Genomic DNA, 144179 nt, shown 5'->3' with positions numbered 1-144179 from the left:
GTGTTGAAGGCACCAAATTCAGAGAGAAAGAATATTTGTAAAAAAATAAAATGTTGATGTTAAATATGTGGGCTTTGTAGTATATATATGTAGTATATATAGTTGACTATAGGTTGAAAAGGATTTGACAATCATGTAATCTGTTTTTATGTACGTTTTAGACAACGTCCCACCTCCATCGGAATTTGGGTTTGTAATAACACAGTATTAACCAAATACAGTTCTATATTTGGGGGTCACTGATAGTGTATTTTCTATTCTTGGCACTGTTGGCAAAATATAAAACAAACACACCCCATCCCTGACATGAATTTTTTTTTATAACCACTGTTCTCTGGTGTACAGTTATTTAAGAATATAAAAAAAAAAATAGCAAATGAAAAATTTTATGTTTTGGGTGCTCCTATTAATGACACATTTTCTGCTTCGCAGTTTGAACTTTGAAGTGCACTGTTTTTGTGTTGCACAGTAAATGTTGAAGCATGCGTGCTTCTTGTTATTTTCTAGTTCCACTTGTTTTCGCATTAGGGTGTTGAAAATCTGTTGTCATGTTTCTTGTATTTCCCCCGATGTAGTTCTGCACTGAGTGACACTTCAACATTCCTTTGTACTTTTGCTTGCGACGTCTTTGCCATCAGAGTCATACTAAAGTAGATCCAAAAGCCAGATCTGTCATGAACGGAACAGCGGACAGGACCCAAAATCCACGACTCCAAAACAAATGGACAGTTTCACAAAAGTTTAATAAACGAGCAGAGGTCGGTACACAGGCAGGCAATCCGAAAAGGCAACAGTATCCAAAATCATCTTATCATCAACCTTAGCCAGAGAGACTGTATGAGTACTAACTGCCACAGAGCTTGGACTCCCTAACAAGTCATAGGTTAGTCGGGTAGGAACCCTTTTCAGTCTTTGAGGCCATCGTGCCTCGTCTGAACTCTCTGTAACACTGTCTTGTCTCGCAGTCGTTACATCGAATGTCTGTGCTTCAGTGTCCCTTCCAGTATCAACAGTACTTTCAAAAGTCTCATCTTGCACTACGGATCCATCGTCATCTGTTGCCGCAGGTGCCTCAACTGTAACCTCATCCATCTCTTGGTTAATTGGAGGGACAACTTGATCCAAATCCAGGCTGACAGGTTCTGATTGAACAGTTTCCTGAGCTTCCGGTTGTCTTGACTCACATATGGAGTGATAATCATACCACACACCCATTTCATCCTCTTCTGAGTCAGATGCAGACTCAATCTTTTCAACATGATCAAGCGCTGGTACACCAGAAAGATTACAGTTTTCAGCCCTCTTTGCTTTGAGTCTTTTGCTGGCTCTCCTTTTGCGTTGAAGTGTATCTTCATTCTTTTCCACATTCAATTTCACTTCCTGTCCAATGGGCAGAATGTGATTTCGGTGCAATACTTTGTTAGAGCCTTGTCCGTTCTCTGGCTTCAACTTGAACACAGGCAAACCAGGGAGTTGACTCTCCACAATGTATGGTGTAGCTTTCCAACGATCAGCTAGCTTGTGTTTTCCTTGCAGTCCAAGATTTCTGATTAACACCCTGTCACCAGAGACTAATGGACAGAAACGAACTCTCTGATCGTAGCATTGTTTGTTCCCTTCATTTTTGTGCCCTTCGCGTGGAAAAACCAGGTCAAGAACCCCAAAAAACAACTCTTCTCTCCCACCGCATCTCCTGCTCTTTCCACACGACCCACCTCCTTCCCCCAATCCCATTGGACGCACCACCCATTCAATCAATCATTAAAAAAATAAAAACCCTGAAATGTTCACAGACCCCTCGGAACGCAGGACACCCCATCCACACAAAGAACCAAACAAACTTTTAACTAGTTTTCGCAACAGCAATTCAAACAAATATAGTTCAACACATTTTAGTCAGTACACTACATATATTTTCAATTTTGTGGCATGTTATCATATAAATGAAAGGCAATGTTAAAAACTATTGATATTTGACTTTTTTGTAAGCGTATGTAAATCATTGATGGAGTGGGGCGGCATATAAAATCGCGCCTAGGGCGCCACATTGACTAGGGCCGGCCCAGTTGTAACAATAATTACTATATCCACTTATCGTTCGATGAATAAAATGGCCCCAATAGCGTTATATACGAGAGAGAGAAAGAAAGAAAGAGAGAGATTCTTTATAGATTAAGACACTGCTCAAAATTTAATTATTTTATAATTAAGTATTGACACTTCGTAGTAATACTTAAACCTAGTAATAAATACTTACGAACATAAGTGGAGTGTACTCACTTTTGTGAGATACTGATACTGTATCATGTTTCAGTGAGATTAATTCTCAATGAAACATGAACATCTTTAACATAAAAAGCAACAGGATTCCCTCATACAAAAAGGTGTCCAGTGAGGTAATGTTTTAAAAAAAAAAACACACTCCAGAGCATTATCCATTATATACTCCAAAGTATATAATGTCCCGCTAATGTGCCAAGTCTTCATTGCTCCACCGTCCAAGCTGTACATGTGATGCAAACAAAACATGTAGGGGCTTGTTGCAACATGCAAATGTTTCCATCAGATAACAGAAGGACTGCTAGTCTGCTGAAAATAAAAGCTAACCAATATATTCATTCATTCATTCATTCATTTTTGAGCTTCTCACCTTGACTTTGACGTTCAGCAGGAAGTAGGACCATGCATTTACCCTGTGAATATAAAGTTACTTGCCTGCTATTCAGTGAGTGCAAAATGCTGAGAGTCATGGCAGGACGTGTGATGTCTGCGTTTCTTAAATGCAGGTTGTTCAAGGTAGAGACGTGTTGAAACACATCTTTAAAAACACAAGAGCTGTAATGCTTGGCGTCATGTATACAGTGGCGTGAATATGTCCTCTACTGTTTGAGCTCTGAACTTAAATGTGTTAGTTACATTTTAGCAATGTACTTATTCAAATTGTCCACTCATTAACGAGGTGAACGTTTTGTAAATTCCGACACAAATTGTTGTAATGTACAATTTAAAACTTTGAACGCCACAGAAAGCAGCAAACACATTTTTGTCCAAGTTATTGTCACTCACCCAGTAGACAAGATCAGAAACGTCAGCGACTACATGAATAAAAATGTGAACTTCAGAGGAGATCAGGCTGATCTAACAATAAGGTCTTGATAGTTTTGTCCTGCTTGTTTATTGGTCATTACAACATTTCAGATATTCGGCGGAAGGACATTTTCATATACTGTAAAATAGTAGTGCAAATCATATTTTGACAGATCAGCAGGCCTTCCCTGCTTCGTGTAAGTCTTTCCAAACCCACGTGAGATTGGTATCTCCATCTAAGGTGGTGACAACAAGTTTGGAATAAGCACAACGATTGTATGGCACAGGGAAGACATGGAAGTAATCCCAATTTGGAGGGTCTGTGAGAGGGATACCCAGGTATTCCATGCACAACCCCAAGTACACATCTTCAATGTAAATGGCTTTGACATGTCTGGTAGCTTCCACAAGCCTTTTAGGCAGGTCCAAAGACAGAACATAACCCAGACCCAGAGCATAGCGTGGATACAGAGGTTTCGGGTAAATATTCACTGGGAGATACCACTTGGAGGTGGGATCTCTCAGGACTGCTGCTTTAGTGGCCACAAGTCCAGTCATGTAGTTTGTTTTTGGAGCAGTTGACAACATGGTAATGAGATTTCTGACACTGAGGTACGTGTCTGAATCGATCTTCATGGCATAAGTGGCAGTGGAGCAGTAGGAATTGAGCCACTCTAGCATCACCATGGTTTTGATGGTCAGGTTATTGTAACAGTCCAGAAAATTGCTCTGGATCAAGTCTTCATGCTCTTTGCTCTCTTGCTGCAAATGCTCTTCAAGCTCCTCTACAGGTTCCCCAGTGTGCAGCCCCATCAGAAAGAAGACATTGACCACCTTCCCCAACACCACACTTTCCCCTCCCCATGTGTTGCGGATAATGTCACGATGACGCCTGTTGTGGGGCGCCACAGGAACTATCAGAGCCACAAAAGGTTTCTGCTCTTCACATTTTGTGGGCTCATTTATAATAAAGTGATACTCAAAGGGGTACGCCACATTATATGGGCTCCGGGATACAGGGGTCGACTGATTTTCTGCAACCTCCTGAGTTTCAAGGTGACTTAGTTCACTCGTTTGTCCAGTTTTCATGGCCTGGGCAGAAGGTTTCCAATTAACTCCTATGAGAGAAATCTTTTCATGGATTCCACTTTTCAGCCCAGTCCACCACTTTGTTGCATTATATTGCATCCAGGTTTTATGTCTCCAATCAATTGCACTGTCATCCATGTTTATTCTGTAATAAAATAAAACTGCTGCAAGTGCCAATATGAAGAAAAGACAGTAAGGCCGTGTAGCACTGCATCTTCTGTTTTGCTTGCCATTCAACATTTTGTGGCTGAGAGATGAGAGAGAGACATGTTGAAACTGAATTAGACATGGTTATTATAAACCACAGGTGTCTTACTCATATCACTCATACTCAAATATTCCCCCCATCATTATTTGTGTCCCACTATAGAAAATATATTTCATGTTTCTTGCTAAATGGATTTCTTCTTTTCGTTTTGGCAGAAAATCTTCACCAAAATAAATTTCTTTCTTCACTTATTACAGATAGTACAAACGTTTTCCTCCAAATCCTGCCTGAACCTAAATTAAAGGGAGAGTTTGCAGTTAATGATGAGGCAAAATTAAAATCTTGTTCACAGTTGAAAAACTGCAAACTCTCCCTTTAATTATTTTTTTTTGTGTTAAAATATTTGATTGTCACTATTTTCTTGACTTGTGATAAGAAATTCACATCGAAATACAGGGGCAATTGTGTATACAGTATGTAATAATCATACATTTATTTGATTTTCACACTCACAACAGCTCATGATGAAAATGAGTGACAACCCTGCTATTAACAGAGGTGTGTAGGAAGGCGGTACATTTACTCAAGTAACACTTGGGACAAATTGTACCTGTCAGAGTAGTTTTAATGAATCATGCTTTTTTACTTTTACTTGAGTATTTATTTTAAGAAGAAACGGTACTTTTACTCCATTACAATGGTCTACATGCCACTCGTTACTTTATTTTTTTGGTAATCAATTATTGCATGCGCAATCTATTTTTAGACTTTGGTTTTTGACTTGCTGGTTAGAGCGTCAGCCTCACAGTTCTGAGGACCCGGGTTCAATCCCTGGCCCCGACTGTGTGGAGTTTGCATGTTCTCCCCGTGCCTGCGTGGGTTTTCTCCGGGCACTCCGGTTTCCTCCCACATCCCAAAAACATGCATTAATTGGAGACTCTAAATTGCCCGTAGGCATGACTGTGAGTGCGAATAGTTGTCTGTTTGTATGTGCCCTGCGATTGGCTGGCAACCAGTTCGGGGTGTACCCCGCCTCCTGCCCGATGACAGCTGGGATAGGCTCCAGCGCGCCCGCGACCCAAGTGAGGATAAGCGGCTCAGAAAATGGATGGATGGATGGATGGTTTTTGACTTCCAATCCAACGTAACCGCTTGTGATTTTCCTTAATTTTTTATTTTGTAAAGATTCATCCATCCATCTTCTGCACTGCTTTATCTTCACTAGCGTCGGAGGCGTGCTGGAGCCTATCCCAGCTATCATCGGTCAGGAGGCGGGGTACACCCTGAACTGGTTGCCAGCCAATCGCAGGGCACATAGAAAACAACCAACCATTCGCGCACACATTCACACCTAAGGGCAATTTAGAGTCTTCAATTAACCTACCATGCATATTTTTGGGATGTGGGAGGAAACCGGAGTGCCCGGAGAAAACCCACGCAGGCACGGAGAGAACATGCAAACTCCACACAGGCGAGGCCAGGATTCGAACCCCGGTGCTCAGAACTGTGAGGCAGTTGTCCACCGTGCCGCAAAGATTTTATTCTTTATTTTATAAAGATTTTATTTATTATATTTTAGATTAAATTATATTGTTCAGGGCGGCACGGTGAACGACTGGTTAGACCGTCTGCTCTAACCAGTCTAACCAGAATATTCACATTCACATTTTATTTTATTTTTTTTTTCATCTGAAGATACTCACCAATTACTCAGTACTTGGTTAGTTTTTTCTTTGAGTACTTTCTTACTCTTACTGAAGTATTTATTTGAAGGACTACGTTTTACTTGTACTTGAGTCATATTATTCTTAAGTAACAGTACTCTTACTTGAGTACAGTATTTGGCTACTCTAACCACATCCGGCTATAAACATCTGGCTATTGTTCTTACTTACTTACTGCATCAAAATTGTCATCTTGTACGTCCTGCCCTTTTTAATTAATTGTCAAGGATCATGAATACACAAAACAACAATGGATAATAGGCACACAATAGGCATATTCCATTAATAACATGTACACACCTGTTTTCACATGTGGCAAAGTCACTTTCTGGCCTTTTTATGCTCTCCTCACAATGAAAGTGGGTCTATCCATTCCCAAAGCAGCGAAAAACATCAAGCTCTTCAAAAAGAAAAAGAAAAGAAAAAATAGGATGGTAAAATGCGTGGACGGGTCTTTCAGCTGACAGTGACGCTGCTGACAGTCAATCGGATCGACCAAGAATCCAAAGCTGTGCTTGTTGCTTCAATGTCTGCGTGACTCTAGTGGCAGTAACCTCCGCACGTTGTTACCTGGCAGTGGAGCCACACCTTTATTTGCTCACCTTTTCTTGCCGCTGGTCTTTGCATTGTCTTTCCTCAGCAGACAAAAAATAGTTTGAAGTCCATTTTCCTCAGTCAAACTGTTACGTTGTGATCACATGTACAACAATTGCTATCACAGGTTAAAAGATAGGGTATTACAAATTGTGAAACTCTTTTGTATCGCACCAAACAAAAATGGTTGGATTACTTCAGATAAGGAAATCATGCGACTGCCTCGCTGTGGTGACGACTCCTTGACAGGAAAGAGCTGGCGTCACTTCTTTACTGAGACATAGGCTACAACCTAATTTAATGGTTGCTAATAGTTGGAGAGGGGTTGCAAATTGTTTATGCTGACTAATGCTAACCTCATATAAATTCGTTGTTCGTGTTTTCAGCTTTTTATGGCAAGCTACTGGGTGACTATTAAATAAGCAGCTAAAGTTTTTATTTTGCACTTACTGTGGATATGTATGTCTTTAATAGACAGCTAATACATTAACTTTGTCTTCATTTTTGTCAATCTGCCTGTATACATTTACAAAGTAGGGGATGACTGCTCATGCTCATGTTCATGCTGAAAGGTTTCCACCTTAGTTTGCAAGGTGCGATGAGTCAGTTGAGCTGTTCAAGATTTCCAGATGGATGTGAAAATGTATGTAAATTTAAAATTATTTCTAAAAAAGTTGTTTTATAAAAGGTACACATACAGTTAATAGATCTATTGTGATCTGGAAGTTGCATGTGTAAATGAAAACTGATTCATAATATTGTTGACATTGCACAAATTTATGACATTTGAACTTGCTCGTATGATTTAAAACGAGATTTGCAACAATAATCAATAAATGTGAATATTTTCCCATATTTAGTTGTAATTATGAGCACCTAAAAAATAGTGGAAGTGGCCGACTGGTTAACACATCTGCCTCACAGTTCTGGGAGCCGGGGTTCAAATCCCGGCCTCGCTTGTGTGGAGTTCGCATGTTCTCCCTGTGCCTGCATGGGTTTTCTCGAGGTACTCCGTTTTCCTCCCACGTCTCAAAAACATGCGTGGCAGGTTAATTGAAGACTAAATTGCCCGTAGGGGTGAATGTAAGTACGAATGGTTGTCTGTTTCTATGTGCCCTGCAATTGGCTGGCGACCAGTTCAGGGTGTACCCCGCCTCTCACCCAAAGATAGCTAGAATAGGCTCCAGCACGCCCACGACCCACGTGAGGATAAGCGGTACAGAAAAGGGATGGATGCATGAGTTTGACACCCCTGCGAGTAGATCACTTATTTTTTTTTATTAAACAGACTCCATAACTTGGTCAGCCTCTCTGGTACTTTTTAAAATTGGTTCAACTCAGTGGCGTCGCTAGGGCTATTTTTGGGGGGGCTTCAGCCTAGTATCCACCCACTTGGGGTGCATTTTTACTGTTTGAAAATTGCCATAACTAAATCTTGTTTGGGCGGCACGGTGGCCGACTGGTTAGAGCGTCAGCCTCACAGTTCTGAGGACCCGGGTTCAATCCCTGGCCCCGACTGTGTGGAGTTTGCATGTTCTCCCCGTGCCTGCGTGGGTTTTCTCCGGGCACTCCGGTTTCCTCCCACATCCCAAAAACATGCATGCTAGATTAATTGAAGTATCTAAATTGCCCGTAGGTGTGAATGTGAGTGCGAATGGTTGTTTGTTTATATGTGCCCTGGGATTGGCTGGCAACCAGTTCAGGGTGTACCCCGCCTCCTGCCCGATGATAGCTGGGATAGGCTCCAGCACGCCTGCGACCCTAATGAGGAGAAGCGGCTGAGAAAATGGATGGATGGATTGATAAATGTCGTTTGATTTTATTAAATGTATGGTGACCTCTTCTTCCAGTTCTTGTCAGTAGTCAAGCAGTAATATTGTGGACTAACTGGACAATATCTAAAGACTTCCTCTTGTTAGAGGTAGACAACAATACAGCCGAGAGGTCACAAAAGCATTACCTTGTTTTCCTGCATCAGCCATTCTTCTTCTTTTCCTTTCGGCTTGTCCCGTTAGGGGTCGCCACAGCGCGTCATCCTTTTCCATGTAAGCCTATCTCCTGCATCCTCCTCTCGAACACCAACTGCCATCATGTCTTCCCTCACGACATCCATCAACCTTCTCTTTGGTCTTCCTCGAGCTCTCTTGCCTGGCAGCTCCATCCTCATCATCCTTCTTCCAATATACTCACTATTTCTCCTCTGGACGTGTCCAAACCATTAAAGTCTGCGCTCTCTAACTTTGTCTCCAAAACATCGAACCTTGGCTGTCCCTCTGATGAGCTCATTTCTAATTTTATCCAACCTGGTCACTCCAAGAGCGAACCTAGACATCTTCATTTCCGCCACCTCCAGCTCTGCTTCCTGTTGTCTCTTCAGTGCCACTGTCTCTAATCCGTACATCATGGCTGGCCTCACTACTGTTTTATAAACTTTGCCCTTCATCCTAGCAGAGACTCTTCTGTCACATAACACACCTGACACCTTCCTCCACCCGTTCCAACCTGCTTTGACCCGTTTCTTCACTTCCTGACCACACTCACCATTGCTCTGGACGGTTGACCCCAAGTATTTAAAGTCCTCCACCCTTGCTATCTCTTCTCCCTGTAACCTCACTCTTCCCCCACCAGCCCTCTCATTCATGCACATATATTCTGTTGTACTTCGGCTAATCTTCATTCCTCTTCTTTCCAGTGCATGCCTCCATCTTTCTAACTGTTCCTCCAGCTGCTCCCTGCTTTCACTGCAGATCACAATGTCATCTGCAAACATCATGGTCCACGGGGATTCCAATCTAACCTCATCTGTCAGCCTATCCATCACCACTGCAAAAAGGAAGGGGCTCAGGGCTGATCCCTGATGCAGTCCCACGTCCACCTTAAATTCTTCTGTCACACCTACAGCACACCTCACCGCTGTTCTGCTGCCCTCGTACATGTCCTGTATTATTCTAACATACTTCTCTGCCACTCCAGACTTCCGCATGCAGTACCACAGTTTTTCTCTGGGTACTCTGTCATAGGCTTTCTCTAGATCTACAAAGACACAATGTAGCTCCTTCTGACCTTCTCTGTACTTTTCCATCAACATCCTCAAGGCAAATAATGCATCTGTGGTACTCTTTCTAGGCATGAAACCATACTGTTGCTCGCAAATACTCACTTCTGTCCTGAGTCTATCCTCCACTACTCTTTCCCATAACTTCATTGTGTGGCTCATCAACTTTATTCCTCTATAGTTGCCACAGCTCTGCACATCACCTTTGTTCTTAAAAATGGGCACCAGTACACATTTCCTCCATTCCTCAGGCATCTTCTCAGGCACTAGAATTCTATTGAACAAGCTGGTCAAAAACTTCACAGCCACCTCTCCTAGATGCTTCCATACCTCCACAGGAATGTCATCAGGACCAACTGCCTTTCCATTTTTCATCCTCTTTAATGCTTTTCTAACTTCCCCCTTACTAATCATTGCCACTTCCTGGTCCACCACACTTACCTCTTCTACTCTCCCTTCTCTATCATTTTCCTCATTCATCAACTCCTCGAAGTATTCTTTCCATCTAGCAAGCACACTGCTGGCACCAGTCAACATATTTCCATCTCTATCCTTAATCACCCTAACCTGCTGCACATCCTTCCCATCTCTGTCCCTCTGTCTGGCCAGCCTGTATAGATCCTTTTCTCTTTCTTTAGTGTCCAACCTGCCATACATGTCATCATATGCCTCTTGTTTTGCCTTTGCCACCTCTACCTTTGCCCTGTGTCGCATCTCAATGTATTCCTTTCGCCTCTCCTCTGTCCTCTCAGTGTCCCACTTCTTCTTAGCTAACCTCTTTCCTTGTATGATTTCCTGTACTGTGAGGTTCCACCACCAAGTCTCCTTCTCTCCTTTCCTGCCAGAAGATACACCAAGTACTCTCCTGCCTGCTTCTCTGATCACCTTGGCTGCAGTGGTCCAGTCTTCTGGAAGCTCCTGCCGTCCACCGAGAGCCTGTATCACCTCTTCCCGAAAAGCTGCACAACACTCGTCCTGTCTCAGCTTCCACCACATGGTTCTCTTCTCTGCCTTTGTCTTCCTAATTTTCCTCCCCACCACCAGAGTCATCTTACACACCACCATCCTATGCTGTCTAGCCACACTCTCCCCTACCACTACCTTACAGTTGGTAACCTCCTTCAGATTACATCGTCTGCACAAGATGTAATCCACCTGTGTGCTTCTAACTCCGCTCTTGTAGGTCACCCTATGTTCGTGCCTCTTCTGGAAAAAAGTGTTCACTACAGCCATTTGCATCCTTGTTGCAAAGTCTACCACCATCTGTCCCTCCAAGTTCCTTTCCTGGATGCCGTACTTACCCATCACTTCTTCATCACCCCTATTACCTTCACCAACATGTCCATTACAATCTGCACCAATTACGACTCTCTCTCTGTCTGGGATGCTAAGAACTACATCATCTAGCTCCTTCCAGAATTTCTCTTTCACCTCTAGGTCACATCCTACCTGTGGGGCATAGCCACTAATCACATTACACATAACACCCTCAATTTCAAATTTCAGCCTCATCACTCGATCTGATACTCTTTTCACCTCCAAGACATTCTTAGCCAACTCTTCTTTTAAAATAACCCCGACTCCATTTCTCTTCCTATCGACACCATGGTAAAATAATTTAAACCCTGCCCCTAAACTTCTAGCCTTACTGCCTTTCCACCTGGTCTCCTGGACACACAATATATCAACCTTTCTCCTCATCATCATGTCAACCAACTCCCGAGATTTTCCTGTCATAGTCCCAACATTCAAAGTCCCCACATTCAGTTCTAGGCTCTGTGTTTTCCTCTTCTCTTTCTGCCGAAGAACCCGCTTTCCACCTCCTCTTCTTCTTCTTTGACTTCGACCCACAGTAGCTGAATTTCCAACGGCGCCCCGCAGGTTGACGGCGCCGGTGGCGGACGTTGTTAACCCGGGCCACGACCGATCCGGTATGGAATTCTTTGGATGAACGCTCATATTTGTTTGGCAAGGTTTTAAGCCGGATGCCCTTCCTGACACAACCCTCTGCATTTATCCGGGCTTGGGACCGGCCTACAGTTTGCACTGACTTGTGCCACCCATAGGGCTGCATTTTTCCTGCATCAGCCATTGTTTTGAAAAAACACCCCAAAAATTTTTAAAAAGCAACAACAAAAACCTCTATCCTTGACATTTGTAATATGCTCGTGCTTAAAGGATAAGTGTGCATGTGCTGCTGAAGACAGGTGCAAAGCCATCTTCTCCTAAATAGAAAATGGATGGATGGGAAACCATTCATTCATCTTCCATTCCACTTATCCTCACTGGGGTCGCGGGTGTGCTGGAGCCTATCCGAGCTATCTTCGGGCAAGAGGCGGGTTACACCCCAAACTGGTCGCCAGCCATTCGCAGTGGATGGGAAACCAGTACGAGTCAATTAATTTCTCTTACATTTTAGTTCCAATTATTTTTAGGGTTAGACTCAAAATTCTTTGGGAAATCAGGAGAGGTTTTAAACAAATAAAAATGAACGACAGATGTTGCCCTTGTCCTACTCTGATACGCCTCCAGACTTTGAATTAGCAAAGGAGCAAAAGTACTGTACAGTCGACCTCCACACATTCACGGTTCGACAAGCATGAATTCATCCATACACTAATCTTTTTTTCTGAGTATAAAAATATATTTTTTAATGACATGGTTAAAAAGTCTAAAAATTCTATACATTTTATTTTTGTTGGCAAAATTGTCACGAACGGATGGAGGCTGGACCCAAGAGCAGTCGGAGAGGTTGTGACGAACAGTTTTTTGAAGAAAGGAAAATGTAGATGGTCCTTGAGGTGCACTGGCGGGTAGGCAGGGAATACGTGGTAGGCGGTGACGAGGGCAGGTGGCTGGGTTGGCGACGTGGGAGCAAGGGACATGGAGGGAACACTGAGAACAAGGAGAGACACGAAGGTCAGAAAGGACACAAGGAATTGAGTAGGCTTACTTTGAGACTGAAGAGCCGTGCTCCTGCTGTTGAAGCTGCAATACTCTGGCGAGAGTTTCCGGGATATGGCGTGCTTAAATGCAGGTGGTAACGAGGGCTGATTGCTGACAGGTGCGCAGCCAAGGAAGGTGCTGTAAAGAGAGAGGGGAGGGAAGAGAGAGGGCGCAAAGCGCCACCCAGACTTCAACAATGGAACTGCAGGGCAGCTCATTACTGTACCCCCTATTAACGGACCCCTCCCGGCGTCCTGCCAGGCTTCCCTGGGTGAGCCGAATAAAAATCCGTCAGGAAGGAGTCATTGTGGATCAGTTTACGGGAAATCCAGGAACGCTCCTCCAGACCATACCCCTCCCAGTCAACCAAGTACTGGAACCCCCTCCCCCTGGGCCTCACACCGAGGATGTGCGAAACCGTGAAGGCTGAGTGGTTGTCAATAATGCGGGGAGGTGGAGGGGGCACGGTCGGATGGCTAAGAGCGCAGGAGGAGACAGGCTTGAGTAGCGATATGTGCAATGTAGGGTGAATCTTCAGAGACTACGGAAGTTTCAGTTGAACAGAAGTGGGATTGACAATTTTAGTAATAGGGAAGGGACCAATAAAGCGCAGAGTGAGTGTGCAGGATTCTGTCTGGAGTGGGAGGTCATGGGAAGAAAGCCAAAGGACTGACCCACCTTGTATTCAGGCATAGGGGAGCGCTGACGGTCCGCGAGCCATTTGTTTGGTTCCGCAGACCGGGTCAAACCCGCCCAGACGTCCTTCCACATGGTCTGGACCATTTTGATATGATCTTAAACCGCGGGAACCGCCACCGCCTGCTCCTGTTCTTTGAATAATTGGGGTTGGAAACCGTAGCAAGCCGTGAACGGGGACATACCGGTAGCGGAACTGGTAAGGGAATTGTGGGCGTATTTTGATCATTGGGAGGTACGGCTGGACGAACTGAATAGTGCGGGTGATGCCAGGTTGACAAGTGAGCCTAGAGTTGTGGGCCCACTGTAGGACGTCAGAGCGTGCGGAATCAGGGACGAACAGGTGGTTCGGAGGCCCAGTCTTGGGATCAAGTTGGGTAAGTCTTTTGAGCCTTCTTGACCACCTGCTCGATCTTCTAAGTAGCTGCACCAACGAAACACGAGGAATGGATGGATGGATTCTGGTTCTGCTGGACTGGAGGGGTTTAGTAAATCCGAGACAGGGCATCTGGCTTGCTATTGCAGGAACCGGGACGGAAGGAGAGACTGAAGTTGAATTCAACATTGAGTTCAACATTTTGAACTATGCCCTCACGTTTTCGTTAACATGTACAGGTATTTTCGCTTTAGAAGATCATGCCCTGAATTTTGAACAATGATGATGTTACGTTTAGTTTAGAGGTACTTACTTTTATCTGTCTACAATTCAATTTTCAGTAAGCAAATTTTGTAACATTTGATCAATAAACTGTTTAAAACTTGGCATAAACACCTAACCTGGACAAGAGAAATGGATGTCATTTTCAGATTCAGCAATGCAAAATTGTCCAAAATCAGTTGAAAAAACGTAAACAACTGACTTTCTTTTTTTTTTTTTTTTGGCAACCCAGTGTAATTGAGGGATAATAGACCTCTGATGAGACAAAAGAAGAGCATCTGGTGCTGGCAAATCTCAGCGTAGATTAAATACTGATTCCTTTTAATGGGTTCAATGCAATTAAAATAAGTTAAGGTTCAGGAGGAAAGAGTGTTAAGAAGTTGGGAAATGGCAAAGGTGAAGTTATTTCATTATATACGATATACTGAACCGGGACGGAAGGAGAGACTGAAGTTGAATTCAACATTGAGTTCAACATTTCGAACTATGGCCACTTGTTTTCATTTACATGTACAGGTATTTTAGAGTCTCCAATTCATGCATGTTTTTGGGATGTGGGAGGAAACCAGAGTGCCCGGAGAAAGCCCACGCAGGCACGGGGAGAACATGCAAACTCCACACAGGCGGGGCCGGGGATTGAACCCAGGTCCTCACAACTGTGAGGATGACGCTCTAACCAGTCACCCACCGTGCCGCCTGGTAGGTTAATTGAGAACTCTAAATTGCTCGTAGGTGTGAATGTGAGTGCGAATGGTATGTGCCCTGCGATTGGCTGGCAACCAGTTCAGGGTGTACCCCGCCTCCTGCCCGATGATAGCTGGGATAGGCTCCAGCACACCCGCTCAACTCAACACTGCCACATGCTGGTTGTGGCACCGTACATACCAGACTCCACTGTGCATTTTTAGTGGCTTTTCTGGTCGATAAGAAAGACTAAATGTCACACTTTCATGAAATATATTAGACCTCTCCGTTAAACGTCAGTAAGTGCAGTACATGTGCGATAAAACGTATATTATTGGCGATGTAATGAGGAAACACCAATGTCTCTTGTGTGAAGCCACGGACCAATCACAGCCTGTGTTAGAATAAAAGTACATTGTTATCCCATATTTACTCTTATAGTATTTTCAAAGCATGCATTTAGCAGTATGTTGATTGTATCATAAAAGTTGACGTCTGTGAAGAGGACTGGGCCCTCATCACAAAGATAGCGGCTGGAACATTTTGCGGTCAGAAGTCAAAGGTTGAAGCAATCAACTCTGAGGAAGAACACATCTCCACAAAGAGTCATATATGTGATTGTTTACGATGCTGCTATTTGCTCCCCCAACTTTATAACAACAACAGCTGTGTAACTAGGATCTGCCCAAAGCAAATAAAAAGAGAGGGGACGGACAGAGTGAACTCAGAGCGGTATAGAGACTGTAACTAAACACACTCTCGTCCGTTTCTCCTTGCAAGTCTGAAAACTGAACTGCCTCGGTGTCTGTCTTGTTTTTTTACAAGTGTTTTAGGTGTCTTGAACCTGACATTTAAATGGTCCTTCGAGCCGGATACCAACATACCTGACGAATCCAGCGGGCGGGTGGATTGCAGTATAAAGACCATGGCCATGGCGGACTCCATTTAAAGTGAGTCCAGAAAACCCTTTCCGGGACAGCTGGAATCTAAAGGTTGACGGTACTCTGAGAAGACAGACGGGGGTGAGTTGAGTTATAATAATAACAATAAAGAGTTTTCATTTAAAAAGGTATGAATGAATAAGGAAAAGGTTTGCGAAACCTGAGAAAAACCCTGTGAATACTAGTCAATGGCGGGTCAGAAAATAAACTAGGAAAGTTTCGTGGCGTCGTAGTTAAATTCCGTATCGGACGGCAGAGTCCTCTAACGAGCTGTTGACAGACGTAGTTAAATTCCGTATAGGATGGCGGAGTCCTCTAACGAGCCAGTGTGAATAAAAACTGTTTGAATGAGAGTGTAAACGGGAAATGGGAGACCACTAGGTTTTTCATTCCATACCAAAACAGTGGGGTTGAAAACAGCAGACTTGTGTGGATGCGAAGGCAAGAATTCTCCACCTGAAAAGGTTGAAGTGAGAATTACCACAGCAGAAAATTTGTCATGGCCCTGTTTTTCAAGTTGTTTTTATTTGTGTTGCAGTGTCTGGGTGAGCGAAGGTGGGCGTGGACATCGGTGACACACCTGTCATGCATTGTAATCATCAGCCTTTTTAGGGGGCGTCGGAATGTTCACTCGTTTTTGTCCCGTGTTTGCCGCCGTTCTGACCGCTGTCCAAATTTAGGCTCACTACGATTATACCACACGGACCGTTTGTCGTTTGTCCTGCGTTATCTGTTGTTGATTCTCTCTTGTTGTAAGTTCCTTTTAGTTTCGCATGTTTCGCCATCACATGCTCGGCCATTCGATTAAAATTGTTCAGACCTCTGACCTGGAGTCTATTCTTTGGGATCTGCCCTTACAGCATTGCCGATCGTGACAAAATTTGAGTTGCTGTCCCACTGATAAGAAACCAGTTTTTAGAACATCCTAGGTGTTGACAAACTGGACCAAATTCTTTAAAATGGGGAAAGGAAGTAGTAAAATAAAACTCAGGGATACACTGCAGTATAAAGATTGGAAGTTTATTAAATTACATTTTTTTAAAAAGAAGAAAAAAACCAGGATCCTGATAAAATTTAATATTTAGACACTGAACACGGTTTAATGGTTGGTTAAATACACAAAAATAGCCGCATTGCAGGAATCAATCAATTATATAAAAAAAAAGAAAAAAAAGAAAAACCTTAAAAAATGAAGGAAAATGATTTTGAGGAAACAGAACGGAAAGAGAAAGTAGACAAAATAAGAAAGGCAAAGGAATGTGAAAAGAAAGAACAGAGAATATGTAGAAAAGGAAAAAGAACAATTAATGTTCCATAGAAAGGAGGATGATGAGACAGGATCAGTGTCGAGGAGAAGAGAGAGTTGGAGGAGTAAGTGAAAATGGGGGAGGTGTAACTGCCCCCCTTATCCTAAATTACCACTACCTCCACATTAGAAGGACTGACACCACATAAAGCTGACATAAACCAGTTTGTTGAGGAACTGGAAAAATTTAAGACGTTCATATAACTTAAATGATGCAGAAGTACAACAAGTGTGGATCCAAGGGTCCAGATTGGCATAATATTAGAGGACCATGGAATCCAAGAGATGAAAATGGGATTTTGGGCCATGATAGTCGTAAATTGGGACACCGGGTGGAAGGATTAATTAACAGAGCAACCCAGTGTTTCAGACAGAGAGCAAATTACACTGAAATAGCAAGAGTAAAAAAAAAAAAGGATGATGAGCCTTTTTGAGGAATACAGAGTAAGAATGACAACTGTATTCAAGACTCACAGCGGCCTGCAGGAGGATGGAGATGTAAATGGGCCATTGCAACAGCAGTTAAAGAATGCTCTCCATGCAGGTTTAAAAAATGCTATTCGCAGCTGGGTTAACAAACATTACATTAGCCTGCCTACAGGCACCTTGGAGGAGTATGGAAATCACGCCCTCCATGTTGGAAAATAAATAAATAATAAATAAAAAAATAAAATAATAAAAGATAAAATAAACAGTAACAGCATTAATGACTGAAGGGAGAAAGATGATCCCCAAATTACGAGACAAAATGTCAAAGAATGATTTGCATATTACACTCTGGCACAAAGGTACACCTTGTCCAGATGTGGAATATGAGAGAAAATTGGCAAAAATAACACCAGCCAGAGTCACTGTGATTTATTTATACACTGATACAGAAAGTACAGCAGTTGCGGGAGTAACATTAAATGAAGAGATGGAACTACTGTTTAGAATGTGGATTCCACCCCACATTTTTTTGGAAAAAAATAAATAATAGACATACAAAATGGAAAGACTTAGGGAGAATAGTTGAACAAGGTGAGACAGCAACTGATTGGGTTACCTTTTCAAACAATACAGAAATAAGTGCCTCAACAGGAATAGAAAGAAAGTTACTATTTTGGACAATTCAGGCACAAGAAGGGATACACCTACATTCTCAGCAAAAATGAGACTTAATGTTCACTGAGGATGAGGAAGATTTGTTGAAGGAAGTACAAATTAGGAAAAAAACTGAAAACAGATGCTATAGTCTTTACTGTAGTAGAGCAATGCATTGTTTTCTGTACCCCTAGATGGGGATGGTCAGTTTTGGTTTGCATTTGCGTTTGGAGGATGGGGGTACACTCTTACTAGATTGCCACAAGGCAATAAAGCCCCCACACCTCCAGGCATTGACCACATCCTTAAACTGTCGTGGAATGTGATAACACCTACTCAAGCCTTCATAAAAAAAAAAAAAAAAAAGCAGCTGCAGGACAGACGTGTGAGCAATAGAAGATAACAAATTATCGTAGAATCTGAGTTTCAAAATTATGCGGAAATCATTGCGCACCTGAGTAAAATGATGTATGAGGAAGACCTCAAAATGACATCACCCTTAAAGTGGATTGATGAAGCAGAAAAAGCTTTTTGTGAAATAAAACATGATTGTCAAGAGTTAGCAGAAACAACAGCCAAAAGCAGAAGTGACCTGAAAGATCAGCCCTTAGAAAAAGGAGAGATCCTATTTATAGATGGCTCATCTAAGAAAAATGAACTAGGGAAACCACAAACAGGTTATGCAGTCGTGACTAAAGACACTGTAATAAAAGATGAACGGTTACCATTAAATTCCCATTAAACTGAGGTAGCAGAATTAGCAGCGTTAACAGAAGTGTGTAAAATAATGAGAAGAAAGGATGTTACTATTTACACAGATAGTCAATATGCATTTGCCACAGTACACCCCTTTGCACACTATTGGAAGAATAGAGGAATGATATCATCAACAGGCAAATTGGTTACACATGCAGAATTCTTAAACATTACAAAAGACATCTATGTATGACAAAAAATAATAAACCTGTCTTACCAAAAAACTTATCTAAATGGGCAGCAGTATTGAGCCATGGTTCAACACATGTCTCAACAGGAGGGATGGTAAGACAGATATACAACCTATGGTAGCTGTAAAGATAGCGGAGAGGTCAACTTGGATTCATTTGACACATTGTAAAAAGGTCATTTTGGTTGAAAACTCCGACAAGGGAGGTTAGCAAAAGTCTGATAATAGGGTGGTCTCAGACGTTTAGAATCTGGGAAGACCTGAAAGTCAGTGAAGACTGACTTATAAGACACCAAACTAAGGTAGAGGAGATATTTTAACCAGAATGACCCCTAAGTGTTTAAAATCAGCTATGTGGTGTTGGATGTCAACGCTATCTGTTATTTAGATTTTTATGTTAGTATGGTATTTGTGGGAATCACCCAAGGTTAAACGAGCGGACCATAAAGTAACCACTCAACCCTTACTCTTACACAGGGTTAGACATAGTAGCGGACAGTCAGGAGCACCAATTCCTGTCATTCATGGGCATATAATAATTCAATTAGGGTAACCGTAGCACCAAACATGACTAAATTGAGGCTCCCAATTGCTAATTTAAAGGGATTTGCAAACACCAAACGGATAACTGGAAAAGGTTATGAGACGTATTGGTGGTACATTACAGGACATGTATTAGATTTAAGTTGGAATTCTCTAATTACGACCCAAAAGGGTGACTATTGGTCCATAGGACAAAGTCACAAGGCAAAGTACTTTCATAAAAAGATAACACTTGGAAAACAAGGATCAATGTTAAATATGAAAGTAACCATGGGAAGTGACCCTCTAAGACCACCTGACGCGGCTGTTTTTAATAAATCCTGTTGGGGTTTTCTCTTGTGGGCATTTTCTACTAGAACAGACCCCTATTTCCCAATAATAATTTGCGAAAACAAAACTATGACTCTATTAGAGAACTCCCAAGTGATTCAGTACACCAACCAAGCAAGGGTGGTAGTAAAACGAATATCACAAAGTGATTTTGATTGGGAAATTCAGTCCATTACAGGAGTTTCAGGACAGAATAATAATTGGTTGCTTATGGTAGAACAAGCTGCTAATGTGACCCACAAGGACTGTGTAGTGTGCATGGGCCCTAGACCATTATTACAGAAAATACCAGCCATCATTCCGCAAAATTGTGCCATCGATGTTATGAATAATACCAATCCTAGTAATACATGTATGAGTTGGGACAGTGTGTTTCCTGTGACTAGAGTTGATAAGCACGAACTTGTTTTCCAAAAAGGTCTGGGAGTAAACAAGGGTGTTTATTGCAGTATAGTATAAAGTGGAAATCAGATAAGGGTGTAGGAGTTTATTGCAGGAAAGCCCCCACCAGGCTGCATGTGAAGACCATGAAGGACAGATGTCGGAGAGGAAGTGGCTTAATATATAAAGCACTTTGTGCTTTATATATTAAGTGGGATTATATTAAAGTCTAATATAATTAACACAGTTCGTCTTTACAACTTTGCAGATGCAAGGACGATAGTGATTGGTCAATCCCAAACCCGTCAGAGGACAGGGTTTCATTTTTGGAGGGACTCTTAAACATATGTAAAGTTTTGATATGTTGTTTATGTATTAAACAGTGTAGAACCAACAGTAAAAAAAAAAAAGATTTCTTTATATGCCCAAATGCATTTCACAAAATGACAGCCTAATCACTACACAACCCTTAGAAATACAGTATGTGGTTGGTTAGGTGTATAATAACCATGAGCCAGTGTAATTATGTCATGTTAGTATTAAATACTTCCCCAAATACAACAGACACTCAGCAAAATTTGTACATTCAAACTACAATAATGAAGGCAAAACCGACAAAAAAAGAAAATTAACTATTTAATTTGAAGTTCGGCTCTGTTCATGATCCAACTTGTGCAGGCCCAAACGTTACCATCAAGCAGCTATGAGATTTCCACGAAGGATAAATCAGACGTCCTACGATTTAAGCTAGCCCGTCGAGGCTCCTCAATGCTCGATCCTCACTCCTCCATGCGTCTTTAAGACCCTTGAGACACTCTTTAATATGGCGGCGTGTCAATGTTTGGAGCAACGAGGAGATACGAGCGTTGCATTTAAGGGACTTGTGATGCACCCCAATGTTCCAAATAAAATACTTGTTTCTGCTTTGATTACATAGTTTTTTCTTATGCACCAACATACCGTATTTCAGTCCCCTTGACAGATACGGGTAGAATACGGAAATATTCAATAATTAAGATCATTTAATTACAAAAAAGAGTAGATTCCACGGCAAGGCATTACACAATTGGAACCATGGCACAGATTTTGTTAACAGATAGAATATCATGAATAATGTTAGTATTTTCCCCCTCACTCATAGAAAACAATAAGGAATGAGTTGCAAAATAAGGTTTTGTGTAAAAAAAATAAAAATAAAAACTCCCTACTGTGAGTCTCTTCAAAGTCCTACAGGAAATGTAACTTTTTTACATGCTGTGCTGTGCTACAAGTGGTGCAGAAAATGGATGGATGGATGTATAAGAATTCCTTGTTTTTTATGTTATTTATTTTTGAAAACTTTCTGTCTGCCACCTTGATTCAAGACTCCCTGGAAGAAGAGATGTTGTTTCTTAATGAGACCATTCATGGATAATAAAAAAAAAAAAAATGGAATTTCAAAAACCCATTTATGTCATTAGGATGTACATTTTTGTTTTTTGGGAATACAACAATATTTAGTGCAAATTATTATTAGTGTTTGGTCTTTGAGTTGAGCACATACCTTTGAGTCAAATGAACATGCTGTTAGTGGTAGTGATGATGACTAACTACCAGAAGAAAAAAAAAAAGAGGCTTTTAGATTTTTATTACCACACTCAGTTGAAATTTAATGTCAACATAAAACAAAAGACAATTACAAGTTGAGTATGTAAAACAACCACACAGCATTGTCTTGGGAAAGTCAGCAAGGTTAATGGTGACAAACTAAGCAAAACACCATAGACAGACTAACGAGTTGAGTTTGTATAGGAATATGAGTGGAGTATGATCAATTGTATAACCCAGGCCATCAACCGGCACAATATTTGAATGAATACATTCCTATAATATTTTTTTGTCTATTTGATGTTCATGCACCGAATAAATTGGTGTTTCTCACCAATTATTCAGTACTCGAGTAGTTTTTTTTTCTCACTGACAACTGTCCAAGTATTTATTTGGCGGACTACTCGTAGTCCTTCTTCTCTTAAATTTCAAATGCTGTTGCGCCGTCGAGAATCCCACTCGAAATAACATTGATGAATGTGACGTATTAAAGTCTCTATGTACTGTACATGTCCAGGAATCATTGATCACACACAACACAGATATGCTTGTCACCAGAATTTCAGACTCTTAATTAATCTCTCTTAATTCTTTCATACTTTGTACTAATTGTACAAATATTGCTGGAGTCTCTTTATTACTTACAAAAAGCTTAAAGTTCTGTTAACTGTGTTTATGTGGAAATCTTTTAATCCTTCCTAACTATTGCAGTTTCTGTATTATCATTCCATGTGTGTATATGTTGAATACTGATGCTGTGACAATGTAATTTTAATTTTAAAATAAATACATGTGAACTTATGTATTCAGTGTGACAAAAAAACAACAACTCAAGCACTGAGTAACTGGAGAGTAACTTGTATTTCATGATGCAATTTTATTCGGTGCATGAACGTCAAATAGATCCAAATATGGGCGTGCGTGCACAGGGGTCTAAAATGAGAAGATTGGATTTGATCACATTACATTACATTTAGATGACACATGACATTACATTACATTTCTGTATGACATTCTTTCCTAGGCAAACAGAATCAAGCTTCAAGGTTTACCATTTTAATTAACGTGTGATCTATGGAATGCATAACGTGTGATCTATGGAATATTTTGAACTGGATTAGCTGGAAATTACTGTTTTTTTCTGTTTTTGTCATTTGGGAATGTATTTCTACAGATTTGTGCCCAGTAATCATTGTCAGTAGAAATTGAGAGGTCTTTTTCCCATTTTGCCATTGGTCAGTGTATTGAAATAGTACTTGAGATTAATTTGGATACTTTTGAAAGGAGTTTTTTGTTTTGTGGGAGGAGTTCTACAATTTTCTGAACACAAATGCGTAGTTTAGTATTCACGTGTGTTGAGAATCTTTTTAGCATTGTTGTTCTTACTTTATAGTATTGAATGAAGTTGCCACCTCTAATTTGAAAGTCTTGGAATAAGATTTCACGTGACATGAATGCATTACTTTTGAATAAGTGATGTTGGCGGTCAATTCCATTTTGTTCCCATGTGCTGCAGTAAAGGGATATTTTGTTTATCTCAAAATCGGGTTTGTGCCAGATTGGGGAGGAATGATATGGTGCTGACTGAGATTGTGTCGTTTCTAGACTTTTACACCAAGCTGATAAAGTGGCTGCAATAATCGGATTCTTAAAACAATTGTGGCGTCTAGTGCTGATAAATGGGAGGTCTGAAAGTTTGGTGCTATTGCGGTCTATCTGTTCTACTTCCAACCAAGATTGTTGTTTTACGTGTGGATGTAACCATTTAATGAGGTACTGTATTTGGCTAGCTAAGTAATAGTGTTTGAAGTTGGGTGTGTCAAGTCCCCCTTCTGTTTTACCTTTCTGAAGGGTAGCTATGCTAATTCTATTTTTTCTTATTTTTAAGAGTAATTGTTTAAAATGGCAGTCGAGCATTTGGAACCATTTTAATGTGGGTTCAAATGGGATCATTGAAAATAAATTGTTAATTACTGGTAACATTTTCATTATTACTTTACTTTTACTGTACTTAAATTTTTTCTTCACGCTCTAAAAGTGAGATGGGTAGGCTGTTCCAACGTTTTAAATCATCACAATTTTGTTCCAGTAGAGGTACGTGATTTACTTACTCTGTAAGTTTTGCTGAGATATCAATGCCTAGATATTTGATAGTCCCTGTCCGAATAGGAAAGTTTGGATTTTGGTCCGCAGGATTCCATGTGTTCGTCGTTATAGGGAGTATTATTGATTTTGATCAATTGATAGCATATTCTGCTAATTGCGAAAATGTCTTAATGAGGTTAAAAACTGTTTGAAGAGATGTCTTGGGTTCTTGTAAATAAAGAAGAATATCATCTTGTTTTACCAGCTTGTTCAATAGAATTCTAGTGCGTGAGAAGATGCCAGAGGAATGGAGGAAAAGTGTACTGGTGCCCATTTTTAAGAACAAAGGTGATGTGCAGAGCTGTGGCAACTATAGAGGAATAAAGTTGATCAGCCACACAATGAAGTTATGGGAAAGAGTAGTGGAGGCTAGACTCAGGACAGAAGTGAGTATTTGCGAGCAACAGTATGGTTTCATGCCTAGAAAGAGTACCACAGATGCATTATTTGCCTTGAGGATGTTGATGGAAAAGTACAGAGAAGGTCAGAAGGAGCTACATTGTGTCTTTGTAGATCTAGAGAAAGCCTATGACAGAGTACCCAGAGAGGAACTGTGGTACTGCATGCGGAAGTCTGGAGTGGCAGAGAAGTATGTTAGAATAATACAGGACATGTACGAGGGCAGCAGAACAGCGGTGAGGTGTTCTGTAGGTGTGACAGAAGAATTTAAGGTGGAGGTGGGACTGCATCAGGGATCAGCCCTGAGCCCCTTCCTTTTTGCAGTGGTGATGGATAGGGTGACAGATGAGGTTCGACTGGAATCCCCGTGGACCATGTTGTTTGCAGATGACATTGTGATCTGCAGTGAAAGCAGGGAGCAGCTGGAGGAACAGTTAGAAAGATGGAAGGCATGCACTGGAAAGAAGAGGAATGAAGATTAGCCAAAGTAAAACAAAATATATGTGCATGAATGAGAGGGCTGGTGGGGGAAGAATGAGGCTACAGGGAGAAGCGATAGCAAGGGTGGAGGACTTCAGATACTTGGGGTCAACCGTCCACAGCAATGGTGAGTGTGGTTAGGAAGTGAAGAAACGGGTCCAAGCAGGTTGGAACGGGTGGAGGAAGGTGTCAGGTGTGTTATGTGACAGAGGAGTCGCTGCTCGGATGAAGGGCAAAGTTTATAAAACAGTGGTGAGGCCAGCCATGATGTACGGATTAGAGACAGTGGCACTGAAGAGACAACAGGAAACAGAGTTGGAGGTGTCGGAAATGAAGATGTTGAGGTTCGCTCTCGGAGTGACCAGGTTGGATAAAATTAGAAATGAGCTCATCAGAGGGACAGCCGAGGTTCGATGTTTTGGAAACAAAGTTAGAGAAAGCAGACTTCAATGGTTTGGACACGTCCAGAGGAGAAATAGTGAGTATATCGGTAGAAGGATGATGAGGATGGAGCTGTCAGGCAAGAGAGCTAGAGGAAGACCAAAGAGAAGGTTGATGGATGTCGTGAGGGAAGACATGATGGCAGTTGGTGTTTGAGAGGAGGATGCAGGAGCCTTTTCCAGGCTTACATGGAAAAGGATGACGCGCTGTGGCGACCCCTAAGGGGACAAGTCGAAAGGAAAAGAAGAAGAAGACGCTACAAAGACAAGATCTTTAATGTTCAAACTGATAAACTTTATTGTTTTTAGCACAAAATCATTAACTTCGAATTTTATGGCTGCAACACGTTCCAAAAAAGCTGGGACAGGGTCATGTTTACCACTGTGTTACATCGCCTTTTCTTTTAATAACATTCAATAAACGTTTGGGAACTGAGGACACTAATTGTTGAAGCTTTGTCGGTGGAATTCTTTCCCATTCTTGCTTGATGTACATCTTCAGCTGTTCAACAGTCCGGGGTCTCCGTTGTCGTATTTTACGCTTCATAATGCGCCACACATTTTCAGTGGGAGAGAGGTCTGGACTGCAGGCAGGCCAGTCTAGTACCCGCACTCTTTTACTATGAAGCCACGCTGTTGAAACACGTGCAGAATGTGGTTTGGAATTGTCTTGCTGAAATAAGCAGGGGCGTCCATGAAAAAAGACGTTGCTTGGTTGGCAGCATATGTTTCTCCAAAACCTGTATGTACCTTTCAGCATTAATGGTGCCTTCACAGATGTGTAAGTTACCCATGCCATTGGCACTAACACAGCCACATACCATCACAGATGCTGGCTTTTGAACTTTGCGTCCATAGCATTCCGGATGGTTCTTTTCCTCTTTGGCCCAGAGGACACGACGTCCACAATTTCCAAAAACAATTTGAAATGTGGACTCGTTGGACCACAGAACACTTTTCCACTTTGCATCAGTCCATCTTAGATGAGCTCGGGCCCAGAGAAGCCGGCGGCGTTTATGGCTGTTGTTGATAAATGGCTTTTGCTTTGCATAGTAGAGTTTCAAGTGGCACATACGGATGTAGCGCCGAAATGTATTTACTGACACGCTGGAGAGAATATGCCCTTCGGCTGGCCTGGGAACGCCTCGGGATCCCCCCAGAAGAGCTGGATGAAGTGGCTGGGGAGAGGGAAGTCTGGGCGTCCCTGCTAAAGCTACTGCCCCCCGCGACCCAAGCGGTAGAAAATGGATGGATGGATGGTTTTCTGAAGTGTTCCTGAGCCCATATGGTGATATCGTTTACACATTGATGTCGATTTTGATGATCGAAGGTTCAATTTTGTTTTTCGGCCTTGCCGCTTACATGCAGTGATTTCTCTAGATTCTATGAACTTTTCAATGATATTATGCACCGTATATGATGAAATCCCTAAATTCCTTCCAATTGTACGTTGAGGAACATTGTTATTATTTTCTCACGCACTTGTTCACAATGAGGTGAACCTCGCCCCATCTTTGCTTGTGAATGCCTGAGCAATTCAGGGAAGCTCCTTTTGTACCCAATCATGGCACCCACCTGTTCCCAATTAGCCTGTTGACTCTGGCCGAGAGGCGGGGTACGCCCTGAACTTATCGCCAGCCAATCATAGCCAAAAATATTTTTTAAAATAGATTTTTGACCTCAACTTGTTCTTTCCCTAAACTCGTTGTTGTGGCTTTGTCACTCTGTGTTATTTGCATAACTGTTGTTGTTGATTATGTACCTCTTTGTCTCCATTGTTTTCTCAGGTCTACTGGCGAGCTGGAATTGTGACCATATATTTCACTAATTCAGTATACCAGTGTGAGCAAAGGGTACAATACAAACCATGTTTCCTCTGCAATTGTCAATTTCATTCCGTTCTTTTCCCTTAGAAATAAATCAATAAAAATAAAATGGAATTACAGGTTGTCTGGCACCAGTGGCCTGCCACAGAGTACAACAGCTAAGGCCTGACTCAGGTGAAGCAAATTCAACTCAGCAGAGGCCAACCAGAGTTTTACTTCAATCTTATGGCTGTTTAAAGTAATAATAACATACTAATATGTGTCATGGAATTATAAACATCCATGCTTCATAACATTACTGAGTAAATCCATCCATTTTCAACACCGCTTATCCTGGTTAGGGTTGCAGGGCGCTGGAGCCTATCCCAGCTGACTTTGGGTCAAAGGCGGACTACAACCTGAACTGGTCCACAGTCAGTCGCAGGGCACACAAAGACACGGACAACCATTCGCACTCAAATTCACACCGCCACTGAGAGGAAACTGAACCCACGCTGACCGCTCCAAAGTCAGGCGAGTGTACCACTACATTATCAGTGACTTTGAGTGCGATTGGCTGGTAACCAGTTTGGGGTGTACGCCGCCTCCTGCCCGAAGAGCTGGGATAGGATCCAGCACGCACGCGACCCTTGTAAGCGGCTTGGAAAATGGACGGATGAATGGATGAACATTTCTACTGGAGCAATCCTTTGAAAACATGAAATTCGGTTCAATCTGCAATCTGTGAGGAAGGTGACGCCGTGTGATCAAGCCCATATGTGGTTGGACCGTCTGGGATCACCACCGTTACTCAAAGTAGTGGCTTGTTGGCTTTAAAGTTTACAAACACATACTTGATCTTGCCACAATTGCGTGCCAAACACGACACGCGCTGATTTTATAAAAACAAAACAGTTGTCCATCATCACGCGTTTGCCTCAGATACAGTTGCCATTGACAATAACAATACACTCATATCCCTGTTTCACAAGCATTTAACTTCCACATTACTTTTTAAAAGGCTATGTCAGCTCACTCAAAAGAGTTGGGGAAGACATGGAGGAAAAGTGCTATATAAATAAATTTGATGTTGATATAATCTGTAGGCATCTGTTATGAGACATCACATGATAGTAGTAGGTACATTGGAACATTTATCTACAGAAAAACACAATTACAATTATAGACAACTAGGTTTTTATTGAACACGTTAGCAGTGAGACTCATGATAGCCATGAAAGAATCTTTTTTATCGCTTCCCTTGAAATGCAGTACACATTTAGCCAACAGATAGAGCTCCTTTTTAAGTGCTTCGAAGCAACGAATCATTTTAGGCCAATTGTCTCAAAGTCATTAATTGCTTCAGAAAGCCTCAGTTCCTCCATCCCTACTACAAGGTGACCACGGTAAAGCCAGCTGGTGAGTTACGCGTGCACGCCTGTGATTCGCTTTGATTCGCAAGACGGGAGGGCGAGGGAGTAGTGAAGTGCGGCTGTATTAAAATCTTACTGGCAGTTTCAACACTAGACACTGCACCTTTCAATGGCTTTATAATGTGCAAAAATTATAGAATATACCTTTTCATGACTACATCTATCTATAGATAGTTATGTGTTCATGCATGTTTTATTTTATTCTGTGTGTGCGTGTGACTGACAAAGTCTTTGACTTCCACGTTCAGCAATTTATTAATGCAGACACGCAGGTTTACAAGAGCTCAAGTTTACACTTTTAATGTAAGAACTGACGTAGGTATTCTTCTCTTTGGCTGTCGAACTATCAAACGCTGGCCATGACTGACATCGCCCCCTGGATAGCCTGCAGCAAACGTCCCGGGGGCTCATGTACAAAGACTTATGTGGATTTCCTCCTGAAACATGGCGTACGCGCAAAGCCAGAAAACGTAAACACAAAAATATCCAGATGTATGAATCCGTGCGTACGCATGAATCCAAGCACATAATTTAGAATTGAGCGCATATATTGGAGTAGCCGACTCCTCCCTGTCCATGCCATCCATCCATTTTCTTCCGCTTATCCGAGGTCGGGTCGTGGGGGCAGTAGCTTTAATAGGGAAGCACAGACTTCCCTCTACCCAGCCACTTCAACCAACTCTTCCAGGGGTATCCCGAGGCATTCCAAGGGCAGCCGGGAGACATAGTCTCTCCAGCATGTCCTGTGTCATCCCTGGTGTCTCCTCCCGGTGGAATGTGCCCGTAACACCTCACCAGGGAGGCGTCCAGGAGGCATCCTAATCAGATGCCCGAGCCACCTCATCTGGCTCCTCTCAATGCGGAGGAGCAGCGGCTCTACTCTGAGCCCCACCCGGATGACCGAGATTCTCACCCAATCTCGAAGGGAGAAAACTCATTTCAACCGGGATCTTGTTCTTTCGGTCACGAACCACAGCTTATGACCATAGCTGGGTAGGAATGGAGATCGACCAGTAAATTGAGAGCTTTGAAAGTTCAATCCCCGGCCCCGCCTGTGTGGAGTTTGCATGTTCTCCCCGTGCCTGCGTGGGTTTTCTCCAGGCACTCCGGTTTTCTTCCCCCTCCCCCCCCCAAAAAACGTGTGGCCCAAAAAACGCGGAAGAACCAGCTCGGAGGGCCTCACCCCGTTTGAGGAGAGAGTCGCTGTGAGAGTCTAACTGCTCGCTATCTCAGGGGTGTTGGGAGCACATTTGGCTGACTGATCACCCCACAATATCATGTATTTTTATAACTCACAACAAATGTGTTCATACAGCAACCTACACTCGGCCCTATGAGATAAAGGTTCATCCGTAAATGTTGTATGTATGGTATTTGTAAGAAATCTTTTGAATTCAAATAGAAGCAAGTCAGCATATTAAAGAGGAAATCAAAAACTTTGACTGATTACTCAATTTATTATTTTAATACACAGGAGACAGGGTGTCCAGTCGCAGCCACGCACTACATGTTCGGGGATTCGTCCACTGTCCCCGGTGTCTCTGGTGTCACAGACGCGGAGGATTCGATTATGCTCCAACAACCGGCTTCCGCTGCCTGTCCTACTGGCCGTGTCCTCAGCCGTGCACACTGATAAAAAGAGTCCTTTGAATTTACATTGGTTGCACATGATTAAAATGTAATGTAATTGTGATGTAATTGTATATATGTATATATGCAATGACACAATATGTCATTTTAACACATTTTAATCATGTGCAATCAATGTACATGTTCAAATTAAGTAAGCGAGGGCGATAGGTGGCATAAATGATCAAGGTATCAATTAATAGGTGTGCCCACAAATATCAGTGATTCATTAAATACACTGGTTAACAAATCAATTCTGAGTCCTTGCCTCTTTTTGCATTGTTGAACTCAAATGTTGCCACGCATTAATTGTTCATCCGCGCAAATTGTTCATGTGTCTCCGATGTACATATTTATTTATTATGACAGTTTCCCAGCATCACCTCTAAGTGTCGCCAAAGGACCAACAGCTGCATAAATGTGCGTACGCCAGCCATGAAGTTGACATCAGGCACCGCACATTTCCCCTGTCATTTCACTCTTGATACAGCTGACCTTTGCCATGAAAAAGAACGTAAGCCACGTTTTTGTGCGTACGCACCTTTTTTACATGCGGCCCCTGGTCTCAGATTTTTTTCGTGTCTCACTTTTTTTTACAACACCGGCACATTGTGCTGCCTATGGTTGCACACAACGCCGTACAATCACAACAAGAGAACTGGGAATAACCTTTCACAGATTTTTCTAATGTTCTGTATTGATAGCACAGGCTTTGGCGTGGGGGAAAAATTAGCAAGTTAAGACTTACAATGTCCTTGTATTGCGTTTGATGGGAACGTTGACCCTCCCAACATGGCCGCGACGTATGCATGTCAGTAAGCCGTGCTACCACAAGGCGCTGGTGTGTCTAGTCTTATAATATCTACGGTGTCAAATGCTTCCGTATTGCTAATCATCACTGAACAAAAATAAATAACAAACTAAATAAAATACAAAAATATCCATTTATCGCAATTTATATTTTTCAAACCAAGTTGATGTAAAGCGTGACATTTTATTGACCCTTGAACCGGAATATAGTAGTGTTACTCTTCCGGGGTCACACAACGTCATATGTTCCAACGCCACTGCTGCCGCTTCCTGGCCGGTCCAGGCACGCAGGCAGGGAGGCGCCTCAAGGCCCGCTTCACACCGGACCGTTATTCGCCTTTTTTGTCCTCTGCTGCTCCAGAACCGGTTTGTTGCCTGCTGCCGAGGAGCTGCGGACGGAATGGGCGAGTGAACCGCGGGAAGAGTGGAAAAACCTGTTCGGCTGTTTGGTTGGTAGTAGTTTGTGGAGGAAATGTTGATGGTGAGATCATTTATTTGTAGTATCTCAAGGATCAATCTATGAACTGGTTTTCTGCGTGTTTGTATTGGGAATTTAATCCAAACTCTAGTTTAATTTCAATCATTGAAATGTGTTCCATTATTGGGAGCTATCAGATTTTTTGTTTTGCTCCTGGGGAGATTTTACTCAGCAGCAGTGATGGGAAGTAACGCAACTGTGTAGATTTTTCAGTACTTAAGTATTCGTTTTTCAGACGACTTTTTCATTTTACTCCGTACATCTGTTTTCAGATGTAGGGAGTTGCGTTCTACTCATTACTTTGCCAAATTATGAATATTACTTTTTCCAACCCGATGATGACACTTAGTAAAAAAAGAAGTGAACAGAAAGAAGTGAAGGCAACCTGGGTTGATTGTGATTTTGGTTCGTCACTGGTTGTTTGTTTCTATCTGCCTTGCGATTGGCTGGCGACCAGTTCAGGGTGTACCCCGCCTCTCGCCCAGAGGCAGCGGGGATTGGCTCCAGCATGCCCGCGACCCCAGGGAGGGGAAGAAGCAGTACAGAAGATGAATGAACGATGGTGTAGTGGTACATTCGCCTGACTTCGGTGCAGGCGGCATGGGTTCAGGCAGGGCCGGCCCGAGCCAATGTGATTTCTTACAGCCCCCGCCCCCTCCACAACGATTTAAATAAGCTTACAAAAAAGTCAAACACCAATAGGTTTTTTTAAACATTGGCTTAAATTCAAAAGATAACATGCCACACAATTTAAAATATAAAATAGAACATTTTCTTCATTTCATTTCTGTATCGTTACTGCCATACATATAATGCGAGTCAACTTGCTGTTACAACTAGGGCTGCAGGATATTGGGGGGCAAAAACGACAGTGCGATTTTGTTGTTGTTGTTTTTTGTTTTAAACCTGCGATATATATATATTGTGATGGGAAATAATACAAGATCAGTGCTGGGAAATGTTCTACATTTTCTACACAAACTAGACCAAAGTTCAGTTCATCGTTCCAAAAATGAACTAGTTCAGGTCATAGTTCTTAATTCAAAATTTTGAACTCGGTTGAACCGTCCAAAAACTAACTAAACTGAACAAAAATAATAAAATTTACATTTTTTAAAAAATATAAACACTTTTGTTTTTACTCCCATTTTTCGTGAGCTGTTGGCCTCGTGTACAAAGACTTGCGTGGATTTCCTACTGAAACATGGCGTACGCTCAAATCCAGAAAACGTCGTACACACAAAAATATTCAGATGTATGAAACTCTGCGTACTCATGAATCCAAGCACATTTCCTTTGTGCATTCCAATCAACGTGGAAATGAGCGCACATGTTGGAGTAGCCGACTCCTCCTTGTCCACGCCCATGTTTAAATATGCAAATGATATTTAAATGAACCCTGTACCTAAGATCCCGATCTCTGCATGATCAGGAAAAAAGGACGATGGGCAAGGCAATTAAAAAAAATAAAATATTTTTTCTGAATGTGAAGTTGCTCAATGAAGTGGAGGTGCGCAAGAAAATCCTCTTTGCCACGCTGTGCTCTGGCGTTAACAACTCGCGAAAGAGGAGTGACTGGGACAGCGCGTGTGCGGCTGTCAATGCTGTGGAGACAGAACAGCGCGCACACTTAAAACTAAAAAGGAAGTGGTCAGACATTAAGGTGGATGGGAAGCGGAGGACAGCTGCCCACCGCCAAATTGTGGCCGAAAAATGGCGGAAGAACCGGCGCGGAGGGCCTCACGCCGTTCGAGGAGAGAATCTCTGCGATCATGGGTGACCCTAATCTTTCTGGTGGTGGGAGCACGTGGCAGACTCTGATTACTCCCAAGGTAAAAATACCATGTATTTTCATAACTCACAACAGATGTGTTCATGCAGTAACCTACACTCAGCCCTATATGATATAAGGTTCATGCGTAAATGTATGTATGGTATTTTGAATGAATCTTTTGTTTTCAAATTGAAGCATGTCAGCTTATCAAAGAGGATATCAAAAACGTCATCCTCATCAGGGTCTCGACCTGACTGCAGTTCATCGTCGTAACTAACTTGAGTGGGCGGATGCTCACATTCGAGGGCGTCTGGCACGTTGGAGAGGTGTTCTCTTCACGGATGAATCCCGTTTTTACTGTTCAGGGCAGATGGCAGACAGCGTGTGTGCCGTCGTGTGGGTGAGCGGTTAGCTGATGTCAACGTTGTGGATCGAGGGGCCCAAAGTGGTGCTGGGCTTATGGAATGGGCAGGCGTGTGTTATGGGCAACGAACAGGTGCATTTTATTGATGGCATTTTGAATGCACAGAGATACTGTGACAAGATCCTGAGGCTCATTGTTGTGCCATTCATCCACGACCATCACCTCATGTTGCAACATGATAATGCACGGCTCCATGTTGCAAGGATCTGTACACAATTCCTGGAAGCTGAAAACATCCCAGTTCTTGCATGGCCAGCATACTCCCCGGACATGTCACCCATTGAGGATGTTCGGGATGCTCTTGATCAGCGTATACAACAGTGTTCCAGTTCCTGCCAATATCCAGCAACTCCGCACAGCCTCCAAGAGGAGTGGACCAACATTCCACAGGCCACAATCAACAACCTGATCAACTCTATGCGAAGGGGGTGTGTATCACTGCGTGTGGGAAATGGTGGTCACACCAGATACTGACTGGTTTTCTGACCCCCACAATAAAGCAAAAGTGCATATTTCAGAGTGGCCTTTTATTGTGGCCAGCCTAAGGCACACCTGTGCAATAATCATGCTGTCTAATCAGCATCTCGATATGCCACACCTGTGAGATGGGATGGATTATCTCGACAAAGGAGAAATGCTCACTAACACAGATATAGACAGCTTTGGGAACAAAAATTGTACCGGCATTACCAGATAACAAGCAACCCTTTATTGCTCAGTGACTTTTTTTCTCAATGTCTTTATGTCTCAAAAGTGTTCTCTGTCAATTGCCTGTCTGTTGTTGTACTAGAGCGGCTCCAAGTACCAGAGACAAATTCCTTGTGTGTTTTTTGGACATACTTGGCAAAATGAAGATGATTCAGATTCTGAATATTTGAGGGAAATGGCTTTTTTTTTGGGGGGGGGGGGTGAAGTTTTAGAACTTGGAGTCCAACTCACAAAAAAAGTGGGAGCAAAAACAAAAGTGTTGGGTTTATATTTTTGTTCAGTACAGTTTATAGTTCTTTTTTTTTTTTTTTTTTTCAATATGATGCTGATGGAGGCGGCACGGTGGCCGACTGGTTAGAGCGTCAGCCTCCCAGTTCTGAGGACTCTGGTTCAATCCCCGGTCCCGCCTGTGTGGAGTTTGCATGTTCTCCCCGTGCCTGCGTGGGTTTTCTCCGGGCACTCCGGTTTCCTCCCACATCCCAAAAACATGCATTAATTGGAGACTCTAAATTGCTCGTAGGTGTGAATGTGAGTGCGAATGGTTGTTTGTTCGTATGTGCCCTGTGATTGGCTGGCAACCATTTCAGGGTGAACCCTGCCTCCTGCCCGATGACAGCTGGGATAGGCTCCAGCAGGCCCGCAACACTAGTGAGGAGAAGCGGCTCAGAAAATGGATGGATGGATGATGCTGATGGGCTGTTACCCTCAAATTACTGGCACTTCATTTCCCCATTGTTGACACCAATTTAGTCCACACTTGTAGCCAGCTGCAGCTTTCACTCTACAATCTCAAAAACGTGAGGAAAAAGTTGTTGCTTGAATGGTGTTTTTTAAATCGAGGAATTAAAACAAAAACAGAACTTTTGTCCTTAATGTGCAAACAAAAACACAGGAACGATGGTGAAAGGACATTATTAACTTTGCATTCCTCGCAGCTCTGGCTGAGTATATTTACAAAATATTTCGTCTTTTCTACTCTTATATTACAAAACCAAATGAATTCCGTATTATCACAGTGTGATCGTACAGTGTTAACAAAAGCATTCTGATACAAATAATAATTTTCCTCGTAATCAATTTTACAGTTATATACTGAATTACAAAAGAACGCATTCACTCTCATTTACTTGCACACTCACACAGCTGCGGCGTTCCTGCCTACAGTAGTCTCATTCTGAAGACCGAAATAGGAAATGCAACGTGCACATTCTTTTTATTAGCATGTCCAAACAGGTCCCTCCGCTGGTCATTGTATATTACAGAACACCAACACTGGAGCAGACCCCCCATGTGACTATTGCGATGCTCAAATAAAATATCGTGCAGCCAGAGTTCCAATATCTCATGCGACATACCATAAGTAGCAAGTTTGTCCTATTTGGCCCTCTTTTTTTCTTCCCTGTGTTCCTGACAGCTGTTTCCAGAGTTCTCGAGGGTCACATCAGTAAATTTGCCGCTATCCCAGCAGAGAGCGAGCAGTATACCAATCAGTCAGACGAGGGAGTATTTGTTATTATCATTTGTAATCATATTATTGGGCATTTCTTTAAATTTGAATATGTTTTCCACGTTAAAAGTTAGTTGTCAAGTTATTGCAAATATGTACAGTAGGGCTATCACTAGCAAATCTTTTTTGAATCAATTCTCAAATTGATTGAATATAATCGAACCCCCCACTATTACCCAAAAATTTTTTTCATTTGTTTCTACGACTAACATGCATTTTGTTCTCATTTATGAGGCATGGATTTCAATCCTTAAACTGCATATGTTGGTACTGGGTGTATGGTATAAACTTGGTGTACAGAATTTGAGACAGCAAAATGCTAAGCGTTTAGCAATCGTGATTTGCATTAGCATGCTAGCGATTACCATTTTAGGTCAAAAAACGCTAACTACCATTCAGCTCATTCATACTTATGCTATATGTACATTACACGTCTAACTGTCTGAAAAACACAGATGCTCCTTTGTTATGTTTGGCAAGGTTTGTCATTGGCCCAACACTGCTTTCGTCTGCAATAAATTCCGGTGGCGCGGGCATAGTTCCGGGGGGGAACTTTTTTATTTTGGTCCCGGTGGAGCTTGAGGCAGAAATTTTGTGTCGACTTATTTTTGAAGTTATTCAATTATTTTCTCCGGCCCTAATGTGCACCTTTACCACTTGAAAGAGATTGATTCAATGGTGGAAGATTTCATCTGGATCTGGAACAAACAATTTTCCTTTGTTCTTTTTTTAATTTTAGTATTCAGTAGTTTGACAGTTCATCAAGAAATGTCATTCCTTATATTTGTCTTTAGTAATGAGGTGCTTTAACTGCATTTGCATCTGCATTTTCAGTATATTTAGGATGTTGAGAAATATCTCCAAAAATAACAAGAAAATGTGTTGTAAATAAGTGTAAGTAGTACGCGAGAACCATCCATCCATTTTCCGTACTGCATATCCTCACTAGGGTCGCAGGCTTGCTGGAGCCTATTAACTATTAACGCAAGCGTTTACTCTTCGACCCCCCCCCCTCACCTCTCAAAATTAATCATGTTTTTCTCCAAACCAATATACGCTACTTACAGTGGGTACGGAAAATATTCAGACCCCCTTAAATTTCTCACTCTTTGTTTTATTGCAGCCATTTGCTGAAATCATTTAAGTTCATTTTTCCCCCCTCATGAACACATTCAATATCCATGTTAATTGGGAAGGCTTGCAGTGAATGAGTTAATGTACACACAGCACCCCATATTGACAGAAAAAAACGGAATTGTTGAAATTTTTGCAGATTTATTAAAAAGGAAAAACTGAAATATCACACAGCCATAAGTATTCAAACCCTTTGCTCAGTATTTAGTAGAAGCACCCTTTTGAGCTAATACAGTCATGAGTCTTTTTTTCCACACCTGGATTTCGGGATCCTCTGCCATTTCTCCTTGGGTCCTCAGAACTGTCAGGCCGATGTGCTAACCAGTCGGCCATTGTGCCACCCCAAGGAGGACACCACTGTTGAAAATAAATCCCTAAAAAAAGCAAGACTGGAATTTCCCAAACTGCATGTTGACGAGCCACAAAGCTTCTGGGAGAAAGTCCTATGGACAGACGAGACAAAACAGGAACGTTTTGCAAGGCAGCTACATGTTCACAGATGCAAAAATGACGCATACCAAGAAAAGAACACTGTCCCTACTGTGAAACATAAAGAAGGCTCTGTTATGTTCTGGGGATGCTTTGGTAAATCTGGCACAGGGTGTCTTGAACCTGTGCAGGGTCTCAAGATTATCGAGGTATTCAAGAGAGAAATCCGCTGCCCAAAGTGAGAAATCTTGGTCTCAGTCGCAGGTCATGGGTCTTGCAACACGGTAATGACCCAAAACACACAGCTAAAAAAACTCAAGAATGGTTAAAAGCAAGACACTTCTATGAGCCCTGACCCATAAATAGTTTGATTGCAGTGATTGCTTCAAAAGATTGTGCACCAAAATATTAAGGGTACCATCATTTTTGTGTAGGCCTGTTTCATGAGTTTGTTTTTTAAAAATAATTCTGTTTTTTAAAAATAATTCTGTTGAAGCACAATTCAAAAGCAACGTCTGATTTAAATTAGTTCATTTTTATTGTTATTAATATTATTTTTATTATTACTATTACTCTTGTCAGATTAAAGTTATTTCTGTGACCACTGTGTGGTTTTCTTTTATTAACAAAAGGGTACTGACAATATTGTCCATGTGTTTATGTAATGTGCAATGCACAAGTGCGCTTTGTATTGTAGGATGGAAGTTTGAACAAAAAATAAGTGCAGAGCAGTGAGCACAAATTCTGAGCAGACACTAAGGATTGGATTTGTTTCTAGCATTAAAATATTGTAGCTCGCAAGCAAGCTAACATACTCTGTAGTGTAGGTAATAATACTGTATTCAAGCCTTCAGGTCTGATTTACACTATTGTTAACACACAAACTAAAAAAAAAAAAAAAAAAGCAGTCCACAGCAGCCTCACAGATTACAATTTGTATTTTTGACGCATATAGACCCTTTCCCAAAAATTGGAATATCATGCAAAAGTTTATTTATTTATTATTATTATTTATTTATTATTTATTTCCATAATTCCATTCAAAAAGTGAAACTTTCATAGATTATAGATTCAGGGCCCAGAATTTAAACAATTTCAAGTATTTATTTGTTTATATTTTACATAATTTGGGTTTCCAGCTCATAAAACCCACGAAATAAGGAATTCAAAACATTTGAATACTGTGGAGAAATCACCATTCTCAGTTTTTGTAGATAAAAGAAAGAGATTAGGGTCACATTCAAAACAATATGTTAACCTTTAACCGATGGGCCCGTGGCATTGAGGCAATCAGCCTGTGCCATTGCCTGGGAGTTATGGAAGCCCAGTTTTACTCGATACTTGCTCTCAGTTCTTCATTGTTTTTGGGTCCGGTGGCCCTCATTTTCCTCTTGATAATGCCTTATAGATTCTCAATGGGGTTTAGATCCGGCAAGTTGGCCGGCCAGTCAAGCACTGTGATGGCATGGGCACAAAACCAGGTTTTGGTGCTTCTGGCAGTATGGGCAGGGGCCAGGTCCTGGTGAAAGATTAAATCAGCATCTCCATACAGGTCCTCAGCAGAAGGAATCCCAAAGTCCTCTAAATCATTCTGGTAGACCGTTGCGGTGACCTTGGATTTAAGAAAGCAGAGTTTACCAACATCTGCACTTGCCTTTGCACCCCAAGTCATGACTGACTGTGGATATTTCACACTGGACCTCAAGCAGCTTGGGTTCTGTTCTTCACCCGTCTTCCTCCAAACCCTTGGACCTCGATTCCCAAATGAAAGGCACCCTTTACTTTCATCGGAAAAGAGGATCTTGGGCCACTGGCCAACAGTCCAGTCCTTCTTCTCCTTGGCCCAGTTGCGACGCTACCTACGTCGACTCGGGCTCAGAAGTGGCTTGACCCCAGGAACCCGACAGTTGTAGCCCATCTCCCGGATGCGTCTAAATGTGGTGTTTTTGAAAACTGTGACTCCCGCCTCATTCCACTCTTTCTGGATCTCTGCTAGACTCTTGAATCTTCTCTGTTTGATAATCTACTGAAGCCCACAGTCAATTCTTTTGCTGGTGCAACTTCTCCTGCCACATTTTTTCTTTGCACTAAACTTTCCATTGATATTTTTGGACACAGCACTCTGTGAACAACCAGCCTCTTTAGCTATGAACTTTTGTGGCTTACCCATCCCGATGGAGGGTATCAATGATGGTCTTCTGGCCAGTTGTCAAGTCTGCAGTCTTCACCATATTGAACCCAACTGAGACAATTGAACCAAACTGAATTAATTTAATGACACCCGGGGAAACCTGTGCAGGTGCTTTGAGTTTAGTAAATGATTAGTGAATGGCACTCCGTTTAAAACATTTATGGTCTGCAAAATTTGGGCTGATTTCTTCACAGTATTCAAATTTTTTGAATTCCTGATTGTGTGGCTTTTATGACCTGGAAGCCCAAATTATGTGAAAATAAACAAATAAATACTTGAAATTGTTTAAATTGTGGGCCGTGAATCGATAATCTATGAAAGTTTAACTTTTTGAATGGAATTATGGAAATAAATGCACTTTTCCATGATATTCAATTTATTTGGAAAGGGTCTGTATAGTGAATTAAAATGCTCCTGTGCAAAAAAAATTTCCCCCTCTCATAGGCTGGATTGCTCAACATTTTCTTTAGCACATATGTGTCTCATCTGCTGTCTATGTGATTGGTCATCTGCGGCGCGACTGTTCAGCGACATGTTAAAAAGGAATTGAATTGTTTTAATGACAATAGAAGTGTACGGGGGACAGATGGGACAGGTTAAGAAAATTGTGATTATATCCCTGACACAGACTGACTTCACCCTCTCATCAATAGCTCCCATTTTCACACTAAAAAAGCCAACATTAATCTCTCTGTTATGTCTGCCCTAGCCCGAGTGAGGCAGAGCTGGTGGCTGTGGTGATGGTGTTGGACACAGGTGTGGTCTTCATGGATCATGTCAAGGGTGACCACTCTGAAGGCAGTAGCGACCTCTTGGACCTGAACAACTCCAAAGCTGCCAAAACCAGCAGCAACACTAAAACCATGCTGAGACCTCAGGCTGGAAGGAGCAATGTTTCCAAGCAGAAGAAAGCCCCCCCAAACGGGTTCTTGGCTCAGAAAGACACTGACCATGTGGTAGAGAGCAAATTAGTGTCACAAGCCAGACCTCCACTCCGTCACCCTCTCAGCCTAGACATGACATCTCAGTGCCTGCAAAGGTCTCAGGAGCAGATGGCAGACAGGCGGCTTATGCAACCACCTTGGCGCAGCGGTTCAGCTGCCCCGTCGCCGCCTGCGCGCAGCCTGACTAGCCTCAGCCTGGGTGCTGGTGGTTGGATGCGCCGCAGTGAGAGCACATGTTCAGTCAACCAATCCCTGGGGCTGCGTGCTAAAAAGGGGACATTGCGACCAGCCACGTCTCTACCACACATCGCTAAAGCTGTGAGAAGCAGCACACTGTCCCCATCCACCAGGCCGTGTCTGCTTATTGCTCTCAGGCCTCTGAACCTTGAGCAGGAGAAGCAAAAGTTCTTCCAGTGTGACTACAAGTATGAACCCCAATTCGAGTATGCTCAGCCGGAACCGAAGTCTGTGCTAGACAAATACAGCGAGGGCTCCGGCCTCTTTCTCGAGCAGGTACCTCACACGCTTACAAATGACTGATTGATAAGTGTACGTTAGCCTCGGGCTGTTTGTGTGTGACTGCAGGCTGTTGGAATCATGGAGTGCGTCCTGAAGAAGTTTGGCTCCTATGAGAATTTTGAGGAGGTCACAGGTGGCACTGTGCTTCCCAAGAGTCAGGTGTGGGCCACCGTGCGGAAATATTTGCAAAAGGAAGGCTGTGTGGGTGAGGTAAGTGCGAAGATCACCTGTGTCGCAACCACACACTTTTTTGAAACACAGGATCACCTGTGCTTTAATTGTATAAACATGAAATGTAGATGAAAAATACTTCACGACTGTATCTTTTATGGCATGGAGGAATTCATGAAACCAAACTTTTTAGTAAAGCGATCGACTTTTAACCTTTACCACTTGGGATGCAATGACCACTTTTTATTTGAGACCGAGTATGAATACAAGTGTTTACATTCAAGTACAGGAAGTCCTCGAGTTACGACGCACTCGACCTACGACGTTTCGACTTTACGACGCCCGTGCCTCGTCCGCCATTTTGTTCCAGCACCATAGTGTTTCTGCTTAGCTAGTGCATAGTGCTTGTCTGTGTTTGTGCGCCGGGAGTATCTTTGCCTTTTTCGCCCTCCTTTTTTCACACTCTCAGCAGTAATGGTAAGTACAGCATCTTATTTTTGTATTTTTATTTCTTTATACGAAGTGTTAACCTTTCCCGCTACGGTCACCTGACCGTGGTCGGGAGACGCAGGGGTTAACTCCTTTCTCTCGTTGCACAGCTGAGGTGGGTGGTGGCAACAAAAAAGGTACGAAGCACCGATTTGCTGCTTTAATGGCTTTATTAGCTCCTCTGCACATTCAACGTCAACGGGTCCTCCACTAATCGCTAGTCTTCCCCGGTCGCCGTCACTACACTTGCTACTGTACACACTCGCACCGGCGCGCACTCCTTCCTCCTTCGCAGTCCCGTCTCACTCACACATCGACGCACACGCCCACACACACTGAGCTTGCTGTCACAATCAAGTGGGACAATACCCGTAACAGAAGTATTTCACCGTAAAATCCGACTTAGGCGGAAATTCGGGTTACGTCGCCAGAGTAGGAACGGAACTCGTTCGTAAATCGAGGACTTCGTGTACTCGGCAATACTGAGTACCGATACTTGATAATGCCATTAAGAATTGCAATTGTGATGAACATTTTAAATTTTGAACAAATTCCGTTCAAAAACACTTTTTTTCTTGAACATTGCTTAACTTTCATTCAAATGTGACTTTTTAGAGTAGCAAGGTGTCATTACTGACATTTTAATATCCAACTGCATGCTTTTCTAACAGTCTTGCCACACATTTCACCTAAATGCAGCCTCTAACACAATGTCATTTACGTGGTGTGCCAGTATGAACATTAAGGAACTATCTCAAACGAGTAATTAGATAAGAGATGAAGAGTCTGGTGCATATAAACAAACAGGAAATGTGGATGCCATGTTATTTCTTTGCGTTAACTGCAAAATAAACGGAGTAAAAAGAAATATAAGGCAGCTTCTTGAGAATACCACTGTGACAAGACAACTGAAGTGATACTTTACTATGCAATCGCTGACTTTTATTCATTCGATCCGTGCTGCGGCCCTCATGACGGCAGCGCAGCTGGCTCGGCAGCGCGGAGTGGAGCCGGCGAAAGTACGGTGCTCGAAACTAGATTCTTGCTGGATGGCTAGCGCTGCGGTGTCCTCTGTCACCGTTTCAGCAGCGCATAATTTGTGTTTGGCTAAAGGTGTTGTCATTCATATTTACCTTCCCCGGGAGGCTGGTTAAGCGGTATCGGAGCTCCACACCAATGCTGTCATAGTTTTACTTTAAAGTACTGCACAACTATTGTACAGAGGTACAGTATTGGTACACCCCTAATTATCGCAGAACATTTATTTTCACAGCACTGTAAGCAGAACTGGCACAGCGGGATGAACCTAACGCTCCACAACCACGATGTCTTTCATGTATTGTAGAGTGTGACCAGATGTTGAAAATGACAAGGAGATGGTCAGTCAACAAGCTCTTTGATGGATGGGTCACTGTGGGCCCTAACTTGGGGTACAGAGTATCGAGAATCGATTCGAACCGGGACTAACGTTCCCATGCCCCTGGAATCGTTGATATTTAAAAAATTCGTTCCCTAGTTTCGAAGCCTACAGTCCGCCGAGCCAGAAGAAGAAAGTGAAAACCAACGATGAATTGGTGGAGACTAATGAAGAAGAACGAGCACAAAGAAGGGGTTGTGCCCAACGGTGGCAGCGATCGAAAGTGTGTCTTTGTATATAAGCAGTCGCCTCAGTGCAACACTTATATAAGATTATATTGCGTAAAGGTGGTTTCACTCTGTGTAGAAGCAGAGCTGCCAACATGTAAAAATTAACTTCCAGAACAATTTGTTCAAATTTGTCTGAATTTCCATATTTGCTCAATTTTGTCAAGAACACATCTGGAGGACAGTCATAATCATAATTTTTCATAAATTATGGCTTCAAGAATGCAAAATTCCCCACTGTGGGACTAATAAAGGTTATCTTACAAATATTTCATAATAACAATATACTGTTAACCTGCCCACGTTCTGAAGGGATGTGTGTGGTGACATACTAATTAATTTCCGTTACAGATGCAGGGTCCTTGTGGATGTTTATTATTTTATATTTATATCTGTAAACATGTATTAATTGTGGACTTTACGCCGATCTGATCGGTGTGATTGGTATCGGACGATAATTAGCATTTTATGCTGATCGGCTGATTTCATGTCATAATTCGTCAATCCGATCAATTACGTCATCGATCGGCTCCGCACAAGACATTTAACTCTGCGTCGCTATTGCGTAAAAATCCAAAAGCTAGTTTATTTTTAGCCTTGTCACGTGTCTTGTGGCGCAGTAGTGTAACTATATGACGGCCAATAAAGTTTTTTTCAATTTCTCGGTTAAAAAACACATCATTGATGTGGGAATATTTTGCGGTGTCTCAGACAAACATGTTATCTGCAGTCTGAGTACAACTGAAGTACATAGTGGGGAACGTCATCTAAATGTACATACATCAAAAACAAAAAATTCCTTTGTTTCCTGTTTTTTGTTTTCCTACATCAGAAGGAGAAACAAATGGCCGCAAAGTACACAGACCCATAATTCCTTTCAACTCTGCATTTCCATGCTTTTCCAGGTGTACATACCGCCCCAAGTTTTAAACGCTATGTTACGCAGGATGGTCACATAGCCGACATGTACATGCAATTATTATGCTCTCAGGGCCAGGGGCGGTTACTGATATGGGTGATATGGTCAATCAGGTTTCAGATTATGTAATCAGAATACACAAAAAGGTGACTGTATTCCATTACAGTTACTGGGGGAAAAAAAAAAAACATGCAACAAGATTACAGGTAAATTTATTAAAAATTGGGATTATTTTGAAGATTACAATTTTAATGCAGGGAGAGGCCCGTTGTTGCTTTTGAGCCCAAACCTTTCTAGAGTTAGCAGTGCATTATTGTATCATAAGGTGGAAGGCGTGCATGTGTGTCACTGAGGGGAGGGGTTAAACTAACGCTAACTGCAAAGGCTGCCTTCATAAATGTAATAAGTCCTCTGTTTTCCCATATCACTACATATATCACACACACTGTTTCATGTGGATAGGTTTTAAACACTTTGTTTTGAAGCTAGGCAGCATGGTGAACAAGAGGCAAGCACGTCTGTCTCACAGTTCTGAGGTTTTGGATTTGAATCCCGGGTGCTCAGCGTTCCTCCCGCTCTCGCATTTCAAAACGTGCATATTAAACATTTATAGAACACGACAGAAAATATATATGCATATATATTTTTTTGATAATGAATTTTTTTTGGGTCATATTTGCTGTTGAAGTAATCCAAAAGTAATGGAAAGTAATCAAGTTACATTACTTTAATATTGTGGTACCTGGATTACATTACTGACTACATTTGTTTAACAGGTAACTAGTAGCAGTATTGGAATACATTGAAGTAACCCTCCCAACCCTTTATAAGGACGCACATCTGTCAACGGGATGTGTTTCTGGCCCCCCAAAGATTTACAGATCTATTGATGCACAATTGTTCCCTTCAAGCCATTGTGATATAGAGCCCTAAAGAAAAGGAAAGGTTTTCCCCATGTGGGACCATTTTGGTCTTATATCCCACCCCCAATAGTATCGGCAAATATGGTACTGTGTTTGTTTTAAGTTCCTTTTTTCATCCTGTTACTCTCAGTTTCCGCTTGATCTATCAGAATGTAAATCCATTTGAAAGTAACTATAGTTAAAATGATTCATTTTATTTCTGATGGTTAAATGTGGCATTTGCTCGAACCGAACTGTCCTAAAAGCACCTCCTCAGCACAGAGCAATCAAGGCACGGAAGAGGAGTCACAAACACGCCTAGAATAAACACAGGTGTACAGACATTTTACAACTTCCTCTTGGTTGCTTAAAAGTCTTACATTTTCTCCCAAATGGACGGGGTGCCTTATAATGCGGCGCGCCTTATGTGTCCACCAAGTTCCAAAATCTGTAAATGTTGTGTGACTTTAATGAGCCCTCCGCTTGACTGACTGGGAGCATTTCCTGCCGACACACTGCTTATATAGAGGAAGGCGGACGTGACTGAGGACAGCATGCGGACGTAAAGGGGGAAGGGTGTGCGTGAAAGGACGCTAAAGGCACGCCCCCAGTAGGTATATAGTTATGGTATGTGCATCGGTTTGGCTAAGGACTCCTGAAAATGACACCTACGAAGAGACAAGCTTACAAAGCACAGTTTAAGCTGCAAGCTATCAGTTACGCGGAGGAAAATCGGAATCGGGCAGCCGCGAAAGAATTCAAGATCAACGAATCCATGGTTCGGAAGTGGAGGAAGCAGGAAAACGAGCTTTGCCAAGTCAAGAAGACGAAGCTGAGTTTCCGCGGAATCGAGGCGAGGTGGCCCGAGTTGGAAGACCAACTCCAGCAATGGATTAATGAGCAAAGAACAGCCAGGAGAAGCGTCTCTACAGTCACCATTCGACTGAGGGCAATAACGCTTGCAGAAGAAATTAAAATCGAGCATTTTCAAGGAGGTCCGCCTCGGTGCTTTCGTTTTATAAAACGGTGCCATCTATCCATCCGGACAAGGACTACCGTGGCGCAGCAACTTCTGGCGGATTACAAGGGAAAGCTGGCCATCTTCCGCTTCTACTGCAGTAAAAAGATTGCCGACAAACACATCCAGCCCAACCACATCGCCAACATGGACGAGGCGCCGCTCACTTTCGACATCCCGGTGAACCACACTGTAGAGAAGAAGGGGACCAACACGGTAGCGATACGCACAACGGGGCAAGAGAAATCGGCTTTTACTCTTGTGCTTGGTTGCCATGGTAATGGACAGAAACTGCCACCTATGGTGATTTTTAAAAGGAAGATGCTGCCGAAAGAAAATTTTTTCCCACCCCCCGGCATTAGATGATAGGTCCATATTTAACTCAAGTATTGACGTGGATGAATTTTCTTTAATGATACAACTCAACTCGTTCAGTAACAGTGAAATAATCCAGTCATTTGGCATGGAGATGAACGGGGTGGACTAAATGTTCCAAAAAGGGGAATTGGTTTTTGAAGTACCACATCAAATAAGCACAACGAAGCAAGATAAAAACAAGTGAAGATGCTCAGTTAATGCTGATGATAAAACCTGTTCTTATGCACACTTTGTGGTATTTTGTGCAGGTACTGATGGCCATTAAGTTGCAGTTTCCCAACATGTATGTATTCTAATTACCTAAAAAAAATAATAAAAAAAAAAGATTGGGGAATTTTTTAAAAGTGGTGATTGGATAATATTTTTAATTATTGTTTGACGACCGACATAATAAAACCACATTTAAACAAACTATTAAATATCGAATTCACCTTTGCACCATTACAATGACTGTAGCTTGGTTGTTGTAATCGTGGGAGCCCTGCACTTCCCAAAAAAAACAAAAACTAAGTTAAGCTGCCAACAGCATGTTTGAAGCACAAAAGCTCCATTGGGCCGATAGTTTTCTGTAATAAATAATGACTACTAAAACGCCGTAATAGCCGTCACTCAACGCTTCTATGATCGGCTCATTATTATATTTCTTTGTTTAATATCGCAACCTGATAGCTTTGTGGAAGTCGTTACATCGTGTAGCGACATAGAAGTACGGACACGTTACGTCGGCGATCGGCGTAACGTGGTCGGGACACATTATCACGGCCGTTGGGCAGACGGTGACCATCGGTAAGAATTTGCACAGTCGGTCAGATTTGACTGTTGTGTCCTAGTTCTAACAAAAATGCTGCTTGCTACTTAATATGGTAAATTCAATGCATTTTTGAAGTGAATTTGACGGAAATGTCTCTTCAAAATTCTTATACTTCTCATAATGTTAAAAAATAATCATATACAGTATATTCCCACCCGTGACCCAAATGAGGATAAGTGGTATCGAAGATGGATGGATTTATAATAATAAATTGACATTTTTCTCAATCACACCTATATGGTAAACACGTGCTGACCCAACCCAAAAAATGTGTCTTTAGGTTGTGGTGCGTCTCTCTGACGAGCTGCTATCTCAGGCAGTCATGATGGTGGAGAGCTGTCGTCCCACTCTGACCATCAACCTGGCCGGAGCCCGTCAGCACTGGCTGGAGGGGATGCTGAGACACGAAATAGGTGAGCTCACACACGCTCACATCTGAATAAATGTCGGGTTTCCGTCATTTTCATTGTTCCCCCCCCCCCCCCTCCTGTTATTTGTTGCTAATTGTGAATTTCTTGTATTTTAGCACTACTATAGAGCTACCCGTTAAAGTCCCTGTAAAGGGAAACTAATGAATAAATGAGGCTTCGAACTTGTGAAAAAACTATTTGTCAAATTGTCTTGGCTGAAAAATGGGTACTACTTCGTCTAGGGGTGGAATGGTTCACAAAATCCACGGTTTGTCGTCATGGTTTTCCTTTCGGTTCAGTAGACGTTGACTCTTATGAAAATCAATTATTCTTGAAGAGTATATTTGGTGAGAAAACCGGTGACGTGTTAAATACTTATTTCAGCCGTTGTAGATAGATACATAGCTAAAAAGCTCCATATTATAGCTTTAATAGTAATTCATATGGTTTAATCTAAATTATTTTTGTAAATTGTCGGATGGAAACCACACAGCCTACTTAAAACACTGTTTACACGCAAACTGGAATTTTTCCGACCAAAAAGTTTTGTCTTTCCAGTTCAGTGTTAGTAGAACAATATAGACGACAAGATAACAACGGGCGATATTCTTGGCTGTTTTCTGCTCAGCGAAATTAAATGGCATTGTTGTTTGGTCTTAGCAAAGGTTTTCTCTCTGTGCTATTCTAGTTATTACAGTATTTGCATTGCAGACCAAGAATGTAACCTCTTTCAGTTCCAAATGTTTGCTCCACGTCAGGCACACATTATCTGCGAGGGGTCAACAATAGTTTTCAGCCATGGGCCACGGCAGAGGGCAGGAAGCAGTTTGGCCTCAAGCCTGCTAACCCCACTGAGGAGGGGCTGGCCAGCCTGCACAGCGTGTTGCTACGGAAGCAGCCATACCTGTGGCGCGCAGCTCTTCTCTACTATACGGTTTTCCATGCCGGCAGCATGAGCTTCAGCCAGCTCTTCGGTCACGTTGCTCGCTTTGTTCAGCATCCGGACGTCCGCTGGGAATACTGCCTGCGTGCCAAAAGGGGACAGACGGACACTTCGCAACCTGGTGAGAGCGCGCACGCGCAAACGCACACACACAGCGCTGCTGTAGTCAGAGGTGGCGAAAGTATCGTACTCGCATACCGATAAAAGTCTCCTTTACCAGAGAGTAAAAGTGAAGGTTCGGACTTTGAAGTGTACGTAATTTTTACTCTCAATTATAAACAGAACCCTTTTTGATAACTTTGCACAACAACAACAACAAAGAAAACCCTTCTTGCAAAAAAAAAAAAAAAAAAAAAAAAAACGGTTTCCCTCTTTTATTAACTTACATAATGCTCATACTGAAGAAGAAGAAAAAAATCACTGGACACGCGATCAAAACTAGCTCAAAAATAGCTTTGCTAATGTGAACTGACGAAGAAAAAAATGTTCCATTTGCTATTTATAAAAAAAAATAATAATAAAAACACTTTATTGGTCTGTTTTCTCTCATCTTAAACAGAGAGAAGTTGGTGATTTTTAGGCTGGCACAAGACAAAGCATTCGACTCGAATCATTCTTGTAGCCGATAACATTAAACAATTGTCTTAAATAAGTCATGGGTGAAAAATACTACATCTTATCTTTTTTCCGCCTTAAGCCTCTAAAATCTCCGTCAATCAAGATCTCAACGGAGTTAAACTTTACCTCGCTCTAGTTACGTCTTTTTGTTACATCGTATCATTAGCCGCGTAGACTGAAAAAAGCATTGAGTCTATTTTCACAAAGTAAGGAATAGAAAGTACAGATGTTTTATATCCGTTTTTAAATGGAGGGAGTAAAAGTAAAGCCGTAAGAAAAATAAATACTCAAGTCAAGTACAGATGCCTTAAAAAAATCTACTAGTGTTTGTAGTGTACTTTGTTACTTCTCACTGTAGCGAATAAGATACTGTATATGTTAAGTGAGACCATCATTAAGTTCTTGATTTCTAAGGCCTTTATTTTTATGCACCCTGTATGCTGTGTGTTAATTTGCAGGCTGCTTCAGTAAAGACCAAGTTTATTTAGACGGGATCCTGCGGATACTTCGGCATCGAAGGAACATTGACTTCAAGATGTTGACTTCGTTAGGAAAGGTCTGTGTCACTTTTATACATCAACACTGTCATGGTATTTTTAGCTGTGGTGAAGAAACAAAGCGTCCTGTTCACTTAGTTTGTACACTATATACAGCCCCAATTCCAATGAAGTTGAGACGTTGTGTTAAACATAAATAAAAACAGAATACAATGATTTGCAAATCATGTTCAACCTATATTGAATTTAATACACTACAAAGACAAGATATTTAATGTTCAAACTGATAAACTTGATAATCGTTAACTTAGAATTTTATGGCCACCTGTCCCAGCTCCAAAAAAGCTGGGACAGGTGGCAAAAAAGACAGAAAGTTGAGGAATGCTCATCAAACACCTGTTTGGAACATCCCACAGGTGAACAGGCTAATTGGGAACAGGTGGGTGAATTGCTCAGTCATTCACACGCAAAGATGAGGCGAGGTTCACCTCTTTGTGAACAAGTGCGTGAGAAAATAATTGAACAGTTCAAGGACAATGTTCCTCAACGTAGAATTGGGAGGAATTTAGGGATTTCATCATCTACGGTCCATAATATCATCAAAAGGTTCAGAGAATCTGGAGAAATCATTGCATGTAAGCGGCAAGGCCGAAAACCAACACTGAATACCTGTGACCTTCGATCCCTTAAAAGACATTGCCATGTGGGCTCAGGAACACTTCAGAAAGCTTTTATCACAGTTGAATACAGTTTGCCGCTACATCTACAAATGCAAGTTAAAACTCTACCATGCAAAGCAAAAGCTGCATATCAACAACACCCAAAAACGCCACCAGCTTCTCTGGGCCAGAGCTCATCTGAGATAGTCTGACTCAAAGTGAAAAGGTGTGCTGTGGTCCGACGAGTCCACATTTCAAATTGTTTTTGGAAATTGTGGACGTTGTGTCCTTCGGGCTAAAGCGGAAACAAACATCCGGACTGTTATGGACGCTTTTTTTAGTGAGCTGTTACTGTTTGGAACAGCTACAATTTTCCTCGTGTGGTTTGAACAAAGTTACTGAGTCTTACTCATTTACACCTAAATGATCATGAAAATGCTAAATAAATGCTAACACACACAGACCCACTATTACGCAAGTATGTTTTTTGATGGTTTTGTTGAGAACCATTTAATAAACATTTTGAACTGAGATGTTTTATATATATATATATATATTTTTTTTATTATTATTTTATTTTATTTTTTTTAAAGCTCTGATGTAATTTACTTTTGTCATTTTATTCTAGCTTAGCTTGCAACATTCGTCTAGTCTCTCTTTTGTGTAGGGAATCTTCAGTAGATGTAGAATAACTTGGAGTTTAGCTCACTCCATTTTCCAGGTAACTTGCCCAACACTGTCTCGCCCCCAGCTCCAACCAAGCCTTTACACACCCAAATATTATTGGGAGGGTGTGGGGGTTCAGTGCCTGAACACTTTGTCTGGACCCCCTGTGGCCCCCACACCGCACATTTACTCCATAGTACTGTAGTAAGACGCCAGCATCAGCAACTCATGCTATGCACTTGCTACACTATGAAAATGTGCAAGGAGTCATACGGAGCACAGCTTACACTTACGTACGGTACAACACAACAAAAACGAAAACCAACGTCAGTAAAACACACACTTATTATGGGGAAACACAGAAAAATGTCCAACATTACAATTGACATGTAATTACCACAACTACAGTATGTACGACATGCTGCTAGGCATGCTGGGAAATCTGCGTCCACTTCTCCCGTATGTACTGTAAATATTAAGATACTACACGGACGCAAAATACAGAACTAATCGTGTTGCTAAAGGTCAGTATTCTAGTGGGATCCTTCAGTGTGTTTTGTTGAAAACCCTAGCACAAAGTTACCATCCAACTGGCAAGGGGCAATCAGAACCAAAAACCATTACTACGAACAATAACGGAAATACTTCGGGAATTACAAACCTCGATTCCATTAAAGTTGGGATGTTGGGTCAAATGTAAATAAAAACTGAATACAAATCGCTTCAAACCTATATTCAATTGAATACACTACAAAGACAATATATTAATGATCAAACTGATACTTTGTTTTTTTTTTTTGGGGCAAATATTTACACATTTTAAATTTGATGCCTGCAGCACGTTCCAAAAAAGCTGGGATGTTTACGACTGCGTTATATCACCTTTCCTTTTAACTATGCTCAACAACAACAACACAACTCAACAGCAGTCAGCGTTTGGAAACTGAGGACACTAATCTTTGACGGTTTGTAGTTGGAATTCCTTCGCGTTCATGCTCGATGTACAGCTTCAGTTGTTCAACAGTCCGGGGTCTCCGTTGTCATATTTTGCTTCATAATGCGCCATACGTTTTCATTGGGAGACAGGTCTGGACTGCTGGCAGGCTAGTCTAGTACCCGCACTCCTTTACTACGAAGCCACACTGCTGTAACGTGCAGAATGTGGCTTGGCTTGCTGAAATAAGCAGGGACGTCTCTGAAAAAGACATTGCTTGGATGGCAGCATATGTTGCTCCAAAACCTGTATGTACCTTTCAGCATTGATGGTGCCTTCACAGATGTTCAAGTTACCTTTGCCATGGGCACTAACACACACCCATACAATCACAGATCCTAGGTTTTGAACTTTGCACTGATAAAAATCTGGATGGTCCTTTTCCTCTTTGCCTAGAGGACACGACATCCATGATTTCCCCCCAAAATTTGAAAAGTGGACTCGTCTTTTCCACTTTGTGTCAGTCCATCTCAGATGAGCTCAGTGTTTTTGGGTGTTGTTGATAGGCCTATATGGCTTTCGCTTTGCGTGGCAGTTTTAACTTGCATTTGTAGATGCAGCGACAAAACTCTTACCTGACAATGGTTTTCCGAAGTGTTCTTGAGCCCATGTGGCAAAACCTTTACGCAATGATTTCCGGTTTGTAATGCAGTGCCTCCTGAGGGATCAAAGGTCACAGGCATGTAACGTTGGTTTTTGGCCTTGCCGCTTATGAGTAGAGATTTCTCCCAATTATCTGAATCGTTTGATGATGATATGGAGCGTTGATGATGAAATCCCTAAATTACTTGCAATTGTACATTGAGAGAGGTTGTTCTTAAAGTGTTGGACTATTTGCTTGTGCATTTGTTGACAAAGTGGTGAATATCGCCCCATCTTTGCTTGTGAACAACTGAGCCTTTCTCCTCCCTTTTTTTTTTAATCGCTTACATATTTATCTAGTTTTAACAGAATTGTACACAAATTTAAAAACAAAACAAAAACATGGTTCGAATGTAAACAAAAACCTGCGTCTTAGCAATCGCTTTTATATATATATGTATAAATAGTCATGTTTCCCCACATGTTCAACTGTGGTTCTTGGTGTCGAGGTCTGTGAGTCAATTTCTCCATTTGAAAGCTTGGAGGCCTTTGATGGAATGGTCTCCTTCGCCTAATTTCTTCTTTTTTTTTTTTTGCAGCCACCAACATTATTTTAACCAAGTGCTCGTCCTCTTTAAGAATAACATTATTCTGAAAGTTGGGTGGCACAAATTGGATATCCCAATATTTGACACATTATAACAACAGTCTTCCAAAACCCAATCATAATTGTACATTTCCAAAATATATGTGAATGAATTACATTTAATTCCCCACAATCACGCCAACATCTTTTGATGTGTTTTTAGTTGTTTGCTTTTTAACTTTGCGGTAATAAAAAAACCTTACAAGATTCTTCCAGGCAAATTCCTTCCACATCCGAGAGCAGGTAGTTGTTTACATATTTAGCCAATCTATTTCACTGATGTTGATATCAAATTCTGCCGGCATGGTGGACGACTGGTTAGCACATTCGCCTCACAGTTCTGTTGACCGGGTTGCAAATCCCCGGCCCCGCCTGTGTGGAGTTTGCATGTTCTCCCCGTGCCTGCGTGGGTTTTCTCCAGGCGTTCTGGTTTCCTCCCACAATCCAAAAACATGCATAAATTGGAGACTCTAAATTGCCTGTAGGTGTGACTGTGAGCACGAATGATAGTTTGTGCCCTGCGATTGGATGGTGACCAGTTCAGGGTGTACTCCGCCTCTCGCCCGAAGATAGCTGGGATAGGCGCCAGCAGCCCGTGACCCTAGTGAGGAGAAGCGGTGAAGAAAATGGATGGATGGATATCAAATTATTTTTGCCACTTCTCCATTTGTAATGTAGTAGCTTTTTTGTCATCCATTAGAATTTTATGTAGAGATCCAATAATTCTCATCCTGACATCTTTGAATGCTTTATTTATGATATGAATAACCCCATTCTCACCATCAGAGGGAATAGGAGCTAATAAGGACACTGCAGGTGGCTGGGCTGGGGTTTTGTCAGAGGGGCACCGTTTTAAACATGCACACACATACACCCTAAATTGATTTGTTCATGGTATTTATTAATTATATTAGTTAATTGTATTTTTGTTTCATTGTATTTTAAGTACAAACCCCAATTCCCATGAAGTTGGGAAGTTGTGGAAAACATAAATAAAAACACAATACGACGACTTGCAAATCCTTTTCAACCTATATTCAATTGAATAGACTACAAGGACAAGATACGCAATGAAGGTTATTGAAAACTCTGTACACATAATTCATGAATTGTGTGCATCTCACATGCCAAAGCAAAAAACCACCAAAGCCCAATAAATGGCGAAATTTGTCTCAACCTGGGTGTATGCACTGACAACATTCACCCCTGCAGGTGTCCTATGAAGATGTGGAGAAGCTGCGGCACTTGACAGTCATCCACAACGCCAGAGTTCCGCATTTCATGCGAGACCAGGATCGGTACCTTCAACATCTGGAGCACATCGTCGCTGTGAACAAAGTTGACGATTTAACGTTGCAGCAACTGCTTCCATAACCTCGTTGCACCACCTGAAGCCGCTCGGAGGCCTCGTGCGGTGGCCTGAATAGCACTTCATGATCCAGTATTAAAAATGCTCTGAGCATGTTTTATTTATTTATTTTTCAAACTTGAATAGTACAAACAAAAAGGGGATGTACACACTAGCACGTGTAGCTTATTCTCACTTTTTGTCTAATGCATGTTTGTAAGGCTTTTACACACAGCCAAGTGTACTTTCAAGAGCTCTCTCACTCACCTTCACTCCCTCTTGCCAAGGTGTTACCTCAATATATACCATAACCAACATATAAATGTAGAATAATTATTGTTGAAACCAATGCCTGTACAAGACAAATTGCTGCAAATTGATTTAAAGAATCACATGTATTCATACAATTGTTTTTGAGGACTCAAACTGAATGTTACTGCCATTAGCTTTAAACATTATTTTTCAGAATTTTTTTTTTTTTTTTTTTTATTTTGCCTCAGAGCATCTTTGTAATCTAAATGGACATCACTTTGAAATCCTTGGGAGGCCATGAATCTTATAAAATCAAGTGCCAGTGGCCTCGGGGAGGATTTATAGTGTCAGTGTTATTTAGAGGATACTTTGTCTCAGCGTTGGTTTTGGTGTTCTTATCAATAAGCTACTGTGATGTGATCCTAGCTACACAACAACACAACATCAAGCTCAAAGTTCAACCTTCTAAGAAAACTGTAGGTGAGAGGCATGGTGCCGTTTTTACACAGTGAGATCAACAACAAGGAAAGGAAAATGCCGTTAAAGGGTTGTACAAACACATTTTGAAAGGAATGCATATGTTAGTACTGTGCAGGGTGCAGCCTCTTCTGTCAGCAGATGGACCCCAAGCTTTTTTAATGCCCATTTTAATAAGTTCTTGTCTTTATTACACCACACTATTTGAGAATTCATTTCAAACAATTATTTATTCCAAATCATTTTGATGTGTCCAAACTGGAGTAAAGAGAAAAATTATAGACTTTGGGGTCTATAAAATAATAATAATAAAAAGACACTTTGTTATGGTGCATAAAATAAATTGTAGGATTATAGATTTGTGGCAAAAAAATGTTCAACTAAATTACACTTCACAACTGTAGACTGGGGTTCAGTGCAATAGATAATACAGAACTCAATTTGCTATGTTACGCAACCAGGGGTGGCTGGGAGTATTGATTATTCAAAGAGCCCATGTCTGACAGGGACGTGATTTTCAATCATGACACAGAAGTGATAATTTTTTCATTGGGGCCCCAAATCTCTGGCAGCTCTACCAGTACCCAACAAGATGGACAGGAACGATCCCACTGCTATCTTAACACTTGAGACACAAGCAGTGCATCCATGCGCTCAGCTACCTTTTAGCAAAACACCATGATCTCAAACCAGCACTTTCACAGTAGTGTTTTTTTGTTTTTTAATCAGCAGCTATTGATCCGTCATTACTGGCTGAGTGAGAAGGGGGCTATTGTTTTTCGTGCCTTTGGTGGATATCTGCTCGAGCTTGTCATATGTTTTCCACTGCTTTCTACTGTTACTGACACTACATTTCATATAACTGTCTGGTCAATTCATTTTGATTCAAACAATCCCTGGACAGTCTGGCAAGTAAACCAGGACACTACAAACAGGTTGGGGATGGTATCGGTCAGGCCTGCTCGACAGTAAACCAGCCATTTAACTTCCATGTGTTTGGCAAACAGATTTGACATTGTGCCTCCCCACCCAAAGAAAAGAAAAAGGGGAAAAAAATCGACCTCCAGTCTCACCAACTCACTGGAGAACATGAACTTGAATTTACAATTTATTTATTAAAAAATAAAAAGAATTTCTCTGGCCTATTTTTTTAACCCCTAAATGAACACGCTGGTGTTGTATTTTTTCTTTAAAAAACATAGTCAACACTTACATCCCAGCCAGATTTGAAAACTTGGGCCCTTTTATGTAATGTTTACATCTACGCCTTGAGCTTTGCATGGGTTCACTCCAGCTCCTTCAACAATCATTCATCTTAGACTCAAACAGGTGTCCAAAGTCCAACCTGTAACTACTTTTCATTACTCCATGGCAGTCTAGAAATAAAATTAAACATGGCATGCATCAGGGCATTACAATAAAGGATTAAAGAGACAGAAACTTTTATTACTGGAAAAGGTTGAAATGTTAAAACACCTGCTTAAATTGTCTATAGGCATTAATGTGTCAGTCATGTGACTTGAGGAAAGCCTGGTGCTTGTTAATTGTAACTCACCTGGCAATAAATTGTCCTGCATAAATGTTTTGTTTACACCATACGTCTGCAGCCACTTGGCAGTCTTGAAAGTATGGTTCCTTAAAGATTTGTGAACTAGCTTGTGTTTTTTTTTTTTTTTTTTTAAACTAAACATTCGTTCCCGAACAGTGCGGCACAGTGACTGACTGGTTAGCACATCTGCCTCACAGTTCTGAGGACCCGGGCTCAAGTCCGGCCTCGTCTGTGTGGAGTTTGCATGTTCTCCCCGTCCTCCGGTTTCCTCCCACATCCCAAAGAAATGCATGGTAGGTTGATTGAGCACTCTAAATTGCCCTGAGGTGTGAATGTGAGTTTGCATGGTTGTTTGTCTATGTGTGCCCTTTGATTGGCTGGCGACCAGTTCAGGGTTTATGTACCCTGCCTCTCGCCCAGAGTCAGCTGAGTTATACGCCAGCACGCCCGCAACCCTAGTGAGGATAAGCTGTATGGGAAATCCACGGATGGATGGATGGATGTTTCCCAAACAGTAAATTCACGAGCTCATTAAGAAGATGAAGTGACTATCCCAACACAAATGTTTACCAAAAAGGCTTTATTCTCTTTCAATATATTCTCTTTATCACAAAAAGAGCTTTTATACCACTCAGGGCTAATATTGGAACTAGATCTCTGGTCACAGCAGATGACAAGCGAAGGCTTACTGCACAATACTGGCTACATCCTAATCGAACAGTCTTTTGCTCAAACTGTACAACAGGTTGGAGTTGGAGACTTCATGAAGGCTTGGCCTCGGATAATGCAAATCCAAGCAGCAAACATTCCATGGATCTGGAGTTGCAGTGAGTACTGAAAAATTGACATCTTGCTCCAGTATGGCTGGTGACATGGAGGCAGAGATCACGTTCTTCCTATAGAGGGGAAGAACAAAAACACTAAACTAAATAATTATCGATGTATAACTGAATGTTGCTGGGTCAGAGTTCTGAATTTTAGTTCAGTCAACGCTTTGACAATAACACACATACAAAACCACAAGTACAAACGCCAATTCCAATGAAGTTGGGACATTGTGTAAAATGTAAATAAAAACATACACAATGATTTGCAAATCCTTTTCAACCTACAGCGGCTGAAATAAGTATTTAACACGTCACCAATTTTCTCCAATATATTTCCAAAGGTGCTATTGACATGAAAATTTCACCACGTTGGGAACAACCCAAGTAATCCATACATACAAAGAAATCAGAATCATCTTTATTTCACCAAGTATGTCAAAAACACACAAGGAATTTGTCTCCGGTAATTGGAGCCCCTCTAGTACGACAACAGACACTCAATTGACAGAATACTTTTGAGAAATAAAGTCACTGAGAAAAACAGTCACTGAGCAATAAAAGGTTGCTATAATCTGGTCATGCCGGTACAATTATTATTTCTTTTTTGACAATTGTGCAAAAAGATGCAGAGTTCTCTAGCAATGAGAGCAGTTTGAATGACTAATATCGCAATAGTCCGGTGCAATGACCGTTGTGCAAAGGGCGCCGAGACTTCAAGAAATGTATGCAGTTCAAAGTGACTAGTAGTGTGATAATCTGGCACAATGTCGATTGTGCAAATGGTGCAGATGATACTCAGGCACATGAGTGGCCAGTATTGGTCAACAACAGATATGCAAATAGTGCAGTGTGGCAAGACTACGAGAGTGAGTGCACGAGTAATATATAATTGGCCAGACAGAAATGTGACAACAAACTCAAGACAAAAAAATTGCCAGCATGTTGCAATGAAATTGTTGGTAAGGTGTTTAAGAAGTTGATTAGAGGGGGAGGGACGAAGCTGTTGGAATGTCTGCTAGTTTTAGTTTACATTGTTTGATAGCGCCTCCCTGAGGGAAGGAGCTGGAAGAGCTGGTGACCGGGATGTGGAGCGTCCGAGAGGATTTTGCACGCCCTTATCTTAGTTCTGGCAGCGTGCAAGTCCTCAATGGTGGGTAGGGGGGTACCGACAATCCTTTCAGCAGTTTTGAACAACGTCCGCCACTGGCGCCGTCAACCTGCAGGGCGCCGGTGGAAATTCAGCTACTGTGGGTCGAAGTCCAAGAAGAAGAGGAGGTGGAAAGCGGGTTCTTCGGCAGAAAGAGAAGAGGAAAACACAGAGCCTAGAACTGAATGTGGGGACTTTGAATGTTGGGACTATGACAGGCAAATCTCGGGAGTTGGTTGACATGGTGATTAGGAGAAAGGTTGATATATTGTGTGTCCAGGGGACCAGGTGGAAAGGCAGTAAGGCTAGAAGTTTAGGGGCAGGGTTTAAATTATTTTACCATGGTGTGGATGGGAAGAGAAATGGAGTCGGGGCTATTTTAAAAGAAGAGTTGGCTCATAATGTCTTGGAGGTGAAAAGTGTATCAGATTGAGTGATGAGGCTGAAACTTGAAATTGAGGGTGTTATGTGGAATGTGATTAGTGGCTATGCCCCACAGGTAGGATGTGACCTAGAGGTGAAAGAGAAATTCTGGAAGGAGCTAGACGAAGTAGTTCTGAGCACAACAGAGAGTATCCCGGTGGATGGGTCACGTCCCACACCGAGGAACCCAGGGCAATCCGCCGGCTCCACCGAGGCGCCCCGACAACTGGCCACCCAGTGGGGGCCGCAGGGACGTAATAATACCCCCACCCCACCCACCCCACCCCCAGGAGAGCCAGACACCCCTCATGCTCCAAACACTTTTTGTTGTTGTTTGTTTTTAGCATTTGTCAACTTTCCCAGTCTTTTGTTGGCCCTGCCCCATCTTTTCTGGAATTAGCTGGAGGCATCAAATTCAAAATGAGAGAATATTTGCAAAATAAAAACAATGTTCACCAGTTTGAATATTAAATCTTGTATTTGTTATTCATCCATCCATTTTCTGAGCCGTTATCCTCACAAGGGTCACGGGAGTGCTGGAGCCTATCCCAGTTATCTTCGGGCAGGAGGCGGGGTACACCCTGAACTGGTCGCCAGCCAATCGCAGGGCACATAGAAACAAACAACCATTTGCACTCACATTCACACTTACGGGCAATTTAGAGTTGTCAATTAACCAACCATGCATGTTTTTGGGATGTAGGAGGAAACTGGTGTGCCCGGAGAAAACCCACGCAGGCACGTGGAGAACATGCAAACTCCACACAGGCGGGGCCGGGGATTGAACCCCGGTCCTCAGAACTGTGAGGCAGACGGTCTAACCAGTCGTCCACCGTGCCGCCTGTATTTGTTATGTATTTAATTAAATATAGGTTGAAAATGATTTGTAAAATCATTGTATTCTCTTATTTACATTTTCCACAACGTCCCAACTTCATTGCAATTGGGGGTTTGTAAAACCATGACCTGAATTTTTCACACAAAAATACTTTGGGTGGAGACAGACAGCTATTAACCCAATGTATCTTTGTGAGATACTTAAAGAGGACAGGTACATTTATTCCACAACTATATGTTGACGCAGTCCATTTACCTGTCTGCTGTCTATCACGATGCAATGGAGGTGCCTACTGCCTTTGTGCTGACTGTATTCACATTAGTATTGGACAGTTTCACCACAGGGTCTAAGAAAAAAAACAAAAAACCCACAGTCACTTCAGTTCAATTTAACCTGACACCATTTAGAGTCACATACAGTGCTGCTTTCAAGTATGTAATCCCGTAAAGCGGTGCAGTTGTTTCTGATGTTTTAGCATGATTGTGTTATTTTATCATCACCAGTTTCTATGTATGAATTGTCAGATATATGTTTAACAATTGTGTGTGTGTGTGTGTGTTTAGTGGGACTTGTTTAAGTAGCCCAAAAATTTCAAGAAACAGGGAATCAGTGTATGTGCAAAACTAAGTGAACCCCCAGCTGCATCGGTGAAATCAAGCAGATAACACATGCTTAACATTTCGGCACTTATTAACTCATTTAAGCAGACCAAAAAAATAAAAGACTTCCTTGGGAAAGGGATTGGCCTGCACTATTTAATCGAGCGATAAATGCAACCAAACCAACTGTGGCAATACAAATCAACAAAACCGAGAGCAAAGAAGATAGCCGAGGACATAAATCTGGGGAGAGCTGTCAGACCATACTCCAAAGATTCCAGCTCCATCTATCCACTGTAAAACAAATAATCTACAAATGGACAGTCTTCAACATGACAGCAACTCTGGCAAAATTGGATGCCCATCAAAAGTATCACCCACAATAAATAAGTAAAAGCGGAGCCACACATCAGCTCCAGAGAGTTGCAGAACTCTGTGGTAGCATCTGGGAGAAATGTGCATGCGTCTATCATTAGACGAAAACAATAGCCGTGACATGGGAGGGTTTCTGGAAGGGAGCATCGGCTCTAAAATAAGATATAATAATAATAATAATGCCCTTTTCAACTTTGCCACTGAGTACTTGGACAAGCCAGAGACCTTTTGGAAGTCCTTTCTCTGGACAGACGGGTCAAAAATATAATTATTTGGTCACAATTAAAACCACCAGGTTTGGAGAAAAGCCAACATAGCATATTAGGTAAAGAACCTCCTCCCAATGGTGAAGCATGGTGGTGGAAATGTGAAGGTCCAGGGGGGCTTTACCACTTCTGGACCTGGATGTCTCCATCGTATCTTAGGTGAATGAATTTTCAGGCGGATAAAGAAATTCTTGACCAAAATCTCCTGTCCTCATTCAGGGAGTTCAAGTTGGGATGGAAATAGATTAAGGAACAAGACATCCAAAGCACTGCAGCAAAAGAACAAAGGAATGGCATCAGAGAAAGGATTTGTATTGTGAAGTGGCACAGTCCAAGTCTGGACACCTTAATCCAATTGAAATTTTGTGGCGAGAATTGAAGTTGGTACATACCAGATGTCACTCCAACCTCTCTCAACTGGCTGAGTTTTGCAAGAACTAGTGGGCAAAAATTCCCATAAGCAGATGTGAGAGATTGGTTATAGAGGTTACTATTGTCTGGTTGAAGTAATGGTTGCATAAGGAGGCGCCACAAGCTACTAATAGAAGGGTTCGCATACTTTTGCCTTTGTACACTAGACTGCCAAAAGTATTCGATCACCTGCTTTGACATATAGACTAAAGTGACATCCCATTCCAGAGGGTTCAATATGACATCGGTCCACCCTTTGCAGCTATCACAGCAACTCTTCAGGGAAGGCTGTTTAGGAGTGTGTTTATGGGAATTTTTGACCATTCTTCCAGAAGTGCATTTGTGATGTCACACACTGATGTTGGACGAGAAGTCCTGGCTCTCAGCCTCCGCTCTAATTTATCTCAAAGGTGTTCTTTGGGTTAAGGTCAAGACTCTGTACTGGCCAGTCAACTTCATCCACACCAAAGTCTCTCATCCATGTCTTTATGGACCGTGCTAGTTAGTTCTATTTTTTTTTCTTTTTATAAAGAGTGACCATGGCAGGAGGGTTCACAAACTTTCAAGCAGCACTGTATGTTCACTGAAAGGCGGCAATGTTGGAAGTTAACAAGCAATGATTTTACTATAACTGCATACAGTATATTTATATATTTCTAATTTATTAAAATCTGATTTTTATTGCACGTTACCACATCATCTAATTGACCTCTACAAGCTACCACTAACAAAAATATGGGTGCTTCATGGCCTCCAATGCTGTTAGTCTTTGCTGGTGGTCATAGCGCAGGAGTTTCTCCAGCAGGTCCAGAGCCTCAGGGCTCACGAGGTGTTGGTTCTCTGTCTGGACGAACTGCTCCCAATGCTTCTGTGTTTGCCTGAACACACAAAACAAATAATGTTCTTAATATTATGGTGGCAAAAGCTGAACAGAACTGAAAAATCTGGTTGGGCCATAAGTAGGGTTGTGGTTCACAGAGCTGACTTCGGTGCAACGGATGTGTAGCTGAACAGTCTATCAGTTACCTCTCAATGTGACTGACTGGTAATCAGTCCAGGGTGCACTTTGCCCTCAGCCAGGTAGGATAGACCCCAACACCTGCCGTGAGGCTCAAAAGCATAAGTGGTATTGGACAGTGGCTCCAAAAGTGTCATACAAGTACCACTAGTGGTATGTGGGCTCCTTTTAGTGATACATGAACTAATCAATGAAATAAATGGTGTGCATAACCCATGCATAATGCTACAGTGGCTTACTAATATATATGTATATATCGGCACGATGGACGACTGGTTAGAACGTCTGCCTCACAGTTCTGAGGACTGGGGTTCAATCCCCAGCCCCGCCTGTGTGGAGTTTGCATGTTCTCCCCGTGCCTGCGTGGGTTTTCTCCGGGCACTCCGATTTCCTCCCACATCCCAAAAACATGTATGGTAAGTTAATTGACAACTCTAAATTGCCCGTAGGTGTGAATGTGAGTGCAAATGGTTGTTTGTTTATATGTGCCCTGCGATTGGCTGGCAACCAGTTCAGGATGTATCCCGCCTCCTGCCCGATGATAGGTGGGATAGGCTCCAGCACACCCGCGACCCTAATGAGGAGAAGCGGCTCAGAAAATGGATGGATGGATGTATATATATATCCCAACGCGTTGTTGTCACTTAGGGGCTTAACTGTAGGTAAACCTACGGGACTAAATTTGGGCAATCTGCCAACACGCACTGGGCCACCGTGGCAGATTAGGGCCTATTCCTTCTTCATGGCAGTACAACAAAAAACACGGCCCTCGTGCCCCGGAGGCCAACGAGCCTCTACCTGCGGCAGCGGGCAGACAAGCTTGGCGACAGAGGGTGCTAAGAATCACCGGGTTAATTATGGCTGCTTACGGACAACGGACTTGGCTATGCTAGACCAGAATACGGTTACTCCTACAAACATTTAAGTCAAACCAAAGGACAATCTTTAGAAGTAGCAAGAGAGAAGCAAAAAAGACATAACGCATGAAATCTTACTTATGGAACGCTCAACGTGCGAACGCTAAAGGACAATTCTCGATTAGAAGAGCGACGACATGAGCTAGAAGCCATCAAATGGGATATAATTGGACTTGGTGAAATACGTCGGAAAGATGAAGCTATGCTGACTCTTGATAAGGGCCATCTTCTGTATTACAGAGGATCACAAAGCAGACGCAATGGTGGAGTTGGTTTCATTATTATTAAAAGTATCGGCAATTACGTTACCAGCATCAAAAGTGTTTCCGAGTCAATCGAAGCACAAATTTCGGATAGATGAAATCATTAAGGCCAATTTCGACTAGACATGGGTGACTTTTAATGCCAGGATTGGCTTTAACTCTGGCGAGAAATCAATTGGATCCTACGGAATAGGATCAAGAGACAAAAGAGGAGAACGCTTAATAGAATTTGCTGAACAAGAAGGCTTGTACTTTATCAATTCATTCTTTAACAAGAAATGGAACCGAAAGTGGAAACTGAAAGCAGGGAAATGCTGGAGGAACAGTTAGAAAGATGGAGGCATGCACTGGAAAGAAGAGGAATGAAGATTAGCCGAAGTAAAACAGAATATATGTGCATGAATGAGAGGGGTGGTGGGGGAAGAGTGAGGCTACAGGGAGAAGAGATAGCAAGGGTGGAGGACTTTAAATACTTGGGGTCAACCGTCCACAGCAATGGTGAGTGTGGTCAGGAAGTGAAGAAACGGGTCCAAACAGGTTGGAACGGGTGGAGGAAGGTGTCAGGTGTGTTATGTGACAGAAGAGTCTCTGCGAGGATGAAGGGCAAAATTTATAAAACAGTGGTGAGGCCAGCCATGATGTACGGATTAGAGAAAGTGGCACTGAAGAGACAACAGGAAGCAGAGTTGGAGGTGGCGGAAATGAAGATGTTGAGGTTCGCTCTCGGAGTGACCAGGTTGGATAAAATTAGAAATGAGCTCATCAGAGGGACAGCCAAGGTTCGATGTTTTGGAGACAAAGTTAGAGAGAGCAGACTTCGATGGTTTGGACACGTCCAGAGAAGAAATAGTGAGTATATTGTTAGAAGGATGATGAGGATGGAGCTGCCAGGCAAGAGAGCTAGAGGAAGACCAAAGAGAAGGTTGATGGATGTCGTGAGGGAAGACATGATGGCAGTTGGTGTTCGAGAGGAGGATGCAGGAGATAGGGTTACATGGAAAAGGATGACCCGCTGTGGCGACCCCTCAAGGGACAAGCCGAAAGGAAAAGAAGAAGAAGAAGGAACCGAAAGTGGACATGGATAAGCCCCAAAGGTAACACGAGCATCAGAGATTACTTCCTGTCCAACAACAAAGGGGTATTTACGGATTGCACCACCCTAAACAAATTTGACATTGGAACTGAGCACAGATTGGTTTGGGTCAAAGTGCAAATCAACTGCCAACTTGAACGAAAGAAACTTCTAAAGAGTAAGCTTACCAAATTAAACTCAATTCAAGAAAGAAGTGACCAGTTTCAAATATGTTTGGCTAATTGCTTTAAAGCTCTTCTAACACTGGAAGACAGATCTGACAACACACAATGACGAAATTGTAAACGGGATTGGTCAAACTGCACACAAAGTAGCGCCATCAACGAGAAAGACGACAACATCCAGAATATCTAAAGCTACTCTCGACTTAATGAAAAAGCAACGAGAAATGAAGAAAAGGGGCAGCATTATCAAAAAAAATTTATATGTTGAATTGTGCAAAACGATTCGGAAAAATAAGAAGAATTGAGAACTTAAAACGTTCGGCTTGTTCATAAAATGCTTGAAACTGGATACGGAATAAAAAACGTAAAACGTGCATTAATTCGCCACAAGAAAATAATTTTTGGTTTGAAAATGGAAGATGGAACGATAAGTCACAGCCGCCAAGAAATCGTACAACGAGTTAAAGAATTTTATACAAACATACAGTGACCTTCACCAAATGATCACTGGAAAGCTAGAAGCAGACCCAGTTCCATGTATCCTGAATGAAGAGGTTGAAAATGCTATCAGTTCACTTAAGGCCGGAAAAGCTTGTGGTCTGGATGAAATTTCTGTTGAAATGCTTAAAGCAGGAGGGAACGAACTTAATAAGATCCTTGTAAAACTATTTCAACGCTGCTTGGACTTGCAAGTAACACTGGCATCATGGAAAGAGGTAGAAATCCTTTTGCTTCATAAATCAGGCGATAAAATGGAACTAAGAAATGTTCGCCCAATAAGCCTGCTCTCAACGATTTATAGTCTTTGCAAAGCTAGTGGACAAACAAATTGGAATCAAACTCAAGCGGGGTTTCGTAGCGGTTTTAATACTGTGGACCACATATAGACAGTTCAACAAATAATCGAACAACACGAATACGAAATGCCTCTGTGTGTAGCCTTCATCCACTATGAAAAAGCGTTTGACTTACCACTTCGATACTGCAGGCGCTAGTAAATCAAGGGATAGGGCCGAGCTATATCAACATTCTACAATCAATATACGATTCTTCAGGTTCAATACGAATTGATGATGAAAGAATGCGAATAACTCCAGGAAAAGAGGTCCGGCAAGGCGACACACTGTCTCCGAAGCTATTTACAGCTTGCCTTGAGGAAATATTTAAAAAGCTCAATTGGGAATGAGAAGGACTAAAAATTAACAGCGCTTATTTGAGCCATCTCCGTTTTGCAGATTTGATTCTCCTACGATGCTGAACAACTATAGTGTCGTATTCAGGAAGTAGAGTTAGAAAGCCGTCGCTCAGGTCTGAAAATGAACAAAAGCAAAAGAAAAGTCATGTTCAATTGTTACTGTCCCCAAAAAGGTATCAAAATGGAGGACTGTCCTAGACGCCGTGGACAACTACATCTATTTAGGCCAACTTGTAACAATGGATGGAAATATAAACACTGAAGTTTAACGCCGCTTAAAGCTTGCCTGGCTGGCTTATGGAAGGCTTAGTGTTATATTCAAGAACAATCTTCCCATTTGCTTGAAAAGAAAAGTTTTCGATCAATGTATTTTACCAGTCCTCACTTACGGTAGTGAAACTTGGGACTACGAATGCCAAAGTTATACAAAGACTACATGTAACCCGAAGGAACATGGAACGCCAAATGTTGAAAATAAGCATTCGGGACAAGAAAAGATGCAGTTGGATAATACAGCAGTCGCGAGTTACCGGCATCATTCAAAAAATAAAAACCTTAAATGGAAATGGGCTGGCAACGTTGCCCGAAGAGCTGACAAAACGTGGACCACAGAAAATATCAATTGGATACCACTGGACACAAAGCGACCACGGCAAAGAAGTAAAAGTAGATGGATAGATGAAATCATTAAACACACTGGAATCCACTGGCAACAAATTGCAAAATGTCGTAGTAGTTGGAAACGTGAAGAAGAGGCCTTTCATCATCCTGCAGTGGATAGATAATGGCTGATGATATATATATATATATATACATATATATATGCAAATAATCATGAACTTAGAATTTTGTGGCTGCAACACATCCTAAAAAAGCTGGGACAGGGTCATGTTTACCACTATGTTACGTCACCTTTTCTATTAACAACATTCAGTAAACGTTTGGGAACTGAGGACACTAATTGTTGAAGCTTTGTAAGTGGAATTCTTTCCCATTCTTGCTGGATGTACAGCTTCAGCTGTTCAACAGTCCCGGGTCTCCGTTGTTGTATTTTACGCTTCATAATGCGCCATACATTTTCAATGGGAGACAGGTCTGGACTGCAGGCAGGCCAGTCTCGTACCCGCACTCTTTTACTACAAAGCCACACTGTTGTAACACGTGCAGAATGTGGTTTGGCATTGTCTTGCTGAAATAAGCAGGGGCGTCCATGAAAAAGACGCTGTATGTACCTTTCAGAATTAATGGTGCCTTCACAGATGTGTAAGTTACCCATGCCATTGGCACTAACACAGCCCCATACCATCACAGATGCTGGCTTTTGAACTTTGCGTCCATAACAGTCCAGATGTTTTTTTCCGCTTTGGCCCAGAGGACATGACGTCCACAATTTCCAAAAACAGGACACCTTTCCACTTTACATCAGTCCATCTTAGATGAGTTCGGGCCCAGAGAAGCCGGCGGCGTTTCTGGGTGTTGTTGATAAATGGCTTTTGATTTGCATAGTAGAGTTTTAAGTTGCACATACGGATGTAGCGCCGAACTGTATTTACTGACATTGGTTTTCTGAAGTGTTCCTGAGCCCATGTGGTGATATCCTTTACACATTGATGTCGGTTTTTGATGCAGTGCCGCCTGAGGGATCAAAGGTCAAGGGCTTTCAATGTTGGTTTTCGGCCTTGCCGCTTTTACATGCAGTGATTTCTCCAGATTCTCTGAACCTTTTGATGATATTATAGACCGTAGATGATGAAATCTGTAAATTCCTTGCAATTGTACGTTGAGGAACATTGTCCTTAAACTGTTGGACTATTTTCTTACGCACTTGTTCACAAAGAGGTGAACCTCATCCCATCTTTGCATGTGAATGACTGAGCAATTCAGGGAAGCTCCTTTTATACCCAATCATGGCACCCACCTGTTCCGAATTAGCCTGTTCACCTGTGGGATGTTCCAAACAGGTGTTTGATGAGCATTTCTCAACTTTCTCAGTCTTTTTTCCCATCTGTCCCAGCTTTTTAGGAACGTATTGCAGCCATAAAATTCTAAGTTAATGATTATTTGCTAAAAACAATCAAGTTTATCAGTTTGAACATTAAATATCTTATATATATATATATATATATATATATATATATATATATGTATATATACACACACACATATATACATATATATACAGACACACATATATACAGCGGCTGAGATAAGTATTTAACATCACCATTTTTCTCACTAAATATACTTCCAAAGGTGTTATTGACCTGAAAATGTCACAATATGTTGGGAACAATCCAAGTAATCCATACATATAAAGAAAGTAGAACAAATAACCTCAGAAATTGTTGTGTGTAAAAATGTGAAATGATACAGGGAAAAACATTGAACATATGAAGAAAGGGAGGTGCAAAAAGTCATGGAAAGCCAAGACAACACCTAAAATTTCAGCCCCTTGTCAGTGCAAATGAATATCAGCTGGTTCTGTCTTAGCAGATGGCTGACAATTACCAAGGTGTGAATCAAGACATCTCATGAATGGTAAGAGCAGAGAGCTGTCTTAAGACCACCAAAAACTAATTGTTGCAAAACATAACGATGGCATTGGTTACAGGCGCATGTCTAAGCTTCTGAACAGTGAGCACGGTTGGGGCCATAATACGTAAGTGGAAAGCCAATCATACCACCGTAACTTTGCCTCAAGGAAGGATGAATGGGCAAATGTACCAAAACATTCTTGACAAAAAGCTGCTGCAATCTACGAGGATGATGAAAATGAAACGAGGGTGGACATTTCAGCAAGATAATGATCCAAAACATACTGCCAAGGAAACTCTGAATTGGTTTCAAAGAAAAAAATAAAGCTGCTAGAATGGCCCAGCCAATCACCTCACTTGAATCTAATCGAAAATCTATGGAAAGAACTGAAACTCAAGGTCCACAAAAGAAGCCCACGGAACCTTCAATATTTGAAGACTCCTTGTGTGGAGGAAAGGGGCAAAATCATACCAGCGCAATGCATGCGACTAGTTTTTACACACCACCCCATATTGACAGAAAAAAACGGAATTGTTGACTGAAATAAAAAAACTGAAATATCACACAGCCAAATCACACAGCCAAAAGTATTCAGACCCTTTGCTCAGTATTTAGTAGAAATGCCCTTTTGAGCTAATGCAGCCATGAGTCTTTTTGGGAATGATGCAACAAGTTTTTCACATCTAAATTTGGGGATCCTATGCCATTCCTCCTTGCATATCCTCTCCAATTCTGTCAGGTTGGTTGGTGAACGTTGGGTGAATAGCCATTTTCAGGTCTCTCCAGAGATGCTTAATTGCGTTTAAGTCAGGGCTTTGGCCCACAGCATGATGCTGCCACCACCATGCTTCACTGTTGGCACTGTATTGGACAGGTGATGAGCCCTGGTTTTCTCCACACATGCCACTTAGAATTAAGGCCAACAATTTGTATCTTGGTCTCATCAGATCAGATAATCTTATTTCTCACCATCTTGGAGTCCTTCAGGTGTTTTTTTAGCAAACTCCATGCGGGCTTTCATGTGTCTTGCACTGAGGAGAGGCTTCCGTCGAGCCACGCTGCCATAAAGCCCCGACTGGTGGAGGGCTGCAGTGATGGTTGACTTTCTAGAACTTTCTCCCATCTCCCGACTGCATTTCTGGAACTCAGCCACAGTGATCTTTGAGTTCTCCTTCACCTCTCTCACCAAGGCTCTTCTCCCCCGATTGCTCAGTTTGGCTGGATGGCCAGCTCTAGGAAGAGTTCTGATCGTCCCAAACGTCTTCCACTTCAGGATTATGGAGGCTACTGTGCTCTTCGGAAGCTTAAGTGCAGCAGACATTTTTTTGTAACCATGGCCAGATCTATGCCTTGCCACAATTCTGTCTGTGAGCTCTTCAGGCAGTTCCTTTGACCTCATGATTCTCATTTGCTCCAACATGTACTGTGAGCTGTAAGGTCTTATATAGACAGGTGTGTGGCTTTCCTAATCAAGTCCAATCAGTATAATGAAACACAGCTGGACTCCAATGAAGGTGTGGAACCATCTCAAAGATTATCAGAAGAAATGGACGGGACCCGAGTTAAATATATGAGTGTCACAGAAAAGGTCTGAATACCTATGGCTGTGCGATATTTCAGTTGTTCTTTTTTAATAAATCTGCAAAGATTTCAACAATTAAATTGTTTCTGTCTATATGGGGTGCTGTGTGTAAATGTGGAAAAAAATGAAAAATGATTTCAGCAAATGGCTGCAATGCAACAGAGTGAAATATTTAAGGGGTCTGAATGCTTTCCGTACCCACTGTACAAACATACACAGAAATCGTGAAATTAAAAGTGCCTCGATATCGCTGTGGTCTTGTCTATATAATAGGCTGTTGTATTTAAAATTTAATTTTGGGCCGGCTATACGGAGCCACACCACTTAGCAAGGCTGCTGCAGCCAGGCTACAGCGCTCCGCTTCCTCATTAAGAGTATAAACGCACCCGATTGGACGCGTAACCCATGTGACCATTAGGGCACGCCAAAAAAAAAAAGAAAAGAACAAATACATTGATTGGCTGACTGGCCCACGTGACAAAAAAGCTGCGTTGGGAGGGATGCAGAAACCAGACATGCAAACACCAAAGGCATGAAAAAGGTGACCCAAAAAATAAATAAATAGATAAAAATAAAAAAAGAAACATTGTTCGGGGGGTATAGGGGGATCCCCTGGGGCCCCACAGAGAATTTGCTTTTTATTTCAACATAAATTAAGCACCCTGCTTGAGCCGTCACCTTATTGTGGTGGAAGGGTTTGTGTGTCCCAATGATCCTAATGAGGTAAGTTGTCTGGGGCTTTATGCCCCTGGCAGGGTCACCCATGGCAAACAGGTCCTAGGTGAGGGACCAGACAAAGCACGGCTCCAAAAACCCCTATGACGAGTACAATAAATGGATTCAGGTTTCCCTTGCCCGGACGCGGGTCACCGGGGCCCCCCTCTAGAGCCAGGCCTGGAGGTGGGGCTCGAAGGCGAGCGCCTGGTGGCCGGGCCTGCACCCATGGGGCCCGGCCGGGCACAGCCCAAAAGGGTAACGTGGGTCCCCCTTCCCATGGGCTCACCACCTGTGGGAGGGGCCATAGGGGTCGGGTGCAGTGCGAGCTGGGCGGTGGCCGAAGGCGGGGACCTTGGCAATCCGATCCCCGGCTACAGAAGCTGGCTCTAGGGACGTGGAATGTCACCTCTCTGGCAGGGAAGGAGCCCGAGCTGGTGTGTGAGGTCGAGAAGTTCCGACTAGATATAGTCGGAATTGCCTCCACGCACAGCTTGGGCTCTGGTACCAGTCCTCTCAAGAGGGGTTCGACTCTCTGCCACTCTGGAGTTGCCCACGGTGAGAGGCGCAGAGCAGGTGTGGGTATACTTATTGCTCCCCGGCTCGGCGCCTGTACGTTGGGGTTCACCCCGGTGGACGAGAGGGTAGCCTCCCTTCACCTTTGGGTGGGGGGACGGGTCCTGACTGTTGTTTGTGCCTATGCACCAAACAGCAGTTCAGAGTACCCACCCTTTTTGGAGTCCTCGGAGGGGGTGCTGGAGAGCGCTCCCGCTGGGAGGAAGATCTTGTCGTGTGTGTGCTGGATTCTAATACTGTAAAAGTGGCTAAAATCAATTTTTAAGTCTGATGTCAATGTTTTGCATTGGACGCTTACTCGTGGTTGAAGAAGCACGCAACGCAGGGCAGCCGGATTCCTCGGTAATCTGCTGGTGTTGTGTCCTCCCTTTTAGATGTTGTCCTATATCTTTGGCTTTGCGCCCAGTAAATTCCAGGGAGAACAGCTGGATGATCCATTAGGGTTTCCACAGTCCACATCCGTCCTCTTTGTTGCGCTAAGTCGCTGTCTGTAAGCACACTTCTGCTCACCATTTTAAGACATCCGTAGAGTGGTTTCATTCCTCGACTGTCCATTTACATCCGCATACACTTCAAGACGGTGGAGTTTCGTTTCCAGTTTCTCTATCAGTCCATGGTAGTCCTCAGTGGAATAGAGAGGCATCTTGTTGCTGGTCTCATTGCCAATAGCAGGCCTGCGCTAATTAGCAGGCCACACTCACGCGTAAGGGGGTATCAAAAACAAATATTGGAATATGGCAACAACTGACCGCATCTTCAAAAAAAGTAAAGTCACAAAAGTTTAAAAATATCCAGGAGTCGCTTCTTCCAATTTCCTTGGAAGAATAAAAACAAGCTTATCAGCAGGAAAAAATGCAAACAGAGGCGTAGCAAGCATAGCGAGCAGGAAAGCGTCTGCACTGTACGAGAGCGAGAAGCAGTGTACATTGTGGTGGTAGCCTTTGACCAGCATGTCTAGGTCGTACCGAGCACCCTACTCTATATGACTTATCTTCGGAGAAGAGGCGTCTGTGTATAGAGATGAGGTCCTGGTACTGTCAGGGAACAACTTTGTGATGAGCACAGCTAAAACCAAAGAATAATAAAACACATACAGCTATAATATTAATCCTATTCAGTGTCACACAGGAAGCTGCAGGTTGGACTAATCACCAGGCAATCACAAGGCAACTGTGAAGAGCACTGAGTGAGAATTGAAGTGAGGCCAGATGCTACTGCAATAGTAAACATACATTTTGAGTTAGCTGAAACAGAAAAGCTTGAATGACAAACTACAATAGCATGAGAAATGTTGTATATAATAATAATTACACTTTCCACATTTATTACAATGACAATAAATCGATCTAACAAACCAATGAGAATTATGCCAAAACTTACCGTCCCAGCAGATCTTTGAAGTGAGTGTTCAGTTCTATGTGGTACTTGTGCAGGTAGCTGAAAAGCTCGTCAGTGCCAAGAACCTTAGCAATGCGAACCAACTGGGAAAAAAAATAAATAAAGCAATTGGATTTTTTTTTATTTCCACAAACTACACTTATTTCAGTTACAATAAATATTACTAAGTTTACCTACACCGACATTTCTAGGCAGTTTATGATAAGGTGCAATAAAAATACCAATTACGAACTGGATTTCTGCATGAATTAGTCATAAAAAGTGATCTGGTTTTTATTGGACACACCATGCAAACATTCGCAGTGCACTTGGCCAATTACTTCTCAGAGAGCTAATTGGAGTCAGGAGTCAGCCAATTTGGAGTCTAATCCAGGGGTCACTAACTTGGTGCCCATGGGCACCATGTAGCTCCCATGGGCCACATGAGTAGGCCGCGGGCCTGTTCTGAAAATAGCTCCCCAGAGACGGGATATTGTGATTTTCTCAAAATATTTAAGAAGTGATCATTTTAAAATGTAAACCCTGGCAGAAATTAATGGAAATAAAGTGTTGCATATTGATATTTATTCATTCATTCATCTTCTGTACCGCTTCTCCTCACTAGGGTCGTGGGCGTGCTGGAGCCTATCCCAGCTAACTCTGGGCGAGAGGCGGGGTACACCCTGAACTGGTCGCCAGCCAACCGCAGAGCACATATAAACAAACAACCATTCACACCTATGGCAATTTACCATCTTCAATTAACCTACCATGCATCATTTTGGGATGTGGCAGGAAACCTGAGTACCCGGAGAAAACCCACAGAGGCATGGGGAGAACATGCAAACTCCACACAGGCGAGGCCGGATTTGAACCCGGGTCCTCAGAACTGTGAAGCAGATGTGCTAACCAGTTGTCCACCAATCATGAACATGGTCAAGTGAAGTCAATTTTTCCATTGAAAGCCTCAAGGTGAAAGTAGAGGAACCACTCCTCAAATTGCAAACAATTCTGCCCAAAGAGGTCTGTGAAAAGGTAATCACATTTACAACCAAAGCCCAGCTTGCTCAGCATAACAAAACCAAAACAAGACCAACAAGAAAGTTTCAGAAATTACAACCGAACCATAACACCTCCACTTCACAATTGCTTACGTGGAGGCAAAAAAATGGGAACTCAGCTTATAATGAATTACTCAATACATGGGTAAAAACCTTGTCAGACAGAAAATTTACCCAATCAGAAGGAGGTGTTGGCCAAAGGTTTGAATTTTCCTGTGACCACAACAACTTCCAATAGTTGATGAATTAACAGAAACCTAAGATGAACAAATCAGGTTAAAAGTGTCTGCAGCACTTTCGAATGCCAAAGCCCCAACCTCCAACCTCTCCCTAGAGCAGGGGTGGCCAACCCGCGGCTCGCGAGCCTCATGCGGCTCTTTAACTAGTTTCATGCGGCTCTTCAGGAGCTGTCACATGACATGCGTCAAAAATGAACTGAGAGTTTGTGTGTGTGAGACAGTGCACACAATGTTAACTGTTGAAAATTACTGATATTATCATGTTGGTGTGGTTATTTTCATGAGATCTGGCTGAGCAGAGGTCTGTGTATGCGTGCATACATGATTAAAAGATGATGTTCATGTGTACCCATGTGTATGATGTGGCTCTTTTCAGTTACACAGAAAAAAAAGTGGCTCTTAGTCTCTGACTAGTTGGCCACCCCTGCCCTAGAGGAAAGAAAAGCATTAAAATTGCTGAACTAGGATGAAAATAGCTCCCCAGAGACGGAATATTGTGATTTTCTCGAAATATTTAAGAAGTGATCATTTTAAAATGTAAACCCTGGCAGAAATTAATGGAAATAAATTAATGGAAATATTGATATTCATTCATTCATCTTCTGTAACCATAGGTGAGGGTAGGAACGTAGATAGACCGGTAAATTGAGAGCTTCGCCTTTCGGCTTAGCTATTCTTTACCACAACGGACCGATACAAAGTCCGCATCACTGCAGACGCTGCACCGATCCGCCTGTCGATCTCCCGTTCCATTATTCCCTCATTCGTGAACAAGACCCCAAGCTACTTGAACTCCTCCACTTGGGGCAGGATCTCATCCCCGACCTGGAGAGGGCATGCCACCCTTTTCCGACTGAGGATCATGGTCTCAGATTTTGAGGTGCTGATTCTGATCCCAGCCGCTTCACACTCGGCTGCGAACTGCTCCAGTGAGAGTTGGAGGTCACGGCTTGATGAAGCCAACAGAACCACATCATCTGCAAAAAGCAGAGATGCAATACTGAGGCCACCAAACCGGATCCCCTCTACTCCTTGGCTCTGCCTAGAAATTCTGTCCATAAAAGTTAGAAACAGAATCGGTGACAAAGGCAGCCTTGGCGGAGTCCAACCCTCACCGGGAACGAGTCCCACTTACTGCCAGATATGCGGACCAAACTCTGACTCCGGTCGTACAGGGACCGAACAGCCCGTATCAGGGGGTTCGGTACCCCATACTCCCGAAGCACCCTCCACAGGACTCCCCGAGGGACACGGTCGAACGCCTTCTCCAAGTCCACAAAACACATGTAGACTGGTTGGGCGAACTCCCATGCACCCTCGAGGACCCTGCCGAGGGTGTAGAGCTGGTCCACTGTTACAAGGCCAGGAAGAAAACCACACTGCTCCTCCTGAATCTGAGATTCGACTTCCCGACGGACCCTCCTCTCCAGCACCCCTGAATAGACCTTACCAGGGAGGCTGAGGAGTGTGATCCCCCTGTAGTTGGAACACACCCTCCGGTCTCCCTTCTTAAAAAGGGGGACCACCACCCCAGTCTGCCAATCCAGAGGCACTGTCCCCGATGTCCCCGCAATGTTGCAGAGACGTGTCAACCAGGACAGCCCAACAACATCCAGAGCCTTTCGGTACTCCGGGCGAATCTCATCCACCCCCGGGGCCCTGCAACCGAGGAGCTTTTTAACTACCTCGGTGACCTCAAACTCAGAGATAGGAGATCCCGCCTCAGAGAACCCACACTCTGTTTCCTCATGGGAAGGCGTGTCGGTGGAATTGAGGAGGTCTTCGAAGTATTCTCCCCACCAACTCACAACGTCCCGAGTTGAGGTGAGCAGCGCCCCATCCCCACTATACACAGTGTTGGTGGTGCACTGCTTTCCTCTCCTGAGACGCCGGATGGTGGACCAGAATTTCCTCGAAGCCATCCAGAAGCCTCACCGAACTCCTCCCATACCCGAGTTTTTGCTTCAGCGACCACCAGAGCTGCATTCTGCTTGGCCAGCTGGTACCCATCAGCTGCCTCAGGAGTCCCACAGGCCAAAAAGGCCCGATAGGACTTCTTCAGCTTGACGGCATCCCTGGTTCGGGGATTGCCACCACGACAGGCACCGACCACCTCACGGCCACAGCTCTGGTCGGCCGCCTCAGCAATGGAGGCGCGGAACATGGTCCGCTCAGACTCGATGTCCCCCACCTCCCCTGGAACATGAGCAAAGTTCTGTCGGAGGTTGGAGTTGAAACTCCTTCTGACAGGGGATTCTGCCAGATGTTCCCAGCAGACCCTCACAATACGTTTGGGCCTGCCACGTCGGACCTGCAGCTTCCCCCACCATCGGAGCTAACTCACCACTAGGTGGTGATCAGTTGACAGCTCCGTCCCTCTCTTCACCCGAGTGTCCAAGACATGCAGTCCGATGACACGACCACAAAGTCGATCATCAAACTGCAACCTAGGGTGTCCTGGTGCCAAGTGCACGTGTGGACACCCTTATGCTTGAACATGGTGTTCGTTATGGACAATCCGTGACGAGCACAGAAGTCCAATAACAGAACACCCACATCCTCCCAATCACGCCCTTCCAGGTCTCACTGTCATTGCCCACGTGACCATTGAAGTCCCCCAGCAGGACGATGGAGTCCCCAGCAGCAGCGCTCTCCAGCACCCCCTCCAAGGACTCCAAAAAGGGTGGGTACTCTGAACTGCTGTTTGGTGCATAGGCACAAACAACAGTCAGGACCCGTCCCCCCACCCGAAGGCGGAGGGAGGCTACGCTCTCGTCCACCGGGGTGAAGCCCAACGTACAGGCGCCGAGCCGGGGGGCAATAAGTATACCCACACCTGCTCGGCGCCTCTCACCGTGGGCAACTCCAGAGTGGAAGAGAGTCCAACCCCTCTCGAGAGGACTGTACCAGAGCCCAAGCTGTGTGTGGAGGCGAGTCCGACTATATCTAGTCGGAACTTCTCAACCTCACACACCAGCTCGGGCTCTTTCCCTGCCAGAGAGGTGACATTCCACGTCCCTAGAACCAGCTTCTGTAGCCGGGGATCGGATCGCCAAGGTCCCCGCCTTCGGCCACCCAGCTCACACTGCACCCGACCCCTATGGCCCTTCCCACAGGCGGTGAGCCCATGGGAAGGGGGACCCACGTTACCCTTTCAGGCACCATCAACACTGGACCCAGGGCCCATGGGTGCAGGCCCGGCCACCAGGCGCTCGTCTTCGAACCCCACCATCAGGAATATTCTAAAGCTTCTTGAGCCATCACCTTGTCGTGGTGGAGGGGTTTGTGTGTCCCAGTGATCCTAGGAGCTAAGTTGGCTGGGGCTTTATGCCCCTGGCAAGGTCACCCATGACAAACAGGTCCTAGGTGAGGGACCAAACAAAGCACGGCTCAAAGACCCCTAATGATGACGACAAACAATGGACTTCGTTTTCCCTTGCCCGGACGTGGGTCACCGGGGCCCCCCACTGGAATAATAATTATATAATGATATAATACAACCAGTTCAGGGTGTACCCCGCCTCCTGCCCAATGATAGCTGGGATAGGCTCCAGCGCGCCCGCAACCCTCGTGAGGAGAAGCGGCTCAGAAAATGGATGGATGGATTATATAATAAGTATTCACACCCTTGGCTTCATATTTTGTTGAAGCACCTTTGGCAGCAATCACAGCCTCAAGTCTACTTGGGTATGTCTCTACAAGCTTGGTACACCTGTTTTGATGCATTTTCTCACATTTTTCTCTGCAGATCCTCTCAAGGTCAGTCAAGTTGTATGGGCAGCATCTGTGGCCAGCCATTTTTAGATCTTCCAGATATGTTCGATTGGATTCAAGTCCGGGCTCTGGGTGGGCCACTCAAGGACATTCACAGGCTGCTCCTGAAGCAACTCCTTTGTTATCTTGGCTGTGTGCTTTGGTTCATTGTCGTGTTGGAAGGTGAATCAACGCCCTAGTCTGAGTTCCAGAGCACTCTGTAGTAAGTTCTCGAAGAATTTCTCTATATTTGGCAGCTGTCATCTGACCCTCTCTGCGGACTAGTCGCCCAGTTCCTGCAGCAGAAAAACAGCCCCACAGCATGACGCTGCCACCACCATGCGTCATAGTACGGATTGTTGTTAGCCAAGTGATGAGCAGTGTCCAGATATGACACTTGCAATTCAGGCCAAAAGGTTCTATTTTGGTTTCATCAGACCAGAGAACTTTGTTTCTGCAGGTCTGAGAATCCTTAAGTTGCCTTTTGGCAAACACCAAGCAGGTTGCCATGTGCCTTGTAGTGAGAAGTGGCTTGCGTCTGGCCACTCTCCCCTAAAGGCCTGATTGGTGGAGTGTGTTAGCAATGGTTGACCTTCTGGATGGTTCCATCTTCGCAAGGGAACACTGGAGCTCCACCTTAGTGACCATACGGTTCTTGTTCACCTCTCCGACCAAGGCCCTTCTTCCCCGGTTACTCGGCTTGGTCGGACAGCCAGACCTAGAAAGGGTCCTGGTGGTTCCAAACTTCTTCCATTTCCGAACAATCGAGACCACAATGCTTTTTGGGACCTTCAATGCTGTTGAAATTCTTTTGTAGTCTTCCCAAGATTTGTGGCTTGTCACAATCCGGTCTCTGAGATTTACGGACAATTACTTAGACTTCACTGCTTGGTTTCGGCTCTGATATGCACTGCCAACTATGAGACCTTATATTGACTGGTGTGTGCCAAATGATGGTCAATCAACTGAATTTACCAGAGGTGGACTTAATTTAAGTTTTAGAAGCATCGCAAGGATGATCAGTGGAAATCAGATGCAACTGAGTTTAAGTTTGAGTGTCATAGCAAAGGGTGTGAATACTTATGTACATATTACATTTTTTGTGGAAAAAAAACAAACAAAAAAAAACAATTCTAAAAATGTGCTGCACGGTGGGCGACTGGTTAGCACATCTGCCTCACAGTTCTAAGGACCGGGGTTCAAATCCCGGCCTCACCTGTGTGGAGTTTGCATGTTCTCCGTGCCTGCGAGGGTTTTCTCCCGTTATTTTATGTAGATTTTTTTCTTTAAAGAAAACTATCCTCAAATGAGGTTTAGAATAACTCTGTAACATAGCAAAAGGTGAAGTGGTGTGAATACTTTCTGGTGGTACTGTATGGCCGCTCCCATCCACTCACAGACTCACTCTTTCTGTGATCACTGTGGGTTTTTCTTTCATTAACAAAGGGGTACCAATAATTATCCACATGTAGATTTCCCATTTGTAACTGCATGAACAACTCATTTTATGCTTGCTCTTAAATGCAACGCTGACGCAAGCCAATCACGAACCTCATTTTATGTTAGCCGTGAATGACAGCTGAAGGCGGCCAATGACAAACATCCGAGGTTGGTAGCAACGAGGAAGAGAAGCAGTCAGGTACGTACTTCCCACACAGCGGGGAATTTATAAAGTAAGCGGACGGTCTCCAAAAAAAATATTATTTTTAAATTAAAAAATACATTTCTAGTCTCTAAACTAGAGCGAAGTGTTGAGCTGTGCAGATTGTGATCACTTAGCAAAAATTGCAGGGAGGCATGAAGCATGTGTGTTTGCTTTTTAACAATCTGTTATACAAGTTCAGTTAAGGTATACAGACCCCTTCCAAAAAAAATTAATATCATGGAAGTTTATTTATTTTCATAATTCCATTCAAAAAGTTAAACTTTCATAGACTATAGATTCAGGGCCCACAATTTCAAGTATTTGTTTATTTTTACAACATTTGGGCTTCTAGCTCATAAAACCCACGAAATCAGGAATTCAAAAAATTAGAATACTGTGACGAAATCAGCCCAAATTTTGCAGGCCATAAATGTTTTAAATGGAGTGTCACACACATCATCTAATAAACTCAAAGCACCTGAACAGGTTTCCCCAGGTCTCATTAAATTGCTTCAGTTTGGTACAATTGTCTCAGTTGGGTTCAATATGGCGAAGACTGCAGACTTCACAACTAGCCAGAAGACCATCACTGATACCCTCTCCATAGGATGGGTAAGACACAAAAGTACATATCGTGGGGCAAAAAAAGTATTTAGTCAGCTACCAATTGTGCAAGTTCTCCCACTTAAAAAGATGAGAGAGGCCTCTAATTTTCATCCTAGGTATACCTTACCTAAGAGAGACAAAAGGAGAAAAACAATTCCAGAAAAATCGCGTCATATTTTTTAGCAATTTTTAGCAATTATTGGAAAATGGACGACATACATGACAATAACCTGCCCTACTCTTCTTCTGATTGGCTAGCACCAAGACAACACTCGTACTTTTAGTGGATGATTTGCTGAAGCATTGAGCAACACACACAAACACACACACGGCTTGAAATATATATATTTTTTCTTTGAAGAGCAGTTTTGCTAATCATTTCTTCATTGAGCAACTTTCTAATTTTGAGGAACAATTTTTTTGCATCTTAATTGCACAGGGACCCAAAGCAAGGATTTTATGAAACAATAAAAATATGACAATATAATGGGGGAGTTGAATGTAGGGCTGCCTCGAATGTATATTTTAGTACTCGAGTATCATACTGAATACCGTACTTTCACGACCATAAGGCGCACTTAAAAGTCTTACATTTTATCCAAAATGGACGGGGCGCCTTATAATCCCTTATGTGTGCACAGAGTTCCAAAATCTGTAAATGTTGAGGTGACTGATGAGCGCTCCGCTTGACTGACTGGGAGCATTTCCTGCCAACACGCTGCTTATATAGAGGAAAGGCGGACGTGACTGAGGACCGCATGCGGACGTTAAAGGGGGATGGGTGCACGTGAAAGAGGACCCTAAAGGCACGCCCCCAGTAGGTATATAGCGCCGGTATGAGCATTGTGCAAAACAACATCGGTTTGGCTAAGGACCCCCGAAAATGACACCTACGAAGAGACGAAGCACAGTTTAAACTGCAAACTATCAGTTATGCAGAGGAACATGTGAATTGAGCAGCCGCAAGAGAATTCAAGATCAACGAATCCATGGTTCGCAAGTGGAGGAAGGAAGAAAACGAGCTTCGCCAAGTCAAGAAGACGAAGCGCCGAGCGAGTTACACCACCATATGTGAATGGATTGTGGATGCCTGGCCTAAGGTATCTGTTTTGACTGTTGTCCGAGCTTTTGCTAAAACCGCCCCCCCGGCACCGAGACTGACTCAGACAATGACGAGAGGGAACCCGGCATGTTTGATGGAGAACTTGCCCACCTGTTCATTTCGGATACAGATGATGAGGACTTTGCTAAATTTGTGGATGAGGATTGATCAAAAAGTACAACCGAACATGGCAGTTGAGGCCCAATGGTTAAGATCATCGCCTGCCACCGTGGGGGACCTAGGTTCAAGACCCCGACTGGACCATTCGCCAACATCCCCTGGACTCACGGCTGGGGTGTCCTTGAGCAAGACACTGATACCCCAAAATCCCGCAGCCTTTTTAAAAACATACACTAGCATGCATGCTACCGTATGTTTTAAGCTAGCGTATGTTTTACCATGCCTGCACCCAATAATACGGTGCGCCTTATGTATGTGTTAAATACAGAAACAGATCCCGTAACTGAGACTGCACCTTTTAATACGGTGCGCCTCATGGTTGTGAAAATAGGGTATTCTATCAAACAATCGATTATTGGGATAAACTATATTTTTGCTTGGTTAAAGCATTATGAATTGATTATGAATACATAAGAGAAAATACGACCCTTCACTTAACATACGACGAATTGAATGCCTTTCTTACAGCGGCTGAAATAAGTATTTAACACGTCACCATTTTTCTCATTAAATATATTTCCCAAAATGCTATTGACAAGAAAATTTCACCAGATGTTGGGAACAACCCAAGTAATCCATGCATAAAAAAGTAGCACAGATAAACTCAGAAATTATGTGTAATAATGTGAAATAACGCAAGGAAAAAGTATTGAATACGCCAACTGGTATTTATTTAATACTTTGTACTAAAGTCTTTGTTTGCAATGACAGCCTCCTGTATGGAGGAACGAGTCGCATTCATTGCTCTGGTGTGATTTTGGCCCATTCCTCCACACAAGCAGTCTTCAAATCTTGAAGGTTCCGTGGGCTTCTTTTATTGACCTTGAGTTTCAGTTCTTGCCAAAAATTGCAATTGGATTAAAGTCAGGTGATTGGCTGGGCCATTCTAGTAGCTTAATTTTTTTTCTTTGAAACCAATTGAAAGTTTCCTTGGCAGTATGTTTTGGATAATTATCCTGCTGACATGTCCACCCTCGTTTCACTTTCATCATCCTCATAGATGGCAGCAAATTTATGTAAAGAATGTCTTGGTCATTTGCCCATTCATCCTTCCTTCAATAATGTGAAGTTCACCAGTAGCATTTTCTGAAAAGCAGCCACACACCATCAGGTTCCCACGTCCAAACTTCACTGTTGGTATGGTGTTATTATGGTGATGTGCAATGCAATTTCTCCTCCAAACGTGGTGTGCATTATGGCATACAAACATTTCAATTTTGCTCCTATCCGACCAGACTATATTCTCCTAGTATTTAACTGGCTTGTCCAAATGTTGTTCAGCAAACTTTAAACGAGCTTTAAGATGCTTTTTTTTTTTTGCTTGTGTGGTGAGCATGCATTCAGGCCATGGCGGTGGAGTACATTACTCACTGTTTTCCTTGTGACAACAGTACCTGCAAATTCCATATCTTTTTGAAGCTCTCCACAGGTGGTCATTGGCTCTTGGACAACTCTTCTGATTATTCTTTGCACTCCTCTGTCAGAAATGTTGCGAGGAGCACCTGATCGAGGCAAATTTATGGTGCTAAGATTGGCTCTACACTTATGTATTATGCCCTTATGGCGGTGGTCTTGAGATAGCTCTTTGCTTTTAACCATCATGAGATATGTCTTTACTCCCACCTTGGCAATGAGAGCTTTTTGTAGGCCATCAATTAGGACTGAACCAGCTGAGATTCATTTGCACTGACAAGGGGCTGGATTGCTGTTTGATTACACTGGGGAACATCATTTTTGTTGAGTTAGGTCTGACAGCTGTTTTTAACAAATTTTTGGGTGCGGAATCCAAAACTGGTCTCTTTTGCTCTATCACGTCAAGTTTTTGAACTTTAGATCCCCATTTTCTTAAAAAAATATTAAAATACTGCACTGAACAGATATGTGCTTGTTTTATAAAACTTTTCAAATATTGACATACGATGAAATATGAAAGAAAAAGGCATGACTCCAATGTTTATTTAACACTTATGTTTTACAAAGGATATGGCACAAATCCTCTTAATTCCTACAATGCTAGCTTTCTGTTTGCAGATATTGACAGTACTGACCTATTGGGAGCTGCACACCACTCACCACACTGTCTCAATTGTGACTGCACAAACAAGTTGTCACATAGCTGTAGTCCAATCGTAATCAGTTGGCAAGTCTTACTACAGCTAATCAGTGGAATGTTGCTTATCTGGAGGGTAAGCTGTAGAGAAAAGAACTGACTGCAATTTTGGAACCAGCATGACAATTTTAGTTTTAATCAGCATAAAAATCTAACTGAACAGATTTTTATTTTTAAAAATTGTTCCCCATTGTTATGCTAGATTTTAGGTGTTTAGGTGTTTTCATGCCTTTTTGCACCTCCCTTTCTTCATGTGTTCAATACTTTTTTCCATGTCTCATTTCACATTTTTACACACAACCTAATTTCTGAGCTTATTTGTTCTACTTTCTTTTTATGTATGGATTACTTGGGTTGTTCCAAACATCTGGTGAAAGTTCCAGGTCAATAGCACCTTTGCAAATATATTTAGTGAGAAAAATTGTGATGTGTTAAATACTTATTTCAGCCGCTGTATATAATCAACAGTTTTTAATTCTTGAATTCTAATTGTTCATAAAATATATTGCATTATTATGATTATTATTATTTTAAAGCATTAGCAGCCTTTCATCTTCACTTAAGCAGCTAGCATTTTGTGACATAATAATAAATTAGGTTGACAGCTCTGCATTTATGAGCTTAGACCAGCTGACTAGGAATAAGAAACTTATTCTTTGTTCTACTACTAGTTTTGGAAGTGTTCTATTTGTTCAAATTAAAATGAAGAAACCACAAGCGAAACATATTTCCATCATCTCCCTTCACCACAACCCTCTTCTGTTTCGATACGTGATGATGATCTATTTTACTCTTACTCCTCTATAGCCACACTTGCCAAATTTTCACCGACTTGACTCAAAGTTTTGCCACTTTGAGATCATCAGATTGGCGAGACTGCTTCTGGAAAGTACTCACAGCGTTTCACTTTTTCCACATTTTGTTATGTTACAGCCTGGAATAAATAAATTTTTTCTCAACACCCCATAGTGACAATGTGGAAAAGGTTTTTTGAAAGTTGCGCAAATTCATTAATAATAATAATAATAAAAAAGACATCACATGTAGCCAAGATTGGCACACCTATCTTTGGGCCGTTTTGCCCATTCCTTTTTGCAGCACCTCTCAAGCGCCATCAGCTTGGATGGGGAGCGTTGGTACACTGCCATTTTCAGATCTCTCCAGAGACGTTTGCTCGGATTAAAGTCTGGGCTCTGGCTGGGCCTCTCAACAACATTCACAGAGTTGTCCTGAAGCAACTCCTTCGTGATGCCTGGCATTCACGCCAAAGAGTTCAATCTTTGTCTCATCAGACCAAATAATTTTCTCTCTCATGGTTTGAGAGTCCTTCAGGTGTCTTTTGGCAAACTCCAGGTGGGCTGCCATGTGCCTTTTAATCTTTTCTGTCTGGCCACTCTACCATACAGGCCTGATTGATGGAGTGGTGCAGAGATGGTTGTCCTTCTTAAACAGCGTGACCATTGGGTTTTTAGTCACCTCTCTGACTAAAGCCCTAATCCCCCAATTGCTCAGTATAGACAGGCGGCCAGCTCTAGGAATAGTCCTGGTGGTGCGGAACTTCTGCCATTAATGGATGACACAGGCCACTGTGCTCATTGGAACATTCAAAGCACCAGAAATTTTTCTATATCCTTCCCCAGTTTTGTGCCATGAGACAATCCTGTCTCGGAGGTCTACAGGTAGCTCCTTTGACTTTATGGTTGGTTTGTGCTCTGACATGCACGGTCAACTGTGGGACCTTATAGAGACAGGTGTGTGCCTTTCCACATAATGTCCAATCAACTGAATTTACCATAGGTGGACTCCAATTAATCTGTTGAAACCTCTCAAGGAGGATCAGGATCACCTGAGCTCAATTTTAAGCTTTGTGGCAAAGGCTGTGAATGCGTATGTACATGTGGTTTCTTAGTTTTTTTATTTGTAATAAATTTGCTCAATAAAAAAAAATTAAAAAATAAAATAAAAAGATTCACATCCTTATGGGGTGTTGTGTGTAGAATTTTGAGGGAAAAGAATATGTATTCCATTTTGGAATGAGGCTGTAACAAAAGTGAAGCGCTGTGAATACTTTCCGGATGCACTGTACATCACACAGTGACTACACTGAGCATGAAGCACACTATACTGTATGTACCACTATGGTTGCATTATACTTTCCTTGTCAAGGTAAAAAAATAATAATAATCCACACATTCGACGGTACTCATAATTAAAAGAGAAACTCCACGGCCCGCAGGGCTAACGTTATGTTAATACACCGACGTTAAGATCACTGATTTGCGCGATGTTAACTTCTCTCAGGTCCCTCAATGCGGCGCCATACTCGGCAGGGAGAAATGCCCGTTTTACAATGAACGGGTGCTCGCCTTGAATTTCGCAATGAAATTCTAGCACACTTTCATCATTTGCCTTCTCTCTCTCTTCTCAATTCAGTGTCGCATTTTGCAACCATTGTGTTCCCGCTCAACAACCGAATAACTTCACTTCCACGTCCATACATCGGTGACGTAAGCGTGTTGTGTCACCTACTGTAAGGCCCTGCCTGCTTCAGTCTTCGTGACAGTCTCCGCGATAAAGCTGATTTGCAGTTTTGTTTTTCCAATTCGTTTTATGATGTGCAAAATGTGAATTTTGACCCATAAACTGCGATGCGAGACCACTTAATTCGAGCCTTGCACACATATTTAGGTAAGCAATGTTGTGCGTCTGTGGATGCAGAGTCACCATGCTTTACGTGTCCCTGATCATTTTTGTGCATCTCAGAAGCGTGATTCACATCAAACGAGATCTGTGCATTGTTCTTATTTGACCAAATGTTTTGAGCAGTGTTCATGTTTAAATGTGCCGATTGGTCGATTTTAATAAGGTTATGTTTTGTTTGCTTGAGAATTCCAGTAATGCATTTAAATTTACTTTACTAATTTTTGTTTGGTGGTTTTCAGTGAGGTTTTTCCTCATAAGAAAATTGGTGCGTTGGCTCAACAAATGATCTAATCATACCTCTTCTAAATAAAAGCTCAAGTTATTAAATAGTCTTATATGATGCACACAGACTGACATCTTTATACAAACATAGCAATTTCAAGCCAGTTGATCTATGCACCAGAAATCTTGTATTGGAGAGATACAGATACGCTACACTTGTCTCGCGTTCGTCTGGGATGTTATGCGAGTTGACTTGAAACAGATACCTGGTGCAGGTTGTCAGTCTCTTGAAAGGTCCTGGCGGGTGCAGCAAATGTTCACAAAACCGATAGTGCATAAACAAGCTGGTAAATAGTACAAACAGAGCACCGCAGAGGAGCGCCAAATGCCGCTGCAGCATCATTATAACTCCCACTCGAGTACAGCACTAATCAGGACGCACCCCGCTGCGAGATGATTGGCTGCTGGCTTTCAGGAAGAGCATGATGTAAAGAATGGGTGCGTTCCGGCGCTGCTCTGCTACACTATGGAACATTTGGAAACTCAAAACGTTGTTGTAATGTTCGGAACTGTTAGAGTAGAGGGAAGGCGCCAGATTGAATTTCTGAACGCACCTGATGTGTCCTGCCTCGTCAACTACTCGAATGAGAGTCAACGCGACGCTGCAAACACGCACGTCACCATCTTGGCTGGCGTTGCCACAACTGCATACTGACGTCGTCTTAGTCTTAATAGTAAATTAGTCCCCCCCCCCCCAAAAAAAAATAAAATAAAAAATGTAATTAAAACATTAAAGTTGCCCGTGCCGTACCGAACGGCACACATGCGGAGCGAACCAAAAAAGTCGAATCGAACCGTCCAAAAAACATTTCATCCCTCGTGGGGAGCTACACACTGTGAGCAAGGTACTAATGTACAGTGATGTGAAAAAGTGTTTGCCCCCTTCCTGATTTCTGAGACCAAAAGATCCTCAAAAGCTACACATTATCCAGAGATCTAAAGAAATTCAGGAACAAATAAGAAAGAAAGTAGTTGAGATCTATCAGTGTCTAAAAGGTTATAAAGCCATTTCCAAATCTTTGGGACTCCAGCAAACCACAGTGACAACTATTACCCACAAATAGCAAAAACACAGTAGATCAGTGGTGAACCTTCCCAAGAGTGGCTGGCCAACCAAAATTAACCCAAAAGCGCAGCGACGACACATCCAATAGGTCACAAAAGTTCCCAAAACAACAAAAAAATATTGAAGGAGAATGTCCGGCCATCTGTTTGTGACCTCAAGCTGAAACGAACTTGGGTTCTGCAGCAGGACAATGATCCAAAACACACCAGCAAGTCCACCTCTGAATGGCTGAAGAAAAACAAAAGGAAGACTTTGGAGTTTCCTAGTCACATTCATGTCTTGAATCCTTCCGAGATGCTGTGGCATGACCTTAAAAATGTAGCTCATGTTTGAAAACCCTCAAATATGGCTGAATTACAACGATTCTGCAAAGATGAGCGGGCCAAAAATGATCCACAGCGCTGTAAGAGATTCATTACAAGTTATTGGAAATGCCTAACTACAGATGTAGCTGTTAAGGTTGGCCAACCCAGTTATTAGATTTAGGCGGCAATCACCTTTTTCACTTTTTCATGTAGGTTCAGATGTTTTTTCTCCCTTAATAATTAAAACCATTTCAAAACTGTGTTTTGTGTTTACTTGTGTTCTCTTTGACTAATATTGGGGAAGGCCTAATGCCAGAAAGTACTGTATATGCCCTAGCCTCTTGTCATGGGGCTAGTTTTTAGCACCGTCCAAAAATGCAGCCAAAAAAAATTTTTATTCATACAAAATTGCTCTCTTTGCGCATGTTTTCAGCACTTCAAACATATTTAATGTATTTAGAAACAAAACACGACAATGACTTCAGATCAACTTTTAAGATACAAAAAAAAAAAAAAAAAAAGATTAAAAAGTTACTGTTTTTCTCTGTGTAACAGTTGTTTAATGCGAAACAGACAGGTTTTATTAAGTTGTTGCTTGCACAGTGTGAAAGTGCATAGATGTCTCTCTTTGGCTGCCTTAAGAATATCGTTTGGCCGCTGAAATGTAATCATGGTTGTTTAGCTGAGTTGTTAGTGTTGTTAGCTGGGTGGAAAATAAACATGCTTATTAGTTTGGTGAGGTTACCTGATCATAGTTGTCCTGGCCATGAAAAAATGGCTCCTTCAGAAAGATCATGCTGGCCAACATACACCCAAGACTCCACATATCCAAACTATAGTCATACATCTGGGAAGTGGGGAAAAAAAAATCAGTGGGGAGGAAATACTCAAACATCACAACTTAAATCAAGGATTTAAAGCAAACTCAGGCTTGGTACAGTATGAATCCCTAAAAGTAAGTACTGTACCTTGTAATCCACAAGCAGCTCTGGGCTTTTGAAATAGCGGGAGGCCACCCTGACGTTGTATTCCTGAGCAGGATGGTAAAATTCTGCCAAACCCCAATCTATAAGACGCAACTGTAGCAGGAACAGAAAAGTTAATGTTCACTTGATTCATTACAATTGTCACAATCTTATCACACTGATTTCACACATTTTAGGCTTTTCATTTCCTAAACTACAGGTATCTGCATCTTTAAGAACCATATGAATTCCAATGGCAACAAGTGTTTTGGTGTATACACATACATATATATATATATATATATATATATATATACACACACACACACATATATATATATATATATATATACACACACACACACACACATGTATCTATGTAGATGCTGCACCGATCCGCATGTCGATGTATATATGTATATACATAGACCCCAATTCAAATGATGTTGGGACGTTGTGTTAAACAAATTAGAACAGAACACAGTGATTTGCAAATCATGTTCGACCTATATTTAATTGAATACACTACAACGATATTATATGTTCAAACTGAAAAACTATTGTTTTTAGCAAATAATCATTAACTTGAAATGTTATGGCTGCAACACGTTCTAAAAAAGCTGGGACAGGGTCAGGTTTACCACTGTTTTACATCACCTTTTCTTTTAACAACATTCAATAAACGTTTGGGAACTCCATGATAGATGAGCCGGCGTTGACGTAGCTGCACAAATCTCAAGTGGCTCTCTGTGAGTTACCGCTGCTAGAGAAGCTGGTGAAGGAAAAGACAAAAGAACGACGCGACAATCCGCCGCTGAAAAAAGGGGGAAAAAAATGTCTTATATAAGAGCTGCTTTTCCAAGTCCATGCAATCTCTCGCATTGTGATAGCATGCTCACCCCTCCACTGCTAACCAAAACTACTACTTCCATATGTTCCAATGTTTATGTATTTAACTGCTGTTGATACCCTTGGCGGACCTGTTCGATGTCTGTTGCTCAGGACACCAGTAGTTTCTTTCTTTTTCAGGACATTCCAAATTATTGTATTGGCTATGCCCAATGTTTGTGCAATCGCTCTGATCGATTTTCCCTCTTCTCTCAGCTTCAAAGTGGTTTGCTTTTCTCTCATAGACAGCTCTCTGGTCTTCATGTTTGCTTCACACCAAATGCAGTTTTCACAGAACCAAAAAACAAGCACTATCTCATGTTTAAGCAATCCATCTAAAAGGCAACACCTGAGCAACTAGAAAAACCAATCAGTCAGATGTCCAAATACTTCTGCTCACTTGAAAAGTGGGTGGTTCAAACAAAAGGTGCTCTGTCCTGAGTTGTTTCACACATCTAGATTTAAAAACCATGATATAAAAGCCCTAAGATTGGCTGGCAACCAGTTCAGGGTGTACCCCGCCTCCTGCCCGATGATAGCTGGGATGGGCTCCAGCACACCCGCAACCCTCGTGAGGAGAAGCGGCTCGGAAAATTGATGGATGGATGGATGATATAAAAGCTGGAAGTTTGAACTTTTGTCTCATACTCATCTTTTGATGTGAAACCCAAATGTCTTTAGAATACAACAAAAACAAAGGAGTTGACCTTGCCAATCCAATACTTTCGGAGGGGACTGTATATTTGTTTTCCCGTGTGGGATGTAAGGTTTGTTTTGTTGCCATTGTACAGAAAAAAGTATACAAATATACTCTTATTTAAAGTAAAAAAAAAAAAAAAAAAAACATGCTTAAAAAATAGTTTGATGTTTTTAGGGGGTCTGGAACATATTAATTGAATTTCTAATCACTATAATGGAGAAATATGTTTGGAGGTACGAGTGTTTTGAGATAAAAGCATGGTCAGGGAACAAATTAAACTCATATCAACCACTGTAATTGCAATAAGCAGACACACAAGCACCTTTCTCAGCTGGTGGTCGATCATCACATTGTGAGGCTTTACATCTCTGTGCATGATGCCCATACTGTGACAGTAGTCCAGAGCCTTGGACACACAAGACACATATATGCAGTCAGAAAATATACATTTAGTCTTGACATTTCTTTTAAAAACAAGGCACCACATAATTACATAATCACAACACTATTGGCAACAGGTCAAGATTGCATGTAAGCCAGTCCACCAGCTGTGTGCTCATTGTCAAATTTTATTTTATTTTTTTTACTAGGCCACAGATCTCAGAACCGAGAAGCCATAGTCAGACAGGAAACGTAATAACTTATTGTATTGGGTGATCCACATTTTTAGGCAAGTCCGTTTTTATGCATATTGGGGGGAAAAGAAGGATCTGTCTGCTGAGGAAAAGCGAGGAGTAAACCAATGCCTTGCGAAATGAAAAAAAAAACAGGACATTTTTACAAGTATCGTACTGTTTAATAATTTGTATGTGACTCAGAGAGCAAGGGTTCCGATTAAGGCGTATTAAGGAAGGTTTTTGGCAGGCAAATGCATCGAATTCAGAGTGCAGCTGTTGAAAAGCCACATGAACAGCAATCAGGAATTTAAAGCTGCTGGTGTTTCTTTGGATTCCCAAGAACGTCTTGATACTAACTGACTATTTCCTGCCATGCTATAAAAAGGAGAACCGGGACTTCAGCAATAAAATAATTCTCATGCAAGACAATGCACCAACCCATGCTGTAGAAAATACCATTGAGAGCTGTGGCTGTTATACCGTAATTTCTCGTGTATAATGCGCACCCATGTATGATGCGCACCCCCAAAGTTGACCTAAAAATTCTGGAAAACCCTTCTACCTATGTATAATGCATTTTTACAATGCATGATTTTGCTTCAACCCATATGATCAAAACATGAAGTATTATCTGTATTTTGTTAGTTTTTTCAAAAAATTATTCTGAAGTTAAGCACTTTATTTGAACACAATACATTATTTTTATTTACTTGCTCTTATTTTTAAATTCACAGCCCTACTTTTACTTAGTAAATGAGAAAACACACCGTTGTGCTCATGTTTGCTTGCCCAGGCAGAATTTGTAAGATGTGTACAATTATTTAAAAAAAAAAACATGAAGGAGCAGCCGTAACACATTTTATTTTAATGGGATTCAAATTAAGCTGTCAAGCATTTCAGAAAAAAACATTACCACGAAACAAAACATAACCATGAAGAAATTAATTAGGATTGTTGTTCAGTCATCAGTCGTATTTAAAAAACTATATATATATATATATATATATATATATATATATATTTTTTTTTTTTTTTTTTTTTTTTTCTCAAATTCTGCCAGGGTATGTCAACTTATGAGCACAACTGTACATGTATGCAGTCATTGGAATCAAAGTGTAAGCTACACCTTTTTCATAACCTCTAGGTGGTATACTAGAATGAAAGTGTACAACTTTTTCATAACCGCTAGATCTCGGCATACATTTATAAAATGTGAAAGTCTTTTTCATTTTCTCCTATACCTATTTGTAATGCGCACTATTAACTTCTGACAATTTTTGGGTGGAAAAAATGCGCGTTATAAACGAGAAATTACGGTTTGTATAAATGGAGAGGAAAAACTCATGGGGTGGCCAACATTTTCTCATCTAGGAGAGTGAACAGCATAGTGTACCTCCAAACGCAAGAGTTGTTAAGGTGATTTCGAAGAGGGCGCTCTTATGTTAGTATGTAACAGGATCGGCAGATGTGTTTGGTGAATACAGCATTTGTTTTATCTTTTTTTTTTAAAAAGTCTATGCAATGACAGAACAAGGATTGTCAGTTTGTTTTGTAATTGTGCATAATTGGAACATTGTATTTTCAATCATTTTGGGGGGGGGGGGGGATTAATTGTGCAATAATTAATGATCAAACAATTCTATTCACCGTAAATATCACTGACTTGATACGAAAATGAACAAAAACAACATATGGTCTTATAAATTGGAACACAATGTAACAGTGGTGTAAAAAAAGTGCCCTTCCTGATTCCTTATTTTTTTACTTTTGTCACGCTTAAATATTTCCCATCATTAAAAAATATATATATATTTTTTATTCAATGACAACACAAGTCAACACAAAATGCAGTTGTTAAATTGAGATTTTTATTATTAAAGGAGAAAAAAAAACCTAATAACCTGTTGGGCCACCCTTAGCAGCAACAACTGCAATCACGCGTTTGCGATAACTTGCAGTGAGTCTCTTACGGCACTGTGGAGGAATTTTGGCCTACTCATATTTCTTGTAATTGTGTAAAAGTGACCCCCCCGTTAAAACATAACCGTGGTTTATCACACCTGAGTTCAATTTCTGACCTGACACTGCCACACCTGTTCTCAATCAAGAAGTCACTTAAATAGGACCTGCCTGACAAGTGAAGTAGACCAAAGGATCCTCAAAAGTTAGACATCATGCCGAGATCTGAAAAATTCAGGAACAAATGAGAAAGAAAGTAACTGAGCTCTTTCCGTCTGGAAAAGGTTACAAAGCCATTTCTAAAGCTTTGGAGAACTTGAGCGAACCACAGTGAGAGCCATTATGTACAAATGGCAAAAACATAGAACAGTGGTGAACCTTCCCAGGAGCGGCTGTCCGACCAAAATTACCCCAAGAACGCAGCGCGGACTCATCCAAGAGGTCACAAAAGACCGCACAACAACATCCAAAGAACTGCAGGCCTCGCTTGCCTAAGTTAAGGTCAGTGTTAGTGTCAGATTTGCCAAAAATGGCCTGCATGGCAGAGTTCCGAAGACGAAAACCATTGCTGAGCAAAAAGATCATTAAGGCTCTAAGACATCTTGATGATCCCCAAGACTTTTGGGAAACTACTCTGTGGTCTGAAGGTGTGTGTCCCATTACATCTGGCGTAAAAGTAACAACGCATTTCAGAAAAAGAACATTATACCAACAGTCAAATATGGTGGTGGTAGTGTGATAGTCTGGGGTTGTTTTGCTACTTCAGGACCTGGAAGACATGCTGTGATGAATGGAACCATGAATTCTGTTGTCTACCAAAAAATCCTGAAGGACAATGTCCAGCCATCAGTTCGTGACCTCAAGCTAAAACCAAACTTGGGTTCTGCAGCAGGACAATGACTCAAATGAGTTGGAAAATGTATGTTTCATATATACCAAATATTACTTCTATTAGTTTTATACAACCTTCACGTTTTATTGTTCCATTGCTCTCGGTCAGCACAGTACTTGTGTGTGTCATGTTGCGACAACTAGCTTTTTTTCTCAGTCTCTGCATGTACACATTAAGATAGGTTCGAGTGCAGTTGGACAAAGATAATTATGTGAGAATGTTGTGGGAATGAGGAGCTGTATTTTTCTTTTCTTCTCTGTCTCGCTCACTTCTATATTACGGTGTTTGTTTGCTTGCACTTTAGTAAGGGGTAACAACATTTGACGAGTTGTACCTTATCCTCTCTTTGCAAAGATTATTTTTTTGTAATAAAAACCCACAAAGCCAAGATTGCTTCCTTACACATTCTGTCAGAAAAAGATTTGCCAAAGCACACCAGCAAGTCCACCTCTGAATGGCTGAAGAAAAACAAAATGAAGACTTTGGAGCGGCCTATTCAAAGTCCTGACCTGAATCCTATTGAGATTCTGTGGCATGACCTTAAAAAGACGGCTCATGCTCGAAAACCCTCCAATGTGGCTGAATTACAACAATTCTGCCAAGAACGGTGGGACAAAATTCCGCCACATCGCTCTAAGAGACTCACTACAAGTTACCACAAACACTTGAATGTGTCATGGTCTGTGTTTTGGTTTGGGTTGTGTTTAGTTTTGTCCATGTTTTCCTGTGTTCCATGTTTGTCGTGTGGTCATTAAGTTGTTGTGTCCACCTGTACTCATCTGCTTTGTGTCGACCAATCAGCTCTCTCCAGCCACTCATGTCTTGTCCAGGTGTTCCTCGTTGTCTCGTCTATCTGTTTGTATTTAGTTCCCTGGTTTCTTTCAGTTCTTGTCGGTTCATTGTCGTTGTCACATGTCATAGTCGTCAGTTGTCTTTATCATTGTGGTATGTCATTGTCAGGTGTCATTTTCCCTTTCTATTCCACGTCTTACTCACAGGTCATAGTTTGTTTCCAGTTTTAGATATTCGAGTGTTTCTTTGTTACTTTGATTTGATTGGTATCTGTTGTGGGACTTTGTTCAGTTTTCCCTTTTCTAAGATTAAATATTATTTTGAGACTCCCGCACTCCTGCCTTGCCTCCCTGCTTCCCTGCAATTGGGTCCACCATGTTCTTACCTTGTGTTACTCGCCCTCGCCCTAACCACGTACGTGACAGAATGAACCGACCAGAACAGGACCCAGCGGGAAGAAGATGGCGTCAACCTGGACACCACCAAACTGCCTCCCACCATCCTCAGCCTGCCATCCATACCTACCCTCCTTCAGTAAGCCCTATCATTCAGTCTTTTCTGTCCTTTTCATCGGGTCCCCCCACTTGTCCTAGTTATTCACCATGCCCTACTATTTTACATCCACATGTTTCTTTAGATTCAGATTTTTCTGATTGTGAAGATGGCCCCGATTTAGTTAACCTTCTGTCTGATTCTGACTCTGACACAGACTTAGATTTTTCTGGTTCCTTCCCTACTTTATCCCGACCTCGTCAGTTTTTGTCACGTCTCCCCGTTTCCAACCCCAGTGAGTCCAAAACCTTTCCCTCGGACCTTTTCTTGGGCACCCGTTTGGCGATCTACCCGGGACCGCCGCGTGGTGCCCAACGGAGGCGCCCAAGTAAAGGTCAAATTTTGCCCCCTCGTTTTTTCCCTGTTCACAAGTCACTTAATTTTTCACCTGTTCCCACACGTTGTTCCACGGCTCCAATTAAGTCACGTCCAGTCAAACCTGCCCCCAAGCCACTATGTTCAGTACCAGCCATTTTTCGTAGTTCACCTTCCCGAGACCTTGTGCACTCTTCCACTCCCATACCCTCTACTCCCAAACCTCAATGGAGGCAGGCTGAGGAAGCGACTGCAGGCCCCGTTCCTGCTCCTCGGCAGCTGCGGCAGGCTCCCGTTCCTGCTCCTCGGCAGCTGCGGCAGGCTCCCGTTCCTGATCCTCGGCAGCTGCGGCAGGCTCCCGTTCCTGCTCCTCGGCAGCTGCGGCAGGCTCCCGTTCCTGCTCCTCGGCAGCTGCGGCAGGCTCCCGTTCCTGCTCCTCGGCAGCTGCGCCAGGCTCCCGTTCCTGCTCCTCGGCAGCTGCGCCAGGCTCCCGTTCCTGCTCCTCGGCAGCTGCGCCAGGATCCCGTTCCTGCTCCTCGGCAGCTGCGCCAGGTTCCCGTTCCTGCTCCTCGGCAGCTGCGCCAGGTTCCCGCTCCTGCTCCTCGGCAGCTGCGCCAGGTTTCCCGCTCCTGCTCCTCGGCAGCTGGGCCAGGTTCCCGCTCCGGCGGCGCTCGTTCAGCGGCCGCCACCCATCCTTGCTCCGGCGGCGCTCGTCCAGCGGCCGCCACCCGTCCTTGCTCCGGAGGCGCTCGTCCAGCGGCCGCCACCCGTCCTTGCTCCGGCGCCGCTCGTCCAGCGGCCGCCACCCGTCCGTGCTCCGGCGGCTCTCGTCCAGCGGCCGCCACCCGACCCCACTCTGGCGGCTCTCGTCCAGCGGCCGCCACCCGTCCTTGCTCCGGCGGCGCTCGTCCAGCGGCCGCCACCCGTCCCCGCTCCGGCGGCGCTCGTCCAGCGGCCGCCACCCGACCCCGCTCCGGCGGCTCTCGTCCAGCGGCCGCCACCCGACCCCGCTCCGGCGGCGCTCGTCCAGCGGCCGCCACCCGTCCCCGCTCCGGCGGCTCTCGTCCAGCGGCCGCCACCCGACCCCGCTCCGGCGGCGCTCGTCCAGCGGCCGCCACCCGTCCCCGCTCCGGCGGCGCTCGTCCAGCGGCCGCCACCTGACCCCGCTCCGGCGGCGCTCGCCCAGCGGCCGTCACCCGTCCTTGCTCCGGCGGCGCTCGCCCAGCGGCCGTCACCCGTCCTTGCTCCGGCGGCGCTCGCCCAGCGGCCGCCACCCGTCCTTGCTCCGGCGGCGCTCGCCCAGCGGCCGCCACCCGTCCTTGCTCCTCTGCAGCTGCGCCAGGCTCCCGTTCCTGCTCCTCGGCAGCTGCGCCAGGCTCCCGTTCCTGCTCCTCGGCAGCTGCGCCAGGCTCCCGTTCCTGCTCCTCGGCAGCTGCGCCAGGTTCCCGTTCCTGCTCCTCGGCAGCTGCGCCAGGTTCCCGTTCCTGCTCCTCGGCAGCTGCGCCAGGTTCCCGCTCCTGCTCCTCGGCAGCTGCGCCAGGTTTCCCGCTCCTGCTCCTCGGCAGCTGGGCCAGGTTCCCGCTCCGGCGGCCCTCGTTCAGCGGCCGCCACCCGTCCTTGCTCCGACGGCGCTCGTCCAGCGGCCGCCACCCGTCCTTGCTCCGGCGGCGCTCGTCCAGCGGCCGCCACCCGTCCTTGCTCCGGCGGCGTTCGTCCAGCGGCCGCCACCCGTCCTTGCTCCGGCGCCGCTCGTCCAGCGGCCGCCACCCGTCCGTGCTCCGGCGGCTCTCGTCCAGCGGCCGCCACCCGACCCCGCTCTGGCGGCTCTCGTCCAGCGGCCGCCACCCGACCCCGCTCCGGCGGCGCTCGTCCAGCGGCCGCCACCCGACCCCGCTCCGGCGGCTCTCGTCCAGCGGCCGCCACCCGACCCCGCTCCGGCGGCGCTCGTCCAGCGGCCGCCACCCGTCCCCGCTCCGGCGGCTCTCGTCCAGCGGCCGCCACCCGACCCCGCTCCGGCGGCGCTCGTCCAGCGGCCGCCACCCGTCCCCGCTCCGGCGGCGCTCGTCCAGCGGCCGCCACCCGACCCCGCTCCGGCGGCGCTCGCCCAGCGGCCGTCACCCGTCCTTGCTCCGGCGGCGCTCGCCCAGCGGCCGTCACCCGTCCTTGCTCCGGCGGCGCTCGCCCAGCGGCCGCCACCCCTCCTTGCTCCGGCGGCGCTCGCCCAGCGGCCGCCACCCGTCCTTGCTCCTCTGCAGCTGCGCCAGGCTCCCGTTCCTGCTCCTCGGCAGCTGCGCCAGGCTCCCGTTCCTGCTCCTCGGCAGCTGCGCCAGACTCCCGTTCCTGCTCCTCGGCAGCTGCGCCAGGTTCCCGTTCCTGCTCCTCGGCAGCTGCGCCAGGTTCCCGTTCCTGCTCCTCGGCAGCTGCGCCAGGTTCCCGCTCCTGCTCCTCGGCAGCTGCGCCAGGTTTCCCGCTCCTGCTCCTCGGCAGCTGGGCCAGGTTCCCGCTCCGGCGCCCCTCGTTCAGCGGCCGCCACCCGTCCTTGCTCCGACGGCGCTCGTCCAGCGGCCGCCACCCGTCCTTGCTCCGGCGGCGCTCGTCCAGCGGCCGCCACCCGTCCTTGCTCCGGCGGCGTTCGTCCAGCGGCCGCCACCCGTCCTTGCTCCGGCGCCGCTCGTCCAGCGGCCGCCACCCGTCCGTGCTCCGGCGGCTCTCGTCCAGCGGCCGCCACCCGACCCCGCTCTGGCGGCTCTCGTCCAGCGGCCGCCACCCGACCCCGCTCCGGCGGCTCTTGTCCAGCGGCCGCCACCCGACCCCGCTCCGGCGGCGCTCGTCCAGCGGCCGCCACCCGTCCTTGCTCCGGCGGCGCTCGTCCACCGGCCGCCACCCGTCCCCGCTCCGGCGGCTCTCGTCCAGCGGCCGCCACCCGACCCCGCTCCGGCGGCACTCGTCCAGCGGCCGCCACCCGTCCCCGCTCCGGCGGCTCTCGTCCAGCGGCCCTCGTCCAGCGGCCGCCACCCGACCCCGCTCCGGCGGCGCTCGTCCAGCGGCCGCCACCCGTCCTTGCTCCGGCGGCGCTCTTCCAGCGGCCGCCACCCGACCCCGCTCCGGCGGCGCTCATCCAGCGGCCGCCACCCGTCCTTGCTCCGGCGGCGCTCGTCCAGCGGCCGCCACCCGTCCTCGCTCCGGCGGCGCTCGTCCAGTGGCCACCACCTGACCCCTGCTCCGGCGGCGCTCGCCCAGCGGCCGTCACCCGTCCTTGCTCCGGCGGCGCTCGCCCAGCGGCCGTCACCCGTCCTTGCTCCGGCGGCGCTCGCTCAGCGGCCGTCACCCGTCCTTGCTCCGGCGGCGCTCGCCCAGCGGCCGCCACCCGTCCTTGCTCCGGCGGCGCTCGCCCAGCGGCCGCCACCCGTCCTTGCTCCGGCGGCGTTCGTCCAGCGGCCGCCACCCAACCCTATTGCCTGGCCCCTGCATTACCATTGGCTTCGGCACCGTGGCCGTCCGCCTGAATGGCCCTGTCAAGACCCTGGTGCTTGGCGTCCTGGACGACCTCCTGAACCGCTCAGCCAAGCATCTAACCCTGGGTGGCCTGGATGGCCACCAGACTGACCTGAGGGGTGGACTCTGTACCCTCCTCCAGGCCCCCTTCCGCCCACCCTGGGTTGGTGACTTTTTGGTTGTTGTTTGGGGAACGTCTGGGATCTGTTCCTTTAGAGGGGGGCTACTGTCATGGTCTGTGTTTTGGTTTGGGTTGTGTTTAGTTTTGTTCCATGTTTTCCTGTGGTCCATGTTTGTCGTGTGCTCATTAAGTTGTTGTGTCCACCTGTTCTCGTCTGCTTTGTGTCGACCAATCAGCTCTCTCCAGCCACTCATGTCTTGTCCAGGCGTTCCTCGTTGTCTCGTCTATCTGTTTGTATTTAGTTCCCTGGTTTCTTTCAGTTCTTGTCGGTTCATTGTCGTTGTCACATGTCATAGTCGTCAGTTGTCTTTATCATTGTGGTATGTCATTGTCAGGTGTCATTCTCCCTTTCTATTCCACGTCTTACTCACAGGTCATAGTTTGTTTCCAGTTTTAGATATTCGAGTGTTTCTTTGTTACTTTGATTTGATTGGTATCTGTTGTGGGACTTTGTTCAGTTTTCCCTTTTCTAAGATTAAATATTATTTTGAGACTCCCGCACTCCTGCCTTGCCTCCCTGCTTCTCTGCAATTGGGTCCACCATGTTCTTACCTTGTGTTACTCGCCCTCGCCCTAACCACGTACGTGACAGAATGCAGTTGTTGCTGCTAAGGGTGGCCCAACCAGTTATTAGGTTTAGGGGGCAATCACTTTTCACACAAGGCCATGTAGGTTTGTATTTTTGTTCCCTCCCTTGAGCCGCCTGTTATGTTACGGGTCAAATTGACCCGTTTTAAGGTTTGAAGATCGAGGACACATACAACCCCAATTCCAATGAAGTTGGGACGTTGTGTTAAACATAAATAAAAACAGAATACAATGATTTGCAAATCATGTTCAACCTATATTTAATTGAATACACTACAAAGACAAGATATTTAATGTTTAAACTGATAAACGTGATTGTTTTTAGCAAATAATCATTAACTTAGAATATGGCTGCAACGCGTTCCAAAAAAGCTGGGACAGGTGGCAAAAAAGAAAGTTGAGGAATGCTCATCAAACATCTGATTGGAACATCCCACAGGTGAAAAGGCTAATTGGGAACAGGTGGGTGCCATGATTGGGTACAAAAGGAGCTTCTCTGAATTGCTCAGTCATTCAAAAGCAAAGATGGGGCGAGGTTCACCTCTTTGTGAACAAGTGCGTGAGAAAATAGTCGAACAGTTTAAGGACAATGTTCCTCAACGTACAATTGCAAGGAATTTAGGGATTTCATCATCTACGGTCCATAATATCATCAAAAGGTTCAGAGAATCTGGACAAATCACTGCATGTCAGCGGCAAGGCCGGAAACCAACATTGAATGCCCGTGACCTTCGATCCCTCAGGTGGCACTGCATCAAAAACTGACATCAATGTGTAAAGGATATCACCACATGGCCTCAGGAACACTTCAGAAAACCAATGTCAGTAAATACAGTTCGGCGCTACATCCGTAAGTGCAACTTGAAACTCTACTACGCAAAGCAAAAGCCATTTATCAACAACACCCAGAAACGCCACCGGCTTCTCTGGGCGCGAGCTCATCTAAGATGGAATGATGCAAAGTGGAAAAGTGTTCAGTGGTCCGACGAGTCCACATTTCAAATTGTTTTTGGAAATTGTGGACGTCGTATCCTCCGGGCCAAAGAGGAAAAGAACCAGACTGTTATGGACGCAAAGTTCAGAAGCCAGCATCTGTGATGGTATGTGGCTGTGTTAGTGCCAATGGCATGGGTAACTTACACATCTGTGAAGGTACCATTAATGCTGAAAGGTACATACAGGTTTTGGAGCAACATACGCTGCCATCCAACCAACGTCTTATTCATGGACGCCCCTGCTTATTTCAACAAGACAATGCCAAACCACATTCTACACGTGTTACAACAGCGTGGCTTCGTAGAAAAGAGTGCGGGTACTAGACTGGCCTGACCTGTCTCCCATTGAAAATGTGTGGCGCATTATGAAGCATAAAATACGACAACGGAGACCCCGGACTGTTGAACAGCTGAAGCTGTACATCAAGCAAGAATGGGAAAGAATTCCACCTACAAAGCTTCAACAATTAGTGTCCTCAGTTCCCAAACGTTTATTGAATGTTGTTAAAAGAAAAGGTGATGTAACACAGTGGTAAACATGACCGTGTCCCAGCTTTTTTAGAACGTGTTGCAGCCATAAAATTCGAAGTTCATGATTATTTGCTAAAAACAATCAAGTTTATCAGTTTGAACATTAAACATCTTGTCCTTGTAGTGGATTCAATTAAATATAGGTTGAACATGATTTGCAAATCATTGTATTCTGTTTTTATTTATGTTTAACGCAACATCCCAACTTCATTGGAATTGGGGTTGTAGTTAAAGGTATTTTTGCAGGATGAAACTTCTTCTGCTTGCCTTAATTAGTGCAATCAACATATAAAATGAAAATGGTTCATCTCACATATTTGTAACCACCCCCTGCATGTTTATATCACATAGATACTGTTCGGGTCAATTTGACCCACCAGTCAAACTGGAGGTAAAAGGGTGTCAGAAATGTCAGACTATTTCTTTCTTTGTAACTGTGAGACTTAGTGTCACTCACTCACACACACACGCACACACACAAGTGCGATGACTTTTGACGGGAACCATTTATGTTCTCCACCCACATTCAGTGGACACAACAGGGGAGGGTCAAAACATATAAAAGATTCTCTGCATGGGAGTCCTACCAACATTACACTCTGTCAGGCAGACCTTTCCAAAATGAGCAACAGAAGCAAAAGGATGACAGTCCAGAAGGCTCTGGAAGTCATCTTTGATCATGACAGTGAAATATAGGAGGATGTGTCTGAAGATGAAGACTATCTTGAGCTAAATTCTGATTCGAATGATTCTGATTTTTAACCAGATGAGGGAATTGATATTCCTATTCCTCCAAGCAAGACAAAAAAATGGTGAAATAAGAGTGGTCTTCATCCCCAAATATGTCAGTCAATCATCCATGTTTGCCTTCACAGAAACCACAGCCCTAGTGTCTTACTGCCCCAAAAAGGGAAAAGATGTTGTGCTCATGAGCACTGCACAAAACTGCTGAAATCAGCACAAGAGAGGACCGAAAACCAAGCATGATCCTGGATTACTTGAACAAAGTAACACGGTCCTACAGCACCAAGCGAATGACTGCGCGCTGGCCATTGGTCATCTTTCATAACATGATCAATGTATCAGCCTATGATGGGTTTGTCATCTGGACTGAGATCTTTCCTGACTGGAATGTCTCAAAGCTGTACAAGAGGCGCATCTTTCTCGATGAGCTGGGGAAGGCACCTGTGACACCACCCATCCAACGGAGGCAGCACTTTCCAAGGACCGTAGCCGCTGCAGCCACATTGACGGAGATCCGGGAGAGGACTGCACCTAGTACACCAGAAGGTGAGGTAAGTGTGTGTGTCTGTGTGTGTGTATAAGTTTATGAGAGTGTGTTGTGTGTGTCTTGTAATCGTGGTCCTCTTGTTTCTATGTTGCTGCTGGGGGGGAAAAGGAAGAGGAATAGGTGCCATGTCTGCAGGCCATCTGATAATGTCAAGACAAGCATGACCTGTGCGAATTGTGCACAATGAGTTTGCACAAAGCACATTGTGATGACATGTCACTCGTGTGCTGTGTAGATGTACAGACAGACACACACACACACCTTGTTATATTGCTATTGCTTGTTATATTGTTCATAGAATTCTGGTTCACAAACAGTGCATGTCTGTCAAACTAAATTTAAATGTTATATTTCAATTTTATGTAAAACTATTGTGTTTTATATGTTGGTCTTTCAAAAGTAATATAGTGGTGAAACAATAAAAAAAGTTTGAAAATGTTTTTGTTTTTTTTAATGAAAAATTAGTGAATTATCCTAATTAAACCAATACCTGTGAGAGGTAAGGAACACGATTGCATTTAATATTGATAGAATACTTAGTAATAGAGTTAGTAATGAAATATTAACAACGCTTGTTGGGAATTTTTGGGTTTCGGACATCTTTTGGATAATTAAACATGCACCGGGTAAAATTGACCCGTGAACATCATTGATGTCCCTGACAAATGAACATAACAGGAGGGTTAATAATAAAAAACTTAGACATGCTATAAGCTTGAAGTTCTTATGCTGACAACTAACCATAACACAGGTTGTATTAAGATATAAATTCACAGGTTCTTACAGGTTTTTCGACACTATAAAAGCATCCCACCGCACCACTCATCAGTAGCACTGTCTTTCTCATTTTCCACATGCTGTTCTGCCCTGCCCTTTTCTGGCCTCTCTCATCTTGTGCTATTGGTTAGTTATGTGCCCCCCGTCCACAAATAAGAACATGATTTGACTTTGTAACGATACTTGTAGTCAAATGTCTAGACTATCTTAACTATTGTTCAGCTGTGGTTTGCACCCTTATTTGCCTTGTCTGACCTGTCCCTTAAAACGTTTTTCTGTCCAGCTGCATTTGCAATAAACATCCGAATAATTAATATAAATAAATAAATACACAAACAGAGGAAGTATTTCAAACTCCCCTGTTGCACAGCAAAACTGTTCCAGCACAAAAGGCATACAGATCCACCATTCTGCATAGCCATGCAGCTGCAGAGGACAGGTTAAAGAAAACATTTGCAAATAAAATTAAAATAAAACACACGGTGGCCGACTGGTTAGAGCGTCAGCCTCACAGTTCTGGGGACCCAGGTTCAATCCCCGGCCCCGCCTGTGTGGAGTTTGCATGTTCTCCCCGTGCCTGCGAGGGTTTTCTCCGGGCACTCCGGTTTCCTCCCACATCCCAAAAACATGCATGAATTGGAGACTCTAAATTGCCCGTAGGCATGACTGTGAGTGCGAATGGTTGTTTGTTTGTATGTGCCCTGCGATTGGCTGGCAACCAGTTCAGGGTGTACCCCGCCTCCTGCCCGATGACAGCTGGGATAGGCTCCAGCACGCCCGCGACCCTAGTGAGGAGAAGCGGCTCAGAAAATGAATGGATGGATAAAACACATCAGAAAGGGGGCAAAACATTTTTCATAACATTGTAGGTTTGGAATTCTCCCTTAATAATAAAAACCCTTTAAAAACTGCATTTTGTGTTTACTGGTGTATCTTTGACTAATATTAAAATTTTTGGATGATGGGAAACATTTAAGTGTGACAAACACTTAAAAAATACAGTAAATCATGCAAGGGGCAAACACTTTTTAAATCACTGTACTTCTACCTGTAGTCTTTGATTTGTAGCATTGTTAACACTTAAAGATCCCATATTTTATCAAACCAACTTCAAGTATTTTTGATGTTATATTGCCTCTATGGTGCCTCAGTAAACTTGAAATACAAACCCAATTCCAATGACGTTGGGACGTTGTGTTAAACATAAATAAAAACAGAATACAATGATTTGCAAATCACGTTCAACCTATATTTAATTGAATACACTACAAACAAGATATTTAATGTTCAAACTGATAAACTTTATTGTTTTAGCAAATAATCATTAACTTAGAATTTTATGGCTGCAACACGTTCTAAAAAAGCTGGGACACGGTCATGTTTACCACTGTGTTACATCACCTTTTCTTTTAACAACATTCAATAAACGTTTGGGAACTGAGGACTCCAATTGTTGAAGGGTTGTAGGTGGAATTCTTTCCCACTCTTGCTTGATGTATAGCTTCAGCTGTTCAACAGTCCGGGGTCTCCATTGTCATATTTTACGCTTCATAATGCGCCACACATTTTCAATGGCAGACAGGTCTGAACTGCAGGCAGGCCAGTCTAGTATCTGCACTCTTGCGCCTGCGTGGGTTTTCTCCGGGCACTCCGGTTTCCTCCCACATCCCAAAAACATGCATTAATTGGGGACTCTAAATTGACCGTAGGTGTGAATGTGAGTGCGAATGGTTGTTTGTTTGTACGTGCCCTGCGATTTGCTGGCAATCAGTTCAGGGTGTACCCCACCTCCTGCCCGATGATAGCTGGGAGAGGCTCCAGCACTCCCGCGACCCAAGTGAGGAGAAGCGGCTCAGAAAATGGATCGATGGATGGATGGATCAGTCCATCTTCGATGAGCTCGGGCCCAGAGAACCCAGCGGCGTTTCTGGGTGTTGTTGATAAATGGCTTTTGCTTTGCGTAGTAGAGTTTTAAGTTGCACTTACGGATGTAGCGCCGAACTGTATTTACTGACACTGGTTTTCTGAAGTGTTCCTGAGCCCATGTGGTGATATCCTTTCTACATTGATGTCGGTTTTTGATGCAGTGCCGCCTGAGGGATCGAAGGTCATGGCCATTCAATGTTGGTTTTCGGCCTTGCTCCTTACATGCAGTGGTTTCTCCAGATTCTCTGAACCTTTTGATGATATTATGGACCGCTGATGATGAAATCCCTAAATTCCTTGCAATGGTACATTGAGGAACATTGTCCTTAAACTGTTCGACTATTTTCTCACGCACTTGTTCACAAAGAGGTGAAGCTCGCCCCATCTTTGCGTGCGAATGACTGAGTAATTCAGGGCTCCTTTTATACCCAATCATGGCACCCACCTGTTCCCGATTAGCCTGTTCACCTCTGGGATGTTCCAAATAGGTGTTTGATGAGCATTCCTCAACTTTCTCAGTCTTTTTTTTTTTTGGAACGTGTTGCAGCTATAAAATCATAAGTTAATGATTATTTGCTAAAAACAATATAGTTTATCAGTTTGAACATTAAATATCTTTTCTTTGTAGTGTATTCAATTAAATATAGGTTGAACATTATTTGCAAATCATTGTATTCTGTTTTTATTTATAGGTTTACCACAACGTCCCAACTTCATTGGTATTGGGTTTGTATGAATTAAAATCATCCACGACATAAACACATGTGCTCTCACAAGTAGTGACGGTTGGCTCTTCGACACGGAAGCAACCAATCAGAGGAAAGGGGGCGGTCTTAGCCAAATATGGAAAAAGCGGGTATAAAACTGGGTCAAACAGAAGTAGATGTCAGAGAGGCCTTTTCTTGACACTCGTATGACAAAACCAAGGTTTTGTTTTGTTTTTAAATGAAATTCACACTTTTATACCAAGTCCATGTTAGAGATTCACTATATGGAGGTCTAAATAGCCCAAATATGGGACCTTCAAATACATTTCTTAGTCTGGTCAATGTGTTGGTTGAGACAACAAGAGCTTACCTTGAGAAGCTCATACACATAGTAACGAATATCATAGTCCGTCAGCTTGTGGTAAAGCTCCTGTGGAACATGGACAAAGTCAGCAATTTAGGTGTCAAACTTACTGTACCTGGGGAGCCATGTATGCTATTAATAATGGTCATCAAACAGAGCATATATTTATAAAGCCAAGAGTAAGTAAGTACCTTAAAATGTGTATTGTTGATGCATTCAAAGACGAGTGCTGGTGTTCTGGACTGAAAAGAGAGAACGACGACAAGCCTTACAGTGGATATTTCAAGTCTACACACCACTGTTCAAATGTCAGTTTTGTGATATAAAAAAATGAAAACAAAATAAAATATTTTAAAACCCATTCCACCATTAATGTGACCTATAACCTGCTCAAATTGGGAAAAAAATAAAACTCTTTGGGAGGAGAGGTAAAAATAACTGAGATAATGTGGTTGCACAAGTGTGCACACCCTTTTACAACTGGTGATGTGGCTGTGTTCAAAATTAACATTTAAACGCATGTTAAATGTGAATCAGGTAGTGTTCTCACTAGGTCTACGACGAGTACTCTAGTGTTGTTTTGTTCAGAAGAACGAATATTTTTAGTGAACGAACTGAACCGAATCAGTTTATGAAATGATTCGTTCTTTTATCTTGGCCACCACCCGCCGCCAGGCAAGCGTGTCGGCTGGGAGCGGAAACGGAACTGCTGAAGCGTTCTGACACTCACTTCTGAATCTTCGGCGAATGACCAATGAGCAGCCACCGTGCAGGCGGGGGCGGGACTTCATTAAACATACTGCCATGTGATTTGCAATTCGCCAGCGTTGTCACTCACTTTGGCGAGTGACCAATGAGCAGCCAGTGTCAGGCAGCACCATGCAGGCGGGGGAGGGACTTAAATGAACTGAGTGATTCGTTCAGTGAATTGGTGTACTGAGGAACTGAAGAGTGTTTCGTTCAGGGAGGGACTTAAGTGAACTGAGTGATACGTTCAGTGAACTGGTGTACTGAGGAGCTGAAGAGTGATTCGTTCAGGGAGGGACTTAAGTGAACTGAGTGATTCATACAGTCAATTGGTGTACTGAGGAACTGAAGAGTGATTCGTTCGTGGAACTTAGCGTTCACGATCCATTAGACACAAGTGATTCGTTCGTGGAACTTCTTCAATTGTGATCCGCAAAGGAGTGATGTACTATTACGATGATTGATTCGTTTGCACAAGGAACGACATACTACGCAGTCAATGTACTCATGAGTGATTTTAACCACAAGTCCTGACGTTCTCGTGGGGTTAGCTTTCATGAGCAGCCGTTTCTTCAAACTAAAGGCTAATGTTGAGTCAGTCAAGCACATGAAAACAAGCACACATGTTTAAAATAAATGTAAATTAATAATCTGCGATTGGCTGGCAACCAGTTCAGGGTGTTCCCCGCCTCCTGCCCGATGACACCTGGGATAGGCTCCAGCATGCCCGCGACCCTAGTGAGGATAAGTGGCTCAGAAAATGGATGGATGAATAAATTAATAATATGTTTTTACATACACATACATATCCTTCCCTCTGTGTCTCTAATGCCATTATTAAAGCTTTTTATTTAATAATATTAATAAAAACAACACGAACGTCTATAGCGCTTCTCAAGCCACTCAAAGCCACTTTCCACTAATCAGATGACAATAAACAGTAAGGTGAGTGAGCAGGAAGCCCGCCTGGCGGGGGCTAGTGTCAGCGACGACGTCCACCGCGGTGGAATTCAGAAAAGTCATGCCGGCCTCACTGGAACGTCTGGGGATGTGGAAGGATGGTCGGTAGCTGTGCTCGCTGCACGCATGGTCACGACTCACAACCGAAGCCGGGTGTTCAAAAACTTGCTGAAGAGCGATAGGTAGGTGATCATTTTGCCGAAGTTTTTTTTTTTTTTAATAATCTCCCCACCTTTCAAATCAATCTGATCCGAATGATTCAGTACACTCAAAAGAACTGCCGTGCCCATCACTAGAGTAAATGTATAGAGTATTTTGAGTAGAAAAAAAAAATGCTTGAGGATTTTTTTCTCTTTTTTTTTTTTTTCTCGGGGATACAATTATTTAATTCATTCACTGCCAGACCTCCCAGTTTGAGCTCGTTTTCCTTTTAGCTTGTCCTGTTATGGATGCCACAGGGTGTCAGCCTTTTCCATATAAGCCTATCTCCTGCATCCTCCTCTCTAACACCAACAGCCCTCATGCCTTCCCTTCACTACATCCATCAACCTTCTCTTTGGTCTTCCTCCAGCTCTCTCTTGCCTGGCAGCTCCATCCTCATCATCCTTCTATCAATATAATCAACTATATCTCCTCTGGACATGTTCAAATCATTGAAGTCTGGTCTTTCTAACTTTTTCTCCAGGTCACTCCTAGAGAGAACCTAAAACATCTTCATTTCTGCCACCTCCAGCTCTGCTTCCTGTTGTCTCTTCAGTGCCACGGTCTCTAATCCGTACATCATGGCTGGAGTCACCTCAGTCTTATAAACTTGGCCCTTCATACTAGCAGAGACTTCTGTCACATAACAGACCTGGCACCTTCCTTCACCCGTTCCAACCTGCTTGGATCCATTTCTTCACTTCCTTACCAAACTCACCATTGCTCTGGACTGTTGACCCCAAGTATTTAAAGTCCTCCAACCTCACTCTCTCTTCTTCCCATAGCCTCACTCTTTCTCCTGTACCCCTCTCATTTATGCACATATATTCTGTCTAACCTTCATTCTTCTCCTTTCCGGTGTATGCCTCCACCTTTCTAACTCCTCCACCTGCTCCCTGCTCTCACTGCAGATCACGTCATCTGTGAACATCATGGTCCATGGGGATTCCAGTCAAACCTCATCTGTCAGCCTATCCAACACCACTGCAAACAGGAATGCAGTCCCACTTCCACCATAAAGTTCTCTGTCACGCCTACAGCACACCTCACCGCTGTTCTGTTGCCCTCATATATGTCCTAAACTATTCTAACATACTTCTCTGCCACTCCAGACTTCCGCATGCAGTACCACAGTTCTTCTCTGGGTACTCTGTCATAGGCTTTCTCTAGATCTACAAAGACACAATGTAGCTCCTTCTGACCTTCTCTGTACTTTTCCATCAACATCCTCAAGGCAAATAATGCATCTGTGGTACTCTTTCTAGGCATGAAACCATACTGTTGCTCACAAATACTTCGGTCCTGAGTCTAGCCTCCACTGCTCTTTCCCAGAACTTAATTATGTGACTTTATTCCTCTATATTCTTCGCCCTAAGTCACATCCCCATGTATTCCTTTCTCCTTTCCACAGTCCTCTCAGTGTCCCACTACCAATGATTTCCTGTCCAACCTTTTCTTGAAAAGCCGCACAATACTCTTCCTTTCTCAGCTTCCACCACATGGTTCTTTGCTCTGCCTTATGTTAATATTCCTCCCCACCACCAGAGTCATTTTACACACCACTATCCTATGCTGTCTACCCACACTCTCCCCGACCACTACCTTACAGTCAGTAACCTCTTTCAGTTTACATCGTCTGCACAAGATGTAATCCACCTGCATGCTTCTACCTCCGCTTTTGTAGGTCGCCCTATGTTCCTGCCTCTTCTGGAAGAAAGTGTTCACTACAGTCATATCCATCTTTTTTGCAGTCAACCACCATCTGTCCCTCCAAGTTCTTTTCCTAGTTGCCTAACTTACATATCACTTATTCATCACCACTGTTTCCTTCACCAACATATCCATTACAATCTGCACCAATCACGACTCTCTCTCTGTCTGGGATGCTGAGAACTACTTCATCTAGCTCCATACAGAATTTGTCTTTCACCTCTAGGTCACATCCTGCTTGTGGGGCATAGCCACTAATCACATTATACATAAAATCCTCAATTTCAACATCATGGTCCACGGGGACCATCCAGTCTAACCTCATCTGTCAGCCTATCCATCACCACTGCAAACAGGAAGGGGCTTAGGGCTGATCCCTGATGAAGTCCCACCTCCACCTTAAACTCCTTTGTCACACCTACAGCACACCTCACCACTGTTCTGCTGCCCTCATACATGTCCTGTACTATTCTAACATACTTCTCTGCCACTACAGACTTCCGCATGCAGTACCACAGTTCCTCTCGAGGTACTCTGTCAGAGGCTTTCTCTTGATCTACAAAGACACAATGTAGCTACTTCTGACCTTCTCTGTCCTTCTCCATCAACATCCTCAATACAAATAATGCATCTGTGGTACTCCTTCTAGGCATGAAACCATACTGCTGCTCCCAAATACTCACTTCTCTCCTGAGTCAAGCCTCCACTACTCTTTCCCATAACTTCATTGTGTGGCTCATCAACTTCATTACGGTATAGTTCCCACAGCTCTACACATCACCTTTGTTCTTAAAAATGGGCACCAGTGCACTTTTCCTCCATTCCTCAGGCATCTTCTCACCCACTAGAATTCTGTTGAACAAGCTGGTCAAAAACTCCACAGCCACCTCTCCTAGATGCTTCCATACCTCCACAGGAATGTCATCAGGACCAACTGCCTTTCCATTTTTTATCCTATTTAATGCCTTTCTAACTTCCCCCTTACTAATCATTGCTACTTCCTGGTCCACCACACTTGCCTCTTCTACTCTCCCTTCTCTCTCGTCCCACTTCAGCTTAGCTAACCTCTTTCCAATTCTGCCTTTGTCTTCTTCATCTTCCTCCCCATCACCAGAGACATCTTACAAACCACCATCCTATGCTGTCTAGCCACACTCTCCCCTACCACTACCTTAGAGTCAGTAACCTCATCGTCTCGACATCGTCTGCACAAGATGTAATCCTCCTTCGTGCTTCTACCACCGCTCTTGTAGGTCACCCTATGTTCCTGCCTCAGCTGGAAGAAAGTGTTCACTACAGCCATTTCCATCCTTTTTGCAAAGTCTACCACCATCTGTCCCTCCAAGTTCATTTCCTGGATGCCAAACTTACCCATTACTTCTTCATCACCCCTGTTTCCTTCACCAACATGTCCATTAAAATCTGCATCAATCACGACTCTCTCCCTGTCTGTGATGCTCAGAACTACTTCGTCCAGCTTCTTCCAGAATTTCTCTTTCACCTCGAGGTCACATCCTACCTGTGGGGCTTAGCCAATAATCACATTATACATAAAATTCGATCTGATAACTTTTTACCTCCAAAACATTCTTAGCTAAATATTCCTTTAAAATAACCCCTACTCCATTTATCTTCCCATCTACACCATGGTGAAATAATTTGAACCTTGACCCTAAACCTCTAGCCTTACTGCCTTTACACCTGCTCTCCTGGACACAACATATATTAACCTTTCTTCTAATCATCATGTCAACCAACTCCCAAGCTTTTCCTGTCAGTCCCAACATTCAAAGTCCCCACATTCAATTCTCGGATCTGTGCTTTCCTCTTCTCTTTCTGCGAAAGAACCCGCTCTCCACCTCTCCTTCGACTTCGATCCAGAGTAGCTAAATTTCCACCGGCACCCTGAAGGTTAACGGCGCCAGGGGCGGATGTTGTTAACCTGGGCCACAACCGATCCAGTATGGAATTTTTTGAATGAACGCTCACATTTGTTTGGCAAAGTTTTAAGCTGGATGCCCTTTCTGACTCAAACCTCTGCATTTATCCGGGCTTGGTCGCCCCCCCATAGGGCTGCATTGAAATCTCCCAGTTTGATACTATTAGTATATACAGTAGCTGCCTGTTAATGGCAGCAAAGAGTTAAATTGTGAAGTAACAGACTAGCGCAACATGGTTACATCAACGCGAGTGAAGGTGGCAGAAGCGGGGCATACTGTGGGTGTTTTGATTCAAGGAGCGCAAAATAAATGGCGACTACGCAGTAGTTCGCAAGCCGCCGTTAAACACAACAAAAGAAGAAGAAGATGGTGACGACGTCAGAAAACAAAGGCGAGAAAAGAAGGCAAAATTCCCAAAGTGTGGGATAATTTCAGACTGAGCAGAAAAGAGAACACTGGCAAAAGTTTTGCTCAGTGATTTATGCACTGTGAGACACCTGGCCAGTGTATCCAGGAAAAGGCTCAGTTGTTCACAAGCAAGAAAGGGGGGAGGTTCACCTCTTTGTGGACAAATGCATGAGCAAATAGTCCAATAGTTGAAGAACAACATTTCTCAACATACAATTGTAAGGAATTCAGGGATTTCATCGACGGTCCTTAATATCATCAAATGATTCGGAGAATCTGGAGAAATCACTGCACGTAAGCGGCAAGGGTGAAAACCAACACTGAATACCTGTGACCTTCGATCCCTTAAAAGACATTGCCATGTGGGCTCAGGAACACTTCAGAAAGCTTTTATCACAGTTTAATACAGTTTGCCGCTACATCTACAAATGCAAGTTAAAACTCTACCATGCAAAGCAAAAGCTGCATATCAACAACACCCAAAAACGCCACCAGCTTCTCTGGGCCAGAGCTCATCTGAGATAGGCTGACTCAAAGTGAAAAGGTGTGCTGTGTCTGACGAGTCCACATTTCAAATCATTTTTGGAAAATAATTTTTGGAAATCATTGACGCCGTGTTCTCTGGGCCAAAGAGGAAAAGGGCCATCTGGATTATTATCAGCACAAAGTTCAAAAGCCAGCAACTGTGATGTATGGGAGTGTGTTAGTGCTCATGGCATGGGTAACTTGACCAACTGTGAAGGCAACATTAATGCTGAAAGGTACATATGGGTTTTGGAGCAACATACGCTGCCATCCAACATCTTTTTAGGGGACGTTCCTGCTTATTTCAGTAAGACAATGCAAAGCCACATTCTACGTGTTACAACAGCAGGGCTTTGTGGTAAAAGAGTGTGGATACTAGAGTGGCCTGCCAGCAGTCCAGACCTGTCTCCCATTGAAAATGTGTGGCATATTATGACATACAAGAGACCTCGGAAAGTTGAGCAATTGAAGTTGCACATAAAGCAAGAATGGGAAAGAATTCCACCTACAAAGCTTCAACAATTACCGGTAGTGTCCTCAATTCCAAAATGCTTATTGAGTGTTGTTAAAAAGAAAGCTGATGTAACACAGTGGCAAACATGGTGGTCCCAGTTTTTTTGGAACGTGTTGCAGTGATTAAATTCAAAATGAGTGATTATTCGCATAAAAACAAAGTAAATCAGTTAAAACAAATATTTTGTCTTTCGTGTATTCAATTGAATGTAGCTTGCTAAGGATTTCCAACTAATCATTGTATTCTGTTTTAATTTATGTTTTACACAACGTCCCGACTTCATTGGAATTAGGGTTTGTATATCATGGAACACAGTGAAAACTGTCATCATCAAGTGGTGAAAATATGGCACAACGGTGTCAGTGACAAGACCAAATACTGGACGGCGCATCAAAATTGATGAAAAGGTCAGGGAGGCTTGCCAAGGTCTACATCAACTTCTCTGTCACCTTCATATGTCTGGGCTATGGGGTAGGGTGGCAAGACCTAATTGGGTCTTATCTTACAGAGAAAAACATCCAAGGCTGACTACATTCTGAAGGGGAAAAAATAAATAAATAACAACACTTGAAATCTCCCAAAACGCTTGTGGGAAAATGGGCTATGGTCCGGTGAAACCAATGTTGAACTTTTAAGCCTTAATTCGGGCTCCTCATCACACCACCATAGTGGTAGCATAATCATGCTTTGGGGCTGTTTTTCTTCAACGAGAACTGGGGCCTTAGTCAAGGTGGAGGGAATTACGATCAGTTCCAAATCCCAGTCAGTTAGCACATAATCTTCGGGCTTCTGCTAGAAAGCCAAAAAAATGTCAAGAAAAGCCTACTAGAACAGCTAAATGTTGTTTGAGGTGTGTGCTGACTCCCATTTATCATGAGTTTTAAAGTGAAGGGTTGATTCTGAACTAAAGTCACATCTCTTAACTTGTGTGCATATACTTGAACTACTTCCTCACCTCTTTATTGTTACTTTTCCTCCACAATTCTTTTTCTTTCAGTACAGTTCAGTTGTAGAGGTTATAGGTCACAATAATGGTGGAAAACGTGTTTAAATGACTTATCTTGGTCTTATAAAAAAAACATATTTGAACAATGGTGTGCAGACTTTTTATATCCACTGTAAATGAGAAGAGCATCAAGTAGTCACTACATAAACACATACAATACACCATTATATGACCACACTGCAAGCGCAACCTGCATTGCATTACGACTGCAAGTAGGCCGCCGTGCAGCGAAGAATGCAGAAATCAAACATACCACTGGGTCTTTAACTGTGTCAATCAGGCGGATGATGTTGGTTCCCCCACGCAGATTTTCAAGTATCTTAATTTCCCGTTTGATCTTCTTCCACTTGACAGGCTGTGTTCAAAACAACTATTTTTAAGTGATTGATTAAAGCAGCTCTGAGACAACAAACAAAAGACATTTCGCCAGAATTTGTCAAAAGTGATTTTTGGTTATCTTGCAACTGGTGTTGGCCTGGTCCATCATTAATTTAAAAAAAATGAAATGAGAATTGCCAGTTCTTATAGAGAAAAACTTCTGACATAAAATGCTTTAAATGTTTTAGTGTGTTTTAAAATAGAAGAAAGACATCAAAGTATCACAGCATAACACTTTGGCACATATTAAGGTCTTAAGTGCTGTTTACTGCAAAAAATACTAGCGTTCCAAATCAGGGTTCGAGACTGCGACCAAATTGGTCACATACGCAACCTTTTTTTCAGCTTGTGCGATTAAAAAAAATAATCTTGCCCGCTGCAATAAAATTAGCTGCCTGCTGCAACATAATTAACTGCTTCTTCCAGATATGATGCGCTATTACAACGGCACTGGCGCGTACAGTAGAGTGGCCACCACATACCTACAGTACATTGACGCTGGCCCGCTACTTATTCATTTTAAGTGACAAGTGTGAGCCTTCAACTCATATGAACTACTAGCGCGCAAGCTCGCTAGCCCGCATCTACCTTGTAAAGTCGGGTAAACAGGTAAACCTCTCCCGCTGCAAGTCACCTACAGCTTTTCTTTTATTTTTTCCTTTGTTTTTTTTCAATTTCTATTATTTCAATATGCTATTATTTTACTGGTTACCACTTTATTTTCTGGCTGTTCTTTTAAGTTATATTGAAAGTTGAGTTGTAATTCAATAAATAAATAATCAATAAAAAAATAATTAATAAATAATTGAAAATCAATGAATAATCATATTCAATGAAAATCAATGAATAATGTTCATAAATCATGCTTTCAATACAAATCAAAACAATCATCGCATCGCAATCGATGCAACAATGATTATTTTTTCCGTAATCGCACAGCCCTAGTGTGGCGTCCCCTCCCTCCTTCACACTTTTCAAGAGTGCAAAAGCTGCAAACCAAACCCAAACAAACATGAGAGATCATATAGTCAATAGCACTCACCATAAATACATTAAAAATTTTCAGCTAATCTGTATGATCGGTATCGGCAGTGATCGTCAGATCTCACGAATGGATTACCGGTACCGGAATCGGCAGCAGAAAACCCTGATCGGAGCACCCCTAATTAAACATAGTGTGCACAACATCAATACAAGATAAAGCACTGTTGGAATGTCAGTGCTAAGTAAATATTTGAATAATTTTGTAATAGATTTATTCTTTGAAGCATTATTATTCATTGTGCGATTACAATGCCTTGATTTTAGTGAGGTTGGAAAAGAGTCATTGCCAGGAATTCAATTGTACTAATCATTTCTTAAAGGGTCTGACAAAAATACAGTATAACGGCGCAAAAAAATAATTATATATATATATAGCGGCACGGTGACCGACTGGTTAGAGCGTCTGCATCACAGTTCTGAGGTGTGTGGTTCAATCCCCGACCCCACCTGTGTGGAGTTGCATGTTCTCCCCGTGCCTGCGTGGGTTTTCTCCGAGCACTCCGGTTTCCTCCCACATCCCAAAAACATGCATGGTAGGTTAATTGAATACTCTAAATTGCCTGTAGGTGTGAATGTGAGTGTGTATGGTTGTTTGTTTATATGTGCCCTGCGATTGGCTGGCAACCAGTTCAGGGTGTACCCCGCCTCCTGCCCGATTATAGCTGGCATAGGCTCTAGCACGCCCGCGACCCTAGTGAGGAGAAGCGGCTCAGAAAATGGATGGATGGACATACATACATACTTACACACAAACACACACACAATATATCATGAATATACGGGGCCAGTACAAGTTCTCACAGGGCCACCACCGACTTTACTCATGGGGGCCTGACGGGATTTCTTTCAGGTTTTCTTTCCATTATTTTTATGGCCCAAGCAGCGACCGCTGTGACGTATCTGTAGAAATTCTTATTTTACATGATTATTGTTACGCAGAATGAATCGCATTTTAGTGGGCCTAAACATGCACTAAAACGAACAAAACCTTGCACGCACCTGGTGCATAGCGAATAATTCGATATTTTAAAATTGTCACACGTTGACAAAAAAAATGGCTCTGTAGCGCCTCCTACGGATGTTCAGTGAAGCCCTTATCCCGGTATGTTTGACCTAAGGCTTCGAAAATTGGGAGGCATGTGTAGCACCTTTAGGCTGCATTCACACAGGACACAAATTGGATGTTTCAGTTTCATTACAGTGAAGTCAATGCAAACGGCGTGTGTTGGCGCAAAATGGCACCGGGTGACAAGAAAGACGTGACACGATGTGAATCATGCGAACAAGCGAAACACCAGACATTGAACTATTCGCGCCACATGATCACATATAGTCCCCTCCAAAAGTATTGCAACGGCAAGGTCAATTCCTTTGTTTTTGTTGTATACTGAAGACGTGGGCTTCAGATCAAAAGATGAATATGAGACAAAAGTTCAGAATTCCAGCTTTTCATGGTATTTGCATCTAGATGAGTTAAACAACTCAGGACAGAGCACCTTTTGTTTGAACCCACCCACTTTTCAAGTGAGCAAAATTATCGGAACATGTGACTGATGGGTGTTTCTAATTGCTCAGGTGTTGCCTTTTAGATTGATTGCTTAAACATTATAGATAGTGCTTGTTTTTGGCTTTGGGTTTCACCTGTGAAAACTGGATTGGCTGTTAGCAAACATGAACACCAGAGAGCTGTCTATGGGAGAAAAGCAAACTATTTTGACGCTGACAGAAGAGGAAAAATCAATCAGAGTTATTGCACAAACATTGGGCATAGCCAATACAACAATTTGAAATGTCATAAACTACTTGTGTACTAAAGAACAGAAATTCAACAGGCCGGCCAAGAGTATCAGCATTTGATAGAAGAATCACCTTTATTGTCATGAACATGCATGCATGCACACGAAATTTGTTCTCTGCATTTTACCCATCACAGTGAACACATACACACGTTAGTGGAACACACTGGAGCAGAGGGCAGCTGAAGCGCCCGGGGACATGACAGAAACATTATGAGAGCTGTGAAGAAACACCCAAAGACAACAGTCAGTGACATCACTGCCAACCTCCATGTATCACCATCCACTGTTCGAAGAAAACTTTGAGAGAAGAAATATACAGGACATAACACAAGATGCAAACCACTCACCAGCAAAAAGAATCCGAAGGCCAGATTGGATTTTGCAAAGTAGTACGGGGATGTGCCACAAAGTTTTGGAACTAAGTTTTAAGGACTGATGAGACCAAGATTAACCTCTATCAAAGTGATAAAAAGGGCAAAGTATGGAGAAAGAAAGGATTTGTAGCCCAGTCCTCAGAACTGGGAGGCAGATGTGGTAACCAGTCTTCCACCATGCTGCCGCCATAATTTATTAAGAATTACAATTATAGAGTAGCCCTAATAATTATGTTGTGCAATTGAACAACTGATTTGATTTTTATCCTATTACATAACATACTGCGAGTCGCTCATGGTGTAGTGGTGCATTCGCCCGACTTCGGTGCAGGCAGCATGGGTTCAGTTCCCACTCAGTGACGGTGTGAATGTGAGTGCAAGTGGTTGTCCGTGTCTATATGTGCCCTGCGACTGACTGGCAACCAGTTGAGGGTGTAGTTTGCCTATCGCCAGAGGTCAGCTGTGATACGCTCCCGCGACCCTGAACAGGATAAGCGGTATTGAGAATGGATGGATGGATGGATAATGACAATACAATAACTGTCCAGCGGTAATGTTCTGGACATAATTTAGAAAATACGGAAATTCAGACAAATTGTTCTGGAATTTAATTTCTATAGGGTGGCAGCTCTACAGTCATAGTCATAAATGCAGGGTTTCTCATTTTTCGTTTTTGTGTTTCGGTCAAAAATTGGCATTTCCGTGCATCACAAATTTTGAGATTATGTTTTCAAATACTTGCAGCGAAAAATAATTTATTTCTTTGTGATGTTTATAATTATTAAATGAATTTAGGCCATATCACACAACACTACTTTATAAATCGTGACGTTTTGGCAGAGGGTGTGGCCGTCGCGGCAGGTCGAATCCTGATGATTCGCCATGACAACAAAAGGAATTTGACTTCAGATGGTCATAACCCTTTCAAAATTTCAAAACTCGATGGCAGTCAGACATCTATGGAAAAAAATTCATCCTAGTCATAGCGCTACCAGCTTTGATGTTCTCCTGCTAGCAGGACAATCATATCGACCTCATATTTGCTCAGAGGATGTTGAAGGTGAAACGAAATTAAAAGCTTTTTATTTTCTTGAACGCTGTTGCCATGGCGATGCTACAAACCATTTTAACTTGACCACAGATGGCTCATATCTTTCCAAAATGTCACACGCTTGATGAGAATCCAGGTCGGAACACATCTACAAAAATTTTTTTTAGTCATAGCACCACCTCTACTGGGAATCTAGGCATACACAACAAAGGTTTTTGCCGTTATTCTTGTATGTACATATTTCTTATGTATTTCTTATTGAGTCGGCACAGTGAGCGACTGGTTAGTACATCTGCCTCGCAGTTCTGGGGACTGGGGTTCAAATCCCGGCCCCGCCTGTATGGAGTTTGCATGTTCTCCCATTGCCTGGGTGGGTTTTCTCCGGGCACTCCGGTTTCCTCCTACATTCCAAAAACATGCAGGATAGGTTAATTGAAGACTATAAATTGTAGGTGCAAATGTGAGTGTGAATGGTTGTTTGTTTCTATGTGCCCTGTGATTGGCTGGCGACCGGTTCAGGGTGTAACCCGCCTCCCACCCGAAAATAGCTGGGATAGGCTCCAGTAGCCCACAAGCCTAGTGTAGATAAGCGGTAAAGAAAATGGTTGGATGGATTTCTTATTGAGAGTGCAGAAAATGCACAAGCATAACGATAAGGATTATTTACATGTGGAATGGCATATAAACTTTAACATAGTATGGGGGATTGGTCGGCGTGCATGGTAAACAATATATTCACGTCATTATTTATTAGTTTAGTGTGTCTCTTAGGTTATAATTACCATCCAGGTAGCTACAGAGTTTGTGGTATACGTCACGTGCATCATTGCACTAATCTACAAACAAAATTACTGATTTATGACCACACGTTTTCTCAAAAATTAAACAAACAAACAATAACAAAATGATTCACACTTGTTAAACTTCTATTTGAAGTTAAGTCGCTTGAATGTGTCACAATTGTTAACCTGTCTGACGTTCTCTCAACTCAGCGAGGTGGCTTTTTATTAATCTGTAGTGCAACGGGCCAATAGAATCAAGGTAGACTGTGTGCGCACACACGGATCTTGTCTCTTTCACAGACACTGAACACGTACTAAAAAAAAAAAAAAAGTTACAGTGTACTGGCACATTGTTTACTATACAAATTAAGCTATTACTGTTCCATTTGGCAAGATCTTCGCACCTTGGAATTATTTTGCCTCTGTGACATCTAAAATGTCAGAAAATGAAGAAAACTTAAGTCACGTGATCGACCCTGATTTTCGAGGTGATCGGATCGGGATGTCCTCATATACTAAGTTTGGTAGCTCAAGTCAGCTCAAGTGGTTGTACAGTATGTGGAACGGAGGCACACAGTTGCAAGGGTGTATCGCGGTTCTGCACTTTCAAAGTCGTGTATTTGAGGACCGCGATTTTCGGTTTCAATTCAGGATCGTTACAGCCTTTATTCTGCTGACATCAAAACAGAGAAGGCGCTGTATGGATGGTAAACAACAAAAAGGAGTGAGGCGAGAGGCTCAGGAAAATAAGACTCACCTTGAGGATTTTTACTACTACTTTTTCACTGCTGGTCACATTAATGGCTTCAAAAACTTCACTGTACTTCCCTCTACCTAATTTGCGCAGCAATTGGTAGTTGTCTTGATTGCTGGGGAAAAAGAAAAAGAAAAAATATAATGCCATCATCTGCTTTATAGATAGAGTGGAAGCGTTAATGTCAAACAAAATCCATTCTGGGATGCTGCTTGACCTATGATTCCTCTGAATTTAAAACATTTTTCCACAGAAAACAATCGAAAAAAGAATCTGAGTCAAAATGCACTGATGCCGGTAACGCGTTACCGGCATCAGTACATTACAAAGTTACAAAGTAACGCGTTACCCCAAAATACCGCCATTTTAGTAACGAGCAATGTAACACATTACTTTTTCTGGAAAAGTAATTAGACCACAGTTACTTCTTTAAACCAAGAATAGTTACTTTTGCATCATAAATATCTCTCACCAACTACTACTAGGTTCAAACAAAGAGCAGTCCAGCTGTGCAGAAGGATTTAACCGAGACCGCTCTTTTTTCTTTAATTTTTTTTAAACAAACAGAAGAAAGCCATTGGGAAGTGATTGTTTATTACACAATGCATAAAATCCATAAAAGTGTCACCACACTATTTTTGTTATTTTCCTTAGTAAAAACTGTATTTGATTGTTGTTACTTTTTTATTTATACTAGACTTTAGACCGATCTGATCGGCCTGACTTGAGTTCGTTGTCACATTTCTGTGGGGCCAATTATATATTACTCGTGCACTCACTGTAGTAGTCTCGCCACGCTGCACTATTTGCATATCTGTTGTTGACCAATAGTGGCCACTCATGCCAGAGTAGCATCTGCTCCATTTGCACACTGATTGAGGAGTATCTGCAACATTTGCACAACCAACATTGTCCCAGATTATCGCGCTACTCGTCACTTTATACTACTGCATACACTCCTTGAAGTCTCGGCGCCATTTGCACAATGGTCATTGCACCGGACTATTGCAATATCAGTCATTCGAACTGCTCTAAGTGCTAGAGGACTCTGCATCTTTTTGCACAATTGTCCCCAAATTTTTTTTACCGGCATTACCAGATAACTAGCAACCCTTTATTGCTCAGTGACTGTTTTTTTTTTTTTTTTTTGTCAATGTCTTTATGTCTCAAAAGTGTTCTCTGTCAATTGACTGTCTGTTGTCGTACTAGAGCGGCTCCAACTATCGGAGACAAATTCCCTGTGTGTTTTTTGGACATACTTGGCAAATAAAGATTATTCTGATTCTGATGGAGGGTAAGGACTGACTCACTGAAGGACTTACAATACTTCAATAATATTTACAATGAAAAGCGAGAACTTTCAACTTCATCTGGATGGACTGTGATCTGTTTTAACGCGCTTCACGGTTGACATGAGTTGTCATGTTGGCATGACAACTCTGAACTAAGTCGCTGATTTAATTCAAACTGCTCTAAGTGCTAGAGGAGTCTGCATCTTTTGCACAATTGTCCAAAAAAAAAAATATTACCGGCATTACCAGATAACTATTAACCCTTTATTGCTCAGTGACTGTATTTTTTCAATGTCTTTATGTCTCAAAGTGTTCTCTGTCAATTGACTGTCTGTTGTCGTACTAGAGCGGCTCCAACTACCGGAGACAAATTAATTGTGTGTTTTTTGGACATACTAGGAAAATAAAGATGATTCTGATTAATGTGGCTTCAATTACACTAAGTTACTGGTTCATGTTGATGACATCATTATGTAACTTGAGTGGCGTACATTACCAAGTAATGGGTACGGTTAAGCTTGTGCTTTTTTTTTTTTTTTTTGTACTGTGGATAAGTGATGTTCCTGACACTTAGCAGCTGCTGAACGTAACTAAAAAGTTACTTTTTTCTAACTTAGTTACTTTTGAAATCAAGTACTCTGTAAAGTAACTAAGTTACCTTTAAGCTCAATTAATCAGTAAAGTAACTAAGTTACATTTTCAATGCAACTATGGCAACACTGTCAAAATGTCATCACCAGACAACCATTAAAACTGTGCACGCAACGGTTTAAGTTCCAATCTAACACAATTAACTACCATACAAGTGTAAAATTTCCGACTGTGAGGTAGAGTCTTGACTTGTGAATTGATGAGAAAACCAACTGTGTAAATGCGAGGTAAGGTACAGAGAGCCTGTGTGTATGGAAGAAAGCAGAAGGTTGAAGAGAAAGCCATCCTTGCGTGCATAAAAGAGATTGTTGATCGACCAACTCTTTTGTCATCCGTGTCTGGTCAGACGCTACAATACATAAAACGCATTGTGGTTGCAAATGTGTTTGAAATATATTTTTGCATTTCATCTGACAATCAAGATATCCCTTCGCTGCTGTTTATTCAATTGCATTGCCTTCAACTCACAGTCTACATGGAACACGATATGTGGACTACTAGACTTGGGGCAGAAATAACTTCGACAACATGGATATTTTCATTCTTCTTTCACCCATTGTACACGGATACTCGAGCAACTGTCTACATACGCCTCGATTGAAGGCATGGCCATGCAACAATTTGTATGGTGGAAATAGACTGAGTAGAAGGAAAACATTCACAAACTGGTTCTGACGGCAGCAAAAACACATCTTCCAATTAAGTAATAATGGATGAAACCGATAACAAAAGCTAGTCAAAAATACTAGTCCATGATATGGCTCACTTGACGGTCTCGTTCCAGATGGATTGTAGTAACTAACAAGCTGACGTGGCTTTACCAATGCTCGTTACTAAGATTTTGAGAAAAGTAAACAATGTAAAAAAATATATAATAATAATTAAATATTTAAATCAAAAGCAGTCCTGTGGCCCTTTTTTTCGAAATCGTCTAAAATTAAAATGTGAAAATAGAAACATGTTTTACTCCTGTTGAAAATGGGGGGGAAATGATACACAAACTCTCAAAGCTGTCACTTAAATGACGTTCTGATATTAAAGCACACGTGCAGCTTAAAGATTGCCAGGGTTTAGGAGCAAAAACAAAGTAGTCTAAGACAAGCCTACTAGTACTCCTCCTCCTGTAGAATTCTGCTTAAGACACTTTTTCGCATTCTAAAGAATAGACTTCTGTGAAAATGAATTCTTGCTGTTATAAAACTTGCAATAAAATGTGCAATTAAATGTTAGTCAAGAGCTTCACTACAAGAATTTGGTACAGTGGAATTCTATTATTCATGCATTGGCATAAGAGAGTTATTTTTTTTTATGTACGTTCAATGTATAAAGTTTATACATTTACAGGGCAGGTGACCACTTTTACATTTAAAACATTACATTCATTCATTCATTTTCTGAGCCGCTTCTCCTCACTAGGGTCGCGGGCGTGCTGGAGCCAATCCCAGCTGTCATCGGAACTGAACTGGTTGCCAGCCAATCGCAGGGCACATCGGAACAAACAACCATTCGCACTCACAGTCATGCGTACGGGCAATTTAGAGTCTGCAATTCATGCATGTTTTTTGGGATGTGGGAGGAAACCGTAGTGCCCGGAGAAAACCCACGCAGGCACGGGGAGAACATGCCAACTCCACACAGGCGAGGGCGGGGATTGAACCCGGCTCCTCAGAACTGTGAGGCTGACGGTCTAACCAGTCGACCACCGTGCCGCCAAAACATTACATTTTCATTCAAAATAGTTCTCACTGGTTTTTATAGTTTGGGAATGAATTTAGGCTTTGAGAATTATGATGCACACGTAGGAAATGGAGTTAAACATTTCTTAGATCTTTGTAACCTGATCTAATTCATTAAGGACCATATTCTCCCATTGGTGCGTAAGTCTGTGTTTTACATACCTAACCCTTCTGACAGACCCACCGTGTGTACTCAACGAAAATGTGCACACTGACACAAAAGGCGTGACTCATTGAAGTCTGAGGCTTGCGGGAATTCCTGGATCGATCAAGTGAGACGTGGCCACCGCTCATGTAACAGGATATTTTGAAGAAACACATGGTTTTTAATTCTGTTTTTAATAAATCCAATAAAAGCAATTTAGTAATGACTCAGAATACTATGCTCATGACTGAACGCATGTTTCGAGCCGTCTCATCAATAGAAAAGCGATTATGAAACCATCTTTTGTTGATCAGTGTTGCCCAGCAACCATGCTGGCATCACTTAAACTGATCACAAGACCGACAATGATATAGATAACAAAAAAAAAATGATTCAAACTAACTCATCATTGCGCCATTAAGATGACTGCAGTATTTTTGTATTTTTTATGAGGGGTGCTTTCAGACAAACTCCAACATGCAAGCTGCAATGAAACGTAAATGCTGCTTGCAGGTGAAAAGTAAAAGTCAGCTAATACTGATTTTCTTATAATACTGATAAATTGTCGACATTCGGCGTAATGTGGTAGGGACCCATTATGGCCGTTGAGCGGTCTGTGAGTGGACCAGGTGTGGGTTAGCTGCCGCACTGGCTGTCGGAGCATGGGAGCAGTTAACTAAATTAAAATTAAACCGTGCAATTGATGTTTCATCTTCCCCGGGCGCTAGATTACTACATGCCTCAGGAGTGTAGATGAGGAAATGCGCTTATGAGAAGGAATGCCCACACTTCAGGCTTACTCATCCCACAGTGCACAAATGGCCAGAAGGTGCGCAAATTATATAATTAGGTGGACTGCGGAATGGGCGCAGTCAGAAAAGTGCGGAGCTGCGCACATTTTCTGATTTAAGCATATGTGAGAATATGGCCGGAAATGGAATGAATTCAGGAAATTGCATGATTTTCCTCAAAAACTGAGGTTGTTTTTAACATTTTGTAAAAGAACAGTTCATTAAATACTGCATAAAAAAAGTTCCTTATGTACATGTATTCATTTGCATTAAAACAAAGGAAACACTTTGTTGTATACAGTACAAGATATTATACAATTATTTTACTGGTCCGGCCCACTTGACATCACATTATATGGCCCCTTAACTACTATGAGTTCAACACTCCTGCTTTGATGCTCGCTTATCTGAAGTCCTATAGAGGTCTTGCATGACGTCGCACATGAAGACTGTTCGACATCTGAGATTTAGTGCATTGAGAGTGGTATATTACCCACAGAAAATGTGTTCAGTTTCCAAATTGAACAAGCCTCAGGGCATTTTGAGAGGAACTTGGGAGGTTCCACTGTGCATAAATCCATAAAGTCTCACTTACATCTCACTCAGTTTATCATAGAATGTTTGGTGTAAAATAGTACCTCCAGTTTGCCACATGCGTGTCATAATCCCAATAATCTCTGTTCTTCCACGTGTTGACACCCGTGTACACCCGAGCCTTGCTGCTGACCGGCGAGGATGCAGGCATTGCAAGCTTTGATGCTCGGTGGTGCAGACTTTCCGCTGAATTTTGGTTGCCCCGGTACTGGAAGGCAGCGCACCGATTCTCCAGAATAAGTGGCTTTGAGACCTCTTTATTGGCTTTACCATTGGTTTTGACTGATTGTGAAGTGCCGGGCTGACCTATCACAGCTGTTGTGCAGAAGGAGAGCGCTACGATGACAGAATGTGTGGCACCCCTGAGCAGGATGTTGGGCAGTATGTGATGAAGAGCCGCCAGCTGCATGGGCACAAGGGATAAAATTGAAACTAGAACGGCATATAAACGACAGGCATAAAATGTTAGTTGCAATAAATAACGTTTTGGTTATGCTAAAAAAATAAAAATAAACAATATCACAAAAAAATGAATAGAATTGTGCTCACAGCGATCCTGTTCTTCCTTTCATGTGACTATATAAGAAAAATAAGCATATCTCCTGAAAACGACCTACAATGTAACAAATGCATCCAGATTCTATTGGAGAACCAATAGAATTGATTCTTTTCCATCAAAACAAAGTGTAACTTGACAATCTCATTGATTTTTACCATTTAAAACAAGACCAGACCCCTCACAGCTGGATACCAAACTAAAACGTAATTTAACCATCTACAACACTGACGTTTTTAATTTTAAATTGATTGAATAACACTGACTACAACGTTTGGCAGAAGAAACCAACGTCGCTAAAAATTCTTGGATACTCATCAGCATTTCTTTTCACCGATCAAAATGAATGTTTGTATTTAGCTGAAAGATGACGTTACAATGTTTGCGTGTGTGTGTGGTTTTGATTTTTTCTTTTTTTTATGACCATCACACATGCTTTGAGAGAGATAAATTTACTTTATTTAGGGGGGGGAGGAGTTTAGTGGGTTACCTTATATTGTTTACGCCTCGTTTAGGATGTTGAGGTGTTAACACACCCGCTGACTATTTGTCCAAAGTAAAATCTGCAACAGAGCTAAAGTTAGCCGGCTAACCTCGTCAAGGAAGTGTCGCGTCCAACCGACATCTACATTAGCTTGTGAAGAACAGAATAACTTTTCCCTCCACGAGGCAATATTTTACCACCAGGCGGACACGAGGAACAAAACTTCAGGATTGGCGAAATTTAAAAAAATAATAATAAAATTGTAAATTATTAATTTTAACAATGTAGCAAAATTATTCAACTGCCGGTGTCGGCACCAGAAGCGATCTGGCAGCAAGATTAGATCCGGTTCTTTCACGTATTTATGACGTTCGTTACATGATTGGCTGACACTTGGCAGGATGTCGCAGAATACTGTGGTCGGTCCATTTTGCAGGATGGGAATTGTAGTTCTTATGAGAAAACATGGACGAATTTTACGAATAAATCTATCATTAGCTAGCATTATCGAAAGACACTTACGACAGTCAGACTACTGCCTTAATGACTTGAGAGCCAAAAGTTACACAGTTAAAAGTTACTGTTTGACTTAAAGTTACGTTTCTGACTCCTTTTCAATTCATATTTTCAACACATGAATGTTTCTGGAGCTGCATTTATTCAAAATGTAACCAGTAATTACACATACAGTCTAAATGCATGTTGGGTTTTCCTGCTACATTATTATCTATTATCAATAATGTTCTTTCTTTTTTTTTTTTTGTATTGAACTTGAATGGTATTGAACTTGAATTGATCATTGGTACTGGAAATAGTACGAGATGCACACCATAAACTAAATAAAATGAAAAAAGGAAAAAAATATATATATATCAATAAGTCACATTCTAAATAGTTTTATTGGTATGGGAAAAAGGAGTTCAGGTTGTCAAAGGAAATGTGAAATCCATCCATCCATCCATTTTCTGAGCCGCTTCTCCTCACTAGGGTCGCGGGGGTGCTGGAGCCTATCCCACCTATCCCATCGTGCAGGAGGCGGGGTACACCCTGAACTGGTTGCCAGCCAATCGCAGGGCACATAGAAACAAACAACCATTCGCACTCACAGTCACACCGACGGGCAATTTAGAGTCTTCAATTCATGCATGCTTTTGGGATGTGGGAAGAACCCGGAAAAGCAAAAATATCTTTGGATAAATATAGAGGCCCTGTGTACATCCTTTTTCCCCCCTTCTTTTTTATTCAGAAAAGTTAACATATACCAGGGGCAGGATGGCAATTTGGAATTTCGTGACAAATGCCGAATGGCCGGTCCATTCCAGGCTGACATGGCCAAGTGTCTTTTCTTTTTCTAAAAATAGGATTTGGTCAGTGCTTTTTCTGTCTTAAGTATAATTTGTATGATAATCACAAACTATTTAAATGCATAAATAAAATAATCCGCAACTCTTGTATTGGTTTGATGAAAGACATTGTAGGTGGCCCTGTTATAACCAGCCCCTATATTCCGCTTCTTTTGTTTGGAAGGCATAATTGTAGTGCTGTCAAGATTTCTAACAATGTAATTAAAACTTTATTTAACAATAGCTCTATTCCACTCATGTCATATGGAAATCCAATCTCACAATCATTTTCCAAAGACACCATTTGCAGGTTAAGGACAAAATACTTGAAATTTCCTGTTATTCCCAAAGCCAGAAAAGTTCACTTTAAAGTTATGAATGGGGTGTATCAATCCAATAATTTTGTAAGATGATTTGGTATTGAAACTAATAAATGCACTATTTGTAATGATGTTGAAACTACTGTCCATCTCTTCTTTGAATGTATGTATGTGGGCCAAAGCCTTATGGGCTGATATACATGACTGGCTTTACCCGGTTTTCCAACTTCAACTTTTTCTCTTGAGGACATTTCTTTTGGTCTCATTATATGCAATACTCATGACTAATAATATTAATAAATAATGACTGTTTGGTAAATGCTATTGCTGTTCTCTGTATTTTTTTTTCTCCATAAAGGCAAAGTTTTAAAGGTGAAAAACACAATTTCACAATGATTTTGTTTCTTTTTCCAAAGCCTTCAGAGTGATAAAACTTAGAAATGCTATTAATCTTTCTTGTATAATTGAAGAATATATTATGTGAAAAGCGCTAGCCAATTTTATTATATATTTTTACATTTATTTTTGTTTCTTTACTTTTGAATGTACCAGAACCTACTTGTATTTCCTTCTGACAAAGGCCAGAGTGTTTGTATTCTATGCAATTGTTCAATAAAAAAAAGAAAAAGCAAACAAAACCCCCTTTTTCTCTTTACCAGAAGTAAACCTTCTTCTTTTTGTTGATTGGCTGGTGACATCTAACATTTACGGTGCCTTGCCGCCACCTACTGTGCTGGAGTGTAGGTCAGAGTCCATACAGTATGTACCTATGTACAGTACTCAGGAGCAAAACAAAAAAACAAACAAAATAAACTAGATTCTCTTTATCAATCCTGTTTCTCTTGAAAACTGAAACGGGGCTTTGAACTTAATTTCATCAGCGTTCAATACGTTTTTAAATTTAAATACTGCAACCCCCACTTTTCTTTAACGCTATCTCTTTGTGATCGTTTACTTTTTTTTTTTTTTTTTACCTTTGACAATGACAAATAACATGTTAAACACTCTCCTCCTCTACTCTACATTCACACAAACCTGTTCCATGTTTCCCAATAAAATGCATTGTTCCATTTAGCCCTTTATGTCCTAATCTTAATCTTGTTTTAATTGTTTGTTCCCTTCTGTCTCCACCCACTGCCTTCATGCCTCCCACCTGCTGTATTTGATAGAGATGCCGTCCTGTGTAAACTCCATTCCAAAGTTTTTGCCATTCCGTTTTGATTGTTTTTGTTGTTTTTTAACATAGGCCTTGGCCTCACCCATGACACAGGATATTTATATAAATTCTTCTTGTTTAAGTGCTTGTTTTGCGAAACAAAACTTTTAGCTTTTTAATTCCCCTTTATTCCTTAATGTGCTGGGACCCACACAAATCTGTCTCTTGTCTCTAATTCCTTAATCTATAGAATTTCAAACAGATCTGATCTACTTTGTGATACCATGTTCTTTAAGGACAGTAATGCTGATAATGAATCTGAACAGACTACAACCTGCTTTAACCTGTTCCGTTCCGTCCACTGAAGTTCCATTATAATTGCAAGCATTTCCACTTCATATACTGCTGAGTGATGTGATGTCTGTTCCCGAATGTTTATATTTAAATCAGGGATGACATATGCAAATCCTCTTCTGTAAAAACAGTGGCGCAAAATTTGTGTTGTTTTAAGCCTTTGCTCGACTACTTCTGCCCTGGTTCCTTTTCCTTTATCACTGTGTAATCTCTCTTGTATATGAAGATCTATTTCCACAGGTGGATATAGCCAAAAAGGTGTTGCTGAACAATAAACTGCATGTTTTTGTTATTAGTCCCATTTGATTTGCCATTTTATTTGCTGTCCATACATAACCATCATTCTGATTTGCCACTCTCCGAGCATGGTTGAAGAACCTTCAGAGTTGGATGCTGCTTTTCTTCGTGGCTGTGTAATTTTGCCCACTAGTTCATCATAAGCTGTTTATTTCTTAGTTGCAAAGGCATTTCTCCAATCTGTACTGCATTAGTTGGAGAAATATTTATATACTGTAATATTAATGCATAGTTCTGCATGATGTCTATTTTTTTTCAAATGTTTTTGATGCCCATCTATAGACTAAGTTTCCATAGTCCAATACTGATCGTATTATCCATCCATCCATCCACTTTCTGAGCCGCTTTTCCTCACTAGGGTCGCAGGCGTGCTGGAGCCTATCCCAGCTATCATCGGGCAAGAGGCGGGGCACACCCTGAACTGGTTGCCAGCCAATCGCAGGGCACATACAAACAAACAACCATTCGCACTCTCAGACAACCATTCGCACTCTCACTCTCTACGGGCAATTTAGAGTCTCCAATTTATGCATGTTTTTGGGATGTGGGAGGAAACCGGAGTGCCCGGAGAAAACCCACGCAGGCACGGGAAGAACATGCAAACTCCACACAGGCGGGGTCCGGGATTGAACCCGGGTCCTCAGAACTGTGAGGCTGATGCTCTAACCAGTCGCCCACCGTGCCGCCCTGATAAAACTAACATAACATAAATACTTCAAAGCATTTTTACTTGCACCACAATTTGACCCCGCGAGACATATTTATGAAAATTTTGCATTCCCCCCCTCCCCCCAATCAACCTTTTTTTTACAAGTTAACTCCATGTCATCTTTGAGTCAAATACAGAGCTGCCAGTTGTTAAGGAACGTGGGGAAATCAAGCGTCCGACATTACCGGTCAATACGGCGCTGTGTCCGACCACCGTGACGAACATTTCATAAATGAATTCGATGAAATAAACACTGTATTGTTTAAAACAAACAAACACAAAATACTGCTTGGGGGTACACTATTTTATTACGCCCCCGGCTGTCAAACCGCGGAGGCTAACGTTCTTTTTGTTTCCGGTGTCAACGCATTGTAAATCACTAATCCTCGCCTCCATGGTAGCGAATAAACTACGCTTCTTACACGTATTGTTTACGTTCTCACAAAGGGAGGGCGCGGAATGAGTAGGAAAAGACGCAAAAGCATGATGCTAATGGCTAAGCTTTCGTGTCATGAAGTTGCAAAACACCGAAATAAGTGATTGGGTGATACATTACACTTGTCACATACGTCTGAGTGGAACCGCGTTACAGCAGAAAGTAACCAAGCTTGAACAACAAAATAAGCCAATTAATACGCGTGTGGAGATATCAATGTAAAATACTTTACAGCCTCACAAGACGCCCTCTGACGTCGTCTGAGAACGGGGTCAGGTTAAAAGTATTATTATTAATAATAAATATTTGTAATATAAGATAACCTTTATTAGTCCCATAATGGGGAAATTTCCATCATATAAGCAGCAATAGTGGATGTAGGAAATATAAATGTATAATATAAATAGAATGCAAGAGAAGGCATCTTCAAGTACATTCCCAAATTTAGAGATCTAAACTATTACCCATGCATAAACTATCCAGTTCAATCTATCTATCTAAGTTATATCTTTGTTTGCAAAATAGAGTGCTCAGTTTGAATTGACTTTGAGTTCTTGATTTAATAGACTTTTTCTTTTAAACTACGGTTGAAAACAAAATTGTAAAGGCGAATTAATACATAGACAGATATTTTTGACGATGGCATGTCAAAATCTCATAAATGTTGATTTGGGCGGCAAATGCGACCGCCATTGCAAAGTTGATGCAATAGAAATGTTTACATAACAAATATTGAAGCTGTAATTTATTAACGATTATGATTATAGCGTAATAATTATGTTGTGCAATTGAACAGTATGCAGAATTACTTTTATCCTATTATATAATATACTGGAATAACTGATGTCCAGTCATGTTCTTCACAAAACTTTGAAAATATGGAAATTCAGACAAATTTGGACAGATTGTTCTGGAAGTTAATTTGTATAGGTTGGAAGCTCTGCAAATATAACGCCTGAAATAAAAAAAAATATTCTAATTGTTTTCCATATATCTTTATAAACACATCTTTTATCCATTTCCTAGTAAACAACACTACCTTTGCCTTTTCAACATAAAACTTGAATTACCTTTCTATGACCATTTCTCAACCAGCCCAACTGCTTTTTGGATACATTTATTTCTGCCTCTCCTCCGTAAAGCTCTATCATCTGCATAGTCACTTTCCTATATGTAGATCTATTTCAGCAAAAACTTAATGATTAAATTTCCTCCCCACCACGTTTTTCCACCTCAGAATTCCTCAAAAGGATTGTCCCTTTTCCCTCCATTCCCTTCGCTCTCATACCTATATATCGTCGTTGCTGTCTTTCAGTAACTCCCCCCACCAAGCATTACCTGTAGTTGAGCCTACTCGCCAATTCTGTCTTCGTTTTGCTGGTTTTCCTCATGTTGTCCAAGACCGATCCTCAACTCCGACCAACCAGACTTGGCCGAGGTATCGTCTTTATTGCGTCTGCAGGTTCTTAACTACAGGTGAAGTTTCTGTATGGGGCCTGTAACCTGGTACTTGTGTCGTCTTACAGAAGGGTGGCTTCCATTCTGCGCCAAAGGCCCCTCCGATCACCACCACCACCACCACGAAAAACCCAACCACAGCCATTCATAGGCAATGTGGGTTAAGAGTCTTGCCCAGGGACACAATAAACACATGGGGCTCTGGTTGCAGGCGTACACCTTACCCTTTGCGCCACGCCGCCCACAGGGCAGCATCAACAGCATTGCCCCCTGTGCAGATTATGAGCTACTGATTAAAAAAAACCTTTTGTTGTGCAACCTCAACTCCTCTAAGGCCATCAAATAACAACACTCTGACATTCAGTACCTTCTAAAACCCCAAAAGGAATTTTACTGTATACACAAACACTGCTGAGGTGCTCCAGAGCAAGGCATCGAACCCCAAAGCTCTCACGGGGTACAACACCATTGAGCCACTCTTCAGTATATTGCTTATTTGTCTTGTGAGATTTACAAGACAAAATATACAGCTGTGAAAGCTATGCATCAAAGCAAGGGAGAATTGTACAACCCCAATTCCAATGAATTTGGGACGTCCATCCATCCATTCACTGAGCCGCGTATCCTCACAAGGATCGCGGGCGTGCTGGAGCCTATCCCAGCTGTCATCGGGCAGGAGGCGGGGTACACCCTGAACTGGTTGCCAGCCAATCGCAGGGCACACATAAACAAACAACCATTTGCATTCACACTGACGGGTAATTTAGAGTCCTCAATTAACCTACTATGCATGTTTTTGGGATGTGGAAGGAAACCGGAGTGCCCCGAAAAAAAAACCATCCCAGGCACAGCGAGAATATGCAAACTCCACACAGGCGGGGGCAGGGATTGAACCCCGGTCCTCAGAACTGTGAGGCAGCCGCTCTAACCAGTCGCCCACCATGCCTTTTGGGATGTTGTGTTAAACAAAAATAAAAACAGAATACAATGATTTGCAAATCATGCTCAACCTCGGCGGCCGACTGTTTAGCCTGAGGAGCGGTGTTCAATCCCCGGCCCCGCCTGTGTGCAGTTTGCATGTTCTCTCCGTGCCTGCGCGGGTTTTCTCCGGGCACTCCGGTTTCCTCCCACATCCCAAAAACATGCATGAATTGGGAACTCTAAATTAAACTAAACTTTAAATTGCCCCTAGGTGTGCATGTGAGTGCGAACGGTTGTTTGTTTGTATGTGCCGTGCGATTGGCTGGCAACCAGTTCAGGGTGTACCCCGCCTCCTGCCCGATGACAGCTGGGATAGGCTCCAGCACGCCCGCGACCCTAGTGAGGAGAAGCGGCTCAGAAAATGGATGGATGGATGTTCAACCTATACTTAATTGAATACACTACAAAGACAATATATTTAATGTTCAAACTGATCAACTTTATTGTTTTTAGCAAATAATCATTAATTTAGAATTTTACAGCTGCAACACTTTCCAAAAAAGCTGGGACAGGTGGCAAAAAAGTTGAGGAATTCTCATCAAACACCTGTTTGGAACAACCCACAGGTAAACAGGCTAATTGGAAACAGGTGGGTGCCATGATTGGGCATAAAAGGAGCTTCCCTGAATTGCTCAGTCAATCACAAGCAAAGATGGGGCGAGGTTCACCTCTTTGTGAACACGTGCGTGAGAAAATAGTCGAACAGTTTAAGGACAATGCTTCTCAACGTACAATTGCAAGGAATTTAGGGATTTCATCATCTACGGTGCATAATATCATCAAAAGGTTCAGAGAATCTGGAGAAATCACTGCATGTATGCGGCAGGGCCGAAAACCAACATTGAATGCCCGTGACCTTTGATCCCTCAGGCGGCACCGCATCAAAAACCGACATCAATGTGTAAAGGATATCACCACATGGGCTCAGGAATACTTCAGAAAACCAATGTCAGTAAATACAGTTCGGCGCTACATCCGTAAGTGCAACTTAAAACTCTACTACGCAAAGCAAAAGCCATTTATCAACAACACCCAGAAACGCCACCGGCTTCTCTGGGCGCGAGCTCATCTAAGATGGACTGATGCAAAGTGGAAAAGTGTTCTGTGGTCCGACGAGTCCACATTTCAAATTGTTTTTGGAAATTGTGGACGTCGTATCCTCCGGGCCAAAGAGGAAAAGAACCAGACTCTTATGGACGCAAAGTTCAGAAGCCAGCATCTGTGATGGTATGGGGCTGTTTTAGTACCAATGGCATGGGTAATTTACACATCTGTGAAGACACCATTAATGCTGAAAGGCACAGGTTTTGGAGAAAAAATATGCTGCCATCCAAGCAACATCTTTTTCATGGATGCCCCTGCTTATTTCAGAAAGACAATGCCAAACCACATTCTGCACGTGTTACAACAGCGTGGCTTCGTAGTAAAAGAGTGCGGGTACTAGACTGGCCTGCCTGCAGTCCGAACCTGTCTCCCATTGAAAATGTGTGCTGCATTATGAAATACAACAACGGAGACCCCGGACTATTGAACAGCTGAAGCTGTACATCAAGCAAGAATGGGAAATAATTCCACCTACAAAGCTTCAACAATTAGTGTCCTCAGTTCCCAAACGTTTATTGAATGTTGTTAAAAGGTGATGTAACACACTTTTTTGGAACGTGTTGCAGCCATAAAATTCTAAGTTAATTTTTTGCTAAAAACAATCAAGTTTATCAGTATTAACATTAAATGTCTTCATAGTGTATTCAATTAAATATAGGATGAACATGATTTGCAAATCATTGTATTGTTTTTATGTGTAACACAACGTCCCAACTTCATTGGAATTGGGGTTGTAAATGGTCAAATTTATCTGTGGCAAGATGTGCCTCTGGATTTAGAACTATTCATTGTAAAACTACATACCACAACAGTGTACACAATTTGTGATTAAAAAAGGAAATAACTACAATTTATAAAATCCATATACACTTGGATATTCCTCAAGGTGGTTTATTTTACTTGCCTGTATACAGGAGTCTAATATATATATATATATATATATATATATATATATATATATAGTTTTTAAGCCAAATTCAGTGTGAAGTGATTACGCTCTGCAAGTCCAAGATTGCAGAATTTCTCAAACCATTTCTTTTAAATATACTGCAAAATGTTTGACATAATATAGAAATATCACACTGTAAACTAACTCATACATTTTCCCACTTTATCCTCAGTACAAACAAATGTACATGTTGCAGCGTGAAGCTGTTGTGAGTCAAGTACTCAAGTACAGATGAGGAATCCTGGGAGGATTTAACAGGCCCCATGACTTCATTTTTATCTACCACAGTAATTAGCTATTTTTTTTTACAAGTGAACATTATAATATTTGATAGTTCATTAGAATGTCATAAGTCAAACAGAAACTTAAATCCTTGCAAAGTATTAGCAAGCTTAATTGTAAAAACAAAAGGTAACAGAAGCACTACACATTTTCAATGTTTACATGAGCATACACACCATCTATAACAGAGTAGAACTGCAATGACTCAGTAGTTATATTACATTGTGCATTTCTATTGCACGTCAAGTCTTCTTGTGACATGATAGGTATGTTAAGTTACCAAATGTCATTTGTTTTAATACAAAGATGCAATAACACATTTTATAGGACATAGGCTATACACTTTTCACAAATCTACTCTTTTTTTTTTCTTCTTATGGTATTTTTCTAAATAAAACAAACCTATAATACAACAGTGATATTGTGATAAATATTCATGCACAGATAATACTATCTAAAGTGTATTATGTGGACATATACTGCTGCACAGGGCAGACACTGCATGGATGGGAGTGAGTCAGCTATTACTGGTCTACAACTCAATAAAACAAGATCTGTTAAAAAAAAAAAAAAAAAAGGCACATAGATGTCAGGAGCAATATACATGAGCACACATGACAGCAGTCTTGCGATCCACAACAGAGTAAACAATTAAAAAAACAGATGCAATCACATCACATGCAACATCAGAAAAGAAAAAGTCCCACGAGCTCTCTCCACTTTTTACATCACAACCCTTTTTTTCCGCTTTACCTCAAATATAAACTTACGAAAGGATTCCTGATCCTGAGTTTGACCTTATACTCAAGGAAGGATAATTGAGTGTTAACACCATGTATACTTTACTACAAATCAGGGATCTTCTTTAATGGGTGCGTGTTTGAAGCAACAAAGGTGAGTGAGGAGGCTGCAACACATTGCTGTTTGCTGTCCAAAAGCCTGCAGAATGACAGCGGTCACGGGATACAGGGCGCTTCCGGGAAACTCTCCCCTTCGGCGGTGTGCTGGACCGTGTGTTCCTGCAGAGCAGCAAGGTCGACAAAACGCTCGCCGCACCACACGCATTTAAACTGCGTCTCGCGTGAGTGCACGCTCTGGTGCTTGGCCAGGTGCTCGCGTTGTTTGAAGCTCTTGTCGCAGCTGGCGCACTTGAAAGGTTTCTCCCCAGTGTGGACACGGCGATGGCGCTGTAGCTCAGACGAGTACCTGAAGCGTTTCTCACAGTCGGGACATTTCAGCGGTTTCTCGCGTGTCGGGTCGCAGCGGTGCTGGACAAACTCTGAGGATGACACAAAGCGCTTGTCACACAGAGAGCATTTCAGCGGCTTCTCTGTGCAGTGAGTGTTTTGGTGGCGCTGCAGCGTGGAGTTCTTTTTGTAACCTTTGCCGCACACGTCACACTTGTACGGCTTTTCTACTTCACCTCCACATTTGTGCCTCAGCAGTTCTCCGGATTGGCTAAAAGACTTCTGGCAAGATGCACACTTGAACAAGCTTTCCATACCATGCACCTGCTGATGGTAAAGCAGGTGTGACGGTTGAAGAAAACCTTTATCGCAGAGATTACACTTGAAAGGTCGGTCAGCCGGATTTTTATGAGTGCGACGGTGCCGTACGAGAGCGTACTGCTGCTTGAAGCTCATCTGGCACTCCTCGCACTGAAACGGGCGCTCCTCGGAATGAGTGCGTTCGTGCTGCCGCAGGTCCGACGGCCGCTTGAAGCTCTTCCCGCACGAACCACATCGGAAAGGCCTTTCTCCTTCTGGCTGGCACTGATGGTGCAGGAGCTCTGATGACTCCTTAAAGTGCATTTCACACAAGTTGCACTTGAATAGGTGCTCGCCCGAATGGGCGTACATGTGGCGCACAAGGTGAGACCGGTGCTTAAAGCTCTTCTCACACACAGCACACTTATAAGGCCGCTCAGAGCTGTGTGTGCGCTGGTGGTGAGCCAGATGGGAAGACTGGCTGAAGCTTTTATCGCATGTGTCGCATTTGTACGGCTTCTCACCTGTGTGTACCCTTTCGTGGCGGGTTAGCTCGGACAAATGCCGGAAGGACTTATGGCACACTGAGCACTTGTATGGCCTATCTGGTGCAGAGGCCTCAAAAGCAGGTGGGGATGAGGCACTCATTGCTGCGCCGCCACCAGATGTCTCTCCGGTGGAGGGCTGCTGAGGATTGGCCGCAGACGAGGTGGGAGTGACGTTTCCGGATCCGGGACGGTATGTTTTCTCACAAATGGAACACTTCATTGGGTTGTTTCCATTGCCGTGGGAGTTGTGATGCTGGGCCAAGGAAGTGAGCAACGAGAAACCCATCTTACACACGCCACACACAAAAGGCTTCTGCTCCACCTGCACACACTGATGCTCCAGAAGGTCTGTGGCTTGGCTGAAGATTTTCATGCACTGTGTACACTGGAAAGACCTGTCTTGGGTCACCATGCACTGGTGTTCATGGGGGTTGGCCAGGTGAGATATGTCATGTCCACAGGCGCCACACTTGTGCACTCTTTCACCTCCTAGCTGTATGGAGGCCTGCTGAGTTTGCACAACATGCTGCTGGCCCAGCTGCTGCTGCAGAGTGGAATCTGGTTGCAGGACAACACCATACACAGTGCAGGACAGAGTGTCCGTGGTCTGGGGAAGTGTGTGCACTACAGAAGGTGGAGCCACTGTGTGCTGCTGCTGCTGCTGCCACGCCTCCGTCATTCTTCCACTTTAGGAATCAGAACTCAGGAGATGAGGCGTTTAATGCCACACACAGCAGATTGATGGAGTTTATGAAATGGTAATCACGATGGTGAGCTCTGTGTAGGTTATACACGTTCTTAGTGCTAAACATGAACACCTGGAGGGACACAAAACAACCAAAGAATTAGGATACAAACATGATTGTTGAATAGATGTGGGATGCATGCTGCTCAACTGCCCATACTCATCACATATATATATATATATATATATATATATATATATATATATATATATAAAATATATATATATTATAATATATGAATGCATGAATAATAACACAGTTTAGGCCTAGATAAAAGTAAAGCACCTAAACATTAAAAAGTGTAAAGGACTTTAAATCATGTTTTCTTCACACAATACTTAACAATTAATACATAGACAACATACTCTTTTAGAAAATACAACTTAGCGATGGTGTATTGTTATGTTGGTGGTATGAAAGGATGGCGACACTTGAATTTATACATCGGAGAACGTCGCTAAAATGCAGCTGTAAACCAGCAGCGTTTCTGACCAAGCCGGGCGCAGTCTATTTCCTGAACTCAGTCTTCATGCACCTAAAATGTATTAGCATGTAAATCATGTGCACTTTTTTTCTTTTTTAACACAACTACATTTCTCTAGCAGACTCGGTGCACATACAAAACTGCTAACGATTAGGAATCGTAATCTACACCATTTTGAAGCAAGCCGTAGATAGCTGTAGCTAATAGCTGCGGCAGCTAACAGCTAGTATGCACCCTTAACGTTACTTAACAAGTGAACCTCCTTCCCTATTATCACATGCTATCTTCAAATAACTACCGCTTTCTTCAGTCTGTTCACTCGTTACCGTTTCGTAACAATTCATTGTCCTTTACGACATAGCGTAAGAGCGCCAGTTTCGACGCCGAAAAGCTCTCGTCGCTTTGCCCGATATAGCGTTTTATGAAAGGCCACAATACGATTGCATGGTCTAACGTCGGATGGGAGCCTCCATGGAGAACTGACCCCGAATCTAAACTAGGCCTCCGCCGAGCCGCGGGGGGAAACTCGTCGTTTGCAGACCGAGCTTCTCACATCTGCATTAGGTCACATTCTGCAAACACTCATTAGCCAAAACGTACCCGTGTCGCTTAATGATGTTTTTCACTGCTGTCTTCGGACCGGAACCGACAACATTCGGCCGTGAGTGGGGGTCGGAGGACCGGCGGGAGAGGGGATGCGGTAGAAACCAGACGCCATCCTCCTGCAGACGGATGAACACCGGAAACCACGCAGGGAGCTGAGCTACGACCGCAGCCGCGCCACCGGGCAGCTCCACCACGGTGGACGAAAACAGCTACGGGTGGACAGAGCGAGTAACGACTCACACGGTTTGTCACAAGAACAAGCTAAAACAAAAGATGACGAGGAACTGGAAAGAAATCAAAAATCTTGGTTTCCCAGCACAACGCTAGGTGGCAGTGTTTCGCCCATTCAACACCACGCACCAGTTCAATACGTTTACATGAACGTCAGTCTATGAAATAATTACCCTCCTAAGACCCAGAGCTCTGGTTTGATATGCAATTTTTTAATTTGTCTTTGCCTTTTGGGCTTGTTGGAACCCAATAAGTATAAAAACACAGGATCATCTTTTGAAAGAAAAAATTATGTCCACATACTGTATGTGGTGCGGACTAATGGTCCATATGGGATGTTATGTTATTGGGTGCAAACCACTATTTCCAATATGCACACACATTGTACTATCAGAATCAGAATCATCTTTATCTATATAATTACACATATTTGAACAAGATTTGTCATCGTAGTAAAGAAAATCCAGAATTATATTGGAAAATTCACAGTAACATTGACAGCATTTTACAACATTTTATGTACACACCGATGTGTGAAAGGTTGTGATCAGTTCCGATCAGTTTACAAGCACAAGAAGACCTTGCAGGTCACACAACGCACTCGGGTTCTCCCAGTGCAGCCTACTACTTTGCAGTATGCTGCGTTGTTTAGGCTGGCCATCCCTGAAAGATGTGCATTTACAAGCACCCAAAAATTGGTAAACCTCATCTACTGTTGTGTTGAGTAGGGCCCCACTTACAGTGGGTAAGGAAAGTATTCAGACAACCTCAAAATTTTTCACTCTTTGTTATACTGCAGCCATTTGCTAAAATCATTTAAGTTAATCTTTTTCCCCACATTAATATGGCACCCCATATCGACAGAAAAAAAAACAGAATTATTGACATTATTTTTGCCGATTTATTAAAAAAGAAAAACTGAAATATCACACAGCCATAAGTATACAGACCCTTTGCTCAGTATTTCGTAGAAACACCCTTTTGAGCTAATACAGCCATGACTCTTTTTGGGAATGATGCAACAAGCTTTTCACACCTGGATTTGGGGATCATGTCATATACTGCCCTGCAGTTCCATTATTGGAGCCAGGAGGGCGCTTTTCCTCCTCTCTCTCCCCCCGCCTCTCGCTGTTTTCAGCACCTGTCTTCAATCAGCCTCATCACCACCAGTGTATATAAGCTTGCCTGTTCCCAGAAATCCTCGCCAAAGTATTGCAGCCTCTCTTCGCGGTACCATGGCCCACCGTACTCAAGTAAGCCAATTAACTCCTTGTTCCCTTTTTTTAATGGGACTCTCTGGTTTCCGGACTCATACGACCTTCCTCTTCTCCAGTAGGGGCCGGCTTCTTTTTTGGTGGGAAGACAGACACCACTCTCTGCCCATGTATCGACCGAGGTCTCAATTACATCACCGTCAAAAATGAATCTCCGCTTTTTTGAAGGTGAACCTTTGGCCAAGTCTGAGGTTCTGAGCACTCTGGAGAAGGTTTTCGTCCAGGATATCCCTGTACTTGGCCGCGTTCATCTCTTCTTCGGTTGCAACCAGTCTCCATGTCCCTGCAGCTGTAAAACACACCCACCACCATGCTTCACTGTTGGGACTGCAGTGATGGTTGACTTTCTAGAACTTTCTCCCATCTCCCGACTGCATCTCTGGAGCTCAGCCACAGTGATCTTTGGGTTCTTCTTTACCTCTCTCACTAAGGCTCTTCTCCCCCGATTGCTCAGTTTGGCCAGACGACCTGCTCTAGGAAGGGTTCTGATCATCCCAAGCGTCTTCCATTTCAGGATTATGGAGGACACTGTGCATTTAGGAACTGTAAGTGCAGCAGATTTGTTTTTTTTGTAACCTTGGCCAGATCTCTGCCTTGCCACAATTCTGTCTCTGAGCTCTTCAGGCAGTTCCTTTGACCTCATGATTCTCATTTGCTCTGACATGCACTGTGAGCTGTAAGGTCTTATATAGACAGGGGTGTGGCTTTCCTAATCAAGTCCAATCAGTATAATCAAACACACCTGGACTCCAATGAAGGTGTAGGACCATTTCAAGGATGATCAGAAGAAATGGACAGCACCTGAGTTAAATATGAGTGTTACAGCAAAGTGTCTGAATACTTATGGCCATGTGATATTTCATTTTTTCTTTTTTAATAAATCAGCTATAATTTCAACAATATTTTTTTTTCTGTCAGTATGGGGTGCTTTGTGCACAATAATGAGGAAAAAATGAACTTAAATGATTTTAAGTTCTGGCTGCAATATAACGAGTGGAAAAATCTAAGGGGGTCTGAAAACTTTCCGTACCCACTGTATATTCAGTGTCATGGCATTTGAGCAATCTGAAATACTGTACGTTTCATCAAATCTCTATCTACAGTATGTACTGTTTAAAATAGTTTAGTGGAGTCCAGCCATGTCTGTCCTGCTCATTTTCGTCCTTAGGCTCAAACTTGGCAAGGTCTGATTCCAATGGAGAAATCGTCCAACGCATTCCACGTCCTGCACAATCAGAGATATAATAAAAATAAAACTGATGGCAAAGTCACTCACACAATTACTCATGCAAGCAGTTGTACTTAAGTGTATTGGTGCATAACGTAGTAGAATCTGAGTGAACGTTTTTATGAAATTTGAAGGTTTACCTTCAATGTGTGCCAAAATAAGAACAGTTACCTTAACTGGATTGTCCCTGAGTTCTTAGCCCTGGTGTTGGCTCTTCTGGGTCATCATTTGACCCATCAGCCTCAATCTGCTGAGTTAGGCAGCAACGTCTGGGAGTGCGGGATCTGGCATTGCCTCATATTACGAACGTTTACCTGTCAAGTCTTGTAAATTGTCAGAAAGGTCTTCCAAGTCTGATTTGTCGCCATTAATGAGAAGGAGTAACTCTTGTGATCTTTGCACAGAAAAACACTCTGGAAATAAAAGCAAAAAAATTAAACAAACAAAAAAAGCTGAAATACAAGTCCATGAAATGTATGTATGTATACATTTATATTCGGGCTGGGCATTATTAAGAACCTGAGGATTCGAATCGATTTGGATTCTTTAGGTTGCGATTCGATAACGACCACCCCGCCCCCCACCTTTAAAGCTGTCCTGTTCAGCTGCATAGCCTTGCAGAATGGTGGATCTGCATGCCTTTGTGCTGGAACAGTTTTGCTTTGCAACTGGGGAGTTTGAAATACTCCCTCTGCTTATTTTTATTTTTTTTTAATATTGTGATGCTTAGCACGGTGGACGACTGGTTCGAGCGTCT

General features: G+C 42.8%; 4 protein-coding genes across 11 annotated transcripts; 1 reads left to right on the top strand and 3 right to left on the bottom strand.

The window, feature by feature from the left end:
* Positions 1-2487: 2487 nt before the first annotated feature.
* On the bottom strand, positions 2488-6717 carry LOC133414971 (beta-1,3-galactosyltransferase 1). Its single transcript, XM_061700738.1, has 2 exons — positions 6409-6717; positions 2488-4423 (listed from the first exon to the last, which is right to left on the bottom strand). Exon 2 carries the CDS (start codon positions 4414-4416, stop codon positions 3262-3264), a length of 1155 nt encoding a protein of 384 aa, XP_061556722.1. The 5' UTR covers positions 4417-4423; positions 6409-6717; the 3' UTR covers positions 2488-3261.
* A 24533-nt stretch (positions 6718-31250) lies between these two features.
* kiaa0895l lies at positions 31251-57119 on the top strand. Of its 3 annotated transcripts, none has more exons than XM_061664732.1 (7): positions 31251-31480; positions 40354-41101; positions 41174-41317; positions 47720-47852; positions 48608-48913; positions 49869-49966; positions 54667-57117. In XM_061664732.1, the coding sequence occupies exons 2-7, from the start codon at positions 40385-40387 to the stop codon at positions 54826-54828; spliced, it is 1560 nt and encodes a 519-aa protein (XP_061520716.1). In that variant the 5' UTR covers positions 31251-31480; positions 40354-40384; the 3' UTR covers positions 54829-57117. The 3 variants fall into 3 exon arrangements, with proteins under 3 accessions (XP_061520716.1, XP_061520725.1, XP_061520735.1); XM_061664741.1 differs by lacking the exon at positions 31251-31480 and adding an exon at positions 31494-33309 and having other exon boundaries at positions 54667-57118; XM_061664751.1 differs by lacking the exon at positions 31251-31480 and having other exon boundaries at positions 41030-41101; positions 41147-41317; positions 54667-57119.
* Positions 54691-127764, bottom strand: LOC133395659 (casein kinase II subunit alpha'-like). 4 transcript variants are annotated; one of them, XM_061664772.1, is made up of 13 exons: positions 127436-127764; positions 126434-126792; positions 121184-121295; positions 115252-115353; positions 107179-107229; positions 106994-107053; positions 91328-91411; positions 89421-89531; positions 89198-89299; positions 73404-73504; positions 62696-62844; positions 60571-60661; positions 54691-54781 (listed from the first exon to the last, which is right to left on the bottom strand). In XM_061664772.1, the coding sequence occupies exons 2-12, from the start codon at positions 126538-126540 to the stop codon at positions 60585-60587; spliced, it is 1056 nt and encodes a 351-aa protein (XP_061520756.1). In that variant the 5' UTR covers positions 126541-126792; positions 127436-127764; the 3' UTR covers positions 54691-54781; positions 60571-60584. The 4 variants fall into 4 exon arrangements, 3 of the variants coding, with proteins under 3 accessions (XP_061520756.1, XP_061520747.1, XP_061520765.1); XM_061664763.1 differs by lacking the exon at positions 54691-54781 and adding an exon at positions 57618-57976; XM_061664781.1 differs by lacking the exon at positions 54691-54781 and adding an exon at positions 57618-57976 and having other exon boundaries at positions 127539-127764.
* An 8104-nt stretch (positions 127765-135868) lies between these two features.
* Positions 135869-140983, bottom strand: LOC133414956 (zinc finger protein 319). Of its 3 annotated transcripts, none has more exons than XM_061700724.1 (3): positions 140684-140983; positions 138830-139671; positions 135869-138097 (listed from the first exon to the last, which is right to left on the bottom strand). In XM_061700724.1, exons 2-3 carry the CDS (start codon positions 139530-139532, stop codon positions 137775-137777), a joined length of 1026 nt encoding a protein of 341 aa, XP_061556708.1. In that variant the 5' UTR covers positions 139533-139671; positions 140684-140983; the 3' UTR covers positions 135869-137774. The 3 variants fall into 3 exon arrangements, with proteins under 3 accessions (XP_061556708.1, XP_061556700.1, XP_061556692.1); XM_061700716.1 differs by having other exon boundaries at positions 135870-138097; positions 138242-139671; XM_061700708.1 differs by having other exon boundaries at positions 135871-139671.
* Positions 140984-144179: the final 3196 nt, after the last annotated feature.

Source organism: Phycodurus eques, chromosome 2 (genome assembly GCF_024500275.1).
Source record: "Phycodurus eques isolate BA_2022a chromosome 2, UOR_Pequ_1.1, whole genome shotgun sequence".
Lineage (NCBI taxonomy): Eukaryota > Metazoa > Chordata > Actinopteri > Syngnathiformes > Syngnathidae > Phycodurus > Phycodurus eques.
This window is presented reverse-complemented; position numbering and strand designations above follow the sequence as displayed.

Excerpts from the sequence above, each read along its gene's own strand:
- LOC133414971 (XM_061700738.1), bottom strand. The coding sequence starts at position 4,416 with ATGTTGAATGGCAAGCAAAACAGAAGATGCAGTGCTACACGGCCTTAC.
- kiaa0895l (XM_061664741.1), top strand. The coding sequence starts at position 40,385 with ATGGTGTTGGACACAGGTGTGGTCTTCATGGATCATGTCAAGGGTGAC. Across the intron at positions 41,318-47,719 it reads AGGAAGGCTGTGTGGGTGAG|GTTGTGGTGCGTCTCTCTGA; the intron begins GTAAGTGCGAAG and ends ATGTGTCTTTAG. Across the intron at positions 49,967-54,666 it reads TGTTGACTTCGTTAGGAAAG|GTGTCCTATGAAGATGTGGA; the intron begins GTCTGTGTCACT and ends TCACCCCTGCAG.
- LOC133395659 (XM_061664772.1), bottom strand. The coding sequence starts at position 126,540 with ATGCCTGCATCCTCGCCGGTCAGCAGCAAGGCTCGGGTGTACACGGGT. Across the intron at positions 115,354-121,183 it reads TAGTAGTAAAAATCCTCAAG|CCTGTCAAGTGGAAGAAGAT; the intron begins GTGAGTCTTATT and ends TTTTGAACACAG. Across the intron at positions 91,412-106,993 it reads ATGTGTATGAGCTTCTCAAG|GCTCTGGACTACTGTCACAG; the intron begins GTAAGCTCTTGT and ends TGTGTGTCCAAG.
- LOC133414956 (XM_061700708.1), bottom strand. The coding sequence starts at position 139,532 with ATGACGGAGGCGTGGCAGCAGCAGCAGCAGCACACAGTGGCTCCACCT.